This window comes from Triturus cristatus, chromosome 6 (assembly GCF_964204655.1).
Source record: "Triturus cristatus chromosome 6, aTriCri1.1, whole genome shotgun sequence".
NCBI classification, from domain to species: Eukaryota; Metazoa; Chordata; class Amphibia; order Caudata; family Salamandridae; genus Triturus; species Triturus cristatus.
Window position 1 is genome coordinate 1,159,601,658 of NC_140589.1, and position 144,179 is coordinate 1,159,745,836.

Here is a 144,179-nt window from a genome sequence, read left to right on the forward strand (position 1 = left end):
GTTCCGTTCGCGGAATTTGCGATAATTTGGCATTTCCTCGTTCCGCGGAGAGCGCGGAAATGTCAAAATTTCCGCATTCCGCAGCTTTGCGATAATTTGGTTCTTGCTCGCGCTGTAAAATAATACATTCTCGCGCGCGCGCGATCGCCTTACCTGAATCCCCGCGTTCGCCGACAAGTTTTCCCGATCCGGTCACGTTCTCCATGAGATGTTGTATTGTTTTAGCCATTTGCGCTGCCTCGCGACAGTTCGCGTCCGCAGTGACGTCATGCGTCGCGCGATCACGTCTTTTTTCTCGCGATCATGCACCGCGAGACAACTGAAAACAAGATGGCCGCGCCCGCAAGCAACCACATGGGTAAGTTGGCGACCCGCAACCATGCAGAAAATCTCGCGAACATGCCGGAAAAAAACTTCCGCATCTTCGCGATATTTCCGCTTGTTTGCGGAGATTTTTAACATTTTCGCGATAATTTGCGAAAGTCGCTTTCGCAAATTCCGCCCACCCCTAATTCAGAGTGCACCTGTGCCGTGCCATCAGTTAATGGAAATATCACTGACTTTGCCCAGTTGATAGAGATCCCAGAGATTCCTCCAAACTGGATGAATTCCCTCAAAACAGGGTCGAGGTTTACCTCCGGTCTGAGCAAATATAGAGTCACGGCATCTGCATATAGCGATATTAGTAGACTCCTGGAGCTAAGCCCTATGCCCCTCACAGTGTCGTGTTGCCGGATGCGAGCAGCCAGTGGCTCCATCGCGATTGCGAACAATAACGGTGAGAGAGGGTATCCCTGCCTTGTGCCGCGCGATATGGGGAAGGGATCAGATAGCACTCCATTTACCCTGATTCGGGCCCTGGCTGAGGTATACAATAACCGTATCCAATTAATTAGAAGGGGGCTAAAGCCCATGCGGCCAAGTATGGCACACAGATATGGCCACTCGAGGGTATCGAAGGCCTTGGTTGCATCCAGGAAAACCACTGCGGTGCGTACATCAGGGTGCAAATAGTGCAGGATTGAGAATATAGTGCGCAGATTATGAGATGTGGACCTACCCGGGATGAACCCCGATTGATCCGGAAGTGCGACCATAGGGATCAGTGGTTGTATGCGATTGGCAAGCAATTTGGCTAATATTTTGGCATCGATATTTATCAACGGCAGAGGCCGATAGGAATGCACTTCCGTGTCTGGCTTCCCAGGCTTTAATAGAGTGATTATTATGGCTTCCCTCATGGACGCAGGCAATACCCCCACCTCCAATGCTTCCTCATATACCGCCAATAACGTAGGTGCCAGTTCATCAACGTATGCCTTGTAAAAGGAGGTAGTTAGACCGTCAGGGCCAGGAGCTTTATCAAGTGGCATGCTTTGTATTACTTGGGCGACATCCTCTACAGTGAACGGGAGGTCCATATAATGCCTGTGGGCGTTTTGAAACCAGACGAGGGCAATCGAGTCGATAAAGGACTGCACCCCCTCGGGGCTCGTGTCCTGGGTAGCAGTATATAGCCCCGAATAGAACTCAAAGGACACTTTTAAAATGTCCTCCTGACCTCTGATTACTGTGTCCGGTGCAGTGTGTATTTCATGAATAAAAGTAGTGGACCTGGGTGGTCGAATCATACCCGCCAGTGTGCACCCCGGCCTATCTCCCTCTCCATAGCGCCTCGCCTCCACATATTTCCCAAGGAAGTTGAGGTCCCTTTGTGCTTCTTCAGAGAATTCAATTAGCTTGGCTTTCAGGAGGCCAGCCGTACCTGGGTCCGCATTGGAATAGAATTTCCCCTCGAGTTCTCTGATTTGGGCCTCTAAGGAGGCCAGCGTTCCCCTAATAGCTTTCAACACCCCTGCCTGTCTTGCAATACATTTACCTCTGATCACGCCTTTAAATGCCTCCCAAAGGGAGGCCACAGTTTCCACAGATCCCGTGTTTAGGTCGAAATAGTCGCTTATGTCAGACCTAATCTCCTCTCTAAACGCTCCGTCAAGCAGAGCATGTGGGGGGAGGCGCCAGGTGAAGGCACGCGGGGTTAAGCCAGGTACTTATAATTTCAGCAAACAAGGGGCATGATCCGATAAAGTGCGCGGCATGTGCAATACATCTAATGACCAAGAGGCAACATCACAGGACACCAGCCAAAAGTCCAAGCGGGACCACGCGCTGTGATGATCTGATATGCAGGTGCCCTTCCTAAGCAATGGTTTCCTTGTGCGCCAGATATCCACCAAGTCACCATCAGAGATGATAGCCTTTAGAGTGGCGCCAGCTGCAGGGTGTAGAGCTCGGAAATTTCCCTGCCTATCCAATTCGTCATTCAGCACAGCGTTGAAATCTCCACCCCACAAGATCGTGCTGCAACCTGCAGCTCGCACTCTCATCCAGACATCAGCAAAAAATTCGGCAGAGTCCACGTTAGGGCCATAGACAGCCACAATGGCCATAGAAAACCCACATAACGAGCCATGCAAAATGATATACCGCCCCTCTGGGTCAATTCGCACCAGTCCCTCCTTCCAATCCAGCCCCCGTTTGATAAGCACAGCCACAGCACGTGCATAATTGGAGTATACAGACGAATAGACACTGCCCCAACGCTTATGGCGAATTCTTGTGGAGTGCGTGTCATTCAAATGGGTCTCCTGCAACAAACAAATATTGTGTCTAGCCAGGTAGGCATGCACTAATCTTGACTTCCTACCATCGTTGAGGCCACGAATGTTCCAGGTAATGCAATTTAGTACATTAGTTAGGACACATGTTCCACACAACCCCTAGCTTAAAATGCATAGTGCTGACAAGTGCAAATCCAACAATGAAGTTCACGAGACATCCAAGGAGCGACATACAGACTGTCAAAAACCCACTAACCATCCCCCACCCTCCACCCCCCACCCACTCCAACCCCCAATCAGGTTGCAGAATACCCACCCCAGAAAAACAGAACCACAACTTGAGAATTTCAAAACAGGGAAGTCTCCCATGGGGGCGCAGTGGCACCGGCAAGCTACCTCGTTCACACAAGGTGGCCAGGAATACTGCGGGTGAAGCCGCGTGCCCTGACGCAAGACAACACACCACATGTAACACCATATTTGAGAGCGACAGATCGTGCAGTAACCACCCAACCAACATATCTCAGTGTCAATCTTATCTTCTTCTAAGGTAAGACCTCAGCCAAGCATACTATACCCATATCAATCATTGTCCCTGAGGCGGTCTGCCGGAGCCTGAGCGCCCCCCGAGCCCCTTTATTCTTCTTACCCCCTACGTGCTTGGCAAATTTTAAAGCCAATTTCGAGTCAGTAAAAAAGTGGACAGTTCCATCAAATTACACTTTCAATTTGTCCGCATATAGCAGGGAGAATGGAATCTGTGCCTGCAGCAATATATGTTTGGCCGGGAGGAATTCTCGTCGGGCCGCCTGCACTGCTGGGGTGAAGTCAGGATAGAACGAGATGTTGTTACCTTTGTGCTGTATCTTCCCCTTTTCTCGAGCCAATCTGAGGATGAGATCTCTATCTTGATAGTTAAGAAGTTTTGCTATGATGGGTCTCGGTGGAGCGCCAACCGGGGGCCTCTGTCTCAGCGAGCGGTGAGCCCATTCCACAACAAAAACAGAGGATAAGTTCTGGTCAAACAGCTCATGGAAGAGGTCAGTAATATAGGTTTCCATACTGAAAATGGCGGTCGTCTCTGGAATTCCAGCGATGCGGAGGTTATTGCGTCGTGACCTCGCCTCCAAGTTATCATTCTTGGCCCTGATGACCCCTAGTAACTTGTCCATTTGAAGCAGCTGTTCCTTTGTCTCCACTTGGAATTCATGGAAATCAGCTTGACGGTTTTCCAGTACATCAAGGCGAGACTCGTGTGTCGATACCTGGGATTTGACGGAGTCCAGATGCGACGTCAACGTGTCTAGTTTCGTGTCTATGTTACGGAGACTGGATCTCATCTCAAGCATGAGGGACCGTAGATCTTCTCCCTGATCCTCCGTCTGCGCACCCTGTTGGCCATCTCCATGCGCCTCACGGTCCGGTTCCGTAGTCCGCGTGGTGCGCTTGTTATCAAAGGTTATCTTTGGCTGCCGTGCGTCTGGCTTGCCCATGATGAGGGGGGTGCGGAGTTCGCAGCAGAGGATCTCCAAGCAGTGTCTCAGCAGTTTAGTAGTCCAAGCGACAGATGCCCCGTCTCTTCGTGTCCCAGAGGAAAGGCAGCATCACAATGCCCCTCCACACAGCCCCTGCAAGGCCCGATCGAGCCCGGTCAGAGCCGCTACGCCAATGCACGCAACTCCGCTCTGGGTGCCACTCAGAACCAAGGGGACAATAGCAGAACTTGGCACACGCTACTCGCTGCAGATCCTGCGCTCGCCTCCACAGAAAGCCCCAGACGCCCCGCCTCCGTAAATGGACAGAGTACTGCAAACAATATTCACAAGGAACTCATTTGAAAATTATTTAAATATTTCATACAACAATAATAGTTGTTCATGAGTTAATCTCACATACGTAATTCAAGAATAATTGAAAATAGAAAATATGAGTAAATTAATACTGATCATAATACACCCTCATAAAAATAATTTCTAGAAAAATGTTTTAAAGCCTCAGCCGAGGACTTTGTTTAATGTACACTTTTTAAATCACATATAAAAAACATTTCTTATATACATACTTTTCTTTCTTACATAAACAGTGCAAAATGTGCCCCAGTGAAAACACCATAACCTTTGTACTGTGACCAAACAGAAAAAACAAACAATATCAGAGGTTATTGGAAAAATTATAAGGACAGTTTATATACAATATACAGTGATTCAGTCAGGGCTGTCTCTTATTTATGTTGTCGACGGCGTTTCGACCCACTTTTAAATACCGGGTCTCATCAGGACTGTATTTCTGGGGACGGAATTAAACATACAGTCGTCCACATAGGATCCAGTATGTAAACACATATGGCGGATGAGGAATTTTATATCCAAACTTGGGATTTTTTCTTTTCCAAGAATGGGGATCACGTCGTGCAATTAATGAATTGGGGAAGTCATAGGATGATTGAATTTTCTAGAGTACTTGTAGACTCCTATTTCAACACTACTAGCCTCTTGTGGTGAAAAAACGGGCTTCTTCTTTCAACAATAACTACGCCAAAAAACGATACTCGCTACTTCCACGAAGTGGGTGGAAGTAGCGAGAATGACACCGCCATAGCTATAGCACGGATTAAATATGTACCAAAGTACCGACAACGAAAGGGTGAACGCTGAATACATCGTTTTTCGGCTTAGTTATTGTTGAAGACATATTGTTGAAGACATATTGAAGAAACATACAGAAGAAAAAACACTCCCAGAACAAATACACAATGGGTGGACGTCACCCATCACTAAAACGTAGGTGGGACTAACACCCCCTAAACTCTGAGTATAAGGGACTAACACCCAAATGTACAGAATACAGAAATGGGACTAAAACCCACAGACTAGTGCAGCAAGCATAACAGAATTGCAGCACAGTGAGGCATCACAAGACAGATACCCACACACACAACAGCTAATATTTAAATGAAGGGACTAAAACCCAACACCAACATGAATAAGGTAGGACTCACACCCCCTTAAAATTTAGTAAAAAACAAATACCCATTACTAATAACATAGGAGGGACTAGGACCCCCTGTACACAGAGTAGATGGGACTAACACCCATTACCAATGACGTAGGTGGGACTAACACCCCTTACAAACTGAGTAAATGGGACTAACACCCATTAACAATGACCTAGGTGGGACTAACACCCCCTAAACACTAAGTACATGGGACTAACACCCATAAACATTTAGGTAGGTGGGACAATAACCCCCTAAAAACTGAGTAAATAAGAGACCTGGGACAAGTACCTACTCCCATGCCAACAAAACATATACATATGAAAGGCAAATTAACAAAGATGGCATGCAGCAATAGCAAGACATTGTAAATGTATAGATTACTTTTTCCTGTAAAATAAAACATTTTAGCATTAAATACTGTAGACATGCACCAAAAATGACAATGGTGTGCCTGTCACCACGATGATAACAAAGACTAGGCATTGCCATGAACAAAATAGTACTTTGTACGAGCTCCAGAACACATGTGACAGGAACGAACATTGCTGGTAAATCGAACCCACACATAGGTCTCTAATTTAAAAAATGAATTCCAACTTGGGACACAAGATGGAAACGTAACACTAGGTTGAAAAAAAAATTCAACCAACAAGTTTTGAACATTTTATGCCACACATTAGCAAAAAAAACGAGACACTGTTCTCTTTTAAAGTCAGTGATGCTCCGATAAGCTTTCCAACTGTGTCTTGCAAATTCCAAATGAGGTAAGTTCTTTATGTCACATATTCGTAATGTCCAGGTGTGGAGCGTGAACAAAAACGAATATTCTGTCAAAAAAAAAAAAAAAAGAAATAACTGCCACTCACCACTGGCATCCAAAACAGCATTCCTTTAGCCTCTGAAAGATGATACATCCTATCACTAGACTCATGAGATGACCCTCTTGCACTGCAAACAGATTCAAAATACGATGAGAGGATCTTGAAACACAGACCCCCACTCGTGGCAAAAAATGCCACACAACTGATAAAGACGTGGTTTGCAGCACTGACAAAACATGAGGCAAATCGAAACTCAAGATGACGGCACGTTTTTTTATGCTGTGCTGGGTGGCTCACAGCATCAACGTGCACCAAAAGACAATGAGGATCACGGAGCTGAAAGGAAAGACTAGCATTAACGAAGCTGACGTAGTGCTCTGTACAGCGCGAGACCACGAACCTTCACTGAGGTAAGAGCATGTAGATAGGAGCGCGCTCGGCTTGTGACACGCACCACAGTTTTTTTAAACACAATGGTAGCAGTTTAACTGGCATTGTAGACAATGGCTCAAGTGACACTGAAAAATAATGGACAAGAATTGTCTCACCGCATACAACCTGCTCCAGGTTTCCATATGGAGTCTGACACGAAATAAGCTTTCACTACAGAGCAGGGACCAGGCACCTGACGTTGAAACAAAGTAAACGCAAACAGCAGATAAACACACGAAAAGTCCGTTTTTCGCTGCAATCAGGCAAAAATCGGGTGAACAAGCACTAGTTGTACTCTTCAAGTCCTGCCCTCACACGGAGGCAAATGAACCTTAAAATGTCGTTTCCATTTCCATTCCCTTGATCCTCTGTGGCATAAATTCCTCTGCAAGATGTAGGCAGACCCAAAAACACACTCACCGGTGATGTAGAGACAGAGGGTGCATTATCCATTTCCCAGAGCCTGTTGAGTCACAGAACACAGGGACACCTCACACCTGCAACTTAACCTGGCCTTGGTATAGACAGTACCACACGGGGATCTGGGGTTAGTGGCACTCCTCACCAGAAACACCTCTTCGGTGACAGCTCCCCAAACGCTCACCTCACGACCGACAAATGGCCCTCCACGGTCCAACACAAAAAGACAGCTAGCACTTCTCTTACGCGACTGTCACAGGGGCCAGCAGCCTTCCAAAGACACCGATCTTGGTAGCGAAGACATCCAGCAAACAGCTCAGGGACACAACACCTCGAAGAAGACACTGGACTGAGGCAAATTTCTGTGCTGCACTAGGGAACAACTTGCAGCTCCACTCCTCACTCCACCTGGCACACAGAGGTTTGGGCGACCGGTGTTGTGGTCACTGGTGGGGCTCACGGTGCCAGGTAGTTCCGCCAAATGAGGAGTTTCTTTACTTTAGCTCAAGTTTCTTCAAGTCACACTGGTTTAGTTACACACCAGTCTATACAGGTTACACGCATGGTTTCTTTAGTCCAACTCGTCGCCAATTGAAGTGACCTGGTTCCATAGGTTGATGTGACACACCAGACGTAGCCAGTATATATCTTTAGGTTATTTATTAAGATAGTAAAGTCCATAGTATAGCCCCACCAGGAGCAGCATGCTAGCTGCTCAGCCCATCCTCTCCTAACTGTCTCACACCACACCAACCTCCAACATTCCAGTCACGTCAACATTCCACATGGAAGTCTCACACTGGCTGAGCAGCTATTTACAAGATACAGGAGAACAGTAATAACCTTACATGAGGATACTACAAGGATCTTGTCCCAGCCGGCGGAGCGCGCTCAGTAAGCGGCCATTCTGCAGCGCGGCAAACCACGCCCCCAAAAGCTACTAAAACTTGACAACATGACCGATTTTAAAACAGTTATCTGTCATCAAATACACTATGTTACCAAATGCTTCTCTCACAATCCTTACCCAAATATACACAGACTCACAGTGTGATTTTAGGCAAGCAACACTATCCCTAGCAGTTTACCAAAGCTCATTCACTAGTCTAGAAGAGGTAATGGTACTGCACACAATCTACATATTTAAGTACAGCACATTAGTGTCAAAGCATGACTCATTTAATCAACGCATAAGCAAAGACTGGCTTCTAATGCTACTAAAACTTGACAACATAACAGGTTTTAAAAGAGTTATCTGCTAAAAAATACACAATGTTACCAAATGCTTCTCTCACTGTGGTTCCCAAATGCACACAGACTCACAGTGTGATTCTAGACAACAACCACTATACCTAGGAGTTTACCAAAAATCATTCACTACTGTGGAACTGATAAGGGAACTGCACACAATCTACATATTTCAGGACTGCACTTTTGTGTCAAAGCCTGACTCATTTAATCAAAGCATGAGCAAAAACTGGCTTCTAATTCTGCTAAAACTTGACAACATGACAGGTTTTAAAACAATTATCTGTCAGCAAATACACAACGTTACCAAATACTTCTCTCACAGTGGTTCACAAATGCACACAGACCCACAGTGTGATTCTAGACAAGCAACACTATCCCTAGCAGCTTACCAAAACTCATTCACTACTGTGGAAGGGGTAAGGGGACTGCACACAATCTACATATTTCAGTACTGCACTTTAGTGTCAAAGCATGAATCATTTTATCAATGCATAACCAAAGACTGGCTTCTAATGCTACTAAAACTTGACAACATTACAGGTTTTAAAAGAGTTATCTGTCGGCAAATACACGATGTTACCAAATGCTTCTCTCACAGTGGTTCCCAAATGCACACATACTCACTGTGTGATTCTAGACAAACAACACTATCCCTTGCACTATACCAAAACACATTTCTTCATCTAGAAGAAGTACTACATTTTAGTATAGTAACATAACATAACTCATTTCACAAATTCATAAACAATGACTGGTTTCTAATTCTACCAAAATATAAAAACAGCACAGTTATCTGTCTGATTAAAATCAAAATAGTCTACATACATCCCCACACAATTAAATAACTCACCTTTCAAGTTGTTTTGTAGATTAAGAAGTATATCAGTCACACACCAGATTTTCTTTTACAGAATCTCTGCACTGTGCACCTCTCAGCAAAAACAAAGTATGGAAAAGTTTCCCTTTCATTTTCCACACATATACATGTAAACATCAAATCACAATCCTTCACACATAAACTCAAAAGCAAACACACATTTCTATTGGTTAAACATTTCAACCCTTTCCAACTGAAATACATCTCAACCCTTCCCCCAATCTGCCTTCTGCCTCTTACCATAGAAACAGGTCATGAAACACTGCACTGAGCACACAGGTCACAAGTTCAGCACACAATGTTGCTAAACAAGACAGGAAGTGTGCTTGACTTTTCAACATATCAGCTTATCATATATATTGTTCCTTACAATCTGTTTTTGTTAACCAATAAGAATCATACCTTTAAAAAACAGAAATATACACCCTACCTTCCAGTGTAGAAAGTAGTTATACCACCAATCATTTCTTGTCTTTTTTTTAAAAAAAATTCCGTGGATCCCCGCACCCAACGCGAGAGAATCCGTGCACCCAACGCAATAGGATGCGCGCACCATGCGCGCATTTCGCCGTTTTTTTTTTTTAAAGGGGGGCCCCAGGGGGTCCTTCTAGGACCCCCTAAGCACCTGTAGAGGGTCAGAGTATTTCCACTCTGCCCCCTTTATATGTTTTACACACTTATTCCCCTTGATCTTCAGCCTCGCTTCTACCGAGGCAGAAAATGGCCACCAACAGTTCCTGGTTTCGAATGTAGACAGACACTCGACAGCCAATTAGCATTCAGTGCGTGATCGGGAGGGTGCGCGCTCGGTTCTGGGAGGGTGCGCGCACGGTGCGGGTAGGGTCCGCGGATCCTCCCAGCCGTAGATATTTATGTACTTTTAACTCTAATTTTCTCAGGAACTACTGAATGGATTCACACCATTTATGCAAAAGGCATGAGTCTGAACTGAGGACTACCTCTTTGCCAAATTTGGTGTCATTCCGTTCAGCGGTTCGCGGCTGTAGCTGCGACAACAGATCCTATGGGAAATTGCATGGGGAAAATGCATTTTGGGACCCCCCCTTTTTTCTCGGCCCCCGCTTGACGAATCACCACGAAACTTTCAGGGTAGGAGCGGAGCTGGCCAAAAGTTTGGAAAATTTCACGAAGATTCGTCAACCGGCGGCAAAGTTATTCCCAATAGAATGTTGCGGATTTCCTATGGAAAATAGGTCCTAACTATAACTATCTATTGGCAACCGCCAGTAGATTATATATATATATATATATATATATATATATATATAGAGAGAGAGAGAGAGAGAGAGAGAGAGATAGATAGAGAGAGAGAGGAGGGGCAAAGTAATGTGTAATATAGGCTCATATAGGCTCGCTCTCTCTCTCTCACCAGTCATAGTAGGTCTTCTGCTTGAATTGTATGTGTCACTACACTAGATTTTGTGTGAAACATGAATTCAAAATGAGCCATGCTGAAGTCAGCTGGAATTAGGGCTTTGGGTACTACAGCTTCTCATTCAGAAAGATAGGACGAGTTATTATCTCCCAAAATGATGAATTATCTTTCCGGTTGAATGCCATAAGTAGACCCTCCCATGTCTATATCTCTTCTTTCCTCTTTGTTATCATACTTTTATAACAAAGTCTTGCTCCTTTGACCTTACAAGACTGTCTGGTCCATTTTTCAGGGAGGTCTTTATCAGTTTGTGCACATGGGTGCATGCTAAGTTAAACCATCTACATGTTGGATTACCCTTTTTAAGTTTATTAATAGTCAATTTTTTTAGATGACTCTACATAGGGTATTAAAATCCGCCAAAATTGAATTTGCATGTATGTTATCATCAAGGCACTTCAGTATGATGCATAGATTTGGGGAAATTATTTGTTTCTTAACAAGGCCAGAGTTCACCCTGTCCCATTTAATTATCGCCCCCTTTTTACTAATAAATGTATCATATCACCTTTATGTTTTTTAGCTTTAGCGATCTGTGGATTTAAAGTTATTGCTAAAGAGTTATGGTTGCTTATGCAGTGAGGAACCACCTCAAAGTCTACAAAGATTTGTGGAAGTTCAGGGGACATAAGAATAAAGTTGAGGGTATTGCCCTTTCTATTGCTCGCACAAGTTGGGAATGAATTCCCCTATCATAGCAGCCATTTCATTTGCTACCACAAGGTCATATTTAAGAATGATTGTGTTCAATGCTTCCCCGTATGGCTTGTGCTTGAAGTGGGAGAGATCTAGGTTCCTCTGACTTCTAAAATTGCAAACCCTTTCCCCACTAAACTCGTACAAAGTGCTGTTAAAACCCCACACCCAGATTAAAACTGTCATACGTTTAGCCTTTGTAAAAAAGGAATCATGGAAGAAATTAAAAATGTCTATAGCTTCTGTTTCCAAATGATTAAAATTAGTATAATAAAAATTCACCAACAGGATATCATACTCCTTTACAAAAGAAAACAGCAAGACCTGGAAGTACAAGGAAGACCATATTGTTGTTGGTGAAAATGAAGGTATATGGATAGAAGTAAAAGTTTCTCATCCCCCTTGTGCCCTGCCCGCAACAAATGGAATAGCAGGTTCCTAAAAGAATTGATACCCATTTATGTTTAAAGCCTCTCGGGACCCTGTCTCTCAGTAGCATATAATATCAGCTACACTTACAAAATCAATCCAATCTGGATTTTCAATTTTCTTTCTTGTCCCTGCGGTGTTCCAAGTAACAATTTTCATGCCCTCATTTGAGGGGTCAGATTTAGAGGATTTCATGTTGAGTCCCTTCAAAGTCGTTGAACTTGGGTCATTCATGCCAAGTTTCATGCAGATCCACTAAGCAGAGGCCAAGAAAAACGGGTGGGGGAGCAGGGGGCCGTGAAAAGTGCCATTTCTCATTTGAATTCCAAAAGCTAGTTATATACTCTTTGATACAGAACAAACAGATGAATGAAATTACAACAACAGTTTTGTGAAGTTAGATCTTTAATCAAGCAAGTGCCTTTTTGTTTTGGTTGAAGTATGCTTAGTAGTTTTCAAGAAATTGGCTTTTAAATAGGGGATTGGGTTGAACATGAAAATTTCAGAGATAACTATGCCCCTGTATACTCCAAAAGGATGTGGATACTCCAAAACGGTATGTTTATTTTTTACAACATTGAAAGAAAACGTTGTGGCATCCAATGCAGGACTGAGGGGCTCAGTCCCCAAGTCCTGAAAAAATCTGAAAGGGCACATAAGGCGGCAGCATGAACACACCCTGACCCCAGATCAATGTTGAGGTTCTCCCTATTTTTTAAAATTAAAAAAATATAATACTTTTATGTTGACTACCATCTTAACTTCTTTACTGAAGAAAAACCTTCCAAACAAAATGAAATTAGGTCCCTGACAAGAAGCAGCGCTGGTTTCCTTAACAAATCTCACATCAAAGTGAACATTTATTAATTTCCCAGCTTTCCTAGCACCCTTTGGGCTCTAAATGGAAGCCTCTGGCACATGCCGTCAGGCCTTATTGCCCCAAGAATGCAAGAATGAGGTACATACTGCCTAATTTGCAAGGAAATGGACAATCAAATGACGTAGGTAATTGTAGAAAAAATGGCTTTAATAGGCAACTGGGAAGTAGAGGCCTAACAATATTCCTTGTTGTCACAGGATCATACCCTTTTCACATTATTGTCGCACCCTAAAGCAGGAACTACTTAGTTCTGTGATGGTTATGGTCTTACAAACATTTTCTTTTTCTGTTCTACAAAACCTGGCTCTCAGCACACATTATCTCTCTAGGGTGCTTGCGAACCCTTCCACCAAGTGATAGAGCATATAGAAGGGGATATGCAGTAGCGGCTCGCACTGGTAAGAGCGGTGAGGTGGGCCTGGGTGATGGATGTTGGAAGCTGACAGACAACAGGATAAGTAAAATTAAATAAATAAAACCACTTACCTTGCGCTCGTCGCATTGCCGCGTCGGCAATGCGGTGAGTGCAAAGCAAGTGGTTTCATTTATTTATTTATTTAGTATTAATAATACCATCGTCTGTCAACTTCCACCACACCCACGCCGCCCTACAGTGCCTCAGCACTCTTACCTGTGTGAGCCGCTACTGGGGTATGTTACTGTCAGTTGAACATCTAAGGTGTAAATGAATATATTAACTTGAGAAATTATAATGGCACATTTTGCACTGTTGAAAGTTTGTCGACCTCCAAGCAGTGCTGAAACAACTGTACAAGATGATCCTGCCTTTCTGTGCTGAAGATGATGTCATCTAAGAATGCAGTTGACTATTCTTCATGTGGTACCTGTATTCGGGCCATTAGCTGTGGAAATGCAATATGTGCTCCATGAAGTTCAAATGGAGCTCTTTAAACTAAAATGGCCTCCTTAGAGTGGAGAGGCGACCATTTTTGATAGTGCTTTCTTGGAGGAAAATTCTACTCATTCCCTTTGCAGTTTTGTACACCCTATAATAAATGAAAATGCTCTTCTTTCAGGTAACTACCTGCATCTCCTGTTCCTCTCTCTAATCATTTTAGATGATCTAGTGTGAGTCCTCATCCTGTTCCCTGAACCACACTTGTGTAGAAGTAAGTAGAAAAGCACTTCTGTCAGGAAACAATCAGGGCCTACTGCTCTCATCACTGTCCCTCTTCTTGTTCTGATTTAAATACTCCACCTATAGCTTATCTCCACTACTTATCTCCACTACTCAGTTTCTACTCTGATTTTGATAGGGTTTTGGCAAGAAGAGGTGTGTTCGTTATCTCCGGAGCTAGGGGATAGATTGGTGTTTGTGGGGAAGGTCTTCCCACTTTAAAAACAAGCTATACCTTTCCCTGTGTCTGATGCTTTGGCATGGCACAAGAAGAAAACAGCACCGTGCAAGAGGATGAGATACTGATGAAGAAGTTAGTGTCTACCATGAGTTGCTGCAGACTAAATAAGGACAGAAAGGAGACACCACAAGATATGAAAGTGCCGACACTGAACGACGATAAATGAAATCCAGAGCAATGGAGACATAAAGCAGTGTGTAGTAATCAAGTCCACATCCAGAATGTAGTTTAAAGTAGATTTATTGAAGTTGGATACAAGATATAGGTTCAATGGTATTCAGCGGAGAATCAGCCCCACCAGGAGCAGCCAGCAGGGCACTCAGCCCTTCTCCAACTGTGGGTTTCATAGATGAATATTCCACATTACATCATCTCCACAGTGTTCCACTGGAGAAGCAGTGGATGACATGAACAGCACTAACACTAAGATACCACATATCCTCCTTTCTTGCAGAAGGAAAACAGAAAAGAGAAATATAGAATCAGATGTAGAAGCAAGAAGAACGAAATAGAGAGGAGAGTACTAGAGAGAAACAAAGTAGAGGTAGAGAGAAAGGAAGCAACAAGTAGAGAGAAAGGAAGCAACAAAACAAATATTAAAGAAACAGATAAACATAACATGTTTCCCATCCTCCTTTCTAATAGTGGAAGAAATAAAGAAAAGGAAAATAAACCATCAATGAGTACTCTCTGTACACCAACTGGAAAGGTAAGTATCTGAGAGAGCAATCCACATCAGGAAGAAACAAGTTGGCAGAGAAGAAGATAAATACAATCACAGAGAAGAAGAGAAATACAAAGATTACTCATGTTTCCCTGTAATAGAAAAATATTAAGATAATAAAATATTAACAGCACTGGGTGAAACAGTCTCCTAAAACAAGAAGCAATACGTTGAGAAAACTCCTAACACCCAGTGTACTGAAACCCTGCGCGCCAGAAAAAGGACAAGAAAAACTCATACTATGTACCCAGTAAGGGTAATACTAAGCATGTGCAGGAATGACCTCGAGAGGAGATCTGAATATTGTGCACTGTTAAAAAAAAAAAACATGACCAACACTAGACACCTTAGGAAAGGTAAAATGTGCACTGCAATGAAGGCATAAGACATGTAATGTGATGTCCATGTACGGACACACCTCGACTGAAGGTCAACTGATATGCACTTTAAAGTGGGAAATAAACCCAAAACACACCTCGTGGAGAGGTCATTGGTGCATGACTGAGTGGGACTACAGTCCACGCAACACCTCGTGTACATGAGGAGAGACACTGTACACTGTAACAATGGGCGAAAACAACCCAAAAAACACACCTCGTGTGGGGAAAGAAACGTTGTGCACTAGTGAGGTAAGTTAAAAAAAACAAGGAGAAAAGGCACCTCGTAAGGAGGTAAACATTGTGTACCCCATGCTGTGACAGAAATCGTCATGACACCCTATGTAGAATGACAACGTAAGAGGTTGCACCTCGATTGGCGGTCAATGTGTATGCACATGAGAAAAGTGAGACCCAAAAGACACACCTCACGGAGAGGTCAAGAGACATCGTGCATTGAAGAATAGGGTGAAACATTGTAATATGTAAATGGAACAAAACTCTTTAAACTGTAAAAAAAAATGTAGACCTTCAAAATTGGCATATCAATACAGAACAATGAGGCACTGAACATGGAGCTAACAGATACAGACTTGCCAACATTGAACTCAATGTATAAAAACAGACAAGCAGTAGGAATAAATTCCATTCATTTTCCCAACATGTCACTAGATAGCATTATACCACAGTGCAGAGAAAACAGCTCCGTAGCACTAGTGTACTGTTAATGGGGCTACAAAAAGACTGAGAACTTAGCGTACGTCTCTGAACAGGTTCAACATATCACCATCAAACTTGATCTGTAATAGGGAAGTGATTCAAGACCTATACAACACAATGTGTAAAACAGGCTTAACCAGGGTGGTGAGCGATCCCTCTCCCTCACTGAGCGGAGCACACCCCAAATTGCGCACCCAGATATCAAACCTGTAAAGAAAACAGTCATGAATAGTAACATGTAGACCCTGTAAAGCCAAAAAAAAAGTGGCAGTGGCACATCAGATGGAGAAATGTCATTAGTGATGGAGAAAATGTCAAAGCTGAAGAAAAAGATGAAATTCAAAACGAAATGACACAGGTAGGATCTCGCCCGAGGAATCCCTTGAATTCCGACGAAAAGTACAGTTTGTAGATGGCCAGTAACAGCATACGTACGTTAATAGGTACATGTGATGAATGAAACGGGAAAGCACGGTGTCACGAACCTTCCCACAGCCCAGTCAAACGCGCGCCTGTGCCCGTCTGGGTGAGCCATGAGCAGGAGTATGAGGTCAAAGGGATACGCGATGCCAAGTTAGTGCGGGGTCAGCTATGGTACCTGCTCTCCTGGGAGGGTTATGGGCCGGAGGAGGACTCGTGGGAACCAGCAAAGGCGGTTCACGCTCCTCAATTGGTGTCCCGGTTTCATAAGCTGCATCCTGACAAACCATCTGCCAATCAGCATCCCTCGAGATGGGGATGTTCTGTCACGATCTGTAAGGATTTGTAAGACCGGTAAGAGCTGACTGCCACTAACGTGATATTCGCAGGAGGAACTACAAGTCCCGGCATGCCCGGAGAAGCACGCTGTACGTGCTCCAACCAGTTCACACGGAACACGTAAAAGACGAACGGAGCCCGCAAACGCTGCCGATTATTTTGTAGCAGCGTTTCCAGTCTTCGTCCTCAGTGTTCGTTTGGCTACTACTTACGGCGGTAAGAGTGGGGGGTCCACTGACTTTGTCACGGGGTCCATGGAAAGGACCATTTGATTGAGCCCAGGAGTGTTCTTGGCAACGTGCTTCCCCATTGGTCGAGACCGGGAGTGGTGTCTTTTGTGGGGAGCGTTACAACTATCTTGTGAGTAGCCCGGTGATTGCGGGCTCGCTTCTCCCGTTGGTTGAGACTTGTACTTTGCAGTCTCATGTGGGAGAAGCCTTCCGGTGCTGAACCGGCTGTTAATATACTCGCTTATTACTAGTTACGATTCACGAAGCGAGAACGATCTTCCCCGTTGGTTGAGGTTTGCGGTCCGCCTCCTCTGTGCGGGGGAGGTGTCTGCTGATTGGAAATCACTGGCTGTACATGAAGCAGCCAAATTAACTCCATTACTACTTAACCCACTAGAGAGGGTCGATTGACACTTACCCTCTCCTTCTCTTTGGTAATTACACCTAAGACGTTATTAGGTGAGAAAGTTCACAGATAACAGTTACAGAGTCTTAAAGTAAACCAACGCAACCCCAGGTCTCACAAAGGCTGGAAATTATGATTTGAATAAGGCTACAGAGAATTCCGCTGACAATTATTCTATACTGTGTTTTGTGGGCATTGTTAGAAGTAGCAATAACCACGCCTACCTGTTGTCTATATTTGCTATTGGTTGTTTATTTGCTTCCTATCCCAGGAGAGAGTCAGAAGTGAGGGTGTATCTAAGGTCGCGGCACACTTGTATGGGAGTTACCACGGAAAGGCATAGGTAGGTCAGCACGAGAAAGAGAGTGAGAACCATATGTTTCATCTACCTGTATGTTGGTCATGTCGAGTGTAATCCTCATATTGTTTCCCTTTGTTCACTAGCCCCTGTGGATCCTATGACCTCACCCTCCTCTCTCCTGGCACCCAACGCTAATCTTGTATTCATTTACAAGTAGGATATAGGGGAGGTTAGGTGCACGTACTATAACAAAGGTTTTGAGGGGGAGAGGTGCCGCAGGAATCCAACCTTGTATTTATCTTGTGTTTTATTGTTTCCCGTGTCCAGGTCTCCCTCCCTGCTGTTCCTTCCCTTTCCTTCCCTCACTTGACTACCTCAATAGTCTGAGTGTACACATTCCAGACTTGAGGCCGTCGAGAGGTGGCACCCCTTTGAGCTTCAGCGCAGTCCCGAGGATTCTGGAAGGAGGAGCCTGACACATGGTGTCGGCTACACAGCTGACAGTCTTGTGGAGTTCCATACCGCTACACCAGGCTTCTACGCAAAAATGAAGTGATGAGGACGTACTCCTTGCGTTGTCCCAAGATGACATTGAGTTTCACTAGAACTTTATTGAATAAACAAAACGTGGTTGGCAAAGCAGGCTGGATAAAGCAAATAAATGGAGTGGAACTCCAAACTCAAAATGGCGGCACGTTGCAGACGTAACCCCGGATGGCTCCCGGCACGTCTGTGGATACGAAATGCCAATGAAGCACTGCGAGCATGAGAGCACCATGACCGGAGGAGTCTGGAGGCAACAGCACATCACCACAATGCAGGTGAGACACCGCACGCCGTTGCGGGCTCGTGTCCCAACAACTTCAAATTTGAAAGCGGCGGTTGACACTGCAAACATCAGGTAAAAAAAAAATGACCAAAAACCAAAGTTTAAAAAAAATGATAAGTCTAACCTAACATTGCCCATCGTAGTACTGAAGTAGTAATGCCCTTAACAAGCGCTGCCACCCAACAACAGACAGCCAACCAAAATGAGGGGAAACTCCTACAACAGTAGCTTGTCCTGAGACTCTGTGCTAAGTCCAGAGCTCTCCGTCATCCACAGCAGAAAAACGACTTTTGTGCATGACGAGTGTAGGGTCTCTATACCTGTAGTATGAGAGGACAAAAAGGACCAAATAAATGGACGTTGGTAAGAGGGTATCCCCAATCCTAGTGTTGGCTTGAGGCTCTGTAGACATTTGTTGTAGCGTAGGATCATCTGTACAACGTAGGCAGCATTGAGACAGGCTGTAGGAACAGCATGAACAGACTTTTTGGGACGCTGTAGGAACAGCAATAATATACCTTTTGACATTCTGTGGAGACTATATCACAAGAAGCATAGATAAACATAAAATATTCATTAGAACGACATAGATGGGTGACGCACCCACTACAAAAACATGGGACTAAACCCATTAAAACAAGGTAGATGGGACTAACACCCACTATAGAATAGGACTCAAACCCATTAAAACGAGGTAGATGGGACTGACACCCACTACAGAAACATGGGACTTGTACCCGTAAGAATGATGTAGCTGGGACTGACACCCACTACAAAAACATGGGACTTGTACCCATACGAACGAGGTAGATGGGACTGACACCCACTACAAAAACATGGGACTTGTACCCATAAGAACGAGGTAGGTGGGACTAACACCCACTACAAACACATGGGACTTGTACCCATAAGAAACAACATGGGACTAAACTTGTACCCATAAGAGACAACATGGGACTTGTACTCATTAGAAACACGTGTGCAGAGGTTGAAAAAGTGGAGACACAAACAACAAAAATGGGACTAATACCCATTTGAACATAAGTGAGAGCACTGCACCATTAGGTATTCATGTCTTGCATAGACAATACCATTAACAATAATGCGGCAAAAATGTGAGTACCTCACCAATTTTTTTTTTGAAACCAACATATGTGTGTAACAAACTTCAACACCACGACCCAAGAGTCTATGTAAATGCGATGCGGTGTGCGTGTCACCATAGATTAGCAGGAGATTGCCTGTAAATATCAAAGGAATTGCATGCAGCGTAATAATACATTTGGCTGAGAGCCGTAAAAAAAAAACATAGCACAGTCAATACATTAATTACAATTTGCACGAAAACATGATCTCAACACAAGAATGTTATTTAGAAGACGTCTAACCATACACGCTAGATTTGTAGTTTGGCAATAAATACATTTTCCCCTAAACTAAAACATCTGTGGCAGCCTGAATAAAACAATTTAGAAGCATGTATCCTGCAGTGACATTCAAGCAAAGTATCCACGACATGACGAGTTTTCTCCATGGTCTTGTAACACCACACCAAACCATTCCTTTGATCAACAGAAAAGCAGTCCACTTTGACACATTGACGTACCCGGTCTCCTTCTGTGTCAGTTACAACTTTAAGCAGGTCTAGGGTCAACACGTGTCAGGCTTACAAAACGTCCGATGAATGCCACAGCGAAGATCATTCATCTGGTCTGCGGGTGAAAAGAAAATGGCAGTCTTAGCTGCAGAGCGCACCATGAAAACCACAACGTAGATTCTTACCTGCGCGCTGAAGAAAAACAAAGATGGTGGCACGCTGTCAGTACCGCGCCGGGTGGCTTGCGGTAAAAGCATGCTCTCAAACGTTGCACAGCAGCAGGCTGTGGCGCAAAGAGGAATGTCGTCACAGAAGATCCGTGGCAGGGAGAAGGACGAAGGTAGGTGTGCACATGCTAATTATGACTCGCGCCTCCGTTTTTAAAAGAGAACAAAACGGATCAACTGGCACTATCGGCGAAAAGGCTCAAAAGACACCAAACAATAAAATACACCATATGTCTCACCTCAAACATCCAATGCGCAGACATCATGTCAATATCCTTACGAGGTTGCCTCCAATGTAGCAAGACATGCCAATCAAACACCACCAAACACTCCTTGCCAGGATTAAGATCACAATGTGTAGAATGGACACAATGTGCACAATAGTTCCTTCCAACGCCCACACCAGATGGAAATGATGATTGATCCCTTTGTGTTTGTTAGAGGTAATCAAAACACACTTTGCAGTTTACAATGATGATGAAATGTCTATGAGAGTCACGATGTGTGCAGCGTCTACAAAATCAGAGTTACCATCTAGAACAGCAAAGATGAAGTGGCTTACTTTATTTGAAGGCACAGTCCTTGTTGATGAGGTCACGTGAGACAGAGTGCTGCCCGCTTGAGTAGGATGTGAAGGACAATGGTGGAGGGCTGAGGGTCACACAATCTGTCACAGAAACTGGAAAAGACAAGAAGTACAAGCAGGCTGGGGCTGTCTGGTGGAAAGGACACTGGTGGGGCTGACACGCCTTGTACTTCAGACTGGAGGTGTCTTAAGTTTCTGTAGGTTTCCTATGAAGATGTCTTGTTTCAAGAGTCCTTTTTAAAACACGCGTAGTTTCTTTTCATGAATCGTCGCCAAAAATCTGTAGTAATCAAGTCCACATTCAGAATGTAGTTTAAAGTAGATTTATTGAAGTTGGTTACAAGATATAGGTTCAGTGGTATTCAGCAGAGAATCAGCCCCACCAGGAGCAGCCAGCAAGGCGCTCAGCCCTTCTCCAACTGTGGGTTTCATAGATGAACATTCCACATTACATCATCTCCACAGTGTTCCACTGGAGAAGCAATGGATGACATGAACAGCACTAACACCAAGCTACCACACAGTGCCACTAAAAAAAGACATCGGAAATCCACAAACTATACAATCCCCATAGCTTTTAAGATCCAAACACAGCAGGAACACTCACTATTGGGAGTCAACTGGCCAACCCCTTTTGTTAAAATTTTATATATGACCCAAAAAAATCTTGTTCAATTTCTTGGTCCCCTAGTGTGAAATCGAAATGCATATGCACTGCAGTGAACTGCTTTAGTGTCTTTATTTAAATGGACAGAAACTATGAACTAGATCCAAGGAAACTGAAAAATTACCAAGGCAGGGGTCAGCATTTAATGGACTACCCTTTGACTAGGATCCTTAAACAACAAAAGTATAAAATGAGGTCCACTTTACTTATATTGTAATGTGTATGGAATAAGCCTTGTCAAGTATTTTATTGATGCATGTCGTTTATGCATCAATGTTGTGGTGTTCTATTTTAAGTATGTGACCTTTAACTACAATCAGTTGTTACAGTTTGAAACAAATGTGTGGCGACATGGATGAAGTTGTTTTGTTGCCTAAGTACATGAATTAAGCCACAATCTATGCTGAATGAGAAATCTCTCTTTCTCTTTGTTAGCATGGTGCCTGGCACACAACTCATCAGTCTCCCCATCAGCCAGGGATATCCTAAGACTCCCACTGGACTGGCCCCCCTAGCGAACATGCAACCATGCTTATACTTTACACACGAGCCAACTGGAAGTGCCCTAAGTAGTAAGTGTTCATTGTGCTATATTCTGTGGGCCTCATTTATGAGATTTTGGCATAGGGTTTGCTGTGATGCTCTACAGCAAAGTTAAAGGGCAAGAATGCACTGTATTTAGGCGATATGGTGGATTGCTGTCTTTTCTGCCTGTGCTGGCACCATTTTGGCAGTCTAGCCAAGGTGCAAGGGTGCCTCGGTTGTAGGCAGGATTGTTTTTGTGCAAGAAGGAGCACCTACCTGCACAAAAACAGTCATATGAGGTGCTTTCCTCTCGCATGGAAAGAGGAAAAACGAGGAGAAATTATTATATTTTTCCTCGTTATGCCTCACCTCAGGAGGCGTACAGATTTGATGTTTTCCCAGATTTACATCGCTTTGTAAATCTAGGCTGCGTAGAATTTCATGGGTGTTGTGTGACAAAACCCACCACAATGCCCATGGAATGCCTTCTGGGTCCATAGTAAAGCGATGCAGTGATGTGAGCAGTGCCGCTTTACTTATGATTTATGAGGCCACTCAAAGCCAGGCTGGGTGGCTTTTGCATTGCGTGGCTTCATAAATCTTTGTGAGAGCTAGTGAGAGCGTGTATCACTTTCTGTGGTGCAAACAATGGCATAAAAGAGGCCCCCGAGCCCCGCGATGCGGGGGGCCCGGACCTGCAGGGGACACTCTTATCACAGTCCTCTGGCCCGAGAGCCCCTGATTAAATCTGGAGCGGGTCCCCTCCATGTACCTTGCAGGGGGCTTCCTCAAGTTTTGTTATGCCACTGAGTGCAAAGGTGATGCAGGGCTCTCATAAATAAGACCCTGTGTGTACTAGTCTGCCTTCTACCAATTCCCTCTGCTGGAATAAGGTCTGCCATCACTTGTGTGCCCTATTATGGGGCATATTATCAAGCACGGCGTTAAAATTATCGTCGCTTTAGCAGCCGAAAACTGCCGCTAAAGCGGCGATAATGGGCTTGATAATATGCCGCAGAGAATTCCAATAGAAGCCCATGTTGACACGAGAACATGGGCTTCTATTGGAGTTCTCAAGGGCATATTATCAAGTTTTCTGCAGCTAAAGCGGCGATAATTTTAACGCCATTTCTTGATAATATGCCCCCAAGTACCCATGACCCGTAAGGCCAGTTATTACACACTGTCTCCTCTGACTTTCACCTTGTAACAGTCTCTTACTGAAAACACTTCTTGCAATATACATAGGGATCCCTGAGAGCATTAACCCAGGATAGAAAATTGATAACAAGCTCGCACAACCATGCAGAAATCAGTCGACAAGTGAAAAAAACGGAGGTGCAGGAATAAAAACATATTGTTAAAAAAAACAGCGAAATGGTGACATAGCAAAGACCTGCAATTTGTGAATCACGAATAGCTCAATCAGGATCATTTTTCATGGAATTTCCTGCACTAATGAGCGAACACTTCGGTTTAAATTAGAGCAGACTCTGCACAATGATTAAACTATAGAAATATATTACAGTGTAATATGCACAACAAGATACGGGAAGTGTCAAGGATATTTACTTACGTGTCTGGTCATAAATTATTTATAATGACGTTTCCTGCCTACTCACTGATTAGCAGTACTGGGCGCAATCAAAAACTTAATTTAACCAAGTGAGAGTAAATAATTACAGCTTGTATTTTAATTAAGGGTGATGTAACATTGTAGTGATACTTTTTGTTATATTATTTTACCGATTCATCCAAAATTACAGAATATCACATTATCGGATACTGCCACCAATATATGTCATTTTACACCATGTTTGGGCATGTCTAAAAATTCATTCTAATCTTCTTTATTCTTACATTTTTAACGATTTGTTGTTTAACCCTTTTTGCACTGCCTCTCAATGTTGCGTCCTCTTGTGCTGTATTGAGGTTTCCATGAACTGCTATGTAAAAAATTGCATTTAAACATTATTAAAATCATAAAATATATATAGATCACTGAAAAAAACAGAGGTTAAAGTAAAATTATAGTTTAGTGAACTGTTCAGTAACAACGAAATATTTTAAACTCTAAAAACCATAGAAATTCACCAGTATTAGTTATGCTTATCTCAAGTAACTATAACTTGTGCTCTAAGGGAACTATAACTTGCGCCCCCGCCATGCACAGTTTTCTCATCAATAATTTAATTTCAAATGTTGCAGTGATATCATCAATGATGACATAGAAGATGTCTTGAGTGACACAATATTTATTTATTTAATGTTTTGTATAGCGCGAACATGACCCAATCAGGTATCAGAGCGCTACACATGCGGGTTGAGGAAGACATACATAGATAGCTGCGGGGGAAAATTAAGGCAATATACATCAGGAACAACAATGACATAATGGCGGGCGACACTGGGCCATAACTGAAGCCAGGTAGTTGCTAAGTCAGCTAAAAGAAAGAAGGTGACAAGAGGAGAGAAGCTTCTAGTTCAGCGCAGTGTTCATCAGTAGAGCTTTCACTTCCCTTCCGAAGGCAAATGTTGAGGGAATCAGTCCTGTTTCTACAGGCAGGGAGTTCCATATTGTCGGGGCAATGCCAGAGAAAGTACATTTGTAGGTTTTCAGTTTTTTAAATTTCTTCGGCCCAAGGAGCAGTGTGCTGGTGCTCTTTGAGGGCCGGGAGCCACCCACTAGTTCAAGCTTATTTGTCAGGTAGAGAGGGGTATTGAAGTGTAGTGCTCTATGGGTCATACAAGCAATTTTTAACTGGATCCTTGCCTCAAATGGAAGCCAGTTGAGTGATTTTAAGTCTGGCGAGATGTGGTTGGTTTTCTTGGAACCGGTGATAAGTCTAGTCGCAGCATTCAGAGATGCTCTGAAGGTGGCTAAACTGAGTTTCGGAAGTCCACATAGACTAGCACTGCTCTATTCAAGTCTTGAGATGACTAATGCTTGCACCGCCGATTTGTGGAAGGTAGGGTTTAAGTTTTCTTAATTTGCTCAGTTGGAAGTTCGCTCCTTTGGTAGATGCTCTGATGTAATCTTGCATGTTTAGGTTCTTATCTAGCACAACTTCCAGTGATTTTGTGGAATCAATAATGTGTGGTGTGCAGTTGAGAGCGGTGAGGTTTGTTAGATATTTCACAACAGTGGGGGTTTGCCTAGTGGGTGAAATGAGGAGGAATTCAGTTTTAAGGGTGTTTAGTTTGAGATGGTTGGAGGTTAGCCAATTTAAGGTTTTGTGCAGGGTTCCGTTGAGTGACTTTATATCTTCTGGTGAAGATAATTTCATGTACATTTGGGTATCATCCGCATACATGTGATAATGGATGTTGGATGCTTTGAGGATTACAGTCAGAGATTCAATGAAAAGTTTGAAGAGCGTCTGGGAGAGTGAGGACGCTTAGGGGAACCCAGCGTGCAGGGAGTGGAGTTGGATAGAGGTTGATTGGATGTGACTCTTTGCATTCTGTTGTTGAGAAAAGAGGCAAACCGTTTTAGGACAATACGTGGGGTAATTAGCACAGCATGATGAGGGAGCAAGTTATAGTTACCTTAGGGTATGACTTCTACTTACTTGAGTTTACCAAACCTATAACTGGTGAATTTCTCTGGCTTATATAATTTAAAACATTACATTGTTACTGAGAATTTCAGCTAACCATAATTTAACTTTAACATTTATTTTTTAAGTGAATTTCTAAGTTTTTTTTTTAAACAAAACATTTTTTTATCACACCTAACTATAACATTGCTTTGACCCTTGATTTTTCCAGTGAATATTTTGTCTTTTTAACATAAAGTAATATTTAATTACCATATGTAAAGACAACCTCTGCAACCAGACCCTGCAGCAAACCCCTCACAGGCAGTCAACCCCATTCTGTGCATGCCCTTTGACCTTGCAGAGAGAGGAGAGGGTTGGCAAAAGAGGACCCCATCTCCCAGGGCTGAGTTTTTTTAATTAAAGGGGAGGGTGCCACATGGATCCCCTCCCTGAGGCTCATTAGGCTTTGTGGACCAGATTCCCTTGGGCTGTATTTTTTCTTAAAGGCCAGGGCAATGTTATTTTTTAACTGGGAGAGAGCCACACGGGCCCCCTCCCCGAGCACCATTCGGCCATGCGTCCCAATCCCCTGGGTTTTATATACATATGTGCAAAATCAGACAAGAGGATCGTGATTATATGGATGTTCGATCTATACCTTCATGAAAAAAATGACAACCCCAACAATGTGGAGGACAGAAAAAGGGGCAGGGAAGAAAGCCTTGAGATTAGATCAGCAAGCAGTAGTTCACTAGCTTTCAGTGAGAGTACTGCCTCCAATGCTCCTCAGACAGACACCCCTTTGGACAAAAACGTTCATGGTGCATCCTTCCAAATATCCATTATATATATATATATATATATATATATATATATATATATATATATAAAATTCACGAGGATTCGTCAACCGGCGCCAAAGTTATTCAAAATAGAATTTTGAGATTTCCTATGGAAACCCGGTCCTAACTATAACTATCTACTGGCGACCGCCAGTAGATAATATATACTGTTTTCATATATATATATATACATATACATATATATATACATTACCTACTGGCGGTCGCCAGTAGGTAGTTATAGTTAGGACCTTGTTTCTATTCAAAAAGCGTTTTTACTTTTCCCAATAACTTTGGCGCCGGTTGACGAATCTTTGCGAAATTCTCACAATGTTGGGCCCGCTCCGGTCAGCTCCTATCCTGAAAGTTTCGGGGTGATTCGCCAAGCGGGGGTCAACAAAAAAGGGGGGTCCCAAAACGCATTTTCTCCATGTTGTTTCCCATAGGAAACTTTAGACACAACTACAGCCCGAACTGCTGAACGGAATTACACCAAATTTGGCAAAAAGGTAGCCCTTGGTTCAGAAAGAGACCTTTTTTTTAAATGGCGTGAATCCGTTCAGTAGTTGCTGAAAAATTTAAAAAATAAGAGTCCAAAAATCAATTTCCCATAGGAAACTTTATGCAAGGATGCAGCCGAAATTACTGAACGGATGTACCCCAAATTTGGCAAAAAGGTGCTGCTAGGCTCAGAAAGCGCCCTTTTTAAAAATGGTGTAAATCTGTTACGTAGTTGCTGAGAAAATCAAAAATAAAAGTTTTGATATTTAGAGGTGCGGAGGGTCCGCGGATCTAAACGGTGGATTCGCGCACCCTCCCAACCACGAGCTTTATTCTAATTGGCTGTCAATATTCCAAACCAGGAAGTGTTGGCAGCCATTTTGTGACTCAGACGAAAACAGAGAAACAAAGGTGACAAAGAAGATAAGGGGGCAGTGTAGAAACACTCTGACCCCCTAGGCCTGCTCAGGGGGTCCCACAAGAACTACCAGGGCCCAAAAAAGCATTTAAAAAATGCGCAGATGCAGAAGAAAAATAAAATAAAATGAAGCGAGGGCTTCCTCGCTTTGTTACTTTTAACCCCCCGGGTGGGCCAGGTCCCAGGGGAATTTGTTGAATGAAATGCGGGGGCCCACAGAGGCCCTCACAGCCCCGGGGATCGCCACCTTCCCGGGCTATATTTTTTAAATAAAAAAAAAAAATGTGTGAAGGGGCTGCAGCCCTCCACATGCCCCAGGGGCCACCACCTCCTTTGGAATTGTTGGGAGGGGGGCTGGCCGCCCCCCCCTGGAGCCTGTGATGGCCCTGGGGACCGCCAGCCCCCAGGGCCGCCACCCCCAGGACTCTGTTGTTTGCTAGGGTAGGGTGGGAGCATGGTCTCCCGCCCTAAAGTAGCAAACTCTGGTTTGGATTATGGAAGAGAGAGAAGGTTCCAAGATCCAAAGCAGAATTGCTTTTCCACACGGGGAGCAGCATGTTAGCAGCTCTCCATGTGGAAAAGCAATGTCGGCTTTCGCAGGAAGCGGGGAGCCGGCGGGACCGTGGGGGCATTGGGGCCCCCCCCATGGTCCCCTACAAAGTGCATAGTCCCCGGGGGATGGGGTCCCCGGGGCGAATACAAATTACTGGTAGGGAGCAATTGTAGGAGAGTAGGATCTGCTTCACATGGGTACCCCCACTTTTTGCTGGTGTTTCACTGTGTTTCGACCGTAGTCTGGTTGTGGCTCTGCTAATCAGGACCCCAGCCTAGCTGCTTCCTCTCTAAAATGGTTTCCAATGTACATTAGGTACATTTCTAATTGGATTCTGGAGTGCCTTATATGCCCCTAGTATATCGTATACTATGTACCTAGGGCATAGGTACCTCAGAGGCCTACCAGGGACTGAAGCATGTAGTATGCCACCCCTGGGAAGCACTCCAAAATAACACCACACGTCTGCTACTGCAGCCTGGGTAAGGTGGTGCTTGCACCCCTTACTGTGGTATAGGCTACCTATATCACTACCATTGCAAACACATATAACAACTATAAGTCACTCCTATGGCAGGCCTTAACAATCCGGAAGGCAGAGTGCTTGATTTGTATGTGAGAGGGTGTCCCTGCATGAGCAGAGCCCCTCTGCAGCGTTTGGAGTACCTCCTCTGATGCTGTTTGTGGTGCCGCCTGACCATATACTATTAAGTGCATTATAACCTCGCGGTAAATGCTAACTTTGGACTGGCTGCACATGTCATGTTTGGTGTCAAAAGCTTTGGAATACTACCCCCCGCCAGTTCTGGTGGCGGGGGTAGCATTCCACCCTTCTAGAGTGAGAGACATCTTCACACTGGCCTAACCCGTTAAAGACTTTCTAAAGCCCTGACATCACAAAATGGATGCCACTGCCACAGACACTGGTCTGGCCTCCTGCTGCTGACTGAAACTCTGGCAGGGGAGACCTGGACAATAGGTTTCCTGTCCCAGGGAGGTGTAACCGCCTCCCCAGACAGGCAGATGTATATTGGGGCCGGGCGGGAGCACTCTCTGGTTATTTGAAGCCCTGCACTGGGGGCACACTTGGTGCCCCTGTGCATAGTCCAGATCAAACCGGTTGCAGGGGCTACCTGCCCCTGCTCTGGCGTGAAACTGGACAAAGGAAATGGGTGTAACCACCCCTCTCTCCAAACCCTCCCATAGGTGGGTCCCTAGAGTATGCCCAACCCCCAAACTTTGTATAAGTATGGGAACCCAGTCCTTGCGACTTTACATTACCCTGGACGAAACTCTGCAACATATATCCTGGACCTTCGACCTTCTATTTCAACTAGAAGACAGAAGAAATCTCCCTTGGTGTCAAGGAGTGACTCCCCTGCTTGGCAGGCACCAAAGAAGCAACTGTCTGGTCTGCAATACTGAAGCTCCAGCCGGACGCCGAAGTCTCTGCACCCCCAGAGGTGGAATTCCAGACTTCCCTGAGGTTACCTTGAGTCCACAGCAAAGCTAAGCTCCGTGGCTATTGTGGGTGACATGGAACTGTGACCCCTGGAAACCGTGATCTTTTGCTGATCCATCTTCTTCCTGGTCTCCCTCGATGTTGTGCTTTGGGCTCCGAGTAGCCCCAGCCTGAGCACCTCCTGCACTGAAGATTTCTGGCCTCCACTCCACGAGTGACCCGTGGACTAGTTTCCAGTGCGACCACTTGAGGCTCCTTCGCGATCGCTAGCCCGTTGGCTAGTAGGTCCCCACAAAGGCAACTCCTCTTCTGATTGGGCTTTCCTGGTTGCTCCATATGTGCCCTGACTTACCCTCACTGGATGAGTCCCCCAGACCTTACTGGTCTGCACCGACGTCCTTTTTCTATTTCCAAGTAACATGCCATTGCCAAGGCTTGTTGGGTCCAATCTGGTCGCCGACAGCGCAGCACTCAACAGACTTTCTGGGACAGCTCAAATCCAGCTCCTGGTTGTCGTCGACACCTCCTGGACCTTGTGGCTAAAGAATCAAGATACCCGTCAACTCACCTGAAGCACCCGACATCTGCGGGCATTGGACTATCGTGACCTTGGTCACTGGTAAGTGACCCAGACGCTGTCCCATCTGCTTTCAGGTTCCTTCCATCCTAGATCTGGGCTTGGATCACTTCCGGCACTTCTCCTCTTCACGGCAGCAGCACTTCCTGAGCAGCTTCCATTGAAAACAGTGACGCGACCCAACACCATTTGACACCTATGCACCTGGCTTACCTGGGTGAGGTAACTCGAGTACTCCAGTGCTCCCGCGGGTGGTGGCCCTAGACACCTCTAAGTCCAAAAGGGTTCGCTCGTAGTCATCCTCTAAGTGTCCTTAAACTCTAAATTTCCAACTGCGACTTTCCCCATAGAAGTTAACGTCGGTTCGCGTCTGTGTTCTCACACTGCACGCGTCCCCCATGGGTCCCCTGTGTCACTACCCTGGGTGGTTCCTTGTGGTCCAAGCCCTTCTACAGGCTCTAGGCCTTGTGTCTAGTTCAGTCGTGGTTCTTTTACCACTTTAATGGTATATGGTTTGGTACGCCCCTAGGGCCCAAATGTGTATTTGTGCTTTTACTGTTGAATACTGACTTGTAACTTAAGTACTTCGAACTCCAGCCTCATAAAGAGACTAGAGGGGTGTGTTTTATCGTAAATACATATAATTTAAATATATACCTGCTGTGGTTGTCTTTTCCTTTGATCATTCAAGAGATTATAGACTGGTAAAACAAGCTGCTTTACATTCCTTCAAGACTTAGCCTGAAGGCTGCTTTCCATAGCTACGACTAGAATAGCTTTCAATAAAGGTTTTCTTTAACCTATCACCATAAGGGGTTGTTTGGACTGATACAAGGTGCCCACTATAACTAGTGGACAGCATATATCAGGCCAACTTCTCACATTGGTGTGCAGCGTGTGGGATTCCAGCTTGCTATTGTTTTACCAGATAATCTCAATTGAATTGATCAACTGAAAACCACTAAAGGTACCTTAGGTACATATAATATCAAGTTTAGTATACAGTAAGTTCTACTGAACTTAGAGTTGTGTGTTAAGGGATAGTACACCCTTTCTACAACTCAAGAGAGTTTAGTAGGCCACACTAGTGTAGGTTGTGCAATACACCACACCACACTAGTTATGTCTAGTCAGCCAGGAACCAGTGGGTCCCTGCCAGAAGCCAATGGGCATCTCCCCTATAAATATGAGGATCTCTCCTTTGCACAGCTTAGGGCCTTATGTTCCATTAGGAAGCTGAAAACAGGCAAAAGCCCAACCACCCAGCATCTCTTGGAGATACTCAGGCTGGATGATCTCTCAGGGCCTAGTGGGCCTGAAGGGGTAGGCAGAGTGGGTGGGGCAGCAGCTGAGGGTGGGCCTAGGGGTGGAAACTCCCCTGACCCCACCTCTACTGCTAACCAGACTGATGACAATGATCAGGATCTGGTGAACCCTGCTCCCCTGGATGAGGATGAGGATGAGGAGGATGACAACAATGCTCCCCTCTTTGGTCCTCCAGGAAGAGTTGAAAACAGGGTTGGAAGGGATAGATCTCTCTCAAGGGAGTCTGTTCAGTCTACCTCATCTGTAGGGACCTCTGTTTCTTCTCACAGAGAGAGGGAAACCTCCCAGGAGAGGAGAGAGAGACTGCTGAAGTATGAGCAAGATAAGTTCAGCCTCAGAAAGCAGCAGATGGCCCTAGATAGGGAAGCCCTAGAGCTCTACAGAGCTAGTAAAAAGGAGGGACTAGAGTCCCTTGGTGGCAGCAATTATCCTAGAGATAGGGAGAGGTCTTATGACTATAGAAACCTAAGTAAGATTGTCCCTCCCTACCAGAGTGGGGATGACATCCACAAATGGATAACTGCCTTGGAGAGGACCTGCAAAGTACAGAAGGTTCCCCAAGGGCAGTAAGCAGCAATCTTAGAGCTCTCTTTTGCAGACAAAGGTAGGGACAAGCTCCTCACTGTAAGAGAAGAGGATGCTGATGATTACCAGGTCTTGAAACGTGCACTGATAGATGGGTTTGGCCTAACCACTGAGCAATACAGGTTAAAGTTCAGAGATGCCCAAAAAGCACCAAATCAAGACTGGGTTGACTTTGTTGACTGTGCTGCTAAGGCTCTGGAAGGTTGTTTATTGGCAGTAAAGTGTGTGACTTCATAGGGTTGTACAATCTGATAATGAGGGAGCAGATTCTTAATAACTGTCAAAATCAGCTGTTGCACCACTACCTGGTAGTCTCTGATCTGACCTCTCCCCAAGAATTGGGAAAGAAGGCAGACAAATGGGTCAGAACCAGGGTGAGGCAGAAGGTACAGAACGAAGGTGGTGACCCAAAGAAGCAAGATTCTAAGAACTCTGACAAGAGTGGGGACAAGGGTAAAGACCAGAAGTCTTCTCAATGGCCCCAAACATCTTCTTCAGGTGGGGATTCACAGGCTAACAAAGGGAAAGGCCAAAAGAAACCATGGTGCAATGTCTGTAAGCAAAAGACACACTGGACCAGTGATTGCACCAAGTCCAAAGAGAATACTCCAGCCCCCACCAATGCCCCTAAGGCACCTGCTCCCCCTAGTGCAGTTACAATTATTGGTGATGGGAATACACAGCCAAAGGGTTTAGAAGGGTTTACCCTGGGTACTGAGTTGGACTCTGGCCTAGTCAGAGAAACCACTCAGGCTATTCTTGTCTGTGATGGGGGCATGGCCAAGTTATGTGTGTCCAAGTAACTTGGGCAAGTACAGGCAACAGCCTTTAATTAATGGAGTACAGGCTTTGGCATTCAGGGACACAGGAGCAAGTGTCACTATGGTGACAAAAGATTCTGTTTATCCTGGGCAGATTATACTTGGTGACATGTACCAAGTGACCAATGCTAGCAATGTCAGAACAGACCATTCTCCCGGGGAGGGGTAACTGGCCCTAAGAAGGTTGTGGTGAGTGCAGACCTACCAGTCGAATGCTTGTTTGGCAATGATCTAGAAACTTCAGCTTGGGCAGAAGTAGAGCTCAGGACTCATGCAGAAATGCTGGGCATCCCTGCAGATGTGTTTGCTGTGACCAGGTCACATTCCAAAATGTCTGAAACTGAACAGGCCTTGGATTCTGGAATAATGGACCAAGTGCCATCCAAAAGGAGGAGCAGAAGGGTTAAGGCAGAGCCTTCCCCCTGACTCAGAAGGAGGATCAGTCTCTTGAGGGATATGATCACAGTCCTGAAGAAGGAACTGTCCCAAAGGACCTTGGACCTGATCAGGTTGAGTTCTTGGGGACAGGGGGACCTTCCAGGGCAGACCTGAGCCAGGAGCAGCAGAGTGTACTCAGAGTGTAGATACCCCAAGCCTGGTGCCACCAGGAGCTTGGTTATACCTCTGAAGTTCAGGGGCTTCCTATTGACCCTAGCCCATGATATCCCTTTAGCAGGTCACCTGGGCCAGAACAAGACTTGGGACAGACTTGTCCCTCACTTTCACTGGCCCCACATGTCTGAAGACACAAAGGAGTTTTGTCGCTCCTGTGTAACCTGCCAAGCCAGTGGCAAAGCAGGTGGCACTACAAAGGCCCCCCGATACCACTACCTGAGGTGGGGGTGCCCTTTGAAAGGGTAGGGATTGACATTGTTAGTTTCATGGATCCCCAAACAGCATCTGGGCACAGGTTTATCCTGGCGGTAGTGAATCATGCCACCAGGTAACCAGAAGCTATACCCCTTGGGACCACTACAGCACCTGTGGTGGCAAGAGCCCTGTTGGGAGTTTTCTCAAGAGTGGGTTTTCCTAAGGAGGTGGTATCAGACAGAGGTACCAACGTCATGTCTGGATACTTAAGGGCAATGTGGAAGGAGTGTGAAGTGACTTACAAATTCACCACATCCTATCACCCACATTGCAATGGTTTAGTTGAAAGGTTCAACAAAACCTTAAAGGGCATAATTAAAGGACTCCCAGAAAAGCTTAGGCGAAAATGGGACATTCTCTTGACCTGCCTTTTGTTTGCATAGAGGGAGGTGCCACAAAAGGGGGTTGGCTACAGCCCCTTTGAACTTTTGTTTGGTCACCCTGTCAGGGGTCCATTGTGTTGGTGAAGGAAGGATGGGGGTTACCTCTCAAGCCCCCAAAAGCAAGACATAGTGGACTATGTACTTGGTCTCCGCTCCAGGATGGCTGAGTACATGAAAAAGGCAACTTAAAACCTTGAGGCTAGCCAGGAACTGCAAAAAGCCTGGCATGACCAAAAGGCTGTACTGACTGTTTACCAGCCAGGACAGAAAGTGCGGGTGTTGGAGCCTGTGGCCCCAGCAGCTCTCCAAGACAAGTGGAATGGACCCCACACTATTGTTGAACAGAAGGGCGAGGTTACTTATTTAGTGGACCTAGGAACTCACAGGAGTCCCCATAGGGTTCTCCATGTCAACAGGCAAAAGCCATATGTAGACAGGGCTGACATGGGCTTGCTCATGGCTACTGATGAGGGACAGGAGGAAGAGAGTGACGCACTCCCTGGCCTCCTCTCACAGAACCCTGATGATGGGTCAGTTGATGGTGTGGCCTTAGCAGGCAGCCTCACTGATTGCAGACAGGTGCTCAATCAGTTCAGAAACATGTTTTCTCTGACTCCAAGTCAGACTGCCTGGTGCACTCATTAAGTGGACACTGGGGACAGTCTGCCTATTAAAAATAAGATTTATAGGCTACCTGACCATGTCAGGGACTGTATCAGGACAGAAGCCCAGAAAATGTTGGATTTTGGAGTTATTGAACCCTCAGATAGCCCTTGGGCTAGTCCAGTGGTCCTTGTGCCAACACCTCACAACAGTGGTGGGAAAAGAGAGATGAGGTTTTGTGTGGACTACAGGGGTATCAATGCAGACACTGGGACTGATGTCCATCCAAATCCAAGGGCAGATGAGCGTATAGATACTTTGGCCTCAGCCAAGTACCTTAGCACATTTTACTTGACAGCTGACTACTGGCAGATCAGACTAACTGATGATGCAAAGCCAAAAAACAGCATTTTCGACTCCAAATGGGCACTACCAATTTGTGGTGATGCCCTTTGGTTTGACAAATGCACCTGCCACTTTCCAAAGGTTGGTGAATACAGTTCTCACAGGTCTGGAAGCCTACAGTGCAGCTTATCTAGATGATATTGCTGTCTTTAGCTCCACCTGGGAGGATCACCTGGTCCACCTAAGGAATGTTTTGGAGGCCCTGCAAAAGACAGGCCTCACTATCAAGGACACCAAGTGCCAGTTAGGGCAGAGCCAGGTTGTGTACCTGGGCCACCTTGTAGGTGGAGGCCAGGTTCAACCACTGCAGAGCAAAATCCAGACCATCATGGACTGGGTTGCTCCAACCACCCAGACTCAGGTGAGAGCCTTCATAGGACTGACTGGGTACTATAGGAGATTAATCAAGGGGTATGGATCAATAGTGACACCCCTGAATGATGTAACTTCAATGAAAATGCACAAAAAGGTTCAGTGGACAGCTAGCTGTCAAAAGGCATTTGATGACCTGAAGCAGGCCATGTGCACTGTTCCCATTCAGCAGAGTCCTGATTACTCCAAGAAGTTAATTGTCCAAACAGATGCATCTGAATTGGGGGTAGGGGCTGTACTGTCACAATTGAATGATGAAGGTCAGGATCAAAGCAAAACCAAAGGGGATGATGGACAGAGTGTTGAACATTGCAAGCATTTGTCACCCCGAGTGGGAAGGGTATGCCCAGACGTGGGTCCCGTGATCCCCATGCCACTGGAATCAAGCTATCCTGGCTGAAGAGGGGTGAAACCCCAAAACCGGTCCTAGGATGCTTGTTTCCAGTCCAAGGAGGACCTGGCTTGGCAGTACGGGCTGGACTGTACCCATGAGGCACAGGGTCAAGACTGATTTGCACATGGCTGGGTTCAAACTGGGAGGGCATGGTGAACAAAAAACGATGGATTTAGGCCCAGATCTCTGTACTGTGGTGGATGTATGACATTGTTCTGCATTCTGTCCATCAACTGTTGTTTTTGCATTTGTCACCGCGAGTGGGAAGGGTATGCCCAGACGTGGGTCCCGTGCTCTCTATGCCACTGCAATCAAGCTATCCTGGCTGAAGAGGGGTGAAACCCCGAAACCGGTCCTAGGATGCTTATTTCCAGTCAGGGGAGGACCTGCCTTGGCAATTCGGGCTGGACTGTACCCATGAGGCACAGGGTCAAGACTGATTTGCATATGGCTGGGTTCAAACTGGAATGGCATGGTGAGCACAAAAATGATGGATTTAGGTCCAGATCTCTGTACTGGGTTGGGTGTATGACATTGTTCTGCATTCTGTCCATCAAGTGTTGTTTTCGCGAAGGTCAGCATCAACCAGTAGCTTTCATAAGCAGAAGGCTGACCCCTAGAGAGAAACGTTGGTCAGCCATTGAGAGGGAGGCCTTTGCTGTGGTTTGGGCTCTGAAGAAGTTGAGGCCATACTTGTTTGGTACTCACTTCCTTGATCAGACAGCCCCTCTTATGACTAAAACCAATGAAGGTTGAAAACCCCAAACTGCTTAGGTGGTCCATTTCTCTACAGGGGATAGACTTTACAGTGGAACATAGACCTGGGAGTAACCATACCAATGCAGATGGACTCTCTAGGTATTTCCACTTAGAACATGAGGGTTCAACTGGTCAAGGTTAGTTTAATGTCCCTGTGTTTGGGGGGTTATGTAGGAGAGTAGGATCTGCTTCACATGGGTACCCCCACTTTTTGCTGGTGTTTCACTGTTTTTCGACCTTAGTCTGACTGTGGCCCTGATAATCAGGACCCCAGCCTAGCTGTTTCCTCTCTAAAATGGTCCCAATGTACATTAGGTACATTTCTAATGGGATTCTGGAGTGCCTTATAAGCCCCTAGTATATGGTATACTACTATGTACCTAGGGCATAGGTATGTATGTATGTATGTGTACCTCAGAGGCCTACTAGGGGCTGAAGCATGTATTATGCCACCCCTGGGAAGCACTCCAAAATGGCACCACAGGTCTGCTACTGCAGCCTGGGTAAGGTGGTGCTTTCACCCCTTACTGTGGTATAGGCTACCTATATCACTACCATTGCACACACATATAAAACCTATAAGTCACTCCTATGGCAGGCCTTAACAATCCTGAAGGCAGAGTGCTTGGTTTTTATGTGAGAGGGTGACCCTGCATGAGCAGAGCCCCTCTGCAGCATTCGGAGTACCTCCTCTGATGCTGTTTGTGGTGCAGCCTGACCATATACTCTTAAGTGCATTATAACCTCGCGGTAAATGCTAACTTTGGACTGGCTGCACGGAAACATGTCATGTTTGGTGTCAAACGCTTTGGAGTACTACCTCCCGCCAGTTCTGGCAGCGGGGTAAGCATTCCACCCTTCTAGAAGGGGAGACATGTTCACACTGATTTAACCCGGTAAAGACTTTCTACAGCCCTGGCATCACAAAATGGATGCCACTGCCACAGACACGGGCCTTGCCTCCTGCTGCTGACCAAAACTCCGGCAGGGGAGGCCTGGACAATAGGTTTCCTGTCCCAGGGAGGTGTAACCACCTCCACAGACAGGTAGATGTGTATTGTGGCTGGGTGGAAGCACTCTCTGGTGCTTTGAAGTCCTGCACAGGGGGTACACTTGGTGCCCCTGTGCATAGTCCAGTTCAAACCGGTTGCAGGGGCTACCTGCCCCTGCTCTGGTGGAAAACTGGACAAAGGAAATGGGTGGAACCACCCCTCTTTCCAAACCCTCCCATAGGTGGGTCCCTAGAGTATGTCCAAACCCCAAACTTTGTATAAGTATGGGAACCCAGTCCTTGCGACTTTAGATTACCCTGGATGAAACTCTGCAACATATATCCTGGACCTTCAACATTCTATTTCAACTAAAAGACTGAAGAAATCTCCCTTGGGGTCAAGGAGTGACTCCCCTGCTTGGCAGGCACCAAAGAAGCAACTGTCTGGTCTGCAATTCTGAAGCTCCCGCGAGACGCCAAAGTCTCTGCATCCCAGAGGTGGATTTCCAGACTTTGCCGAGGCTACCCTGAGTTCACAGCAAAGCTGAGGCCCGTGGCTATCATGGGTGACATGGAACTGTGACCCCTGGACACCGTGATCTTTAGCTGATCCATCATCTTCCTGGTCTCCCTCGAAGTTGTGCTTTGGGCTCCGAGTAGCCCCAGCCTTGAGCACCGCCTGCATTGAAGATTTCTGGCCTCCACTCTACGAGTGACCTGTGGGCCAGTTTCCAGTGCGACCGCTCAAGGCCCCTTCGCGATCACTAGCCCATTGGCTAGTAGGTCCCCATGAAGGCAACTCCTCTTCTGATTGGGCTTTCCTGGTTTTCTCCAGACATGCCCCGACTTACCTTCACTGGGTGCGTCCCCCAAACCTTGCTGGTCTGCACCAACATCCTTTTTCTATTTCCAAGTAACTTGCCGTAGCCAAGGCTTGTTGGGTCCAATCTGGTTGCCGACACCGCAGCACTCAGCAGACTTTGTGGGACAGCTCGAATCCAGCTCCTGGTCATCGTCGACGCCTCCTGGACCTCGTGACTAAAGAATCAAGACACCCGTCAACTTACCTAAAGCACCCGACATCTATGGGCATTGGACTATCGTGCCCTTCGTCACTGGTAAGTGACCCAGACTCTGTCCCCTCTGCTTTCAAGTTCCTTCTATCGTAGATCCGGGCTTGGATCTCTTCGGACACTTCTCCTCTTCACGGCAGCAGCACTTCCTGAGCAGCTTCCATTGAAAACAGCGACGCGACCCGGCACCATTTGAAACCTATGCACCCGGCTTCCCTGGGTGAGGTAACGCGAGAACTCCAGTGCTCCTGTGGATGTTGGCCCTAGACACCTCTAAGTCCAAAAGGGTTCACTCATAGTCATCCTCTAAGTGTCCTTAAACTCTAAATTTCCAACCGCGACTTTCCCCATAGAAGTTAACGGCGATTCACGGCTGTTTTCTCACACTGCACGTGTCCCCCATGGGCCCCCTGTGTCACTACCTTGGGTGGTTCCTTGTGGTCCAAGCACTTCTACAGGCTCTAGGCCTTGTGTCTAGTTCAGTCGTGGTTCTTATACCACTTTATTGGTATATGGTTTGGTACACCCCTAGGGCACAAACGTGTATTTGTGCTTTTACTGTTGAATACTGACTTGTAACTTAAGTACTTCGAACTCCAGCCTCATAAAGAGACTAGAGCAAAAACAACAATTGATGGACAGAATGCAGAACAATGTCATACATTCACCCCAGTACAGAGATCTGGGCCTAAATCCATCGTTTTTTTGCTCACCATGCCATTCCAGTTTGAACCCAGCCATATGCAAATCAGTCTTGACCCTGTGCCCCATGGGAACAGTCCAGCCCGAACTGCCAAGCCAGGTCCTCCCTGGACTGGAAACAAGCATCCTAGGACCGGTTTCGGGCTTTCAGCCCTCGTCAGCCAGGATAGCCTGATTCCAGTGGCATGGAGAGCAAGGGACTCACGTCTGAGCATACCCTTCCCACTCGGGGTGACAAAAGCAAAAACAACAATTGATGGACAGAATGCAGAACAATGTCATACATTCACCCCAGTACAGAGATCTGGGCCTAAATCCATCGTTTTTTTGCTCACCATGCCATTCCAGTTTGAACCCAGCCATATGCAAATCAGTCTTGACCCTGTGCCCCATGGGAACAGTCCAGCCCGAACTGCCAAGCCAGGTCCTCCCTGGACTGGAAACAAGCATCCTAGGACCGGTTTCGGGCTTTCAGCCCTCGTCAGCCAGGATAGCCTGATTCCAGTGGCATGGAGAGCAAGGGACTCACGTCTGAGCATACCCTTCCCACTCGGGGTGACAAAAGCAAAAACAACAATTGATGGACAGAATGCAGAACAATGTCATACATTCACCCCAGTACAGAGATCTGGGCCTAAATCCATCGTTTTTTTGCTCACCATGCCATTCCAGTTTGAACCCAGCCATATGCAAATCAGTCTTGACCCTGTGCCCCATGGGAACAGTCCAGCCCGAACTGCCAAGCCAGGTCCTCCCTGGACTGGAAACAAGCATCCTAGGACCGGTTTCGGGCTTTCAGCCCTCGTCAGCCAGGATAGCCTGATTCCAGTGGCATGGAGAGCAAGGGACTCACGTCTGAGCATACCCTTCCCACTCGGGGTGACAAAAGCAAAAACAACAATTGATGGACAGAATGCAGAACAATGTCATACATTCACCCCAGTACAGAGATCTGGGCCTAAATCCATCGTTTTTTTGCTCACCATGCCATTCCAGTTTGAACCCAGCCATATGCAAATCAGTCTTGACCCTGTGCCCCATGGGAACAGTCCAGCCCGAACTGCCAAGCCAGGTCCTCCCTGGACTGGAAACAAGCATCCTAGGACCGGTTTCGGGCTTTCAGCCCTCGTCAGCCAGGATAGCCTGATTCCAGTGGCATGGAGAGCAAGGGACTCACGTCTGAGCATACCCTTCCCACTCGGGGTGACAAAAGCAAAAACAACAATTGATGGACAGAATGCAGAACAATGTCATACATTCACCCCAGTACAGAGATCTGGGCCTAAATCCATCGTTTTTTTGCTCACCATGCCATTCCAGTTTGAACCCAGCCATATGCAAATCAGTCTTGACCCTGTGCCCCATGGGAACAGTCCAGCCCGAACTGCCAAGCCAGGTCCTCCCTGGACTGGAAACAAGCATCCTAGGACCGGTTTCGGGCTTTCAGCCCTCGTCAGCCAGGATAGCCTGATTCCAGTGGCATGGAGAGCAAGGGACTCACGTCTGAGCATACCCTTCCCACTCGGGGTGACAAAAGCAAAAACAACAATTGATGGACAGAATGCAGAACAATGTCATACATTCACCCCAGTACAGAGATCTGGGCCTAAATCCATCGTTTTTTTGCTCACCATGCCATTCCAGTTTGAACCCAGCCATATGCAAATCAGTCTTGACCCTGTGCCCCATGGGAACAGTCCAGCCCGAACTGCCAAGCCAGGTCCTCCCTGGACTGGAAACAAGCATCCTAGGACCGGTTTCGGGCTTTCAGCCCTCGTCAGCCAGGATAGCCTGATTCCAGTGGCATGGAGAGCAAGGGACTCACGTCTGAGCATACCCTTCCCACTCGGGGTGACAAAAGCAAAAACAACAATTGATGGACAGAATGCAGAACAATGTCATACATTCACCCCAGTACAGAGATCTGGGCCTAAATCCATCGTTTTTTTGCTCACCATGCCATTCCAGTTTGAACCCAGCCATATGCAAATCAGTCTTGACCCTGTGCCCCATGGGAACAGTCCAGCCCGAACTGCCAAGCCAGGTCCTCCCTGGACTGGAAACAAGCATCCTAGGACCGGTTTCGGGCTTTCAGCCCTCGTCAGCCAGGATAGCCTGATTCCAGTGGCATGGAGAGCAAGGGACTCACGTCTGAGCATACCCTTCCCACTCGGGGTGACAAAAGCAAAAACAACAATTGATGGACAGAATGCAGAACAATGTCATACATTCACCCCAGTACAGAGATCTGGGCCTAAATCCATCGTTTTTTTGCTCACCATGCCATTCCAGTTTGAACCCAGCCATATGCAAATCAGTCTTGACCCTGTGCCCCATGGGAACAGTCCAGCCCGAACTGCCAAGCCAGGTCCTCCCTGGACTGGAAACAAGCATCCTAGGACCGGTTTCGGGCTTTCAGCCCTCGTCAGCCAGGATAGCCTGATTCCAGTGGCTTGGCAGTTCGGGCTGGACTGTTCCCATGAGGCACAGGGTCAAGACTGGTTTGCATATGGCCATGTCTGAACTGGGGTGGTGTAGTGGGCAAAAGAACGATGGATTTAACCCAGATCTCTTGACTGGGGGAGAATGTATGCATTGTCAGCATTCCGTCCATCATTTGTTTGTTGTAACGCTTTTCGCCCTAAGTGGGATGGGTATTCCCAGACGTGGGACCCGTGCTCACTACGCCACTGGAGTCAAGCTATCCTGGCTGATGACGGCTGATAGCCAGAAACCGGTCCTAGGATGCTTGATTCCGGTCCAGGGAAGACATGGCTTGGCAGTTCGGGCTGGACTGTTCCCATGAGGCACAGGGTCAAGACTGATTTGCATATGGCCATGTCTGAACTGGGGTGGTGTAGTGGGCAAAAGAACGATGGATTTAACCCAGATCTCTTGACTGGGGGAGAATGTATGCATTGTCAGCATTCCGTCCATCATTTGTTTGTTGTAACGCTTTTCGCCCTAAGTGGGATGGGTATTCCCAGACGTGGGACCCGTGCTCACTACGCCACTGGAGTCAAGCTATCCTGGCTGATGACGGCTGATAGCCAGAAACCGGTCCTAGGATGCTTGATTCCGGTCCAGGGAAGACATGGCTTGGCAGTTCGGGCTGGACTGTTCCCATGAGGCACAGGGTCAAGACTGATTTGCATATGGCCATGTCTGAACTGGGGTGGTGTAGTGGGCAAAAGAACGATGGATTTAACCCAGATCTCTTGACTGGGGGAGAATGTATGCATTGTCAGCATTCCGTCCATCATTTGTTTGTTGTAACGCTTTTCGCCCTAAGTGGGATGGGTATTCCCAGACGTGGGACCCGTGCTCACTACGCCACTGGAGTCAAGCTATCCTGGCTGATGACGGCTGATAGCCAGAAACCGGTCCTAGGATGCTTGATTCCGGTCCAGGGAAGACATGGCTTGGCAGATCGGGCTGGACTGTTCCCATGAGGCACAGGGTCAAGACTGATTTGCATATGGCCATGTCTGAACTGGGGTGGTGTAGTGGGCAAAAGAACGATGGATTTAACCCAGATCTCTTGACTGGGGGAGAATGTATGCATTGTCAGCATTCCGTCCATCATTTGTTTGTTGTAACGCTTTTCGCCCTAAGTGGGATGGGTATTCCCAGACGTGGGACCCGTGCTCACTACGCCACTGGAGTCAAGCTATCCTGGCTGATGACGGCTGATAGCCAGAAACCGGTCCTAGGATGCTTGATTCCGGTCCAGGGAAGACATGGCTTGGCAGTTCGGGCTGGACTGTTCCCATGAGGCACAGGGTCAAGACTGATTTGCATATGGCCATGTCTGAACTGGGGTGGTGTAGTGGGCAAAAGAACGATGGATTTAACCCAGATCTCTTGACTGGGGGAGAATGTATGCATTGTCAGCATTCCGTCCATCATTTGTTTGTTGTAACGCTTTTCGCCCTAAGTGGGATGGGTATTCCCAGACGTGGGACCCGTGCTCACTACGCCACTGGAGTCAAGCTATCCTGGCTGATGACGGCTGATAGCCAGAAACCGGTCCTAGGATGCTTGATTCCGGTCCAGGGAAGACATGGCTTGGCAGTTCGGGCTGGACTGTTCCCATGAGGCACAGGGTCAAGACTGATTTGCATATGGCCATGTCTGAACTGGGGTGGTGTAGTGGGCAAAAGAACGATGGATTTAACCCAGATCTCTTGACTGGGGGAGAATGTATGCATTGTCAGCATTCCGTCCATCATTTGTTTGTTGTAACTCATAAAGAGACTAGAGCGGTGTGTTTTATCGTAAACACATATATTTTAAATATATACCTGGTGTGGTTGTCTTTTCATTTGATCATTCAAAAGATTATAGACTGGTAAAATAAGCTGCTTTACATTCCTTCAAGACTTAGCTTGAAGGCTGCTCTCAATAGCTACCACTAGGATAGCTTTCAATAAATGTTGTCTTTAACCTATCACCATAAGGTGTTGTTTGGACTGATACAAGGTGCCCACTAGAACTAGTGGACAGCATATATCAGGCCAACTTCTCACAGCCAATTTTTTTTAATTGAAAAATTTGGAGTTGTGACCCTAGCGGGCCCTCAGCGCGGCCCCTTAGTGTGCACCCGAGGGGTGCGTGACTCCCAGCGCGGTCCCTTGGTGTGAATGTGAGGGGTGCGTGACTCCTAGCGCGGCCCCATGTTGTGAACGCGAGGGGTGCACGACTCCCAGCGCGGCCCCCTAGTGTGAACGCGAGGGGTGCATGACTCCCAGCACGGCCCCCTGGTGTAAAGGCGAGGGGTACGTGACTCCCAGCGTGGACCCCTGGTGTGAACGCGAGGGGTGCGCGATTCCCAGCGTGGACCCCTGGATTGAACGCTAGGGGTGCGCTACTCCTAATCGCGCTGGGTGTGTGACTCCTAATACAAAAAATTAAGAATATTTTCATTAAAAAGCTATATTATATGTTAGCATCTTGGGTGGCTCTAAAAAGAGCCCTTGTGTTTATTGGGAGATTTTTGTAGCTACATGTAAGTGCCGATGCAGAGTCTGAAGTTGTTGAGAAAGACTCTGTACACCATCTCTCCTGTATATGCCATCCATATTAAAACGCAGATTGTTGTTGTATATGGACCCCACACTATGGTCTCTGAGATAAGCAGAAACAGCTTTATTGATATTTTTTCTAGCCTTCTCAATCTGAGGACAAAATTGATTGGACCACTTCCATTTCTGTCTTTGGCATATGAGTAGACAAAGGCAGTTTGGGGGGAAAAGCAACATCAATTCTGCAAAGGTGTCCTTCATTTGCATTTCCAGACCTACCCCAGTCAATGTGCCTAGGTCATTGCCACCACAGTGCACAATCATGAGGTCAGGGGGTTGTAAGTGCATAAAGGATTTAACCAATGGCATCAATTGGTGCCACTTCAATCCTCTCTGTCCAATCCATTTAATATCTACATTTTGTAAAGCTAGGTCTTTGTCAATACCTCTGCTTTCAGCATACCTTTTGCACCAGAAAACATAGCTGTGCCCAACAATCCACACTGAAAGCATCTTGAAGGGATCTCTGTAGGTAATCAGAAGATGTATGTAACTGAGGTAGGCAGGTGGTAGAATGAAATCTATCTAAAATGGTGGACAAGATGCTGTTTTTAAGAAAGTAGAGATTTGATTGGCTGTTTAAGAACACTCTACATTCAAATATAGGGTGCATTTTACTTTGTTTAGAAAGCATGTTTCTTATTGGTTATTTTGAAATGTTTGAAAGGTACAGCAGAAAGGATAAGGGCATGCTTTGCAAAGCCAACCACACCTGCTGTTGTCATTTGCAACATTGTGTATTGAACCTGTGACCTGGCAGCTAAGTTGATTGTTGCATGACCTGTTGCTATGGAAACTGATATTAAGGACAAGGGGTCAAGATGTCAGTTGAAAAGTATTATTCTCTGTGACCAATGAAAAATCGTTTTTCAATTTAAAAAACACTGGGAAGCAATGTCATTTGTGGGTTATGTGTATATGTATGGAAAATTAGAGGGAAAGTTTGCCATTACTGGTTTTACATTGGAGGGTGTGCTGATCTACATTCTCTTTGACTACAAGAAAATCCTGACTGAGTGTGTGAGATTTTTCATTCAACAGATTTATTTAAAAGGTGAGTTATATTTTAAAGAGATTTATGTAATATAAATGTGACATTTTTATGAAATGTTACTGGTTAAATTAATGTATTAAATGTACAGATATATATTGGGATACATTTATTGTACTTGAAGCTTGTTTAAAAAATAGTATGTGCACTAATATATATATTATTAAGTGTCTTGAAAGGTATACTTGAATGATGCTTCTTATTTATTAATAATTGGTTTAATATGAATAAAGAATGTGTATTTTCAAAAATGTTTATATAAGGTGCAGTTTATTAGGTATGCATATTACTTCTCAGTAAAAAAGGTACAGTTTAATAAAATGGCAAAAGTATTGATAGTTTGGTAAAATGAGGTAGAACTGTGCTGTTTGCAAGATGATCATATAAGGTATTAATGATTACAATTCTGTTATTAGTTTGTACATTTTGAGTGGTTTTAGAAATCCTCATAAAAAAGGGTGTTGTTGATTACTAGAATTAATTGGCAATATGTATTTCAAAAGAAAACTACTAAATGTTACTCTTTCTGGTATGTAGCAGTTGTCTCCTTAAGGAGAATAGTATGTCATGAGTCATGTATTTGTTTAGATTACATTGACATAGTTCTAGCTATATTTACTGAATTAATGAGAGGTACCTGATAGATTACAGGAGTGGAAAGGTAGTGAATCTGTTATTTTGTAAGTGCATGAGAAGTGTTGTTGTGGTTTTATAATGTCTAATTTCGTAGTTAGCATGTAGGTAAATGTGCACAATCTATACGGTTCCAAGTGTGAGTATCTGTCCACTCCTGCTATCATCCTGACAAAAGCATATCCTTATATAATCTCTGTGTCAAAACACAAGCACTTATAAACTCCCCCTGCTGTCCACTACCAGCACTCTATCTACTCAGTCACTGTCTATGCACTTGTAGAATGACTCTGGCATTAAGAGATACAGTGCTACAGTCAAATGTGCACAATCTATGCAGTCCCCTAACCCCCTGCTGACTACTGATTCCGTCCTGCAATACTCCAGATAGTACTCATGCAGTGCCCCAATCACACTGTCACTCTCTGTCTACTCTTGAAATCAACCTGACAGAACCATGTCCTTATCTAATCTCTCTGCCAAAACACAAGCACTCATAAACTCACCCTGCTTTCAACTAGCAGCACTCTATCTACCCAGTCATTGTGCATGCACTTGTAGAATGACTCTGACATTAAGAGATACAGTGCTACAGTCAAATGTGCACAATCTATGCAGGACCATAACCCTCTGCAGACTACTGATTCAGTCCTGCAATACTCCAGCTAGTACTCATGCAGTGCCTCAATCACACTGTCACTCTCTGTACACTCTTGCAATCATCCTGACAGAACCATGTCCTTTTCTAATCTCTGTGCCAAAACACAAGCACTTATAAACTCACCCTGCTTTCAACTACCAGCACTCTATCTACCCAGTCACTGTGTATGCACTGGTAGAATGACTCTGGCATTAAGAGATAGAGTGCTACAGACAAATGTGCACAATGTATGTGTGTCCATAACCCCCTGTAGACTACTCATTCAGTCCTGCTATAATCCTGATAGTACTAATGCAGTGACCCAATCACACTGTCACCCTCTGTCCACTCTTGTAACTATCCTGACAAAAGATATACATATAGAGTGGCCTAGCCACTGACACAAGTACACCTACAGCATTCACTGCACTATGCATGCACACCTCTAACCACATACATACTATTGGAACACTCCTGTAAATACTAAGGTACTACCCATGCAGTCTAGCAATCCTCCTGTTACTGCTATGCACTTCCTCAATCATCAATCCAGCACTATGTACTTATCGTATTAGTCTGCCAATCCGTAAGCTCTTATGGAGCAGATTTACAATCCCCCTGCGCCACTAGTACATCACTCTTTGTGACAAAGTGGTGGTGGTGGGGGCAGCTCCATATTTACAAGGAGAGGAAAAGCCACCCTGCATGGCTTTTTCTCTCCTTGTAAATACAGCCCATTCATACGCAACACTTTCTGTTGAAGGGGCGTTCCATGGCTGTTGCTGTGTATGTTCCCACACAACACCCATGGAACAAGATATATCTCTAGATTTACAAGAAATCATATATCTAGACATGTTTGTGAATGCTGCACCACTCTAGAGGTGGTGTAGCAAGACACAACGAGGAGAAATATTTTCATTTCTCCTAATTTTTTCCTCTTTCAATGCATGCTGCATTCTACACCACACATTGAAGGAGGAAAATGCCTCTAGTGATTGTTTTTTTACACAAACGTATCCCTTCCTGCACAAAAACAATCTCCCCATAATGCAGGCATCCTTGCACCATGGTGCAAGGGTGCCTGTGCCAGCAAATGGCTAAAGTTTGTGCACCAGTGCAAAGGGAAGCATAGAGTTGCAACATATTCATGTAAATATGTTGCATCTCTGTGCTTCAGAAGTGCTGCAGTGCAGTACAGCAAAAAGGCTTGCAGTGCCACACTACAGCACTTCCTCATATATCTGCCCCTATACATTCACCTTACACTACGAATGCATTATTTCAGTCACTCATGCTCTACACATATATTCAACCAAACTTTCACACATTATCATGCAATTATAGTTCTTTTTTTAACCAGATAAGGCAGTTCTGACAAGAACTTTTTTTTTGGTTTTTTTTGTATTTTTTGAACAATTTTGTATTTTTTGGGTGTTTTTTCAAAAACTGAACAAAAAAGGAACAAAGTAAACAGGTAACGTTTGGAATTAGATTTCATTCCAAAAACAACAACAAGAAAAAATATTAACAGCGGTGGTTGCGTTGGGCAGCACAAACTGCATTCACTGACTGCCCGCCGTAGGAGATAATTCTTTTGCACTTCACACGGTGCTGTTCTAAAAATGCAAATTCTGCCCTCATGTCCATAGGAGGTGTTGGTTGAGAGGCTCCTGAGGTGCTAGCAACTGCTGTTGCAGGATTTTCCGCAGCTCGCCTCATTTCCTCCCGAGCAAGATTCCGTGGGTGAATGGTACGCAAATGTTTGTACATACTTGCTGTACCACAGGAGTATTTTTTATCACTGCCTCATGACAGGACCCTCCCACACAGCAAGCATGTCACCTTTCTGGCATTTACTTTCTTCTCTCCTTCTGGAAAACTGAAGAATTTCCAGACAACAGACTCTGGTCTCTTCTTGGGTGGGTCTTCCTCCAACACATCTTCAGGAAGTAGTACTACCTGCTGCTCTCCAGATGCCATTTTTTAACAGACTTCTGAAAGAAACACCAAAAAAAACAAAATGGTTCTAGTTGGAGATGAGATGCTTCTCTGAAGATGGTCCAAGAAGAATGATTACAATGGGTGGGATCCTTCAATAGTTACAGTGGGAAATGTTATAAACCAATTAAATACTTTTTTTTAAGGTCACATGGAAGTCGCGCACCCTGCATTTAGGAAGAACGCACCCGACGCGACTCCGCGAAAATTGATTTAAAAATAATATTAGTTTATTACAAGTACAAATATATTATTTTATGAACACCTTAGATAATCTCTTGCCCTAATATGTACATTAAAGACACTTACATATCATTTTAATATATAAAAAATTTTGAGGGAACCGTGCACCCACCGCACCCCACATATGACGTCACGCGGGGCCCACCACCGCGCAAGCGTCGCGTACCGTAATGCGCATGTGTTGGCAATTAGTGGGAGCAGGAGTCCCGCATCGGTCACATGCCTATCACACACAACACATAATATTATACGTATATCACCTAACTGGAAAACACGCACCCGTCGCACATCATACGCGGATCCTTCACAACTTTTCCAATATGGCGGCTATAATACATACACCCGTCGCATTAGGTACGCTTAGCGTGCGCGACTCCAAATGTTTAAAAAAAAATAATAACAAATAATATAAATGTATTAAAATTAAAAAATAAAACAAAATAATGACAGTATATTTCAGTTTTAATTAAAAAAAACATTTTAAAACAATTTTCAAAAAAGTATATAATATTGTTTAATAAATAATATATTTACAAATTAACAGTTTAAAACAATCTTCAAATTCAGTACAAAAAGCATAGGTATACCTACTTTTATACTTAAAAATTAGCATTTAAAAAAACATTGAAATTCACTGAAAAAACCGTAGGTTTCAGGAACGTTATAGTTAGAAATTAGCATTGAAAAATCTTTGAAATTTACTGAAAAGACCATAGGTTTCAGGTACGTTATAGTTAGAAATTAGCATTTAAAAAACCTTAGAAATTCAGTGAAAAAACCATAGGTTTTAGGGAAAGTTATAGTTAGTTGGACATTTCACTCGTATAAAACCATAGAAATTCCCCTGTTATAGATAGTTCAGCTAACTATAATGCGCGCCCCTGCAAAGCACTGCTGATGACGTCACATATTACATCACTCATGACATGGTCAGCGACATCACTGAAGACATCACTGATGGCATCTCAAATGACATCACTGATGACATCATCCATGTGATAATTTGATGCATCTTCTCACACCCTAATATAACCTTTGATACACCCACTGTAAATTACAGACTGCCATTTTCAAAACCATAGACATACCAACAGCAATAACTACATACACACTCACTGATTGTTATTTTTACACACACATCCACTCACTCTGTACAGTCACTCATACTTATGGTCACTCAGTACAGGACTATCATATGCACTCATACACCTATATAGAAACTCACACACCGCCACTCATCCATAGAGGTACTCACACAACTAGTCAGTCATGCAAATAATTAATCACACTGCCATGTACTCACCTATACAGTTATACACACACCAGCTCACTTACTCATATAAATACTAGCACATACTTACACTCTTATAAAATCACTGATGCAAGCACAGACTCATCCATACAGTCACTCTCACAATCACTCACTCTCACTTATAGCCATTTATATACTCCAACACACATATATACTGCCTTTCATATATGTAGTTACCCACACATATATAACTGAGATATACATTCACTCACTAACACACCAATTCACACACTCACCCATCCATACAGTCCATCACAGATGCACTCTTGAAAGCATGTACCCAGTGAATCACCCACTCACACATCTATGTACAGAGTCACACACACCCCACCCACAAAAACACTCAGGCCCCCATACAGATACTCAGACAACCAATCAATAACCCATATAGAGACTCATGTAGCTATTCACAAACCCATGCAGCTGCTTACACACCGACAGACAGATACAGACATTCACACAGTTTACTCACTAACCCATGCCTTCAGTAAGATAAGTTTAATTACTCACTTATAGACTCACTCACGCACCTACTAAATCATCCATTCAGATACTTATACACCCACACATTCTTCAATATGCCTTGCCCTATATATATTAAACATATTTAAACTTTACAGAAACACACAGTCACTGGATGATATCATCAGTGATGTCATCAGTGATGTCACTGACCATGTCATGAGTGATGTAATATGTGACGTCATCAGCAGTGCATTGTGGGGGCGTGAGTTATAGTTAGCTGAACTAACTATAACAGGGGAATTTCTATGGTTTTGTACGAGTGAAATGTCCAACTAACTATAACGCCCCTGAAACCTATGGTTTTTTCAGTGAATATATATGTATATATATATATATATTTATATGCATGAGAAATCAAATCCCAAGCCTCCATCATTTAAATTTGCTCCGTTTTACTTCTCAGCTTCAAAAATAAGAGACGGCACATATCCGGTCTGGTTTTATTTATTTCACCACTGTGCAAATGCACCCTGTGGCGCATTTTAAGTTGGGGGATTAAGTCCCCTTGAATCCTGAGGGTCCCTGGGGCCCAACTAGCCCACCAGGAACCTCCAGTAAGTGCCACAGGGTTGCGTTGCAGAGGTGGTCCGATAAAATGCCCCATTTTACACCTCTCTGCAACACAACTCTGTGGCACATACTGGAGGTACCTGGTGGGCTAGTTGGCACCCAGAGACCCTCAGGATTCAAGGGGACTTAATCCCCCAACTTAAAACGGACCACAGGGCACATTTGCACAGTGGTGAAGGGAGGGGGTGGGGCCTGATGTAACAAGAGTGCAAACGCGGCCCATGGCGCATTTTAAATTGGGGGATTAAGTTCCCTTGAATCCTGAGGGTCCCTGGGGCCCAACTAGCCCACCGGGTACCTCCAGTAAGCACCACAGAGCTGCGTTGCAGAGAGGTGGTCCAAGGCCATGTCCCTTTTTCACCTCTGTGCAACGCAACTCTGTTGAGCTTACTGAAGGTACCTGGTGGGCTAGTTGGCCTCAGTGACCCTCGGGATACAAGGGAACTTAATCCCCAAACTTAAAACACGCCACAGAGCGTGTTTGCACATTTGTCACATCAGGCCCCGCCCCCTGCCTTCACAACTGTGCAAACGTGCCACGTGGTTTGTTTCAAGTTGGGGGATTAAGTCCCCTTAAATCCTGAAGGTCCCTGGGGTCCAACTAGCCCACCAGGTATCTCCAGTAAGCACCACAGAGCTGCGTTGCAGAGAGATGTAAAAAGGGGCATGGCCTCGAACCACCTTTCTGCAACGCAGCCCTGTGGTGCTTACTGGAGCTACCTGGTGGGCTAGTTGGCCCCCAGGGAACCTCTGGATTGAAGGGGAATATTTTCCCCAACTTAAATCGTGCCACAGGGCATGTTTGCACATATGTCAAATCAGGCCCCGCCCCTTCCCTTCACCACTGTGCAAAGGCACCACGTGACTCGTTTTAAGTTGGGGGATTATGTCTCCTTAAATCCTGAGGGTCCCGGGGTCCAACTAGCCCACCAGGTATCTCCAGTAAGTGCCACACAGCTGTGTTGCAGAGAGGTGTAAAAAGGGGCGTGGCCTCGGACCACCACTCTGCAACGCAGCCCTGTGGCATTTACCGGAGATACCTGGTGGGCTATTTGGCTCCCAGAGACCCTCAGGATAGAAGGGGAATTAATCCCCCAAATTAAAATGTGCCACGGTGCACGTTTGCACAGTGGTGCAGGGAGGGGGCGGGGCCTCCAGAGCCTGCAGAGCTATGCTGTTTTTTTTTTGTTTGTTTGTTTTTCAGAAGGCCCCCCTTCTTTTCCCACTTTGAGGCTGTATATTTATTTAAATAAACGGGAAGGAGGCCGCGTGGCCTCCCTCCCGATGCCAATTTCGGCCTTGGGGACCACATCCCCCAGGGCATGGCCCCCCTCCTGAGGCCTCCATTAGTCCCGGGGACCTCATGCCCCGGGGCTGTGCCTCTTTTTTTAATTTTTTTGGTATAGAGGGAGGGGGCCATGTGGCCCCCCTCCTGGGCCACTTCTGGCCCCAGGGCCTCATCCCCCGGGGCCGGTCCTTACCGTTGGGGACCGTGGGGGGAGCCCCAATGCCCCCCAGTCCTGCCGGCTCCCCGCCTCCTGTGGTAGCCGGCATTGCTTTTCCACTTGTGGAAAAGCAATCTGGTTTGGATTTTGTAAGCGAGAGCAGGAAACCTGCTCTCGGTTACAAAATCCAAACCACTGTTTGCTATGACAGGGCGGTAGCCGCACGACTCCCGCCCTGACATACCAAACAGCAGTGTCCCGGGGGTGGGCACCCCAGGACATTGCAGCAGCCAGCCCTGGGGTGGGGGCAGTCCCCAGGGCCATAAAGGGCTCCACAAGGGGGGTCATGCAGCCCCCCTCCCTACAAGTGCAAAGCCTCGGGGAGGTGGTAGTCCCTAGGGCTTGGGGGTCCATAACAGACCCCCAAATTTAAATATACAGTGCCCCGGGGAGGTGTTGGTCCCAGGGGCATGTGGGGGGCTTGTGCCCTCCCCACACATTTGTTTTTAATTATTAAACTGAGCCCCGGGGGGCTGCAGGGGGCTGGTTGCCCCTCCACAACTCATAAATCTTGCCCCGGGGAGGTGGCAGTCCCCGGGGCAGCATGGGGGATTGGGCCCCCCACGCATTTTTTTAAATATTAAACTGAGCGCTGGGGAGGTGGAGGTCCCTGGGGCTGTGGGGGGCTGCATGCCCTCCCGCAACTCATAGATCTTGTCCCTGGGAGGTGGTGGTCCCCGGGGCAGCATGGGGGAGTTGGGGCTCCCCACACATTTTTTTTATCCATTATTAAACTGTGCTCCAGGGAGGTGGCACTCCCCAGGGCTGCGGGGGGCTGCGTGCCCCCCCGCAACTCATCAATTTTGCCCCGGGGAGGTGGCGGTCCGCAGGGCAGTGTGGGGGATTGTGGCACCCCCATGCATTTTTTTCAGTGCCCCTGGGACCTGGCCCACCTGGGGTTTAAATACAATGAAGCACAGGAGCCCACGCTTTTTTTTTTTTTCTTACCGGATTCGCAACCCCAGCGCATATTCGGGAGATCTTTAAAAAAAAATCCTTTTTTGGCTCTGGGGGTCCTTGTGGGACCCCCTGAGCAGGTCTAGGGGGTCAGGGTGTTTCTACCCAGCCCCCTTTTCTTGTTTTTAAACATTTTTTTCTCATTTTTCTTGTGACTAGGTTCTACTGAGTAACAAGATGGCTGCCAACACTTCCTGGTTTGGAGTGTTGACAGCCAATTAGAACAAAGCTCGTGGTCGGGAGGGTTTGTGAACCCTCCTTGGCCATAGATATCGAAACTTAATTTTTTGAATTTCTCAGCAACTACTGAACGGATTTACACCATTTTAAAAAAAGGTCGCTTTCTGAACCAAGCACTACCTTTTTGCCAAATTTTGGGTAATTCTGTTCAGCAGTTTGGGCTGTAGCCTGTCTCAAAATTTCCTATGGAAATTAACACACAAAAAACACATTTTGGGACACCCCTTGTTTCTTTGCCCCCACTTGACAAATCACCCCCAAACTTGCAGGATAGGAGCTGACTTGGATAGACGTTTTTTGGGGAGAATTTTGCGAAGATTCATCAAATGACTCCAAAGATATTAGCAAATCAAAAAACTGCTTTTCCAATGGAAACTAGATTCTAACTCTAACTACCTACTGGCCACTGGCAGTAGGTAATATATATATATATATATATGACGTCACATATTACATCACTCATGACATGGTCAGTGACAGCACTCATGACATTGCTGATTACATCTCAAATGACATCACTGATGACATCATCCAGTGAATGTGTGTTTTTCTGAAAATTAAATATGTTTTATATATGTATATCTCAAGGTCGATGGAAGAATAAATGGGTATATAAGTGTCTAAATGGATGAATTTTTATTTTGAAAAATTGATTGTATAACTGACTGATTAAGTGTATCTTAGTGAAAGCATGGGTTAGTGAGTAATGTTTAAATATATAAATATCTGTATCAGTCTCTCACTTTGTGTATAAGTGGCTGCATGGGTTGGTGAGTAGCTAAATAATTGTCTATATAGGTTATTAGTTGTTTTTTTTGAGTATCAGTATAAGTGTCAGAGTGTCTGTATGGTTTGGTGGGAGATATTACGAAGTGCATAGATTCATGAATGAGTGACTCACTGTTTGTATGTGTTGAAGACAGCATATGTGCAAGAATGTATGGGTGGATGAGTGTGTGTATGGGTGTGTTAGTGAGTGAATGACTGTCTCAATAGTGTCTTTATGAATAACTACATATGTTTTAAACTCATATATGTGAGTATTGGTGTATATAAGTGAGTATATGTGAGAGTGAGAGATTGGAAGTGTTCCTGTATAAATTAGTATGTGTTTCTATAAGTGATTGCTTAAGAGAGTAAGTATGTGTAAGTTTCTGTAGAAGTAAGTGTGGTGGTGTGTGTATAACTGTATATGCAAGTAAATGGATGTTTGATACTTTGTTTGCATGTGTGACTATGTGTGTGAGTAACTCTATGGATGAGTGTCGGTGTGTAACAGAATGTATAGGTGAATGAGTACATATGATGAGTGAGTACATGTATGAGTGACTGTATAGGACTGTTGGTGAATGAGAGGATGTGTGTGTAGATCTTGGAATTACTGGATAGGTGTGTTGTAAGTGGTATTGTTATGTCCATTGTTTTGAAAATGTTAGTTTCTATTTTTGAGTGTGTGTATCAAAGGTTATATTAGGGTGAGAGGAGGTTTGCCACTCTATCACAAGGATGATGTCATCAGTGATGTCATTTGAGATGTCATCAGTGTGGTCATGAGTGATGTCACTGACCATGTCATGAGTGATGTAATATGTGACATCATCAGCAGTGCATTGCGGGCGCGCGAGTAATAGTTAGCTAAACTAACTATAACGGGGTAATTTCACTGGTTTTGTACGAGTAAAATGCCCAACTAACTATAACGCCCCTGAAACCTTTGGTTTTTTCAGTGAATTTCTAAGGTTTTTTAAATGCTAATTTCTAACTATAACGCATCTGAAACCTATGGGTTTTTTTTGTGGATTTCAAAGGTTTTTAAATGCTAATTCCTAACTATAATGCCCCTGAAACCTATGGTTTTTTCAGTGAAGTTTAAAGATTTTTTAAATGCTAGTCTCTAACTATGCCCACAGAGGTAGGACATGTGATGAAAGAAGAAACAATGCACAGAAAGAAAAAAAGAAATGCAGAAAGAAGCAACAGAAGTCCTCAAAGACGAAGAAAAGTGCAGGAAGAAGCAAGACATGTGCAGAAAGAACCAACGGAGGAGCAGAAAGAGGCCTTGTTACAAAATCATCCTGTGTCCACAACTTTTTCAGACGGGTACTGGTGTTAACTGACTCTGACTAACCAGGCCTAGAGCCAGTGGTATGCTAAAAGATACTTAGAATACAGTGAAAACACCTACATACACTAGGGAACACTATGCGTTGGGGTATCCCAGTGATTAGCATGACCTCCTCTGTAAGCCCCTAGTACATAATAGGGCAGGGGGATTAAAACAACGTTTTAAAACATGCCACGGGGTGCGTTTGCACACTGGTAAAGGGAGGGGGGAGCCTGAGGTGGCATGTGTGCAAATACACCCTGTGGGCGTTTTGAGTTGGGGGATAAAGTCACCTTGAATCCTGTGGGTCCCTGGGGGCCAACTAACCCACCAGGTATGTCCAGTAAGTGCCACAGAGTTGCATTGCAGAGAGGTGTAAAATGGGGCATGGCCTCAGACCACCTCTCTGCAACGCAGCTCAGTGGAGCTTACTGGAGGTACATGGTGGGCTAGTTGGACCCAGGGACTCTCAGGATTAAAGGGGACTTAATTCCCCAACTTAAATCGTGCCACAGGGCGTGTTTGCACACGTCACCTCAGGCCCCATCCCCTCCCTTCACCACTGTGTCAACACGCTCTGTGACCGTTTAAAGTTGGGAGATTAAGTCCCCTTGAACCCTGAGGGTCCCTATGGTCCAACTAGCCCATTAGGTACCTCCAGTAAGCACCACAGAGCTGCGCTGCAGAGAGGTGTAAAAAGGAGCACGACCTGGATCACCTCTCTGCAACGCAGCGCAGTCGCGCTTACTGGAAGCACCTGATGGGCTAGTTGGCCCCCAGGGGCCCTCAGGATAGAAGGGGAATTATCTCCCCAACTTAAAACGCGCCACAGGGTGTGTTTGCACCCGTCACCTCAGGCCCCGTCCCCTCCCGTCACCACTGTGTAAACACGCCCTGTGGCCGTTTTAAGTTGGGAGATTAAGTCCCCTTGAATCCTGATGGTCCCTAGAGTCCAACTAGCCCACTAGGTACCTCCAGTAAGCACCATAGAGCTGCGTTGCAGAGAGGTGTAAAAAGGGGCACGGCCTGGACCACCTCTCTGCAACGCAGCGCAGTGGCGCTTACTGGAAGCACCTGGTGGGCTAGTTGGCCCCCAGGGGCCCTCAGGATTGAAGGGGAAATATTTCCCAACTAAAAACGCACCATAGGATGTGTTTGCACACGTCACCTCAGGCCACGTCCCCTCCCTTCACCACTGTGTAAACATGCCCTGTGGCCGTTTTAAGTTGGGAGATTAAGACCCCTTAAATCTTGAGGGTCCCTAGGGTCCAACTAGCCCACTAGGTACCTCCAGTAAGCACCACAGAGCTATGTTACAGGGTGTTGTAAAAAAGGGCATGGCCTGGGCCACCTCTCTGCAACGCAGCGCAGTGGCGCTTACTGGAGGTAAGTGGTGGGCTAGTTGGCCCCCAGGGACCCTCAGGATTAAAGAGGAATTAATTCCCCAACTTAAAACATAACACAGGGCGTGTTTGCACACATGTCACCTCAGGCCCCGCTCCCTCCCTTCACCACTGAGCAAAAACGCACCCTGTGGCGCATTTTGAGTTTGGGGATAAACTCAATTAAATCCTGACGGTCTCTGGGATCCAACTAGCTCACCAGGTACCTCCAGTAAGTGCCACAGAGCTGTGTTGCAGAGAGGTGTAAAAAGGAGCGTGGCCTCTGAACACCTCTCTGGAACGCAGCTCCCTGGCGCATACTGGAGGTACCTGGAAGGCTAGTTGGCCCCCAGGGACCCTCAGTATTCAAGGGGAATTATTTCCCCCAACGTACAACTCGCCAGGGGGCGAGTTTGCACAATAGTGAAGGAAGGGGCCGGGCCTGAGGTGACATGTCTGCAAACACGCCCTGTGGTGCATTTTAAGTTGGGAGATTAAGTCCCCTTGAATCCTGAGGGTCCCTGGGGTGCAACTAGCCCACCAGGTACCTCCATTAAGTGCCACAGAGCTGCATTGCAGAGTGTAAAAAGGGGCATGGCCTCTGAACACCTCTCTGCAACGCAGCTCCCTGGCGCATACTGGAGGTTCCTGGTGGGCTAGTTGGCCCCCAGGGGCCTCCAGAATTCAAGGGGAATTAGTTCCCCATCTGCAAACACGCCAGGGGGCATGTTTGCAGAGTGCTGCACGGAGGGTGCAGGGCCTCCGGCGCGATGCCGGTCTTTTTTTTATATTTATTTTTTTAAGAAAGGGGGCTGTGTGGCCCCCTTCTTTTCCTATTTTACTGGCCCTGGGGACCCCATCCCCCAGGGCCTGACCCCAATTTTATTTGGAAGGGAGCTTTGTGGCCCCCCTCCCGAGGCCATATTCGGCCCCGGGGACCCCATCCCCAAGGGCATGGCCATTTTTTTTCTTAATTTATCTGGAGGGGGGCTGCATTGCCCCCCTCCTTGGGCCTGGCCTTTGTTTTTCATTTTACGTTTTTTTTTTTGAGGAGGGGGCCGCATGGCCCACTTCCCGGGCCACTTCTGGCCCCGGGGACCCCATCCCCTGGGGCCTATCCGTTGGGGACCGTGGGGCGGTCCCCAATCCTCCCACGGTCCCGCCGCGTCCCCGCATCCTGCGGGAGCCGGCATTGCTTTTTCACATGGGGAGCTGATAAAATGCAGCTTCCCGTGTGGAAAAGCAATCGGCTTTGGTTTTTAGAAGAGAGAGCAGGTTTCCTGCACTCTCTTCCAAAAACCAAAGCAATGTTTGCTATGGCAGGGCAGGAGCCGGGAGGCTTCTGCCTGCCATAGCAAACTGCAGTGTCCCGGGGGTGGGCACCCCGGGACAGTGCAGGAGCCGTCCCTGGGGGGGTGGTGGTCCCCAGGGCCATCGACGGCTCCAGGAGGGGAGGGGGGCCACTCGGCCCCCCTCCCACCATTTACAAAGCCCCAGAGAGGTGGTGGTCCTCGGGGCTGGGAGGTCCATAACGGACCCCCCAATTTGCATACTTAGTGCCCCGGGAAGGTGGCGGTTCCCAGGGCGTGTCGGGGGCTCGAGCCCCCCCACACAGGTTTGTTTAATTTAAAAAAAACAAGCCCTGGCGGGTGGCGTTCCGTGGGGCTGCGTGGGGGCCACATGCCCCCGCAAATATTTTAGAAAAGCCCCGCGGGGTGGCAGTCCCCGGGGCTTGGAGGGGCCTTTGAACACCCAACCATTTAATACACAAGCCCCGGGGGTGGCAGTCCCCGGGGCTGCGGAGAGGCCGTGAGCCCCCCACAAATATTTTAGAAAAGCCCCGGGGGTGGCGGTCCCCAGGGCTTAGGGGTCCTTTGAGCCCCCCACCCATTTAATTCACAAGCCCCGGGGGGTGGTGGTCCCTGGGGGTGCGGGGGGCCATGAGCCCCCCTGCCAATATTTTTTAAAAGCCCCGCGGGTGGCGGTCCCTGGGGGGCCCCTTTGGGCCCCCATTCCAATATAAAGATTGCCCCCGGGACTTGGCTAAATAATAACGATACGCGGGAGGCCGTGCTTCGGTTTTTTTTTCACGGCCAGATCCGCGGATCCTCCGCGCATCCCGCAATTTTTTGGGGGTGGCAGGGAGTCCTTGTGAGACCCCCTGAGCAGTCCTAGGGGGTTAGGGTGTTTCTACCCTGCCCCCTTTTCGTGTTTTGCGTGTTTGTTTTTCTTTTTTCTTGTGCCTCGGTTCTACCGAGGCACAAGAGGGCTGCCAACACTTCCTGGTTTGGAGTGTCGACAGCCAATTAGCATGAAGCTCGTGATCGGGAGGGTGCGTGGATCCTCCGCGGCCATAAATAACACTATCTTTATTTCTTAATTTCTCACAAACTACGGATTTACACCATTTTTGAAAAGATCGCTTTCTGAGCCAAGAAGTACCTTTTTGCCAAATTTGGTGTAATTCCGTTCAGCAGTTCGGGCTCTAGCCGTGTCTAAAATTTCCTATGGGAAATAACATGGGGAAAACGCATTTTGGGACCCCCCTTTTTTTCTCGGCCCCCACTTGACGAATCACCCTGAAACATTCAGGATAGGAGCTGACCGGAGTGCCCCACCAGTTTTGAAAATTTTGCGAAGATTCGTTATCCAGCGCCAAAGTTATTGAGAAATGAATGTTACGATTTTCCTATGGTAACTAGGTCCTAACTATAACTACCTACTGGCGACTGACAGTAGGTAATATATATATATATATTTATATATATATATATGGTGGAGGAGGGGAAATTGACTTTCACTGCGCTGAAAAGTGCAGAAGTTTTCTTGTGGCGCTGGTTGCTCGCAGGACATGCGCAGAACACACTTGGGCTCATACCCGTGCCAAGACCCGGCCAGGAGCCGCCCATCTTTGCCCATCAATTCCACGAAGAGGCTGGGCTGGGCCACAACTCATAAATTTGGGTCGGCGAATGAACCCCTACAGACACAACCGTAAGTGGATGTATCATAATTGTGCAGCTGATGTGGTGAAAACTAGCACTGGAGTAGTTTGAGTGTTCCTTTCAACTGAGTAATTGGAGGGATGGAGCATGGGCAAATGTAAGGGTGCAGAACTCACTAAGAGCAACTTAAAGAGGTTTAAAACTCCATCCAATGAGTTGCCCCCTGGAAGTGCTGTATCTGTTGCTGATAGCAACTCAACACTGGATGACATTGGCCATTCAATTAAAGAAATAGAAACTATGCTAGACACAACAATGTCTCGAACCAGCTGACACTGCACCATGGGTGCCTGCTATGTTTAAAAGGGGAACTCGGAGAATTACACACAGTATTGGTAACTGTCCACCAAAGGGTAAGCTACCGGCTGAGATTGTGAACCATTCATCTAAGGGCATAACATCTAATGAGATAGTGTCCTCTGATGTACTTCAGATGCTAGAAAGTATCCAGCCATTGTCCACCAAAGTAGTTATACTCCCTAATGTTCCCTATTCCAATAGATATTCAGTTCTAACCGATGAAATACCAACTACTGGTCCCCCTTTTGTCGCTAAACAATCATTGAAACCACTACACCCAGCCAGTGAATAGAATGGTGGGTCTACCGATTCCATTAGACAGGGAGTCACTTTTAAGTTGGGATTTCTCAATTTATATAAAAAACCTGATGAACTGAATGAAATGGTAACAGGTGTCACCAGCATATCACGAAGGTGGCACCTTCAAGGGAAGGAATGCTGTTGTAAATTCCATTCTAAGAAGGGCAAAGCACTACAGGCACTTCTTGAAGTGGACCGGGACAGTAATAAAGATCACTCAGCATCTTCAACACTCAGTTCCTTTGTTGTTCACAATCAGAGCCAGCCACATGCTTGTGGCTCTGAACCAAGCAGAAGGGACATTGTATCTATGTGGAGCATTTGTCCAGTGACCCTTGATGATCTATCTAGGCAGTCCATGATAAACTCAACATACGTCACCAAAAATTTAGGAGACTGCAAGCAATCCCTAAGATGATTGCTACGACAAACATATGCTGACAGACACTTGAAATTTGTCTTTTTCCGCACGGAGGGTTCTAACGTGACCATCCGACAGACCCAACACCATTAGTCTCATGCTTCATATAGCCAAAGAAGAAGTACATTTTTTACTTCTGTTTCAAAACTTGATCGAAAGACCCATGAAGACACTGAATCATTAAGTAATAATGTTATATTTTGGCTTAGACATAAGAAGGGTCACCTTTCCATTATCGGGTCAGATATTGAGCATGCAGAGAGACTTAGCTTTGATTCAACGTATACTATTAAGGTGAATTTGGTTGATGAGAAATTGGTGGAAGAGCTCATCAAATTTGGACTCCTTACTTGCCAAACCTCAGCTGCCAACCTGCTGGGAGTTAAAATCAAGTCAGCACCTCCTGCCAATTTGATTGTTAAAACAAATCCAAAAATGCAACATGATCACACCAACCCCACGACAGAGCACTCAAATCCTCAATCCAACCACACTAGTGAATGGGCCTGCAATCTTAATGCCATAGATTGACTGTGCTATGAACAACTGAGCAGGGATGAGCAGGAGCTTGTGTTAGCAGTTGACAGCTCTGGGATGGTTTCTTTAACAACCCATGCACCTACTGAACTTACAGAGATGACTTATTCTGAAATAGCAACAATAAGGTATTGTGTATGTACCTATAGAGAAGGATTAACTGAGTCTCCTGTTCAACTGACACCAGTGCTTAGAACTGATTTATCTTTGATCTCATGGAATGTGGCAGGGGTAAAAGCTAAATTGGATGATCAAGATTGGTTAGACTTTGTGGAGAAGCATGATGTATGCTTGTTTCAGGAAACCTGGGCTGACAATGAGGTATTCATGGATGAGTTCACTACCTCTAGTGTTGAATGAAATCCCTCCAGTAAAGTCAGTGTGAGCAATGGGTAGTCTGCTGACTTCAGTAAAAAATGATATGACTTGTACCCAAGAGCTCTTAAGTATAGATTCCCTAGATATAATGGGCATAAAAACTCATTTTTCAAATGGGCTGCATTTGATATTCCTGAAGGCTTTTGCATGATCAATGCCCATTAACTGTGATTCACCAGACCTAACCATGCTAGATGGATTGATTGAATTATACCCGCAGGTAGCTAAAATTATTGCAACAGGTGATTTTAATACCTCGGTTGAGCTCTCGTCATCCATTAGTTTGGAAACTTAAGAAGAGAATGAATATTGGGGAATCCCTAACCTGACAGGTAGTTTACAGCGAAACTTTACTAACACTGCTATACAAGTTGCTTCAATAGTAATGGGCCAGAGTCTAAGGGCATGTAATAGGCAAACTCTTTCTGATACAAATAGGGCAGTTACATTTAGGAGAAGTGGACAGAGCAAAATATTTGATTATGTCCTACTAGACGTCAAGTCATTGCCATCTTTAATGGACATGAAGGTTGAAAACCGTGACTATTATGACCACTATTCCCTCACTACTATTTTAAGGGGTAGAGTTCAATAGATCATCTACATTTAATCTTGTGACTGCTCTTGAACCCATTATAGACAACAATTGCAGAAAAGTCTCCTGGCCTAGTGTCATATCAGACCAAAAAACTCATGCTGAGATTTACCATGTTTGTACATTTTCTCTCTGGTATTGACATTGATAGTGCGGATCCTCATACCATTTTAAATACCAAAGACGTTTTTTTGATAGACTAAAGGCCATCTTTTATAGGGAACAAAAGAACAAGCCCAAGCACCTTAGGAAAGACCTCAAGTGGGTCTCTCAGGAATGCAAGCAGGCCTAGTGGCAATTGATCAAAGCAGTCAGGGAATGTAATTGTGAGGAAATTGTGACAAAGATAAGAGAGAATGGGAGAATAACAACTGGCAAGACTTGTTGCAGAACCTTAAAGTTAGAGATAACCATACATTCTGGTCAATCATTACACATAGGAATAGAGGACATCAAAGCCCAAGACGATATCATATTTCACCTGATAAATGGGAGGAACACTTCTCTGTACTCTACTCCAAAGTTAGGCATGAGGAATATGTTATAACCAACGACAAGGGGGATTCTAGCTATGGATGGGTTCAACATGATCTCAAGCTTTGTACTAAGATCTGTTTTAGTCTGGCAGATACCCCCTTGGCTATCAACAGCTTAAAATCCCAAAAGCCACCTGGGCCTAATTGCATACCGGCCCAGGGTTTATAAGTCCAAACCCCAGCTTTGGGCTTAGTGTGTTAATTCACTGTCAAATGCGATTAATAGCTGGAGGGGAGATCCGAGAAATAATCTCTGTGTTTAAAAAGGGGTATTAGCTTGATAGACAATCTACAAAAAGTCTTTGCTAATAAGGTTCTAATGAAGCTACAATAATGGATTAAAGATGAGCAGATTTTGTCACCTAAGGAGGCAAGATTTTGGGTTAAAACGAGCACCTTAAATAAGGTGTTTAAGCTTGCCCTCCTTTTTTGGAAATATGCTTTGTTGATCAAACAGAAACTCTATGTAGCTTTTGTTGATCTTCGAGCAGCGTTTGATTTGATCCCTTGTGCTATGTTGTGGAATGTTTTAATTAATATGGGTGCACCAAGGGACCTTATCAATATTTTCACCAAGCTACATAAAGGGAAATATGCTCAGGTTTGATAGGATATATACGTGGAGTACGACAGTGGGGCATCTTCGCTCCCATGGTGTTCACCTTATACATAAATGATGCAGTTGAGGAGTTACCATACTTTGTTAATGATTTCCCCTCTTTGAAAGGAGTTAAATTTCCGATTCTCCTTTTGGCTGATAATTCGCTGCTTTTATCTAAAACCTCTATGAACCTTCAAATCTTGCTGGGAAAAATGTATGGCTTTTTGTGAGACAAGGGGTTTAGAGCTGAAATGCTTTAAAATGTAATTTAAGGTCTTTGGTGTAGGAACATCTAGATGTAGCAATATCAAAGCTGGCCCTGAAAAACTTGGCAGGACGTTTAGCTTTGACTAACTGGGGGTCACATTATCTGATAAGCTTAAGTGGAAAGACCAGATAAATAAGCTCTACTTGTTGTTTTGAATGGATCAAAAGAACTCTTAAGATTATATAAAGCCACTTACACACAATCAATTTCTCCAGCTTTAGAGGCCTATTGTTCTAAGGCCTTGAGTGCTGCACTTTACAGTGCAGAACTTTGGGTATATACCGATGCACAGAAACGGGCAGTAACAGAATATTGTACCAACTAGCACATCTCTTATCCCCATTCGCTATGAATTAGGCATGAACGGTGTTTCCGATTCAGCACAGCTGAAACCACTATTATTTTGGGTATGCATTTGGCTGATGCTGGAACTGCACAATTATAGAGACTCCTTAAATGATCGAATAAGGTAGTATTACACTTTGAAGGTCCCTTGGTTAAGATTCCTATATAGTGGGTGCAAGAAGTTGAAGCTACTAAAACTCTGGGCTACCCCTGATCAAATTCGAAAGGTGGACGGCAAGGCTTTCTAGGCCGCTCATTGGCTGCATGTGCATGATTCACAAATTAAGAATGACAAATTGGGCCATCTGACTGAGAGGTTCCTGGTGTTTAAACTAACCCCTTCTTTTGAGCATCTTTTGGATTTTGTAACCCCCTTGCTTGCCAAAAGCCTTTATTTAAGGTTTAGAAATGGCTGTTTGTCCTTGAGAGAGTTCTGTAGCAGGTGGAGTAACAACCAAGCTTCTAGAAATGCTCAGTTTGTGAACTAAATCCAGAGTCACTAGATGACATTTTAATTGCATGCTCTGGTTATAGGAACCTCGTTGCAAGTGACTCTGACCAATTTGCTAGAACCTGGGATTATACATCACTGGCAGACTCAGCGCTTGATGAGAATAGACAATTTGGAAACTTTTGTACTCACGTTAGCCCATTCCTTCACAATGTTTGTTTTAAACAAGAGAAGTATTTGAGATAAAATCATTAAATGTGCGTTACCTAGGTAACTGCTGCTTTTAGCAAGAGCTATTAGTCATGAATAAGGGACTGATGGGGCTAAAGTCACTTTATTTTTTAGGTTGATTTTAATATTTTACTTGGATTTTAAATTAATTGTGTGCACTTTGTCATGTGTAAGAGCTGCTAATTGCGCTTCTCTTTTAAAACTCCTTTTTATTACAGTTCTAACTTTTAAATGTGTATGTTGTATTTTTGTATACTTTGATAGTATGTTTCTACCGATTTCAGTATTTTATGGAATCGAAAGCCTCCAATCTTTTCCCAGTTGATCCTACTATTGATGATATCTCCTGCACTGTCACTGTTTGCAGATCTATTTTGGATGCCTTTTGTCTTAGTTCCCCTGCCATGATATCCAAGGTTCTACACATGATTTGTATGATTGCTAAAATTGGCTGTGACAGTAGAGTGGCTGGTGTCTCATTATGCAGTGACTGAGAGCTCGGGCCCAAGTGTTTGTTATGATGATCACTTACTTGCAGTTCATGGACACAATGTATATTGGATCCCCACTACATTACATGAGGCACATATCCATTATGACTAGGTCTTCATCTGGCAAATTGAAAGAATCATCCACAGTTATTGGATTTGGTGGAATTTCTGGAAGGTTGCTGCTTTGGATCCCATAGATGCAAGATTTAACCTCTTCATCTTTTGAGGCGTGAAAAGTATCTAACAATGAGGTTAATTATAGATCTGCCTCGGCCAGGGTTAAACAAATCTATTCTTTTTTCTTTTTGCATTCATATTTTAGGATCACTAGGGCTGTTGATACAGTTCACATTGTCCTTAACACCGTGTGGCGACTGGGGTATGGGTTGAGCTTCAGCTATGTTTGCACTGTCATTATCTCTAATAGTTCCTGGTGTTTTTGGTAAGGCTGAGGGTTCTGGTATTTTTGCAGGTCGAAGCAGGTTAAAGCCTCTGTATCCTCCCATGTCTGTATAGTATCAATTGCCATGTTGCTCTCTGTTAGAAATAGGATTGTTGGTTGACTGGGGTGTGAGCCCTTGTCAAGCAACAGCCAAGATCCTGTGCAGGGTGAACCACAAAAAGTCACAAAATTAACCTTAACCCTGAGTAACTTGGTACAAAAAGCATTAAGGCTTAACTTAGAGGCAATGTGTAAAATATTTATCTAGCAAACAAACAAGAATGAAGTGAAAACACAACACAAGAAAAATTACGAACCAATTTAGAAAAATCGACTACATTATCTCACACCAAAACAACAAAAATCTAATCCGTAGAACTGAAGTTATGAATTTGTAAAGTTTTTGGGAAAATGTAGCACCTAAAAGATAAAAGCACCAACCACAGACATCTAGTCGCATGAGACCAGGTCAAAGCCAAGAATATGGCTGACTGCAATGGAGCACGGTTCGGATACAAGAAGTGGATTGGGCCTTGTCAGCACTTACCTTCGGATTTATAAAAATTCTTGAGAATTTTTTTTCCAAGAAGGTAAAGTTCAGCGGGGCAAGGCTGCTTGAGGTGTCCAACAAGGGAACGTCGGCAACCGATAACCTTGAGACGAAGCATTGGTAAAGATTTTTACATTTGATCTTAGTCTCTTAAATGGAAGTCAGAAATCTCCAGTGGGACGAGGCAGAGGGCTGTAGCTGAAGACAGTTCCACAAAGTAAGAACCACTTTGTCAGAACCCCTTTGGCAAAAGACCACTTAAATAGATTTGCTGCTGCAGGTAAAAATGCAGCGGTGGAAGTTGTGAAGTCAATCCAACTGGCAATGCACCTCTAGCGGACAGACAAGCAGGTTGGTCCTGGTCTCTGCATGGTTTTCTGGGCAGTTTTAAGCCAAAAACATTTTAAGTCCCCAGTTTTGGATTTTGGTTATATGGGCACCTGTAGCACCACTTCCAGGGGTCCAGGGCTGGGGTGGCACCACTTGGAGGGCCAGGACTCACTCAGACTGGGTCCAGGTGAGTGTTCAAGATGGAGGAAGCCTTTTAAAACCCTGTGGCTCTGAACAGGAGGCCATCAAACTAGTCCTTGTGCATCACCTAGAGGTCCTGGGACATTTGAAAATTCAGTCCTTGTCCCCAGGCAGAAGGCAGCAGAGAATCAGGACAACAGGACAGCAATCCAGCACAGCAGCAGTTCTTGAAATCAGCAGTTCAGCAGAGTGGCAGTCCTACCAGCAGCATAGCAGTCCTTCTTCCAGGCAGAGTATCCGCAGGTACAGATATGTACTGATGAGTTGGTATCTAAGGTTCCCTTTTTATGCCCTGGTGCCTGGTTCTGGTAGGTGGGAGAAGCTTCTAGACAGTGGCTTTGAGGTGAATGAGATTTCTTGACTCCTCTTACCTGGAACAAGCTGGCTGCAGTGACAATGCGGAGTTGTCAGGCCCTTTGAGTGAAGGCAGAGCACAGGCTATTTAGTTGCAAGTGGGGCTGTTCTCAGCTCTGCCCCCATCTTTTCAGCAGTTGACCCATTAAGGCATACCTAATGCCTCCATTGTGTGAGTGGGAGGGATTCAGAAAGCCCAACTGTCAGTTACACCAAGTAATGTGACGCAGGACAAGCTACAGACACAAAAGTGCTAAGGAAAGAAGAATGCCAACTTTCTAAAAGTGGCTTTTTTATGATCCAAAACCTGACTTTACCATTAAATAGGGCACTTCGCCACAATTCCAAAGAGACCAAATATGATGTAGCTACCAGCCCCCATTGAGAAATTGCAGCTTATTAAATGTATAAGGATACCCCAATGTTATCCTATGGGAGGGGTAGGCCTCACAGTAGTGAAAAATGAATTTAGGAGTTTTTCACGCCAGGACTTATAAAACTTAATCAACATGTTTAACCTTTTCATTACACATCACCCTGCCCTATGGGCTACCCAGGGCCAATGTCTTGGGTGGCTATATGTAACAAAAGGGGAGTTTAAGGTTTTGCAAGTGGGTTTTAATGCCAAGTCGACATGGCAGTTTAGAACTGCATTCACCCTACGATAGCAGGCCTGGGACATGTTTTGAAATGCTGTTGAAGTGGGTGGCACAATAAGTGCTACAGGCCCACTAGTAGCATTTAATTTACAGGCCCTGGGTATGTGGTATAACACTCTTCAACATACTCACAAGTAAATTAAATATACCAATTGGGTGTAAGTCATTGCAACCATGTTTGAGGAGACCGTGCACAAGTACTTTAGCACAGGTTAGAAGCTGTAAAGTTCAAAGAGTCCTAAAACCAACAAAAAGAAATCCAGCAAAAATGGAGCAGATGAGGCAAAATGTTTGGGGGAAGAACACCCTAAGGCTGACAGGTCTAACACTCTCAGTAAGGCTTTATATTGTGAAAAAGTCATATTGTTTTTGTATGCGTATTTTGCCCCCCCCCCCCCGGGACAGATTAGCCTGGGTTTTTTTTGCCTTTCTGCCCGGGGGCCTGAAAACCCTACTAGACACCAGGGACTTCTTTTAAATTAAAATGGAAGCAACCCCTTGGCCAAGGGTCACTTCCAGGGGGCAGATTGTTTTATATGTGTATTCTGCCTGTCGCGGGTACTTGGGCCTACCACACAAGTAAGGCACCATTTTTACCAGGAGACCTGGGGGAACGCTGGGTGGTGGTAAATTTGTGTGAGCCCGATGATGTCACAACTTTCCCACACAAAAATGTGTGAAAAAAGTGACTTTTTCAGCTAAAATTGAGGTTTGCAGGGGATACTGGGTAAGGAAACTTTGGGGGATCCACGCAAGCCATACCTCCCTGGAAGCCCCTGTGTGTCTAGTTTTTAGAAATGTATGGGTTTGGTAGGTTTCCCTAGATGGCCTCCGAGCACTGGGCCAAAAACCCAGGTGAAACCCCATTGCAAAACCAGGTGGTTTTGAGATAGGCAATTTTGATGTCGTTTCACTACATTTTGGGCCCTTGCCTGTCGCGGGTACTTGGGCCTCCCACACAAGTAAGGCACCATTTTTACCAGGAGACCTGGGGGAACGCTGGGTGGTGGGAAATTTGTGTGAGCCCGGTGATGCCACAACTTTCCCACACAAAAATATGTGAAAAAAGTGATTTTTTCAGCTAAAATTGAGGTTTGCAGGGGATTCTGGGTAAGGAAACGTTGGGGGATACCCGCAAGCCATACCTCCCAGGAAGCCCCAGGGTGTCTAGTTTTCAGAAATGTATAGGTTTGGTAGGTTTCCCTAGGTGCCGGCAGAGCTAGGGTTCACAAACTACAGCTAGGCACTTTGCCAAAAAAGGGTCATTTTTCACTGCGAAATTGAGGTGTGACCATGTTGTGTTTTGCGCCGTTTCCTGTTGCGGACACTAGGCCGACCCACACAAGTGAGGTACCATTTTTCTTGTAAGACTTTGGGGAACGCGGGGTGGGTGGAAACTCCGGAACTTTCCACCACAGAAATGTGGGGAAAATGTGTTTTTTTGACAATTGTTTAGGTTTGCCAGGGATTCTGGGTAACAGACCCTCATGGGAGGCAGTCAAGTCACCCCATTTCTGGATTCTCCTGGGAGTCTAGTTTCCAAAAATGTCAGTAAAATGTATTATTTTTGACAATTTTTTAGGTTTGCAAGGGATTCTGGGTAACAGACCCTGGTGGGAGGCAGTCAAGTCACTCCCTCCTAAATTCCCCTGGGTGTCTAGTTTTCAAAAAGGTATAGGTTTGCTAGGTTTCCCAAGGTGCCTGCAGAGCTAGGGTTCAAAAACTACAGCTAGGCACTTTGCCAAAAAAGGGTTATTTTTCACTGTGAAATTGAGGTGTGACCACGTTGCGTTTTGTGCCATTTTCTGTTGCGGGCACTAGGCTGACCCACACAAGTGAGGTACCATTTTTCTCCTACGACTTTGAGGAACACGGGGTGGGTGGAAATTTGCGGATCCACGCAGATTCCGGAACTTTTCACCACAGAAATGTGGGGAAAATGTGTTTTTTTGACAATTGTTTAGGTTTGCCAGGGATTCTGGGTAACAGACCCTCATGGGAGGCAGTCAAGTCACCCCATTCTGGATTCTCCTGGGAGTCTAGTTTCCAAAAATTTATAGGTTTTCTAGGTTTCCCACGGTGACCGCAGAGCTAGGGTTAAAAAAATACAGCTAGGCACTTTGCCAAAAAAGGGTCATTTTTCACTGCGAAATTGATGTGTCGCTGGCACTAGCCTGACCTGCATAAGTGAGGTACCATTTATCTCGTAAGACTTTGGGGAACGCGGGGTGGGTGGAAATGTGTCGATCCACGCAGATTCCAGAACTTTCCACCACAGAAATGTGGGGAAAATGTGTTTTTTTGTCAATTTTTTAGGTTTGCAAGGGATTCTGGGTAACAGACCCTGGTGGGAGGCAGTCAAGTCACCCCATCCTGAATTCCCCTGGGTGTCTAGATTTAAAAAATGGATAGGTTTGCTAGGCTCCCCAAGGTGCCCGCAGAACTAGGGTTCAAAAACTACAGCTAGGCACTTTGCCAAAAAAGGGTCATTTTTCACTGCGAAATTGAGTTGTGACCATGTTGCGTTTTGCGCCGTTTCCTGTCACGGGCACTAGGCCGACCCGCACAAGTGAGGTACCATTTTTCTCGTAAGACTTTGGGGAACACGGGGTGGGTGGAAATTTGTCGATCCACACAGATTCCAGAACTTTCCACCACAGAAATGTGGGGAATTTGTATTTTTTTTGACAATTTTTTAGGTTTGCAAGGGATTCTGGGTAACAAAACCTGGTGGGAGGCAGTCAAGTCTCCCCATCCTGGATTCTCCTGGGTGGCTAGTTTAAAAAAATATATAGGTTTGCTAGGTTTCCCTAGGTCCCGGCAGACCTATGGTCAAAAACGACAGCTAGGCACTTTGCCAAAAAAGGGTCATTTTTCACTGCAAAATTGAGGTGTGACCACGTTGCGTTTTGCCCCGTTTCCTGTCGCGGGCACTAGGCCGACCCGCACAAGTGAGGTACCATTTTTCTCATTAGACTTTGGGGAGCGCGGGGTAGGTGGAAATTTGTGGATCCACGCAGATTCCAGAACTTTCCACCACAGAAATGTCAGTAAAAGGTATTTTTTTGACAATTTTTTAGGTTTGCAAGGGATTCTGGGTAACAGACCCTGGTGGGAGGCAGTCAAGTCACTCCCTCCTAAATTCCCCTGGGTGTCTAGTTTTCAAAAATGTATAGGTTTGCTAGGTTTCCCAAGGTGCCCGCAGAGCTAGGGTTCAAAAACTACAGCTAGGTACTTTGCCAAAAAAGGGTTATTTTTCACTGTGAAATTGAGGTGTGACCATGTTACGTTTTGTGCCGTTTTCTGTTGCGGGCACTAGGCTGACCCACACAAGTGAGGTACCATTTTTCTCCTACGACTTTAAGGAACACGGGGTGGGTTGAAATGTGTGGATCCACGCAGATTCCAGAACTTTCCACCACAGAAACGTGGGGAAAATGTGGTGTTTTTGACAATTTTTTAGGTTTACAAGGGATTCTGGGTAACAGAACCTGGTGGGAGGCAGTCAAGTCACCCCCATCCTGGATTCCCCTAGGTGTCTAGTTTTAAAAAATGTATAGGTTTGCTACGTTTCCCTAGGTGCCTGCAGAGCTAGTGCTCAAAAACTACAGCTAGACACTTCGCAAAAAAAGAGTACATTTTCATTGTGAAAATGTGGTGTGTTCACGCTGGGTTTTGAGCCATTTCCTGTTGTGGGCACTATGCCTACCCACACAAGTGAGGTACCATTTTTATCGGGAGACTTAGGGTAATTCAGATTTGTAAAGCAACTGTTATTACCTATTGATTTTTGATGCATTTCTGCCTTCCAAATGACAATGTGTAAAAAAGAAGTCATTTTGAAAAATGACCGATAATTCTCATGCTAGTATGAGTATTCCCAATTTCGAGAATGTGCAAATATGTACTGTTTCTAAACTCTATAATTTGTTCCCATTTCAGAAATACATAGGTGTCTTTCATACCGATTTTTCCATGTATACATTTTCATACAATAATTGCTATATACCCGGAACATAATAAAAAACTATTGCAAATTGCTGCTCAATTTTTGACTCTGGGATCGTCGGGTCCTTGGTGAACTTACAAGTCCTATATATTCCCACAACCAGGAAGGTCCAGTGGATGTAACGGTGTATTGCTTTCAAAGAGCTGTCATAATTAGAAGAAGTTACAGGTAAAAATGTTGGCACAAAAGGCTGTTTTTTTCTTTTTTTTTTTTTTTTTAAATCTTTTTATTATCATTTTTACATTTATGTACAAGGCACAGTGCACTATTTCAAAAGAGGAGCGTAACAGCAGTAAAATATTCCATCTACAATAAATGCGAAAAGGGCAAGAAAATTTTATCGTAAGAGCAAACATACATAGCACAGATAGAAAGGGCAACCAGACAAGACCATAAAAAGAAAAAATTCATTCATTAATTACCATAAACAAAATCCCCCACTCTTACGAAGCACTATCTGCGCAACTTCTAGTCAGCAGAAAAGATATATGAGCACGTATTACCAGGCCCAATCAGTTCGTTAAACTAAATTAGAGATTCCCTTCCTTCCATCGAGTGATGGGATCCCAAATTACCCTACCCAATTTCCTCCCGTTTTTACCTTTCCTAGCGTATATCTCTTTCTCCAGATGATACATCGAGAGCAGTTTAGCAAGCCATTGATGAAATATAGGTGGGAGAGGATCTAGCCATGCAGAGGCTAGGCACAATCTAAGGACTGCTACCGCTACAAACAAGAATTCCCCCCCTGACTGCATCCCTCCTTCCTCCTCATTTATGCCTAATAGAATGATTGCGGGAGTTAATGAGAAATAATTTATTCCTAGTACAATCTTTATGAAATTCCCAATATCCTTCTTCAACAAGTATAAATGGGGGCATGTGGCAAATACATGTTCTAAGTCTGCCTCATCACTTCCACATCTATAACAATTTGTTCCTACAGTTCCTCCCCACTGAGCTAATTTAGCTGGGGTGTAGTACAGATGATACAGCGTTTTATAATGCTGTGCCTGCAATGATGCAGAACACAGAAGTCTATGCCCCTTTTCCAGGGATAACTCAAAACAATCCTGACTAACACTCAGACTATCCTTCCACTTATCACTCCATTTCACTAAATCATCCTGCTTCCCTTTCAATAATTCAGAATAAAATCGTTTAATCGTACACTCTTTCCCTATTCGTAATAATTCCATTACCGAGTCTCTACCAAACCCCAGAGATCCACCCACTTTACTCATCAAGAAACTCCTAATTTGTAAGAACTTAAAGAAGTGACTGTTGGGCAAATTGTACCTATTCTGAATTTCTAAAAATTGGCAGACACTTGAGTCCCCCAGAACGTCCCCAATGCTCTTGACTCCCTTACCTACCCATTCTGTTAAAAGGCTGTTTTCAACTAATTTTAAATTTTTCCTAAATTTAACTGTTAGTTTCTATAAAGAAATCTCGATGGATATACAAAAATGACCCCTTTCTGAATTCAGAATTTCATCTACTTTTCTAAAATGTATAGCTTCAAAGAATCCATTATTGCTTTCACACCCATTTCTACCATTAACTGGAAGGCAGCAACGCCAGTGGCACTTGGGACCTACTACTGACTTCTACCTCTGGTTGTATCCTACTGAAACAAACTGGCACTACATGAGACAAGCAGTTGGTGGCAAGCATGGGACCAAGTTAGGCCAGGCTCTGGACCAGGCTCAACCATGGCATGAGCACTTCAGCCACTTCTACAGTGCCAGGGGAAAAAGACACAGGGGATGAGAGTCTAAACCACAGTGAACACAAAGATATCCTTGGTGGTGGCAGGACAGCTGTGAGACAAAGTGGATGGCATCTTTCCCCTCCTCCTCACTTTGGGCTTGGATTTGGACTCCTGGTTCTAGAGGTCATCCTCGAGCTGCCTGGAGGTGTGGCCTAGCCACACACCAGCATGAAATAGGGCATCTCTCAGATACCGGTCTCTCATCTTCCAAAGGATTTCTCTAACATCTAATTGTCTCTGCTGTGCTATTGCCGCTTACTCACTCTCACCAAAGTAGAACTGCGAAAGCAGGGGGGCCTTGTTAAAATAAGCAAGACCAGGGGGTCTCCAACCTTTTCTGTAATAAGAGCTACTTATGTTCATAGAAAATCATCCAGAGCTACTAATATTATTAATGTTGTAATGGCAACCACATCAAACAAGATTGCATTAGTGCCCACCCTATTCAAGATTATCAGCAGGGATCACTTCAGTGCATCAGGCAGGGTTTCCAGCGGGAAGTTGAAAATGGCTTTGTCAGTTTGGAATGCCTTTATGTGGCTAATACGTAATAGCCATTGCGCAATGCCCATCGCTGGCACCAACGTACTAATATTAGTAATAACCCTCCCCAATGCTGCATGGCATATCATTGAAATAGCAACTTTACATATATTTTAGATTTTGAACAATTGTTTTCCATACATCAGCTTATGAGTTCTGAATATGCACAGAATTCTGTCTTGAATGCATGTTTGTCAATATTACTATACTTACGTTGTCAAGTAGTTCCTACAAATATATAGGATCTGTGTGTTTAGACAACATAAACTAAGGGATTGGTGTCCAGACTTATTCCAGACACTCCCTAAAGGATATGTTAGCCTTTAGAACAGCTAGCTCACAGTGCCACCATGAGCCCCCTAACCTTACCAAGGAGCTCAGTCAATTGTACTCACTTAGTCTCAGAGAGATATACAGAATAAACAATGGGGTCATTTTCAATAAGCATTTATTCAACCAGCGTTGTTCTAGTATAAAACATGTTTGCTGCAACAACCATTAGACAGAAACAGATGTATGAGATTATAAGCATCAACAGAGTTAATAAAAGGTAGAATTCTACCATGGTGCTAAAACAGTGAATATATGAAGGCATATAGATGCATGATGGTAATGAAGCATACTCCTAGGATGCAACCCTACCTAAGTGTACCTAAGTGTACCTAGCCTGTATGTGGGTTTAAAACCAAGAATCCCATAGGAAAGAGCCAACCCCATTACCTGATGGGAGAGAATGAAGGACCACGCTATGGTCTTGAGTTGGACACCCCGCAAGGGATGTCAGACCACTGCGTGCTGAAGCTTCTGTGTGCAGGGACCTCAGCATCCAGTGTCAACGTGGAAGCTTCTTCTGTGCCTATCTAGTGTTGGTATTGTTCTTTTATACCATAAAGATAGCCTTGGGGTTCCTTACACAATCGATATGTTGTGAGTACGATTATGTAAATGAACCTAAATCTATACCTGCAATTATGCAAAGTAGTTATTTCGCCCTAGGATGAAGATGACCATGACTTTTATACAGAGTATGTTAATCTTGTAATGTACATCATGTGCAGGGACTTTTATAAGAATCCTCATGCATAATAAATGAGGCCAATTTCAAGGAAACCAATCAACATTTATTTAGCACATAACTGGGTAAAATGTCAGTGCTAGAACTGTTATGCAGAGCAAGGTAGGACAAATGTAGGTAAAAGGTTGTGTATCTACCTAGGCCTAGATTGGGGTACATTGGGGTACATACCACATTAATTCAGCTAAACAAAAGGTCCTTATTTAGTTGTCTGGGCTATGCACAGAAGAGCTACTTAGAGGCACCTGCAGAGGAACCAGTAGCTCATGAGCTACTCATTGGAGAAGCTTGAACAAGACTAATAACCCCAGGACAGCAACTGTTACAAAGACTTCAAAACAATAGCAAAACATTTGTTAAAGTATTCAAGAAAATACTCTGGAATCAAAAAGCATGCAGCCATCCTCTAGAAATTCAGGGACCAAAACAATTTATGTATAGCTGCTTAAACCTAGATGCTGTGAGAAATAGGTTTCAAAGACAAGCTGGTGCTCATGCTTCCAGGAGCTGATGTCTCGACTAGTCACACTGTAATAGAGGGTGTCCAGCTCCAAAGTAGGTGTAAACTCCAAAGCAAGTGGCATACTAAACCCCCACCCAGCTACTATCAGACGGAGATGTACTGAGCCTGATGGGCTGATAAACTGAGTCCCACTAAATCTTCAAATAGTTATTTATGAGCTTTGTGAAAAATTGGGTTATTGGTTGAGAGGGTGGTAATAACCCCACATAGGCAACAAGCACAATCTTTGTTGGGATAAACAACAAAAAGTCACTAAACTAACCTATGCTAAGCCCTCTGGTAGCTGGGCACAAAGCATTCAGGTTTAACTAAGAGGCAAAATTTGAAGACTGTATGCAGCACACAAGCAGTAATTAAGTGAAAACACAACACAAGAAAAAAAAAGATTTAGAAAAATGTAGTACATTTAAAAAATTAAGATGATATCAGAATGAAAAAATGTCAAAAATCAAATCAGCAGAACAGGAGATCTTCACTTTAAAAGTTTTAGTAAAATATAGTGCCTGTAAGCAGAAAGTGCAACTCCTGGTCATCTGGTCATTCTAGACTGGGGGGAAGTCATAAGTTCAGGCGGACTGCAATAAAGCACGGGCCAGATAGAAAGATCAGGTTAATCCTGATAAAAAAGTTACCTTCTCAAAGAGTTCCTTTCGCGATGAAGAAGTCCACAAGGTTGCTGCTGTAGCGTGAAGAGCACATTTCACATTTCTGGCGGTCATGGTAGCACAAAGAGTTGGGTTCCAAGGAGCTTCATATTGATGGTTGCTGTGGGTGGCAAAGTCTTGGCTCAAACAGGCCGTTTTGTACTTGCAAAGAGCCAAAAACTTCAGAATTTCACCTTTCTTCTTAGGAGGAGCTCAACTAATGCCAGCCAAGGGGCCAGGACCTTGGAAAGCACCTCTTCAGAGTTCAGAAACTCACTCCAGATGAGGCCAACAGGGCACAAGCAGCACCAATTGCAGAGCCATCCTTGTCCAGTGCAGCAGGTCAGCTGGGCAGTAGCAGGGAGTTCTCAGGAGCTTGTTGTGTCCATGTAGCTTAGACAGGAGTTCAGCCAACTGACTCCTGGAGTCACTCAGGTAGCGTGGGATGAATGGAACAGGTCTAGTCTAGTCTTCCTTATCAGAGAGCAGGGAAGTCCTCAAGCAGCATGGCTGCCCTCTGGGGGTCAAGCCAACCTCAAGCAGCAGGGCAGTGCTCTGGGAGCAGCGGGGCAGTCTTCTGGGGAACAAGACAGGCCTCACACAGCTAGGTAGTTCTCTGGGGAACAAGGCAGTAATGTCCACAGGTCCAGTACTGTACTGAAGAGTGACTCTGGAGATCCAATGTTTATAGCTGGTTCCAGTCTTTAAAGTGGGGGGATTCCTTACAGTACCCGCACATATCATTTTAGAAAGTTTTTCCTTCTCTAGTCAAGGCTTCAAAAAGACTATGGTGACAAAAGACTAGTGTCAGGTTCCTTTGTGTGTACTGGATGCAAACCATTTGAAATCACCTTTATTGACACTGTCTGAGAGGAATTCACAGATCCCCACAGCAAAGTCATTGACAGATATTTGACCAGGCACACTGGCAGAGGGCACACATGGTTAGGACAAGAAAATTCCCACTTTCTAAAAGTGGCATTATTTTAATTGTGACTTAAAATTTAACTTTACCATTAAAGAGGATTTTAAGTTACAATTTATTTGAGGGCAGGTCGGCTTTATGTTTTTTAGGCCAATCTGCACCCAAGGGGGGCAGAAGCCACTAGACACTAGGGTATTTTTCAATGTTTTTGGGGAGCGGCCCCTTGGGTAAAGATTGCTTGCCTTTATAGGGTGATTATTTTGGCCACTTCTGCCCCCCTTGGGGCCTGATTGGCCTTATGTTTAAGCCTATCTCAGAAGCCACTAGACACCAGGGTTTTTATTCAGTGTTGTTTTTGGGGATGGGACCTTTGGGCAAGGGTTTCTCACCTTTTAGGGGGTGAATCATTTGGCTGTTTCGGCCTTATTCATTTAGGCTCACCTGCCCCCTAACTTGGCTGTTGGATAGTGTGTGGACTGGTGCATTATTTGCATATGTGATTGTAATGTTTTATTTCTCCTTTTTATTCTAGTGCAAAGCTTTTGATTCCTGTTTGCGGTTTCAGCAGTGGCTGATCTGCAGTTTGCGTATTTGCATGTATTTGGTACGAAAACCAGTTTTGTTGTGTTTATTCCAAATGAGTATTATTGTCATGCATGAATGATTTTTTTGTAACTGGTGTCATAAAAGCAGCATATTTAGTTTATGTTTTGAGTGTGTAATTCTTTTTGGATTTGTGCACAATGTGTATTGCGTTGTCTCTTGTGTAATTTTCTTTTCTTTTTCTTGTTTAGTGGGATATTGTTGGCTCTTGCTGTGTTGGTTCTTGCCATATCTCTATCTGCTCCCAATCAAAAGTTATCACTTATTAAATGTAATAAGGTAACTTCATGATAGTGTAATACGGTTCCTACAGACATAGCAGGACTGTGTATTAGACCAACACAAACTTCACAATATAGGGTCTCAGTCCACATATACCATCAGTAAGTGTTGGTAATTTTCGTCTAGCTCACAGTACCACATAAAAAACCCTAAACCAACCAGGGTAACAGATATTGTTGGCAACCTCAAACATGACACTCAATTCCCAAGGAATCCCTGGACACAGATATAACCCTTTCGTTTGGTCATTCTTGAATGCTCAAGATAAGCACAAGAAAAAAAGGACAATTTATTTTCAAACATTTATTGAAATGATCGTATTCTTATAAAGAAAGCATGGTCTGCGATTATTAGAAATGAGACATGATACTGTACTCAAGATTATTAGAATGATAAACAATATGAACAATTCAACTAATGTAAATGCTGGTAATGGTTGCTTACTCCTGTCTGTATCTAATACTACACTAAAGAGAGCATAGTGTTAGTACCCTCTCCCAGATCAATTGAGACGCCTAACCCCCATACCTTGGTCTTAGGTGTCAGTAAGCCGGTCGCAGAGCACAGGTCATTTTCCTTAGCAGGATGGAGGTCGGAGTCAGCAGGGCTGCTCAGTCACAGTTTGCAGTAATTTCATGATAACCCCAGCAAGGAATTGCTCCTCTCAAAGAGCTTTAGCACAGGGGTTGTTTGTAGAATAAAGTACTGCTCTTATCAACTGTGACAGAGGTGCAGAGCAGCTCACTTGCTTTCATCTAGCTAAAATGAAGTGCCTCTGAATGAGTACAGAAAGAAAGGAAAACAATGACATTTTGGTCTGGAAGTATGAAGCCGAACCTCACTGTACAGACTACAGGGCGTCAGCGCCTATCAGAGATGAAAATACAGCACGTTTACGCTATAGAAGGAAAGTGTGGCAAGAGGCACCACAAGAAAGATGTCAACCCAAGAAGTTGAATCTAAAATGAAGACTACGTGTGAGCCACGCTAGAATAGTCATTGAAAGAGATAGGCCTTACAATAGTGAAAACCCACTTTAGAAGCTTTTCACCACAAGGGCATGAAAAACTTAAACCCATGTGTCTGAATTTTTAAATGCAATGCACCTTACCCTATTAGCATTTAGGGCCTACCTTGGGAGTGACATATGTATTAAAAGGGGGATGTTTAAGCCTGGCAAAAGGTTTTTTTCTGCCAGGTTGAAATTGCACTGTAAAATTGCCCTATAGCCTGCAGTCGTAGGCCTGAGACATGTTGTAACTCCTTGTGTGTGTCTGTCTACTAGAAGCCATCTGACTCCACAGTGGGCGTGGACGTCGGACAGCTCCTGGCTGTCCTAGCACCCACCCACAGGGAAAGAGGTGGTGCTTTCCCCGTGGGCCACCCTTCTGGATTTCCCCACCAGCGATGTCAGCGAAAGCTCTTCAGCTGCCCCCGCCTCCATGTCATTAGATGAAGTTGGACATGCTGGAAGCCATTGCCTTCCAGTGCGTCTAGGAGAAAGAGGTAAGTTTCCCCTCAGGGAGGGGAGGGGATGTTGAAATAAAGAGGCTGCAGGGGAAAGGAAAGGGTTTTACTTTCCTCAGACGTCTCTTTGGAGCATTCCTGCTGCACAATCTCACACCAGGGATTTTTTTTTAAATCAGTTTCATCATAGTGGGGAGCAGCCCCTTGGGGAAGGGTCGCTCCCCTTTGGACAGCAATAATGTTGGCTGCTTCCGCCACCCTTGGGGGCAGACAAGTGTTTTTTTCTTTTATTCCCACTAGACCACCAGGGATTGCCACATTTTATTTATGTTGGGGAGCGGCCTCTTGGGCAAGGGTCGCTCCATTTTATGGGGGTGATCATTTTGGCTCTTTCTGCCCCCCCCTTGGTGGCAGATCGGTCTTACATTTTTAGGCCCATCTGCCCCAAAGGGGACAGAAGCCACTAGACACCATAGATTTTCAACTGCAGCAATGTGGGGAGCGGCCTCTTGGGGAATGGTCACCCCCCTTTGGGGAGCAATTATGTTGTCCGTTTCTACCCTCCTTGGAGGCAGATCAACCATATGTTTTTAGGCTCATCTTCCCCCAAGGGGGGCAGAAGCCACTAGACACCAGGGATTTATCAACTATAGCAATGTTGGGAGCTGCCCCTTGCCCATTGGGACGTGTCGCTCCCCTTTGGGGAGCAATCATGTTGGCCATTTCTGTCCTCCATGGGGGCAGAACAACCTTATGTTTTTAGGCCCATCTGCCTACAAGGGGGACAGAAGCCACTAGACACCAGGGATTTATAAGCTGTAGCAATGAGGGGAGCGGTCCCTTCGGAAAAAATCGCTCCCCTTTGGGGAACAATTATGTTGCCCATGTCTGCCCCCTTGAGGGTAGATCAGCCTTATGTTTTTTAGGTCCATATGCACCCAGGGGGAGCAGAAGTCACTAGACACTAGGGTATTTTTCAATGTTGTTGGGGAGTGGCCCCTTGGGCAAGGATCACTCCCCTTTATGGGGTGATTATTTTGGCCACTTCTGCCCCCTTGGGGGCTCATTGGCCTTATGTTTAAGCCTATCTCAAAAGCCACTTGTCAACAGGGTTTTTATTCAGTGTTGTTGTTGGGGAGCAGCCCCGTGGCCAAGGGATGTTCGCCTTTTAGGGGGTGATTAATTTGGCTGGTTTTGCCCCTCTTGGGGGCAGTTCGGCCTTCTGCTTTTAGGCCTACCTGCTCCCTAGCTTGGCTGGTGGATTGTGTGTGGACTGGTTCATTATTTGCATATGGGATTGTAATGTCTTATTTCTCCTTTTTATTCTAGTGCAAAGCTTTTGATTCCTGTTTGCGGTTTTGGCAGTGGCTGATCTGCAGTTTGCGTAGTTGCATGTGTTTGGTACGAAAAACATTTTTGTTGTGTTTACTCCAAACGAGTATTATTGTCATACATGAATTATTCTTATGTAAGTGGTGTCATGATAGCAGCATATTTAGTTTATGTTTTGAGTGTGAAATTCTTTTTGGATTTGTGCATGATGTGTATCTCTATGTCTCATGTGTAATTTTCTTTTCTTTTTCTTTTTTAGTGGGATATTGTTGGTTCATGCTGTGTCTGTGCAGAGTAGGTGGTGGTGAGTCTAGCTGTTTCTGGGAAGTGAGTGGTATTGTTTTGGAGTATATAGGTGTTAGACCTGGAATCCTGGGTGTGGTTTTCTCTTATCTTTTTGCCTCTGCCTCCTGTATTTTTTCTGTGTGCTGAATTTCGTTTTTGCTGGTCTAGATGCTTTGGGAACTTTGCCACTGCTGATCAGTGTAAAAGTGCATGTGCTTCCTCTGTAAATTGTGAATATGGATTGGTGTTTCCATGATTGACTTACTACTAAGTCCCTAGTACAGTGCACTGTGCATGCCCAGGGCCTGTAAGTCAAATGCTGCTAGTGAGCCTACAACACTGATTGTGCTACCCACACAAGCAGCCTTTCAAAGGGTTCTCAGATCTGCCGCTGCAGTGTCTGTGTGCAGTCTCTACTGCCATGTCGTCCTGGTAAGTGCACCCACTTGTCAGGCCTTAACCTTCCATTTTACTACATGCGAGTCACCCCTAAGGTAGGCCCAATGTACCCCTGTGGGCAGGATGCAGTGTATATGAAAGGTAGGACATGTACTGGTGTGTGTGACACGTCCTGATAGTGAACTGCAGTATATTTCATTTTTCACTGTTGAAAGGCTATATGTCCCATATGATAGAATGGGAGTTAACTTATAACATCTTTTAAGTATAAGTTCCCACTGGGACAAGATAGAAAGATAGAGCTTAGTTTGCCTGAACTCAGAATATAAAAATACATCTTTTAGTAAAGATGATTTTTATATTGTGTGTTTGAAAATACCCCTTTTAGAAAGAGAGTATGTTCTTGTTTGGCCATCCTGTGTGCTCTCTGCTGGTTTTTGGAGTGACTACCTGTCTTTGGAGTGACAGGGGCTGGGGATGTGCATTCACTATAGACAACCACTGGGGGAGGGTTGAGGTATGACCTGCCTTTCCAGGATGAGTCAGGGCTGAACTGAATGGACCTGGGCTGCATTTAAAGTAGGGGAAGGATATTTCCCTGCATGTGAATGCTCCTGGTCTGCCTTTCATAATGCTGTCTCCACCTCATGCCAGGAAACTGGGCCATAGAGGACAGAACTGGTTTTGACTGAGCACAGAGCCTCTCTGCCACAAGAGAGCAAAGAGAAATGCTGTCTAAATATTGGGGCCCCGACCGCAGAATTTTAAAATACTTCTAGACTCAAGAGAAACCTCTGCCAAGAGCTAGGAAAACTGAAGAAGAAGTACTCCCCCTTTGCTGGTTGCTGTCTGTTGTTGACTTGTAATGGCGGCTGTTTCAACCAAGGAGAGGATAAAGTCTTTGCTGTGTGGTGTGTATCCTGCTTAAAGAAGATCTCCAAGGGCTTGAAGTAGAGCTTGCCTCCTGTTCTGAAGCCTCATGGACACAAAGACTTCACTACCAGCTCCCCTGAACTTCTTTGCTGGGAGTTCTGACATGCCAGGAGGTGCCTGTTGCTGTGTTGGGCCTCTGGAGGTTTTTCCTGCTGTTGGGAGCTGGAAAAGAGACGCAACTAAGAGAAGCACGATGCATCCGCACCCTTTTCTGATGCATCACCGCTGTGCCGCTGAAGAAACCGATGCAGCGCCTGCTCTCGGCTGGAGAAATCACCGCACGCTGAATCCTGTGCACCGATCTCCGAAGTGCGAGATCACTGCACCAATTCGGATGCAGTTCCTGCTGTGCGGCTGCAAGAACCAACGCATTGTGGGACCGTGACTGGAGAGACCCACGCAGCGGTGTAGCCTCCGCCACATCAAGAACTGATGCATCACCTCCCCGCTTAGTAAGAAACCTACGCTCACCTCCCCTTCAGTAATGAACCGACATATAACCTCCCCTGCGTGGCAGTAAGGAACCAACGCATCACATCCCCTGGAGTATGGAACCAATACATCACCTTGCCTGGGCGTAAGGAACCAATGCATCACCTTCTCTGTGTCTTTTTTATCTATGATTGTGACACATCCAATACTTTGTATTGAAAGTGTTGCATCTATAGTTTTCTATAGACAGAACTGTTTTTGCCTTCTAAGAATTACATTTTAATTACTGTATTGTGTATTTTTGTCATTTTGGTCTTATTTGGTTTGGATAAAGATTACTAATTTTTCTAATCTGGTGTGGTGGCCATTCAGTGTTTTCATTGTATTACTGTATGTGTGCACACATGCTTTACACACTGCCTCTGAGATAAGCCTGTCTGCTCTTGCCAAGCTACCAAGGGGGTGAGCAGGGGTTATTTTAGAAGTGTATCCCCTTTACCATGACTAGGAAGAAGGGTCCCTACTTGGACAAAGGTGCAAAACATTGCCAAGTAGAGGCCCCCATTTCTAACATTGGTGGCAGCGGTGTGATTAGGACTTGCATTTGTGCCTAACATACAGTGTTTGGTGTACACTACTAGTACAGTGCAGACCATTACACAACCACATACTATTTGGTGATTTTTCTTTTTGGACTTTTTCACAATTGTGACCTGCCAATTTTCGCCATTGCAAAACCAGCATCAATTGCATCTGTGGATATTGAGTTCGAAGAGGATAGGGTGGAAACCTACAGTGTGCCACAACTGAAAGCCATCTGCAAAAAAAACAAATCTCAGTAAGAGGCCTCACCAGAAATGAGGAATGCCAAAAGTTGCTGAGGGCCTGGTGGGGATCAAGGAATGCCAGTGAGCATACCGAGGAGCCTATGATGGAGGCAGAGAATTTAGATGGGCAGCAGGTTGGGCCATTGGTTCTGCCTGGAGGGAGGGTGCTTTCCAGGGGTAGCATCAGTGTGTTTTTAAGATGTCTGTCTCCAGAGGAGCTGGAGGACAGAGAGAGAAGTTGAGTGCATGAGTTGAAGCTTGCTCAGCTCAGTTTGGGGAAGGAGAGTGACATAGAGGATAAGAAAGTGAAGTTAGAGAGGGAGAAACTTGCCTTGGATGAAAAGAGGATGCTTCTAGAGCATGAGAGAAGTTTGAAGGAGCTGGACATAAAAGTTAAGAGTGTGGAGCTCAGTTCAAACTGTGGCAGCTTGTCATCAGTGCCTGGGAAAAAGAGGGTGTACATTCCTAATGAAGTGATCAAGGATTATGTGAAAAGTGATGATATTAGTGAGTGGTTCAAGGGGTATGTGGTGACCATGAGGTCCCACAGAGAGACTGGTGAGCGGGGTTGTGGAGCTGCTTCATGGCAGAAGGGAGGGATACCTTGCTAGTCTTACCAGAGATGGATAAGATGGTTTATGCTACTATGAAGGAAGCCTTAATCAGGAGATATGGCTTGACCCCAGAACTATATAGGCAGAAGTTTAAGGCCTGTAAGAAACTTGAATCACACACTTGGGTTGAGTATGTTGCCTACTTTTGCAGAGCGCTGGATGGTTGGGTGAAGGGTAGCCAGGTAAATGATTTTCAGGGGCTCTATGATTTGATGGCATGGGAGCACTTGTCTGCTAATAGTTTTCCAGAGCTACACCAGCAGTTGATTGACAGTAAGTTGAGTGACCCCAGGAAGCTAGCTGTGGAAGCAGACTACTGGGTCAGCACCAGGGTCCACAAGGGGCATGTGGAAGACTCAGTCAAGGGTGGGCAGGGTCCCGAGCGGAAGAGTGGGGGGACAAAGGTAAACAAAAGGAGTTTCAAAAAGGACCCAAAAGTAATTCCCAAGGGAAAGGTTCCCAGCCCCCGGTGGTAAGAAACCATGGGTCTCTTCCTGCAGAGAAGAGACCCCACAAATGTTTTGCTTGTGATCAGGTGAGTCACTTCATTGGGGATCCTAAGTATCCTCAGTCTACCCCTGAAGCCACTGGTGCACTGCCCCATGGGTTGACAAGTGTAGGATTGGGGGAGGAGTTGGGTCCCCAAGAAGGGTGGGAGCCAGCAGAATTGACCCTTGTCTCACTAGGGGACAGGAAGATGGTCCAAATGATCCACCTGCCTGCTAACACTAAGAAATGTGGGCAGTGGGAGACCATTAATGGATGTTGGGTGCAGGCTCTGAGAGACACTGGAGCCAGGTTGACAGCTGTCAGTTGTCAGCTAGTGTCTGAAGAGCAGGTGGTCCCCAACATACTTTACCCAGTAGTTGCAGCTGACAACTCAGAGTGCCTCTGCAAAGTGGTACAAGTTCCCTTTGAGTGGGGGGGGTCTCATGTACCTTGAAAGTAGTAGTGAGACCAGCCATACCTGTTGACAGTCTGCTTGGTAACGACCTGGGGCCATATGTAACAAAATACAGTTTTGCGAATCTCAAATTGCGATTTTCTGCGAATCGCAATTTGAGACTCGCAAAATGCAATGTATGTGGGATTTGCAAATAACTTTGCGATTCTCACATATTCCTTATTTGCGACTCGCAAATCGAGATTCGCAAATAAGGAATACCTTCCCATTCATTCCTATGGACTAGTAGGCCCATAGGAATGAATCGGAAGACATTCTCAATTTGTGATTCTCAATTAGAGAATCGCAAATTGAGAATGCAATTTCAAGGGTGCCAGGGTGTCAAAAGGACACCCTTTTGCACCCCTGAAATGTGCATGTGTGCACATGTGGCACTCATACATGCCCTAAGGGCATGTATGTGCACCACATGGCACTTTAAAAAATGCAAAAATTTGCATTTTTAAGTGAAATCGCAATTTACCACCAACTTGAAGTTGGTGGTAAATTGTGATTCCTTAAGGCCAAATCTTTTGTGCTTTTTACATTGCATTTAAGGAATCGCGATTTGCGATTCCTTAAATGCAATCACATAATAGGGAATCGCTAAATTTGCAATTCCTTATTTTGCGAGGGGGGTTTTGTGTGCTACATTGCACACTGCTAATTTGCGATCACAAACGCTGAAATTCTGTGAATTTCGGCTTTTGCGATCGCAAATTGGCTTTATACATATGGCCCCTGGAGAGCTCCCCCTGGGAGAAGGTGGAACACAGGTCTCATCTGGAGATATTGGGTCTGCCTGAGTGGGCGTGCATGACCACTTGGTCAATGGCAGCTGGTAAGGGAAATCAAGAGGACCTGGAGCGTGAAAGAGTTGCCCAGTTGCCTGCCAGAAAGAGAAGAGGCAGGGAACGTCTCAAACCATCCCCAAAGTTCCCAAGGTCCAGGAGGAGCCAAACCTTGAGGGGGATGCCCTGGAGCCTACAGAGAAGCAAATTGACGAACTGGGGGACCTGCTTGAACTGACCCATTGGCAGCAGGAAGGGGGCCCCTCCAGGGAGGAACTCTGCAAGGAGCAGCAGGAATGCCCTTCTCTTGTTGGTTTGCAGCAGCAGACTGCAAACCAGGCAACAGGTGATGAGGCTTAATCACATTAAATTTACTAGGAGAATGATCTCCTGTATAGTGAGCCTAAGGTTGCTGAACCTAGGTCAGCCCATGTGCTGGTATACCCCAGTGCATCAGAACCTTCCTACTGGGTCTGGCTCATGATCACATTTGGCAGAGCATTTGGGCCAGGACAAGACCTTTGAAATGCTTGTCACTCATTTTTACTGGCCCCAAATGAGCAAGGACTCTGACACACATTGTTGGACTTGCCAGACTTGCCAGGCCAGTGGTAAGAGTAGGAGGAAGTGCAAGGCCCCTCTCTAACCTGTAGTCAGCACCCACTTTAAGAGGTAGGTATTGACATTGTGGGGCCACTGGACGCCAAGACAGCCGTGGGCAACAGGTTCATCCTGGTCTTGGTGGACCAACGCACCTGGTACCCCGAGGCTATCCCGCTCAGGACTACAACAGCCCAGTGGTGGACTAGGCATTGATGGGGATATTTTCCCATGTGGGGTTCCCCAGGGAGGTGGTATCCGACCTGGATACCAATTTCAGAACCAAGGTTATGAAGTCCTTGTGACAGGAGTGCGGTGTTACCTATAAGTTTACCAATCCTTACCATCCCCAAGGTAATGGACTGGTTGAGAGGTTCAACCGGACCCTAAAAGGCATGATTATAGGTGTTACAGAACCAATGAGGTGCAAGTGGGATGTCCTCTTACCATGCCTGCTGCTTGCTTACAGGGAAGTACTGCAGCAGTCCTTAGGGTTCAGCCCCTTAGAAAACCTGTGTGGGCATCCGGTAAGAGGACTGCTGAGTCTGGCCAAAGAAGGCTTGGAGAAACCTCCCAGGAAACCTCCCCATGATGTATATAGCTATATGCTGGCCTTCAGGCACCAGACTAAGCGCTTCAGACAACTGGCTCAGGCAAATCTGGAACCCAGCCAGGAATAGATGAATCGGTGGTAAGATCAGAATGCCACTCTGATCGAGTTTCAGCATGGCCAAAAAGTGTGGTTTATGGCCCGAGTGGAGCCTTGTGCGTTCCAGGACAAGTGGACTGGACCCTTTGATGTGAAGGAGCTCAAGATTAAAGTTGCCTATCTGGAGGACTTGCAGTCTCCCAGGAACCTTTTGAGGGTATACGAGTGAACCGCCTCAAGACTCACTTGGAGAGGTCCAAAGTGGGCATGCTCCTACGAACAGAGGATGGAATGGAGGTGGACACTGAGCCTCTCCCTGACCTCCTGTCCACTAAGGAGCATGAAGGGTCAGTGGAAGGTATAAAACTCACTCCGCACTGACCACTGAACAGCAAAGGGTCTGCCGCCAACTGTTGAGGCAGTTTGCTACTCTGTTCTCCCTGACCCCTGGAGTCACTCAGTGGAGTGTCTATGATGTGAATACTGGGGACAGTCCTCCTGTAAAACACAACACCTACAGGTTGAATAGCAGGGTCAAAGCTAGCATGAAGGAGGAAGCTTCCAAGATGTTGGCTCTAGGGGTGATTCTGCCCTCAAACAGCACTTGGGCCAGCCCAGTGGTCTTGGTTCGGAAGGTGCCCCCCCTTGCAAAACTAGGTTGTTTTGTGATAGGTAATTTTGATGTCTACACAATACATTTTGGGCAGTTTCCTGTTGTGAACACTAGGCCTACCCACACAAGTGAGGTACCATTTTTATCGGGAGACTTCAGGGGAATGCTTGGTGGGTAGAAGTTTGTGGCTCCCTGCAAATTCCAGAACTTTCCATCACAGAAATGTCAGGTAAATGTGTTTTTTTAACAAAGTTTGAGTTTTGCAAGGGATTTTGGATAACCCAAGTCACCCCATATTAGATGCCCTTGGATGTCTAGTTTAAAGAAATGTACAGGTTTGCTAGGTTTCCCCAGGTGCCGGCTGATCTAGGGTCCAAAATCCACAGCTAGACACATTGCGAGAATGGGTCAGTTTTCAATGGAAAAATGTGATCTGCCCATGTTGCTTTTTGGGCTGTTCCTGCCCCCCTGCACTAGGCATACCCTCACAAGTGAGTTACCATTTTTATTTGGAGACAAGGGGGGATGCTAGGTGGGTGGACGTCTGTGACTCCCTGCAGACTCCAGAACTTTCCATCAAAGACATTTTTTTTTTTTTTACAAAGTTTGAAGTTTGCAAGGGATTGTGAGTAATAGACCCTGTTGAGAGCCAAATAAGTCACCCCATCCTGTATTTCCCTGGATGACTAGTTTTTCAAAAATGTACAGGTTTGCTAGGTTTCCCCAGGTGCTGGCTTAGTTAGGGTCCAAAATCCACAGCTAGACACATTACGAAAAAAGGGTCAGTTTTCACTGGAAAAATATCGTGGGCACTAGGCCTACCCACACAAGTGAGGTACCTTTTTTATTGGGAGACTTGGGTAAATACTGGGTGGGTGGAAGTTTGTGGCTCCTCTCAGATGCCAGAACTTTCCATCACAAAAATATGAGGAAAATGTGCTTTTTACAAAGTTTGAGGTTTGTATGGGATTCTGGGTAACAGAACCTGGTGAGAACCACTCACGCCACACCATCCTGGATTCCCCTGGGTGTCTAGTTTTTAAAAATGTACAGTTTTGCTATGTTTACCCAATTTCCGGAGGAGCTAGGGTAAAACATCTACAGCTAGACACATTGCTAAACAAATCAGTTTTCACTGGAAAAATGTGATATGTCCATGTTCCTTTAGGGCAGTTTCCTGTCGCAGGCACTAGGCCTAGCGGCACAAGTGAGGTACCATTTTTTTGGGGAGACTTAGGGGAACACAGAATTGTAGATCAAGTATTATTACATATTGACTTTTTTTGCATTTCAGCCTTCCAAATGTTTAAAAAGAAGTCACTTAAAAAAATGCCCTCTAATTCACATGCTAGTATGGGTACCCACAATTTCGGAGATGTGCAAATAACTACTGCGTCTAAACTCTATATTTTGTTCCCATTACAGAAATGCATTGGTGTCCTTGATACCTATTTTTCACTCTTTATATTTTAAAAAATGAATTGCTATATACCAAGTACACAATGAAAACCCATTACAATGCACAGCTCAGTTACTTAGTCTAGGTACCTTGAGTTCTTGGTGAACCTACAAGTCCTATATATAACCACAGCCAGAAGGGTCAAGCAGATGTAACGGTATATTGCTTTCAAGAATCTGCCCTAGGTAAAAGAAGTTACAGTTGAAAAAGTTAGCCCAATGGCTGTTTTTTTCAACTCAATTTCAATATTTTTTATTTCAACTGTTAGTTTCTATAGGAAAGCCTTGAAGGAGCTACACAAATGACCCATTGCTAAATTCAGAATGAATGTCTACTTTTCGTAAATGTATAGCTTTTTAGCATCCATTATTGCTTTTACACCCATTTCTACAGCTAACTGGAAGGAGGTTGAAAGCACAAACAATAGAAAAATAGGCTATGTCCCAGTAAAATGACAAAAATGTGTAGAAAATGTTGATTTTATGACAAAAGTCTGCCTGCCTCTAAAATCTGGCAAGATGATGATTTCAGCACCACAAACCCTTTGTTCATACCATTTGCAGGAAAATAAAACAGACACTTTCTTCTGCAGCACTTTTTCTCTAATTTCCCCCCAAAATAACAACATTTGTTGCATTTTAGTTACTTTCTGGGTCCCCTCCAGGGGAATCCACAAACTCTGGGTACTTTTAAAATCCCCAGGATGTTGGAAGAACAGGACCTAAATTTGTGATGGACACCTTAGGTGGTCAGAAAGTTACAGGGGCCTAAGCGAGAACTCCCCCAAATGGCCAAAAAAGGCTTAGCACGGGGAGGGAGGCCTAGCAGTGCATGGGTTATAGGGTTCTATTGGATGAATTATGGGTGAAAGATTAAAAGTTAAATAGATGGGATCGAGGGTGGATGGGTGGATAAAGAGATGTGCAAATTGATGGATGGGTTAAGGGGTCAATTGATGGGATATTTGGACTGGCGAAAGGTTGCTGATGGATAGAATGGAGCGATGGAAAAATGACAAGGTAGATGAAAGGTTGAGGGGATGGATACATAGATGGACGTATGGAACGGTGTAAGGAACTTTTCCAGGGGATGAATCCTTATATGAATGTATGGAAGGGTGAAGGGAACCTTTCTTGGAGGCTGTGGAGCACTTGATTCGCTTGCTCAGTCCTATTAGAGGTTTGGAGTGGAGAGTATAATAATTTTCAGGTGACTTTATTGCTTTTTTAAAATATCAAAATGTCAATTTCCATCATCCAAAAGATGAACTACTATTTGTATTTACTTATGGACTCTTTGAATCCAAAAGGAACAAAACAATTGTAAATCAACCAATGTGGCCTACATGATTACAAATCCATTTCAGAAGGTATGTATAGCGGAATGATGATAAGAGAAATAAAATACATACCTGAGGGATTCATAGGGCAAAACACTGACCAATAAGTCAATCCCCACATTCTAAAAACTAGAAAACAATCCTTATGAAATCACAAAAGCTGTCAATGAACATACTACGCCATACAATGGAGGAGGCAACCTAGGGACGTTGTTTATCTTAAACTCCCTCATACTGAGGTAGGAGTCACTCAGATAGTACTACCTTAAAAGGGTAGAACGAGAAAGAAGCACACCACAAAAGTGTGAGTGAGGAATTCTCGTCCATTATCAATAATGATGCTCCCATGAGCTTGTATCTTTAGTATAGACGGTTGAACTGTTACACTATCATATTTTTGTATGGTTTATTTGTTTATAGAGGTGCAAAAGTGAAAAACCTTTCTCCTCTCTCATTGTGGTACATCAACAAGAGTTGACTGGAGTATGTGGATGCAATCCTGAAGATTTCAATACTGATCTCAAGGGGGTACTGTTGAAAGAAACCAAATATGAAATTTGGGATTTCTAAAAATCATCCATGAAAACTGGAAGTAACCTGTGGAACCTATATTAAAAAGATGACACCTCGACAGGCTTAATCTTGCTCCCTTTCCATTCGCCTACTGGCACCTTACAGGAAATCCAATTTATCCTTTGAAGCTGTCACCACAAACCTATATGTTGCTTGCTCCACTGATGTAGAAATACTAAAAAAACATTTACTCTAGAGAAGCATTGGAGATGATGGTGAAAAAATATCTGATGGTCTCATATTGTAACGTGGCCACGGACCCCATATTCTCCAACCCAAAGCTTTTTCAATCCAAGTTTCAGGATTCTGCATATTGGCAGGATGAACCAAATTGAGACCTTGTTGAATTGATTCTTTAGGTTTTCCACTGCAGCAAATATATTTCTTCAAAAACCCTTTGAAATCAGAAGGTAAAAGTGGGCGTGACTATCGCCCGATCAAGTTGTCCACCATAACCCACTTCTCTGCCCCAGTACACCTTGAAATAAGGATTTTTCTACACACCTTTGGATTGCAGCAACCGTTTCTGGTGCCTGCTTTGAGTATGTGAGTCTCTTCAGCATGGAACTGAGGATATCCACTGCTGGAAGGCATCTGCAAAGCAGCGGTCACCCAAAATGCCTACCTGCCTCAGCATGTGTTCAGTCGTACAATGTAGCCACCTTCTACCAAGGTCGCTGAATCCGACCCTCTGCCGTTCAATAGAGATACAATCTAGTATAAGTCCAAATATATTAGTTGAAAATTAATTCATGGTTTTGGTTGTCATGATAAAAACACAACTTTAAAATACATTATTACAAACACACATACACACCTTGTTAAAATAGAACACACTATTCAATCCATATTAAACCAGTAATTAAAAATAAATTCAGAATTCATGTTTTCAAGATAAATGAGATACTTCCTTTCAGGCAACGCTTTTCAGACAAAAGATGTTACTGCAAGGCAAGCAAGTGCATCCTCCAATTTACATAGATATAAAAAGTGTCTCTCTGTAATCACTAATATTCTTCTGTAAAAAAAAGCAGTTAAAGAAATGTATTCGTTAAATTCGTATAGAATTTGCATAAATGTGCAAAATGCCTGCATTTTCCATCACATGAACAATATGGTCTATCCTTACTCCATTTGTCCAACCCAGGGAATGCCACCATAAAATTCACAATGCCTAGCTAAAAATGTGCCAACATGTATAGGCAATGTGTATCATGCGACAGATCATCACACAAGTTTTATTAAGATTGACCTTTAGGTCTTTATCCTCCATAAAAACAGTGAAATGGTCAATGTGATGTTGTAATCTCTCTGCAGTGCAAGACAGCTGGATCAGATAATCTGCATATAGTAGGATCTGGAGCATCCCATCACCTACCCTTGGAGGATCTACATGCAGTGCCTGGAGCTTTATATCCATATTATTAAAAAAGGGAAAAGAGGAATGGTGCAAGGACAGATTCTTGGCTTACCCCTCTTGTTATTTTAAAAGTAGGGGTACATTCTTTGTTCAGTCCGTAATGTACCCTGGCAGTCATATCTTCATTCAATCGGGACAGAAATAAGGCTATATCTTCGGGTGCCCCAATGATATTAAACTTTTCCATAGCTTATGTTGGTTGACACAGTCAAAAGCACTAGAAAAATCCATTAAATAAAGGTGCAGATATCCACCCTTTGCACTATTGTACCTTCCTATTAGGAGATTTAAATTCAGGAGTTGCTCCATTGTCCACAGTCCCCTCCTAAACTGGAACTGTAAGTCAGTCAGTATGGAATTTTCTTCTGCCAAGGCATGCAATCAGGAATTATAGCCCTATTGCAATGGAGATAAGAATATGGAGCATATCACAACCCTTAAAAATCAGAGCCCTTAACCATTACTCTGCATCCTTGCTGAATCTAAACTGTTGAGCCAGGAAGATAAAATTTCTCATTACAACACACAAATCGCCATATTCAAAATAAGGGTTCTTCCTACCTCAATGATTTTCAACATGCTCACTGTTAATATTGTATTCAGCCCCAGCAGTTACAGCCCAAGGAGTCTCAGCGCGCCACTGAGAACATAAAGCAGAATACTTCAGGAGGTCATTTCTGAACCAAACTCCAAAACATACTCACCACATCCATGCAATACATGTAACACAGAACAATAATCAATATGTCATAACTTTGCTTATATCAAAGTGTCCTCAGCCAATCCCCTCACTCATATTGAGCAACCTGGAGCCTTACTAACATTTGCACTAGGCACATTGCATGCTGTCTCCTGGTCATCTTTTACTATCTCAGCAGCTCACTTCTCTCCATATGCTGAACCACACAGAGAGCTGTGGGGACAAGAATCATCATGGCACGAGATACCATGAATGTATGACATAAATAGCATAACAGTCATATAAGCCTGGCACCATTATTCACTTCCAGCTGGTGCTAATAATACACTCTACAATGGCTGATTCAAGGGAGAAGGAGGGAAATGAAAAGAGGGATCCTAAATAGATCACACTGGCCAGAGACAATCAAAGCCAGAACCACCAGCACTGGTGTTGTCGATCAAGTCCATGGTGGACTCCTCCATAAATATGGGCATTATTCTACAATGGCTCGGTGCACTGCACAACTTAATTCAGGTGACCAAAAACAAACCCCGGCATTATGCAGAATGACATTCAGCTGCTATGAAACAACTTTAAAGACCTAGCTGGAAGGATTACTGAAGCTGGAAATAGAGTATGTGTACCAGAGTACGCAAGAACATCATCAAGGAAACAAACTTGCAACTTTACAATTAAGATGGCGCACTGATGAAAGATGTTACTGAACTAGGAGACCACAATGTAAGTGGGAATTTGAGACGTTTTAATCTACACGAAGATGCTGCATGTGATGCTAATTCCGCATAGAATTCCTGGAAACTTGGATGCAAAAACGCTTGGATTCACAGTTGAAAAGGAATTTGAAAGTGAGAGGGCACATGGAATAACAACAGGAAGGCAACCCAACAATGCACCTGGCCCAACACGTTTTCCAAACCTATGATCTTCAGACTCTTCGGATACTACCATGCCAAAGCAATACTATCACATTTAATAAAAGAACAACATGTTCTGGGTTAAGGTACTCAGATCAACATTGGACTAGACTACTCAAAAGAAAGGTCCCCCGAAGGAAGGTTTGTTTTGTCTCCAAGACAATCACTAAGCAACCTGTCCATACCTTTCTGATTTATTTGCCTGGAAAAATATAGAAAATCTTTAAAGAGAGACCTCTGATTTTCACTGAGTCACCAGGCCTGCACTTATTCATTTCCTTATCAACTCAATCAGAGATGGACATGTAAGGTGAAATGACTATATGATGGTAGTGTGGTCTCCTTAGCTATGGTCAAGGGACTTTGGGTTTATGGTTGATCCCTGGGTATACTTAGCTCTCAAAATAATGCAAACAGCTATTAGATACTTGTTAAGAGATGATGTTGGAGTTGAATAAATTACATACATCAGTTGGGAAAATGCTATACGGTACCTTATAGCTTGCTGCCAGCATGTCTTTTTCTACACTATCATTCGCCCACTTGCCATCATGTGAGTGGTCATGCCAGCTACACATGTCTGTAAAATCAGACCATATCCTGTAATCACATATCATTTATCCTTCATGCATATGATTTACTCACATATCTTTCAGTCCTAGGATTCCAAACACATTTCTCAGGCTTACTAACACTTCTTACAACATGGGAACAGTGTAGCAAAGGATGAAATATGGAATGTTAATTGGTACAGCAATGGAGAGGGTGGAGGGGGAGAGAGATGGGAACGGATCGGGGAGATAGTGGGGGAGGGTAGGTGTAGCAATGTAGGGAAACATATCTCAACAGAAACAGTATATTTAGCCAGTCAACCTGGCACTGGACGCTGGACCCCAAGCAATGGGTGCTAGGTAGTTGACAGCAAGCAGGCCCCCTCTCAGCAGCAGGGGTAGAACCTGTGGGCCATGGTTTCTCAAGATGAGGAGGGAGGGGATGAGAGTCTGAGTAAGCCTCCACACGGGGAGGAAGCAAAAGGGATGGGTGGAATCCTTCGTCCAGCCTGTGGGGTGAGGGAAATTGTAAGTTTCGGTCAGTAACAATGACTATGTAAAGAAGAAGCGGTGTGCACTGTTGGTACAGGAAGGGTCCTGTGGGTTTGTCTGTGGGAGTACCATGAGCCTCCAGGGTGGGAGGATGGGTGGGCCCAGGGGGGTTTGTGTGGGTGGTTGTGAGTGTGTGAGGAAAAGATGTGTTAGGGTAGAGCTGTTAGCAGGGGCAGATGAGACAGTGTCCATGTGCTTCGTGGTGAGCCCTTCCAGGAAATGATGAAGGCACTCTGGGTTGAAGAATTCTTTCAAGATACCATCCTTGGTTATCTGGAGATGTCCAGGTCCAAAAAGACTGTATTTAATGTCCAGCTGACAGAGGAGGGGCTGAGGAGAGAGAAAGGCCTTGCAGCATTCCTTGGTCTCCTCGAAGACGTCCGCTGCCATCCGAATCTTTTGCCCCTCCAATGTGTCCACGCTGTGGATGCAGACCAGTGATATTAGTTGTAGGGCCTGGGCATGAGGACGTGCCCCGTCACAGCAGGCCTATGCAATGGGCTCTTTGGATTTCCAAAGGGGAGTTCAAAGTCCAGACTAGTGAGCTTTGGGAGTGTGTCTCTAAGGAATGATTTGATGTCAGGTCCCTCCACGTTCTCTGGGAAGCTGAAAAAGTGGACATTGTCCCATCGCTCCGGTCTTTCAGGTCTATGACCTTACTGCATAGAGCTCTTGATTCCGTTCTGGCAGGGTGTTAAGGTGACAATTCCAGCATGTAGACCAGCTGGGTCAGGCCGTTCACTCTGGTCCAGAAACCTGCATTGTCCATGCAGATAGACTTGGTCTCAGTTGCCAGCGCAGATATAGTCGCCTCCATGCCCTCCAATCGATGTCCCACGGCCAAGATTTCCTGCAGTATGCCATCCATGGTGACACCCGTAGCTCTGGCTGTGGCAGGTTGAGGCTGGCCAGGCTCAGGAGGGGTTGTGCCCTGGGGGTTGGCCGTGGCACGGGCCTGGTTGAGGGCTTCAGCGAAGAGAAGCTGTTGTGCAGGTTTACCTGTGGTCTTGCCAGAAGACATAGCCAGAAGACATCGCCAGTCCATGCACAGGTCCCACATGAGAGGAGGGAGTGCCCGGCTGTTCGCAACAGTAAGTGGCCACTCCATAGTAGGCCACAGACAGCAGTGTGAGAGGCTTCAAGAGGGCCTTTTTTGGGAGGACGTGTGTGGACCCCGATCTTGCAGTGAGGTTTGGCAGTGGCCGCAACCATGCAAGGCCTGTGTGGGAGGCCAGTGGTAACTCCAATGTTGATGATGCTGCAGCCAGAGAGAGATTGGCAAGGGAACCCAGCCAGGGTACTGGAACACAGGGCATGGGCGTCCGTTCGCCCCCATGAGCCAGATGTCATGCAGTCAGTTCTGTAGTTGGGCAGCGCTCCTTGCCATGTAGTGTGGGGACCACCGTATACAGGCAGTGGCATGTGCAATGTGCATGGTAGCCCTTGGAGCAGTGCACAGATACGGGGAGGTCTGTCATATCTTCACTCTGTGCACTGTGGTCAGGCCGCCATAGTCAGAGAGTCACAGAGCAGGAACGGCAGAGTCACAGGCTTATGCTCCACCTCTAAGCCCCAGTCGTGGCATCAGCATCTGATGGGGGAGGGAGACCCCAGTGTGCAGTTGCAGAGAGAGCCCGTAGGCCTCTTGCAAGCCCCAGGCCCTAGAGTCATTCATCACTGTCCGGGCTGCAGAAGCAGATTGGGCCACAAGGCAGTCAGGTGCAGGTAGTTTCGGGGGCCCGAAGGTTGGCCCACTGTGTGGGCAGGCATGCCACAGTCAAAATCCACCCAAGGGCAGGTCTGGAAGGAGGGCCCCAGCACGTGGCCAGCAGGGGCATGGTGTGCCACCCGTGAGCGGCCCGAAATGTCTCTATGGGGCGCCGGACCGGTGTGCGCCCGATGGCACCAATGCCATCACAGCCAAGGTAGGGCTGATAGCAGGTCTTGAGTCTGGGACCCATGTAGTAGCTGCTGGACGTGGCAGGGGAACAGGTCACAGGGCACCCTCTGTCCTGTGGTTGTAGCAGTAAAAGAATGGGAGTTCACCAGGGCGGGGCATTCTGCCACAAGGCGGCCTGCTGGGCACCTCGCCTCACTGTGGGCTGCAGCTTCCCCTCTTGGCATAGGCCCAGCCTGTCTCCATTAATCCGAGACCAGGGAAGAGAGCCCGACAGCACTGTGGTTCCTTCCACTGCCTTCTGGGTGCCACACCTAGCTGGTGAAACAGGAAGTCATGGTGGAGTGACCCGCTATGCTGAGAGCACCACACCCACTATCCTGGGCCTGTCACAGCACAGACCTGTGGCATTAAGCAGCCATCTTCGATTGTGGCCAGATCACACCTTATTAACACTTCTAAAGATATCTCTCACACACACAAAGATCTGACGACTGTTACCTCAGATCTGTCACCTGCAAGACTAATTGAATTGTATGTCCATCTTCACAATGATTAAACCATGGCTTCACTTGTGCTGGAATTGAAATAAACACAATTTGTGCTCTGTTATATATCTGTTTGTTCAGTGGTTTAAATGGGATTTATATGATAATTCTTGGCATAAGACCTGTGGCCCATCACATTCTTGTTTAATTTTAAGGTCTTAAAGTTTACTGTTTAAGTTAACATAAAACTATGTAAAATATTAATTTACACCAAAAAAATACACACACCATACATTTTTGGTTCAAAGGAATCAAAATGATTGAAAGCAGGCACAGCAAATATTAAAATAAGGGCTATCGCAATATTGATGCAGCAGCCCAGTACAACTCAGTCGGGCTGTCTATTTTCCTCCCAAAGCTCGGGGCCTGTTTAAAAATGTTTACAGTATTGCCACCAGCTTTTGCTCTCTAATATTGTCCTTATGTCTTCTGTGTTGAACCTGGGCCCCACATATTTTTGGGAGCATCTAGTAGGGCTGGATACAAGCATGTTATGTGTCCGATGGACTCCTGGGCTGACTTATACATCATGCACAAACTGTCAATTCTACCCTTTGATTTCTAGACACCGTTAAACTCCTTAAATGGGGGAGAAAACAGCCTAAAATGCAAAAAGGCAATCTTCTCCCGAGGCCACATACAAGAATAGAGATACGATTGCTTTAAACAAGAAACAAAGTATCTCTGGTGTACCTATTATGCTTTCATCTGGCTGTTGCTTCGATATCCTGATCGGACTTATGGTTTTGGCTCCCTTTTTCAGAACTAACTCCCGAGCTGTTCTAGACATAGTTGCTAGTGTCACCATCAAGGGGATGTTATAATCCACCAGCAACTTTACCAATAACCTTTCTTAAAAAAATTGCTTCCACCTGGATTTAATTAATACTTCATCAATAAGTTCCTTTAAGATGTTGATTCCTGACTCCTTAGCATCGAAAAGATAAATGATCCGGTTAATTTCAACCAAGGCAGACAACAGAGTCAGGCCTAGTTCTAGTCTGAGGTGCCATGAAGGGGTACACTGCCTTAGATGTAAAAGTTTTCGAATGCAATTCCGAAACATAAAGTCTAGCTTAATGCACTTTATGCTTTTTTTGTAACCTTGTGCCCACAAACAATTTTTACACCAATTCTGCATGCCACTTGAATTAGGCAACGTAAGGAAGCTTTTGTTTTTGTACAGCATCTGTTCAATTTCAGCACCTGTGTAGCAATAGTCAACTATATTTGCTGTGCACTAGCAGTTAGGTATGGGTCTTTGTAAGGATTTAAAACTTCTCTATGGGGGAGGGGCTTGGAGCCCGCAGAAGATGGCAGCGCCCGATAACTCTCCTCGGGCAGCGCGGAATGGTGGCAGCTAAATACTGTTTCTCTACATGTATTGATGGTTAGCCATAGACGCAAGTGTTTCAGAAGCGCCAGAAGTGATTTGTATGTATTTTGCGCCTGCAGGCTTGCCCTACAGCCTCTACTTTACCTGAGGCACGAATATCCACACAACAATGGTGTCTGCCATTTTGTAGAACGAGCGGCTCTCCACAGAGGTGCAACGCAGTTGATGTGTTCATGACCGTTTTAAAGTAAACAGGCATAGGGCTGCTCTTTTCTGGTCATCTATCTGAAATGGCGTTTTCCTTATAGGCTAGTTTTGTCATTTTAAACAGTTTTTCCTCTTTTTCTACCAATTTATCGCCTCAGCTAGGTGATATATTTGTTTGGTGCCTCTTCCTGTTGCGGTCATCACATGGACATGCATTCAAATTGAATTTTATAATTGAATGTGTTGGCCCAGTTTTGATACCTAATTTTTTAAGGTATTGATATACAAAGGCTCTTTTTCTTCTATGGAAAGGTTGAAAAAGGCTAGTCCCTCCTTGGCTTGTTCAACGCAGTCTTTTATCAAAAATGCTACCTTTTTTTAAAAAAAATCCAAAATGGAGGATTCCTTGGTTTCTTTATCTAAAAGCTCTTCTTCTTCGGTACCTGTACCTTTTACTTCAGGGAAGACCTACACGAAGGTCTTGAAAAAAGACTCACCATCTGCGCAAAATCATCTTCTCCTGTCTCCTTGGATATGTTGCTGGAGGAGATACGTTCACTATGGCCATCTATGGAGGAAACCAATGCTAAACTGCAATTTCTCACTGAGAATTGGTCAAAGATGAATGAAAGACTAACCGTGGTAGAACAAAATGTTTCATCACTTGGACTCACTAAAGTTAAAGTCAACGCTCTTCAGTCTAAGGTCTCCTCACTACAGAAACAGGTGGAGGGCCTTGAAAACAGAAATAGACGGTATAATCTATACATTTATGGACTACCTGTAGGCACAGAGGGCATTGAGCCTCTTACTTTCTTCAAATCCTTCATTCCAAAAGTTTTGAACAAGCCGGAAGATACTTCACTCAATATTTGATGCGCTCATAGACTGGGGCGTCAACATGGTAATTCTACTACTCTACGATGACCTAGAGCTGTTATTTTATATTTATAGAGTACACCGACTTACTTAAAATCCTTACAGCATGAATTAAATGCATTGTGTGGTCTGGCAACAATTTATATTTTTCTCAGGACTATGCTAAAAATACAACTGACAGACGCAAATAATTTCTCAATTTGAGGTTAGATCTAAGATCTCTTGGTGCTTGCTATGGTCTTTTTCACCCCTGCCTTTTCCAAGTCACTTCCAAGAATGAAACTACAACTTATGAAGATCCAATCCAACTGAAAAGCTTCATCAACTCTTGCATGATAGAGGCCATGGATAGAGCCACAAGAACTTTATAGTTGCTTTTCTGAATGGGCAGATGTGTTTTAACTCTTGGTGTGACGTTGGTTATCATAGCATTGTTCCTTCAGGTTATTAGTTAAACATAGCTTTGTTGTTTTTCATGACTAAACACTTCTTTCTCCCCTTACAGGAACACCTATGTCTGTGCCTGTTTGTCCTCCTCCTTGACCTGTGAGCTGAGGTAGGCAGAGGTGTACGTCAGGGTTGTCCTCTCTCCTCCTTCCTTTATAATTTAGCCCTAGAATCATTTTTATTTAAAATACGTCAGAATGTAACCATACATGCTTTTAATTTTAATAATCAACAAATTAAATTAGCGGCCTTTGTGGATGATGTGTTATTATTTCTTTCGCAACCTCAGACCTTTCTTCCCATTTTCCCACAGGAAGTAACCTCTTTTGCTTCAGTTTCGGTATATAAACTGAATAACGATAAATATGAAATCTTACCTTTAACCAAATGTACTTTTAGAGCAGATTTTACGATCTCCAACTTTACATGAAGTCTGCACCATATAAAATATTTAGGTCTCTATTTCACCTCCTCAATTTAAATATCGCTCTCAACGTGCATGAACAAATGTGTACAAAATATTTCTACTTTTACAAATAAATGGCATCGTTTATATTTAACCTGGTGGGGCTGCTTAGATACCATTAAAATGATGTTAGTCCCTATTGTACTCTGTACTATTTCTAACATCCAATACCTCAGCGATTTTTTAAAAAGATTAATTTCATTTTAACCTTGTGGAGTAATAAAAAGCCTTGCATGTCTCTGTCAAGGTTAAATCATCCAAAAGTGGAGGCCGGAGTACATTTTCTAGACTTTCTTACCTTTCATAAGGCATTTTTGCTTCGCCAATCCTCTTTGTGGCTCTCTGACTCACTTGCGAAGTGCCCATTATGGTTTGAGTTAGAACTTTCTTTTCTTTTAAAGAGTACTTATCTTTCTCACGCAAGTCACAAATAGTATCCACCCCCATTCTTAAGGACTCATATAAAATTTAAAATCTCGGTCTCCATCTGTGCTCGCAGACCTTGATACTTTTCTCAAATCCTCGATATGGCACAATAAATTAATTGTGGTACGCGGCAAACCCTTATAATGGAAATCTTGGAGACGTAAATGTTTAATTTGGATGCATCAGTTATTTGAATTGAATGAAGCCATACCTTTCTAACAAGCGAGCCAACTTTTTAACCTTCCTCCCTCTTTCCAACCTAAGTACAGACCCCTGCAAGATTCTCTTCTCACTGCACGTACACAATTCCTCCGTCCTAAGTCTTGTACAGCTCTTTCTATTACTCACTTACATACTCTCCTTCTCACACATTCCAAGGCATCTACTTTGTACTCTCATTTAATATTGTCTCATTTATAAAGAGAGAAAACTAAGGTGGAAATATCCTGAGAACATGACCTAGTACTTGAGTGGTCTATCTTACTTTGGAATAGGATTTGGTCTAAGATTAGGAAATCCTCTAGAGCGGCAAATAATGCACAAACATTATTTTTCATTTACAATAGACTTCTTGTCTCTCCCATGGCCTTACACAAGATGAATGTTGGTATTCCCGATATATGTTGGACTTGCTCATATGAACACGCAGATATAAAACATCTACTTTTTAATTGTCTCTATGTACATAATTTTTGGAAAGATGTTTGGGGTCAGATCAACTCAATTTTTTGCTCTACAGTTTCCTTTTATTTTGTTAACATATTTTTGGGAAGTTTATCTGAGGACTGGACTACTTGTTTCTCCAATGTTAAAATCTTAGATTTATTGTTAGCAGCTGCTTTTCAGCAGATCACCAAGAATTGGAAAGATTTGACCCAACTATCTTTTCAAGCCTGATGGTATGCGGTTTGTCATAATCATAGATTAGATACAGCACGCGTTTACCCTGTTTCTCATGCTATGAATCAATTAACCTTATGGCTACCTGTTACTAAGTTCTTTGATGCTAAAGCTAAGCATTCTTTTGTTCGCTCTCCTATGCAACAAGAAGTTTATAACCCTCTATGACCTTCCTTTTATTGATATTATACTTGTTTAATTGTTTTTATCATTGCTATTTGTCTTTGTACATTCTATTATCCTTTTGACCTTGCGCAACCCACATATATACATAGAGTTTTTTCTTGAAGTTCCTTATTTATATGTATGTGACTGCTTCTGATTTTTGGCATTTTGTATTCATATCTTCATTTGCCTTAATAAATTTACTCTTGAACTTAAAATAAAAAAAATCTCTATGATTTGAGTTTTACATATTTATACTGTGGCTAAGGATTGAGAATTTTTGTATGTGATTTTATTTTTCTCATGTTTTTCTTATGTATATATAACATGAATTGCTTTTCTTGTTCTACACTTTTTTGGCTTTTAGCTGAATAAAGTATTTTGATGATGATGAATATCACCAGAATGCAAAAGCTCCTGGGTTTTTGCCTTCATCTCTTCTAAAAAAATCCCATGTATTTAACAATCTCAGTAACTCTCTTTCTGTGATTGTAAAGTTGAAAGAATCTCCTTTAATTATACAGTTAGATTGGCCATTGTGGTGGACTGACCAACCAAAGTGTTTGTCATTTTAGTTCAGGTGTTACTAATGGCACTCATGTTGGCTAAAACAGGATGGATCGGGATGACTAAGTCATCCCCTTCAGATTCCATCGGGGTTAAGAAATGCCCAGAGGGCACCTTGAGTAGCATCTAGTAAGTTGGCAATATGTCAGCAACGGTTTTCTCGTTTTGTAGCTGCTGTTGCGATATTGATAGAGGAATTACTAGCACCTCTTTATTTGGACTAATCAAAATGTTCATTAAGTTCAAATTATCTGTGAGTTACCCATTGTTATCCTTGGCATTAGAATCTGAATTAGGAGAAGAGGTTTTTTCTCTGGAGTTTAAATAGCGCAAACTTGACCCGAAGGTATCAGGTGTCCGAGCGCTTTACATGAGCAACAGTTGTGTTACACAAGGACACATTCATTTTTGTTAGGCACAGGGAGATTGAGTGGTTTGCCCAGAATCACAGGATTTTGAGCGTCATTGTCGAGACTTGAACCCGGTTCCCCAGATTTGAGATGGACCGCCCTAGCCATTAGGCCACATACTCTCCCCAGTTACCTCCTGACAGTTCTTCTCTACCACATACAGAATCCTCATATGAGTAATTGAAGAGATCAGATTGCAACTGTAGCTGAGGTGGGGGCATTTACTTGGGCTGTAACAGTGATTTGATTTTCCATTGGAGGAGGACTAGTTCCTTTAATTATAGATGCATGGTCACATGAAGTCCGCGTAGAGCTTGTTTGAGTTTGCAACCCGAAACAGGACATGATGGAACATTGTAAATTCTTATTTTTTCCTGACCTCTTGCCAGCCATTGGTTGATTAGCCACCGCAGAATGACCAATGCTGTTCTCTTCCCAGGCCCCTGGGTGTTTTTGAGGCATTGGGGCTACGCTCCTACTTTTTTCTTGACCCATCATCTTCATCTTGAGCTTTGGCCTTCTTTTACTTGACTTCTTGGTTCAAGTCAAGTTAAATTTATCCTTATTGGGGTAATACTTCTAGTTGGCAATGGATTCCCCTTGGCTGCGCCATTTAGTCACAGAATCTCATCCCTTAATTTGTGTTACGGCTGTCGCCTCCACCTGCAGACTTGATGATGTTTGGACATCATGAATATGACACGAAGGATCCTAATTGAAAACAGCACAGATGAAACTTGTGTGGTTGCGATTGTTGAGACTCAGTAACAGAAGGAGACAATGGTGAGGATCCCCCTCCAGAAAAGGACTGAATGGTCCCCTGAGGACCCGTAATCCATTAAGGAATGTTTTTTGTCAAGAACATATAAGGGACTAAACGTAATTTTAAACCAATGTATTTTAGGGTAAAACCCGCATTTTACAAATGGTCCGAGACCGGTGTTCAAATGATATTTTTTTATTTTGATATATGATTTGATGTATGTATTATAATGGTGTGAGATACGTATTTATACGATAATTTTGATATGAACCTCTCGTTATTAAATACAATGCATTAGTTCTTCAATTAGACAGATTAACGATTTGCAATTTCATTATGTCATTAGTTACTTAATATTTAAAAGCAGAGGTTCCCACCTGTCAAAAGTGTTTTACTACAGGTTTTTAGGCCACAGTCAGTTTACACGGGTAGCCCGGAAATCATATTTTACAGGACCAAACTGTGGATATCACAATATGTGCTGCAGTCCACAGGTGGCATTTAACTTCCAGACTCTAGATGTAATTTCTAAACCATATTCTAGGGTCTTATAGGCAAGTTAATTCTTACAATCAGGGACATCATGCATTTTTAAAGAGGTAACACAGGCACTTTAATCCTGTTTAGCAGGGGAAAGCAAACAGAGTTCTAAAACCAGCAATACAGATAGGGCTAAAATCAGGGGAAATTCACAAAAAAGGTGATAATTTTTTACACACATTATCTCAGAGAACCTGTTTGTTACTAAGAAGTTCTGGCGCTTTCCCACCGATCATATTGCTTCTTTGCAGAGAATTATTGGTGCTCTGCTATTATATGTCCAATTAAAGCACTGCCACCCCCGTTGCACACACCTGTTATTCCACCCCAATCCTTCAGTATTCATTTGTCTTTAAAGCAGCCCCACTTTCTTCCTGCCTTCATTCTGCTTCTACCCACTCACTCTCCTCTTAATCTTATACACTACCCCTCAGTTTGTCCCTAACATTCACTTTGCTACAACTATTTCTCAGTGTCTCTGCGCTTATTCCATCACTTTCCCTCAACTTCCTCATTCAACTCTCTCATTCTACCTCTAAATGTTCACTCTGAAAATACATTCCCACTCTTAGACTGCCTGTAAGAATTATTCAACACTTAACCCTTGGACTGCATTCTACCTCGCAAATCTTCCCCTAATCACCATCTCCCATGCAATGTGCACACTCTGTCCTTGCACATACACTGCACATACCCTTTCACCCTCGTTCTCGCTGCTGCTACTCCCTGCTTATACTAATACTGTCTGAGACAGAAACACAGGCAACCTTATTGACACACTAAGGACTTTGTAGCACCATATCCCAGGTCTAATCCAGGCTTTTTAGGGGGGAACACAGACGAGTTCTCTGCACCCTCAAACCGGATCATCAGGGGCTGTCTAACTATCTTAAGCTGACATTTGCTGAACTTGGACTCAACTCTCACACTCGGAAAGGAATCATACCAATAAACTCTGTAATCACTCAGACTATCCACAGCTGTATCCATCAAGGCCTTATTGCGTGTCTATGTCAAGAGTATCATGTGAGTGCAGGAGGGCACTTTGTGGTGGCAAGTGTAAGAAATTGGGTTTTCGGCTGTGAAGGGTTTGAGGCCTGAGCAAGTAATAGGTCCACAAGTTTCCCTTTCTAGGTACCAAGCACCCCATCGCAGCACATGACTCAATCAGAGTAGCAAAGCAGAGCAGTCCAAAGCCTATTCAGGGGAGGTGGTGTGGGCTAGTGATCAACATTTGCTGGCCCACAAAAATAACACTCAATAAACGATTGTCCAGTCAGTTGTTTTTCTTTGGAAAAGGAAAAGTACATTTATTACACACAAACGGCTAAATGCAACACATTACTTTACAAATATAGACATCAGGCAGATTAAAAATACTTTGATGACACTCTGAAATCGCATGTGATCCCTAAAGGTTCCTGACACCCAAAATCACAGTATACCAGATAACACATCACAATCTAGGGTGGTATCACGTTTAATAAAATAGGCCTATTGGCTTTGTCAAGGGGTCACCCGAGCAACGTATAAGACAAACCTCTTGGCTTTGTCAGAGGCGCCCACAACAACATATAAGGCAATCCTATAGGCTTAATTGAAGGTTCTGCCCATTAAAGGACAAATAATTTACATGTTGTAAACCACCATCATTTCATTGTAATCAATAATCCCAACAAGCTTCCCAGGTCCTGGAGAGACCCACTGGCCCAGGGTCAGATGTAGGCAGAATCGTTAGTCCATTAGAGCACCAGGGTCTTGTCCTTCCAGTTTTCCATAGATGCTGCCATCGCACACTTCCAGGGTCCGACTCCCACAACAACTCTCCCTTGTGCAAGAGTTTTTAAATGGGGTGAAAAGGTCTACAAGCCAGGTACATCTGGCTAATCCTAGGGTGCCACATCACTCCTCCACCCATGACCCAACCCTTCTGCACAGCATGCTGGGACAATTCAATTTTGCACCGTCAAGAAGTCACTGTTCACATATCCTCTGGTGGGCCTCAGCTCTGCCCCCTGCTGACATCACTGCTAGGAACCTTCCCACCAAAACCTCAAAGGGGAGCCCCCTCCTGTGTTGCCTTCAGTGGGCCTGGGCTGTCCCAATACTGGTACAGTGTGACAGCTAATTAACAGATGCAGATTTTCTTCCCCCCTTTCCTCCTCAGGATCTGAGTGAAGCACTGTTAATTACACCTGTGGGGAGACCTTTGTTCCCTCAAATGGAGAGCAGCATAATTGACTTGGCCCTACAGATCTGGACTCTGATACTGAGTTGAGCCAGAGAAATATAAAATTCTGGATGACCCATACAATGTACATGTATGATCTTGGGACCTGCATATTCAAACTGAAAGCACATGTTTCACCTGAGTTTCATACCAAACAAGACTGTGTACACTAATCCATGGAAATAAAGCTATACTGTAAGGCAGATTTTACCCTATCTGTATAATACAGTGTCACTGCAGACAAAACAGTAAGCCATAATGACTTTAACCACGAGTCTGCCCTTATGTTATAATGACTATCACAGGTCAACATCTAACCCTGCAAAATCCCATCTCCGCCAGGCTACCTTTACACAGTTACCAGACTGCACACAATGTCAGCCTTACACATGTGTGCAAACATGTTCATGTGTACTAAACCAAACCCCTTACCCTAGTTGCATACCGGCCTTATCTTAAAAGGCAGACACTGGTGATAAAAATCTACAGTTCATTTACTATATGATTATCGTGGGTGAGACACAAGTAGTAAGACTCACCCACAATAAAAAGCCCAAAACCTAGTGGCCAAAACAATCTAGGCGTACTAAATGGACAGAACCCAATTGCAACAGCAAGGCTCGCTTTTTTCTTTGTGCTTGTGAAAGTATGAAGTGAAAAGCAGCTAATAACCAGTGTAAGCAATGAAAGCAGGACAGCTTGCACTGTCGTATAGCTTGTATCACTCTGGTAAAAGTGTGCGTTTGTTAGATGACATAAACATCAGGATTGTGCCAGACTGATTCTGTGTGCACCCTCAGGATATGTTTGCCAATAGTCTGCTAGTCCACAGTGCAGCATCTGCACCCCTAACCGTACAGGGTAACAAATGTATGTGCATCCTTAGAACCTGACAACCCCGATCCCCCAAGGAAATCATGGTAACAGATCTAGAACCCTTTTGTTTGAACTCCCATGCACACCCAAAAAATACACAAGAAATACTTAGGAAGTCGTTTCAATAATTATTGAGGCTTTGCGATTCTTGTGTAAAATATGTGCACTGAGATAATCAGTAGAATGAAGCAAAGTTGCAAAATTAAAATTATGAGAATAGTGAAAAAGAACAATCCCAACCATTGTGCTAAGACAGTGAATATATGCTGGTATTTAATTACAGTTTATAGTGTACTCCTCCTTATCACTCCTTAAGCTAGTCTTCCCCAGGGTAGGTGATCTGTCATATCCCTGGTGGGTGGTTTAACTCCCCAATACCTGTGGGTAAGTGTCATAAGGCTGTCTGTCTTGGTATAAAGCTAGACATCCCTCGTGTAGGTAAGCAGGAATCAGCTGAGCTGAAATTCCGGCATGCAGTGCCCTCGCAGAGTCTGCTGAGTGTTCCTCTGCCTTAAACAAGGAGGTGGTTCAGTATATATAATAAACAGCACCCATGTGGCCATGTCGAAACCCCAGACATGCCTCAATATTTTATTCTAGTCTGATTGCTTCATCGCCTGCTGGTCAATAACGACGGTTGTGCAGAGATCTTTATCCCTTCTACTGAATGTTCAAGGTGCCGTGATAGTGTGCCTACAAAGTGAAAATTTAAGCAATGCCAATTCAGATAATGTTATCCTGCATTATCACACATGCAAATGTATGTCAAAAGCCATTGTGTGTAAAAGAGAAGGCAATTATAGAACATGAGCATGTAATTAGAGGTGTTCCTGACCATGTGACAGCACAATAGTGCAGACAACCCATGTGCTCTGCTGCACATTTCGCGCCTACCTTTCTTCTCACAACTGTGCTGCTCAAAACTGCCTCCAGGTGCATTGCCAGTCAGCTCAGCCAATGCCCAGCAGCCCTCGAGATAGTAATATAGCAAAAGAAAATGTTTATGAGCATGGAGTGTTCCAGCTCGTGGAAGTACATGCAATTATAGAGGGGCAGTAAAAGAATGCCATTGTGCAACAGTCCTTTAGAAATGCCCATTGCCAACTATGGGGCAGATTTACAATAACTGGCGCATCCCTGCATATCAGCAGGGATGCGCCAGTTATTGTGCGTCAGGGTTCCGCCACCATGGATGCGCCGCATCTACAAGGAAAAAAGTGTACTACCAGAACTGAGAGAGCAATGTACGTGTCATCTGAAACAAGATTGCTGCATGACATTCGTCCATGTCTCTACCCTGGCTGCAAAGAACATTCCCATAATAATGCAGGTGAAACTACTGAGGCAATGCAATAAAATGGTATCCGAGAACAAGCTAGCTCAGGTTCAAAACAAGATGGCGATTTTAATTCCAGTAGTGCGTGCTTGTACAACAACTGTGAAGGCAGATTGATCAGCAGTTGCTAGTCCTCGACCGAAAGATCAGTACCAAGTTCAACAATGACATTAGCATGGAAAAGAGCCAATAACGTAACTTTCTAAATGCCTATCTGAGCGGTTGTGGAAAATTCCATGGGGGCACATCAACAAGGGGTGGCAATAATATTATCGCCGCTTTAGAGCCCGTTTTCAGGCGAAAAGCGGCGATAATATCGCATTATCAATAAGGACACGCTAGCGCTGTTTCCTTGCAATAGCGCCCCTTGTCAGCACGCCTCCCATCGCATTGCTAATGAGATGCAAAGGAAGCGTGCCTGACAAGACTCCCCTGGGAAAATATCGCTAACCCAGCTTCGTCATATTGACAACGAGGGTTAGCGATATTTAAAATCACGTTAAGTATGCCTTAACGCAGGAATTCAATGTCTGTTAAATTCCTGACTAAGGCATACCTAACAAGGGGGTGGGTTGTGTGGCTAAGACCACAGGCCCTATCATCTAGTATATCGCCATTTTCCACCATGGAAAATGGCGATATTCCCACTATCTCTGGAATTTTTATCGCCTCGGCGATGCGTGTTGTTGATAACGCGCTAACCAGGTGATAAATTCCAGAGCTGGCCGGCGATAAATATGCAAGTGCGCTTTGCAATATTTTTTGCCGGCTCTTGATAATATGTCCCCTTAAGTGTAAAGCAGTCGTTCCTATTGCCACTAACCAATTTTTACAAACTTCTACCCATTTTTACTCATTTCAACCTGTCGTTAATGAGACCCGCCCAGTCACCTGGCTAGATCATTATATGTACCTAGTCTCCTTCCTTGTCAATCTGCGAGCAATCCGCCTTCTCCTCTACAGAGATTATGCCGCTGTTGGTCGAAACTAGATCCCACTAAATTGGAACTTTCACTTCTAAATTCCAAACCTGAGCTGGTGGATTATATCTCAGAGGTAATTCCAATATTAAATGATTGGATAAAGTAATCTTTAGACATGAATATTCCATTTAGGATTCACAACACTGGGTCAGACGAGCCCCCTGGTTAAATATCTTTTTCGAGGAACTGAAGAAGGAGTGGAAAAGGATGAAAAGGTACTGGAGGAAAACCTACAAACCAAGTAGTAAATCAGAATATAAGAAGGTAGTAAAAAAAATGCCATTATACAATCGAGGCGTGCGCTCTCCCTATTATGTTTCCCAAATAGACAATGCTTCTAATTCAGTCAAAAAGTATTTAAAATAGTTAAAGACTTCACAAACCCAAAGTGCGCGAGTTCTGTGCTGATGTCATCCATGGCTTGCTGCAATGAAATGGCCAACTTTTAGTTAAATAAAAGTCACCAATATATATACATAGTTTGTAGACAAAACCGAACAAACAGCCTTTGCCTAATCCTGTCACGCTATTTTGCCAAGCAAAACCCTTTCTGCTTTTCCCCTTTACAGGAAAGAGGACTTAGTGGGTCTAATGAATGCTGTTAAATTGGTTTCTAAATTTGATCCTGCCTCACTTTCCCTTCTTACTTAGGGGGCAGCAACAATTATCCCTTACTTATAGACATGTTCAACCTTTTCCCACAGGTTAGTATATGTGCATCTTCCTGGAAATATGCCATTATTAGGTCTTTAATTAAAAACAATTTCACTAGATCCCACACTAACTGAGAGTAATGGGCTAATATCCTTGCTGCCTAGGGTAGGCAAGGTTCTGGAAAAGCATGTTCACCAACATTTATCACCACTTCTGGAAATGGAAAATCATGACATCAATCCTACTCAAATAGGTTTCCAGCCGGGTGATGGCGCAGAGACAGCGGGCATATTATCAAGGGCCTATCGCCGCTTTAGCGGCACTTTTTTGCAGCTAAAGCAGCGATAATTTTATCTCCTATTAGCAAGCTGCAGCTAACGGGCCTTAGCGCTAGTTTTTTGGCACAAGCTGCCCGTTTTTTTTTATCTCAAAGCATGTTAGCGATATTTATCGCTAATGACATGCAAAGTAGGCGTTCCCATGCAAAAAGGCATGCAAACACCACTACTCCATATTATCAAGGGGCTCCTTGAAATTCTGAAGAGCCAAAAAACTGGCTCTAACTGCAGTTAGAGCCAGTTACTTAAGACCAGAAAATAGCTGGTCTTAAAAATGGTGATAAAACTTGGGCCCGTATCTCTGCAGGTTTTGGCGCTGGCAATGTTGCAGCTCTGCCCTGCAACAAAACTACAGTGCAGGAATGCACACAATCAATAAGATAATGCGCATTACTGTGCCAGTCATGAAAAGTGTTGCTGCGCTGCGACAAGACAGCGTTGCAACACTTCTCACTGCACCCTTCTTGCGATAACATGGATTAGCTGTACTCACAGGACAGCGCTACATGACGCAAGTGATGAAAGATACGTCAGGAATCCTGACGTATCTGCCTGCGCTAAAGTCACGCATTGCTGCAGTCGTGTCACAACCATGACGCAACTCCAGCAATGCATGGGGCCAGCCTATCTCTGTGGCACTGCCTCACCCTCATGCCTGCCATCAGGCAGGCGGAAGGTACTGACGCAGTGCTGTTCATGAGGGGTGCCCTAATGTCGGCGCTGTTGGAGATCCATCGGTGGTGGATGTGCGCTGCGGTGTCATCGTTTGGAAGCATTGGTGGAGTGTTGGTGCGTAGGGGGGGTTGACGAGATGTTCTTCGCTGGCCTTGATCCAGATGCGAGGGGGTGCGATGATGGCGTTGGCATCTGGTGGGCAAGGTGAAAACATAATGTTACCAATGATGGTCGGTCCAGGAGAGTCGGGTGTTTTCGCTGTAGTTGAAGTACCCGCTGGCGGAGGTGACGTGCTCGACTGAGTGTCCTGCTATGTGGCCTGTTGATGTGACTTGCTGCTTGTGTCTGATGTTGGTGACCCTCCCCAGGAAGGGGTGGTGCTCTGGTCACTGGGGTTGTCCAGGTGGATGTCATAAGTGGATGGGAGACCCTGGGGTGCAATGAGGTCTACAATGGTATTTGAGAATGGGGGGCCATGGCCCGGGGGCCTCCACATGAGGGTGCCGCAGAGGATCTTCTTGGGCTTTGTTGGACTTGGCCCTTTTAGGCAGGTTCACCCCTAAACTTTTTGCCTTTTCCTCTGACATGGTGTTGATGGTTGTAGGCCTCTGGGCACTTTAGCGCTGTGGTCCATTGTAAAGTGCGTGCGCTCTCTGTGCACATTTAGTAAGGTTGGCCTGCCTTCCCATAGGAATGCATTGGGGATTTCCTGATTAGTGTGTGTCAGTGGTAATTCATGGTGTGGGAGGAGCAGAGTGGTCGAGTTTGGTAAGTATAGAAATGTAATAATAAATGCTGCGCAATGGTGTGCGCAGATTTATTGTGGTTATTTTAGAAATGCCACTTTTAGAAGTTGGCATTACTGTGTGCTGTGTGTCTGCCTGACTGATGTGAATAGCATGTCTGGCTTGTGAGTGACAGGGGCTGGGAGGTGTGTGTGGCTCCAGAAGGGGCAGGGTGAGTCAGCACTAGGCTGAATGGGACATCTGTGCTGGGAGTAGTGGGAGAAGTAATCCCCTGACACTGAATATGACTGCGCCCAGCCTGGACAATGCTGGCTCCGCTCCATGTGGTGTGTCTGATCACCAAGCCCCCACCTGACAAAGGGGAAGAGGAAAAACAAAGTGCTCCAAATCCTCCCTGAACCAGTTGCATCTGGTTCCCCCATGCCCTGCACTACAGACAAAGGAATGTTTGGTATAAATGTAGGGGCTGTGTCCCAATACAATTGTTCAGTTCTTGTCATGTGTGCTGTTCCTGACTGAGGGGGCGTGCTGCTGCTGGGGCCCAGGATGAACCGCCATGGGGGCTTACCTCCCTGCTGGAGGGCCCTGTGTGCTGGCCTCCCTGGGCCCAGCTATGCCCCATGGACCCTTTTTACTTTTCTTTTGGATAGCCCAGGACCTTCATGACTTGGTGGTGCTTCTTGCACCCTAGGAGTGCTTTCTGTTGATTGTCCCCAGAAGAAGGAGAGCCTGGGCTGCATAGTGCTGAGCTGCAGCCCTTTGAGAGGGAATCCCCACCGTAGGGATTCCCCCGTGATGCCTGGGGAGCAGGTGCCCACCCCGCGTATTTGCGCCCGAGCGGGAACCCACCCCGCGTGGTTATGCTCGCAGCGGATGCCCACCCCGCATGGAGGAGTTGATTGTAGTTCACGGGTGCCCACCCCGCTTATTTGCCTTTTGCGGGTGCCCACCCACATTTATGATTTAATGGGTGAGCGGGTGCCACCCTGCATTTGAGGATCATTGCGGGTGCCCACCCTGCCAGACCAGGAAGCCAGACAGCCTTGCTGACTCCAGGCAGGGCCACTGAAGGAAGCGGCCGCGGCTGCCAATCGCAGCATGACCAGACCCAGAAGCAGTGTGGGAGGTGGGGCTCCCGCAGCCGCGAGGAGAGCCCCATGTGTGGACGAGAGATGCCACCAAGCTTTCTCTGTCCGGAGGAGAAGTTGGTCGCCCGCCACAGAGAACGGAGAAGTCCCTGGCGCCTGTCTGGAGAAAAGAAGAGGAGAGGAGCCCAATCCAAGCCCCGGTGAGTGGGGCTGAGGCCGTTCTCTTTACTATGGGGGCTCACAGGCACCAGGGCAGTGTCTGTATTTCCTGAGTGGACCCGCCGTTGCGGGCCGCTCCAATGTGGGGCATATTTGTTTTTAGGGCCCCCGTAGGGGGCTAGAGGGCCCAGGGGTGCGCGTGCCTCCCTGCATGGCTATTTCTGTGCAGCTGCCACACTTGCCTGAGGGCAGCTGCATGAAGGGGGCACTTTCATTTTTTTAAGTCCCGGAGTGGGGCTCAGACGGCACGTGTAGTGCCAGTGCCATGTTGGCACCAATGGGGGGCACAGATGTGCCAGGACCCCATTATTTTGTTTTATTCCCAGCTGCGCCGCACCAGCGCGGGCAGCTGCAACATGTTGGGCATGTGGATGTTTCAGATTCCCATTGGTTCAGAGGGCACAGTGAGTGCCAGGCCTTCCTTGCATCACAGCTGCACGGCAATTAGCATCAGCTGCAACGTTTAGGCCAACTGTTCTTTGGGGGCATTTTTGTATGAGATATGAGTGAGATACACTCCCCTGCCCCAGCGCAATTGCTCACTTTGGATTCTGCTGCATTGGAAGCTGCCCTGACATTTGGACATAGGGCATTTGAGCTCTCTGAGAAGGCCAGTTGGCCAGGGTGACTGTTAGGTTCATAGGGCGCCAGGCCCTAATGTGATGTATGTGGTGTGCAGGAAATGTGATTAATGTACAGTGATTGATGCACCCTGATTTACGCCTCTAATGTGGTTTATGTTTATGAGGTGATTTGCATACTATGGTTTATGCTTGTGAGGTTATTCTCTACTGTGGTTTATGACTAATATGATTTAGGATTAGGTTGTTATTGTTTAATACGTTTAGACTTATGAGGTAGGCGCAGAATATATTTCACGCCTAATGTGGTACTGTGCATAATTTGGTTTATCTTGCAGGATGATGCTGAGTACAGTGTTTGCCAGTAATTAATGGTTGTGTTCTATGCTTATTATATGTTCTACATTTACTAAGTTCACTTTGTGATGGCTCTGACAGTGGTCCAAGTGGCCCTGTCATGTGTATATAATCCCCTGTAATTATTGCTTAGTGCCAGGTGGCACAGTGTATATTGTGTGATTACTATTCTAATGTGGTCTATGATAATTCAAAGGCTATTTTTATATATAACCTTGTGTGGAGTTCCTTTTGTGGTGTTCCTAAAATGTTGTTGCTGTGTGTGTGTTGCGGAAATGCTTTACACATTGCCTTCGGGATAAGCCTGACTGCTCGTGGCAAGCTACCAAGGGGGTGAGCAGAGGTTATCTTTGGCGTGTAACTCCCTTGCCCTGACTAGAGTGGTGGTTTCTGCCTGGCTTTGGCGCAAGCTTGTTTTAAGTATTATTTCTTTTTGAAATGTGTTTTCTTTTTGCACTATGAGTTGGGGGTCCTGCCAAGGACAGAAACCAGAGAATCTGGAGGAGTTTTGTACTGCCCATGTGCAGACTGCTATTTATGGGGTTGGCCTGCAGCGTAAGCTAAAGGAGTTGTACTGCCCCTGTGCTGTATGCTATTTCTAGGGTTGGCCTATAGTGGTAACTTAATTGGCATGGAGTGACTAGCTCAGGAGGGTAGATTATCTCCTAAGTGCAGTTTTAGTTTTCTGGAATCCCCAGTAAGGGTGGGTTCCAGTGGTGGCAGCAATATGGAGTCCAGTGCAGGAAGTCCCATTCCCAGAGTATGGTACCTGGTTCCCGGTTAAGAGGGGGACAGGTTGAGATTCAGGGGCAGTAAGAGACTGCCTCACCAGTCTTGTGGGGGGAGTGTGGATGAATGTTGTGATGCACTGGACGTTTGGGTTATTGGTTAGAATGGTAAATGGTGTTTAAGGGCTCTTCAATCTGTTTTGTCAGAGAGAACTTGCCCCATAATTGTTTTCCGGAGCCACGCCAATACCTGTTGGAGTGTGTGAGTTCTTTGATTCTAGGGCACTTGCATTGGGGAGTGATACTAGAAGAATGGTGCAGGTGTCTTCCAACCCAGAGTGGTGGAAGTGGTTCAGAGTAGCCCAGCTAGGTACCCTTATAGTGAGGAGGTTGTAGGGTCTCACATCCTGTCTTGCAGGAGAAGGAGTGAGATTGGGCTGTGTCCCAAAGTGCCCGCACCTCAGTCTCCAGTACTGGATGGTTCTTAGAGGGATCACCAGGTAGGGAGCCTAGTCTGTCCTGTTAGACCGTTATCGAGGGGGATCTCCCCGTGTTAGGTGAGCTGGGAGTGTCTGTAATCAGGCCTCCATCAGTTCTGGTGTCTGGCAGTGCCACTCCTAAGTGCAGGGTGCAGAAGTCCAGGTTGAGGGGTGAGAGGGGGAAAGAACCAGTGGGTCAGGGGCAGCCAGAAGGGCTGAGTCACCAATGATTGGACATGGTGACGCCACTTCTGTCCTGGGGCATCTTCGCACACAGTCAAAGGGACAGGAGGTCATGAGCTCTGCGCCAGGCAGACTGTCACATGACACATTGTTACGTGTCACCCTCGGGGAGGGTATGTGTACTCCCCAGGAAGACCTGGTTCGCCGGGTAATTGTCCAACCAAAGGGTACCGTCCCAGGGTTGGGGAGCCAGGTTCAGGTGTTTCCTGTCCTGGACAGAAGGGCAACTGTAATCAGTGTCCTGACCGGTTTGCCTTTTAGGGGTACCACTCCAGTTGGGAGGGTATAGGGCTCTGGAAGGGGGTGCAAAAGGAGGGAGTCCTCGCCTCTGATCCCGGTGCAGCCGGAGAGTTTAGATCCCAGGTGGTAGACCAGTTGATGGAGCGAGGTCCTGAACTGGTGTGAGAGTTGTGTTCTGGGGGTGCTTCTCCTGGGAGAGTGTGGAACCCCAAAAGAGAGGTAGGGTGAGGAGACGCTTCGCCCGTAACCTCTGGTCAGCCTGAGGGTGCAGACCCTAGGTTGGAGGATCAGTGGCAGTTTGGAACTACACTGAGAGGAAGAGTGGAGAATGGCTATTATGTGCCAGCGGTTACCGCCCCTCACTCTGTGGATTGGCCAGGACCAGTGACATCTGGGTGGCCTAGGGCTTGGTCCTGGCCATGGACAACTAGGGAGTACCAGTGGGGTAGCCTAGTTGGGACCGAGAGTTTTTTTCCAGAGGGGGCACATGGGTTCAGAGTGGCGTAGAACCGGAGGGTGTCCCTGCAGTGCGGGCCCGCATCCGTGCTCTATCGGCAAAGCAGGGAAGCCCATTAAGGTAGTGATTGGTGTACCCTGCATTTTGGCTGGAAGGGGGTTGTGTTGGACTTGGCCATTTTTGGCAGGTACACCCCTAAACTTGTTGCCTTTTCCTCTGACATGGTGTTAATGGTTTTAGGCCTCTGGGCACTTTAGAACTGTAGTCCAGTGTAAAGTGCATGCGCTCTCTGTGGACATTTAGTAAGGTTGGCCTGCCCTCCCATAGGAATGCATTGGGGATTTCCTAGTCAGTGTGTGTCAGTGGTGATTCATGGCGTGGGAGGAGCAGAGTGGTCAAGTTTAGTATGTATAGAATTGTAATAATAAATGCTGCGCAATGGTGTGCGCAGATTTATTGTGGTTATTTTAGAAATGCCACTTTTAGAAGTTGGCATTTCTGTGTGCTATGTGTCTGCCTGCCTGATGTGAATTGCATGTCTGGCTTGTGAGTGACAGGGGCTGGGAGGTGTGTGTGGCTCTAGGAGGGCCAGGGTGAGTCAGTATTAGGCTGAATGGGACATCTGTGCTGGGAGTAGTGGGAGGAGTAATCCCTTGACATTGAATAGGACTGTGCCCAGCCTGGACAATGCTGGCTCCGCCCCCTGTGGTGCGTCTGATCACCTAGTCCCCACCTGACAAAGGAGAAGAGGAGCTTGAAAAACAAAGTGCTCCAAATCCTCCCTGAACCAGTTGCATCTGGTTCCCCCATGCCCTGCACTACAGACAAAGGAATGCTTGGTATAAATGTAGGGGCTGTGTCCCCATAAAATTGTTCAGTTCTTGTTGTGTGTGCTGTTCCTGGCTGAGGGGGCGTGCTTCTGCTGGGGCCAAAGAGGAACCACCATGGGGGCTTAACTCCCTGCTGGAGGGCCCTGTGTGCTGGCCTCCCTGGGTGCAGCTATGCCCCATGGACCCTTTTTACTTTTCTTTTAGATAGCCCAGGACCTTCAGGACTTTTTGGTGCATTCTGCGCCCTAGGAGCGCTTTCTGTTGATTGTCCCTAGAAGAAGGAGAGGGTGAGCTGCGCAGCGCTGAGCTACAGCCCTTTGAGATGGAATCCCCACTGTAAGGATTCCCCTGTGATGCCTGGTGAGTGGGTGCCCACCCCGCATATTTGTGCTCGAGCGGAAGCCCACCCCACGTGGTTGTGCTCAGAGCAGGTGCCCACCCCGCATGGAAGAGTTGATTGTAGTTCGCGGGTGCCCACCCCGCTTATTTGCCTCTTGCGGGTGCCCACCCACCTTTATAATTTAACGGGTGAGCAGGTGCCCACCCTGCATTTGAGGATCGTTGCGAGTGCCCACCCCGCCTTGCCGTGAGGAAGAGAAGCAGCCCCAGGACCCACCAGAAAGCCAGGCAGCCTTGCTGACTCCAGGCAGGGCCACTGAAGGAAGCGGATGCCAATCGCAGCGCGACCAGACCCGGAAGCAGTGTGGGAGGCAGGGCTCCCGCAGCCGTGAGGAGAGCCCCATGTGTGGCTGAGAGATGCCACCAAGCTTTCCCCGTCCGGAGGAGAAGTTGGTCTCCCGCCACAGAGACTGGAGAAGTCCCCGGCACCTGTCTGGAGTAAAGAAGAGAAGAGGAGCCCAATCCAAGCCCCGGTGAGTGGGGCTGAGGCCGTTCTTTTTGCCATGGGGGCTCACAGGCACCAGGGCAGTGTCTGTATTTCCTGAGCGGACCCACCATTGTGGACCACTCCAACGTGGGGCTAATTTTTTTCTAGGGCCCCCATAGGGGTCTAGAGTGCCCAGGGGTGCCCGTGTCTCCCTGCATGACTATTTCTGTGCAGCTGCCCCGCTTGCTAGAGGGCAGCTGCATGAAGGGGGCACTTTCGTTTTTAAAAGTCCCGGAGTGGGGTTCAGACGGCACGTGTAGTGCCATTGCCATGTCGGCACCGATGGGGGGCAAATTGAGTTAAGAGAGTCCCAGTGGGGCAGGAGAGGCACAGATGTGCCAGGGCCCCTTTATTTTGTTTTATTCCCAGCTGTGCCACACCAGTACGGGCAGCTGCAATGTGTTGGGCATGTGGGAGTCCCATTGGTTCAGAGGGCACAGTGAGTGCCATGCCTTTTTTGCATCACAGCTGCACGGCAATTAGCGTCAGCTGCAACATTTAGGCCAACAGTTCTTTGGGGGCATTTTTGTATGAGATAGGAGTGAGGTACATTCCCCTGCCCCAGCGCAATTGCGCACTTTGGATTCTGCTGCATTGGCAGCAGCCCTGACATTTGGACATAGGGCATTTGAGCCCTCTGAGAAGGCCAGTTGGCCAGGGGGACAGTTAGGTTGATAGGGCGCCAGGCCCTAATGTGATGTATGTGGTGCGCAGGAAATGTGAATCATGTACTGTGATTGATGCACACTGATTTACGCCTCTAATGTGGTTTATGTTTATGAGGTGATTTGCATACTATGGTTTATGCTTGTGAGGTTATTCTCTACTGTGGTTTATGCCTAATGTGATTTATGATTAGGTTGTTATTGTCTAATACGTTTAGACTTATGAGGTAGGCGCAGAATATATTTCACGCCTAATGTGATACTGTGCATAATATGGTTTATGTTGCAGCATGATGCTGAGTACAGTGTTTGCCAGTAATTACTGGTTGTGTTCTACGCTTATTATATGTTCTACATTTACTAAGTTCACTTTGTGATGGTTCTGACAGTGGTCCAAGTGGCCCTGTCATGTGCATATAATCCCCTGTAATTATTGCCTAGTGCTAGGTGGCACAGTGTATATTGTGTGATTACTTTTCTAATGTGTTTTATGACAATACAAAGGCTATGTTTATATATATATAACCTTGTGTGGAGTTCCTTTTGTGCTGTGCTTAGTATGTTGTTGCTGTGTGCGTGTTGCGCAAACGCTTTACACATTGCCTCCGGGATAAGCCTGACTGCTCGTGCCAAGCTACCAAGGGGGTGAGCAGGGGTTATCTTTGGCGTGTAACTCCCTTGCCATGACTAGAGTGGTGGTTTCTGCCTGGCTTTGGTGCAAGCCTTAGCCAATCAGAAATCCCATTTCTAACAGGCTTGGTCCGGATCTGGGAGTTGACGTGGTCCATGGTCACCCTTGGCACATTATAGTGAGTTGTCAGTTGGAGTGTGCCGCTGTAAGTGACGGCAATACCTCCTCCTTGACGGTCGTGGTGCTCCTTGCGGGTTATACTGCAGCCATCAGTGATGGGGCAGGCGATGTCCGGCATGGAACAGAGGTTGGTCCTGGCAGGCGAGGCGGTGTCCAGGGTTGATGGCAAGGAGGGCGCTGGCATTGTAGCGGTGGAGTGTCCAAGAGTAATGCTCCTTGGTGCTGAGCGAGATTCAGGGGCAGAAGGATGCAAACGGTGTAGCCTATGGGTTGCCTTTGGCACTGGAGACGACCATTACAACGCAACTCCGACAACGCAGGTGCCTTAACATCGCATTTGATCACAACGCATTGTGAGGTCAGTAATGGGGTAATTTAAAGTTTCTCAGGTGTGTAAGGGTTTTGGGGTAAAATTTGAAAATGTAAGTTTGTCTTGGGGTAAAAAATGAAAAATCATGTGTTTTCTGAGGTAAAATATGAAAAATCTGGTGTTTTTTGGGGTAATGTTTTTGGGGGTAAAATATTAAAAATGGGGTGTTTGTTGGGGTAAAATATGAAAAATGGGATGTGCATTTGTCTCAAATGTGATTTTTGTGTGTGTATTGGGGGCTCAAAAAAGGAACTCCAGGGTTCACGGTTGGGTTTGTGGTGCAAAGGTTCGTTTTGGGTTGCACTCACTGACGTGGTAACAGTGATCTTTATGTCTCCGCTATGCAACACCCACTCTACTGTTGCAATGTGCCAAGTATTAGTATGCATTGGAATGGAACGCAAGGTGATGGCATGCATCGCAACTACCTATGTGCCTTTAGCACAAAAGTGGTACGCCCGCTGTGCATGGGCGCACAGCGGCCACCATTGAGAAGTGTAGGGTGTGCTGGACAGCTGTGAGCTGGTAAACACCAAAAATAACACTGGTTGGTGCATAGACACGGGGATATGTGTGTGAGCGTGTGTTGTTAAAAATTTAATGAGGGAAGTCTTACCTCAAAGCTGTGTTCCATGCCTTTGTAGCTCCTGCTCTCCTGCGTCTGCTTCCAGGAAAAGCAAGTAGGCAGCCAGGCTCCCTCCCCTGAGTCAATCACAACACTGCGATGCAGCGGTGGGATTGGTGATCGGCAACGGGACAAGTTATGCAGCTGGGGCCAGAGAGGTGGCCATGTTCTCCATGCAGGCGGTAATGCAGCCTGTATTGCGAAAAGGGAAGTGCGCATGAATGCTTTGGAAGACCTGAGTGGGCCGACCAAACAGTCATTGTGCACTTGAGTGGGCATGCCAATCTGCCCATGCCCTGTTCTGTGTTTGGAGCCGTCCTACACTCCCTTCCACCCCCTTAGGATACATAGCATGATTACATCAGTTAGTTATTCCTTGTTTTTAACTTGTGATCTGTTCTTTTGGCTTCTCGGAGCCCACACTTCCCGTTTCCTGCCGCTGCTTCCCCAGTGGCCCCGCAGCCCTGTCCTCGCCGATTGCTGCCTCCCATCTGATCGTTCCTCCCCCCTCCTAAATGGCGGACGCTGTTTGGTTGCGCAGCGGACATGTGCCGCTGGTGCGCAGAAGGTGCGCCCAAGCCAAGCCTGTCTGTGTCCGTCTGTGACCTGACCTCGAACAGTGTCAGGAACCCTGGATCTCGAGCCAGCCACTGCTACACCTCAGCCACCATCCACGCACTCAACCATGGAAAACTCAGAGACTGACAACAGGCCTCGCCAAACACAACCCACGGGCAGTACTCCTGCCTACACTGCTGCCAAACCTTAACCACCACCCAGCCTCTAACACATCCGACGTCAGCGTTGCAGCCAAAGAACTCCACACATGGATCTCCAACTGCGCATACAAGCTCGCCCCGCTATGCAAGTCCAACAAACAGCGCCCTAGGAAAGCCGCCTGTTTCACCACCGATCTCCAAGAAGCAAGATGCACCTTCAGATGCCTGGAGAAGAACTGGAGAAACACCAAGACACCTGAAATCTACACCACATACACGGACGCCGTGACGAACTACCACAACCAAATCCTCAACAACTCCACCAACTACAAGCAACTCTTCAAGGTCATTCATGAATTCACCAACCCACACAGCAAAGCCACAGACATCACCCCGTCCCAAGACTTCAGCGATAAGTGCGGAACCTACTTCCACCTCAAGATCCAAAATTCTACAACAGCTTCGCCGACCATCCACCAGATGCCACAGCCGGCCCCACGCCACCCTGACACACCATCCAGCCCACCATCCCCACCTGGACGCGGGTCACAACCTTCTACACCGCCTGGACCATGAAAGGCATCCACTCGGGGGCCCCCACCGACCCCTACCCTCCTCTCATGTGCCACGGCACCGAGATTGCTCTACTCGCCACCACAGATGACATCCGCACCCTCCCGGACCAAGGCCACTCTGCAGTCCTCATCCTACTCAACCTTTCAGCAGCCTTCGACACCGTCTCCCACCGCACACTAGTCGCCAGACTACACAACGCCAGCATACAAGGAACAGCCCTAGACTGGATCCGATCATTCCTCACCGGAAGACGTCAAAGGATCAGACTGCCACCCTTCCTCTCCGATCCCACGTAAATCACTTGCGGAGTCCCAATGGGGTCATCTCTGAGCCAGACCCTCTTCAACATCTACATGGCCCCCCTCGCCGCCATCGTCCGACAACACGGTCTCAACATCATATCCTATGCTGATGACACCCAGCTCATCCTCTCCCTCACCAAAGACCCCACCACCGCCAGACTCAACTTTCAGAAAGGACTGCATGATGTCGAAGTCTTGATGACCAACAGCTGCCTGTAGCTCAACACCGAGAAGACAGTTGTCCTGGTCCTTGGAACCACCCCCTCAGCATGGGACAACAGCTGGTGTCCGCCGCCCTCTGAAGCCCACCTACCCCCTCGGACCACGCCAAAAACCTTGGTATTGTACTCGACTCATTCCTCACCATGAACCGACAGGTCCACACCATCACCTCCAGCTGCTTCAAAACCCTCCGCATCCTCCGCAAGACCGTCAAATGGAGCCCCCCAGAGTCAAGGAAGACAGTCACCCAGGCACTCATCACCAGCAGACTGGACTAATGAAACGCATTACTATGCCGGCATTTACAAGTCCCTACTCCGCAAACTCCAGACATTATAGAACACCGAAACCAGACTCATCCTCGGCATTCCCCGGCATGAACACATCAGCCAATGCCTGCGTAGAGTCCACTGGCTCCCCGTGGAGAAAAGAGTCACCTTCAAAATCCTCACTCACCCCAACAAAGGCCTACACAACAATGGGCCCAAATACCTCAACGACAGAATCAACTTCCACATACCCAAAAGAGACATCCGATCTTCCAAACTCGCACTGGCCGAAACCCCGCGCATCCACAGATCCAGAGCAGCTGGCAGATCCTTCTCCCACATTGCATCCAAGACCTGGAACGAGCTCCCGGCAGACATCAGACACCCCCCTCCCTGAACACCTTCAGGAAGACCCTCAAGACCTGGCTCTTCGGCTAACTGTTCTGCACCCCCCATCAGCACCTTGATACCCTCACGGGTGAGTAGCGTGCTTACAATTCCCCTGACTGATTCATTGATTGAGTTATCATCATGTGATGAGTGTTCCTCTTCTGCACTGCTTGAGGTGGTGGGGCAATGCTCTTCCGCCATAGCGGAAGAGCCACCACTGGGGGTGTGTCATCTACGTGTGTTAGGCATGAGTGGCTCACCCCCCGGCCCTCTTGCGCTATGTGCCCCACCTTCTCCTTATCTGGACATTGACACCATGGCACAGTCCACTGCACTCTCTCCAAACCTGTGACTCAGCCAGCAGGAGCCTCAGCCAGGTGTGATTTCACTCGGCTGGGTACAGCAGTCGCCGCCTAGTACGCTGGTGGACCTCCCGATGCAGTTGATGCAGCAGGGTCCCCCTAGCCATGAAGGCACAGCGCTCACGCCACACAAGTTCACTGTAGCACAGGGGCCTCAGCCTCCACAGCGCATGGCCAGCCCAACATCATCCGGCCTGTGATGCAAGGAGACGGCACACACCGTTGGCAATCCCCTCCGTGCACCCCAGTGTAGTGGTGGATTGTAGTATGCGATGCGGACCTCACTACGTTGGTGCACAGGAGCGCTTCTACCATTAACTGCTTCAAGGGTCGCAAGGCGGTCTTCTCACACAGGTCAGCTACGGGGCTCCATGCCACCTGCCAGACTTCACCACCAGGTACTGGCGATCGTCATGTATCAATGTCTCCCTCCACAGCTCATCGACTCCACAGCTCCTTCACATCCCACTCCAGGCTCCAGACGCAGGTCCAGGGAGGCATCCAGGCTCAAGACACAGGTCCAGCGGGGCATCCAGGCTCCAGACACAGGTCCAGGGAGGCATCCAGGCTCAAGACGCAAGGTCCAGCGGGGCATCCAGGCTCCAGACGCAGGTCCAGCGGGGCATCCAGGCTCCAGACGCAGGTCCAAGGAGGCATCCAGGCTCAAGACGCAGGTCCAGCGGGGCATCCAGGCTCCAGACACAGGTCCAGGGAGGCATCCAGTCTCGAGATACCGGTCCAGCGGGGCATCCAGGCTCCAGGCACAGGTCCAGGGAGGCATCCAGGCTCCAGACACAGGTCCAGGGAGGCATCCAGGCTCAAGATGCAGGCCCAGCAGGGCATCCAGGCTCTCATCGTGGTCATACGGGATGTTGGGTGGCTTGAGGGGGTTGTTGATGTGTGCTGCACTTGGCCCTGGCTGCTCCAATCTGCATTAAACTTTTTTTGGGGGCATCTTTTCTATGGGAGGTGGACTGTTAGGCTATTGTTTAAGTTAGAGGGAAAAATCACTCATGTTGGGCTGCCTAACATGCGTTTTCTTATGGCTAATGGGCTTATCACCACTTTTTAACGTTAGCGCAAGGATTTTTATCACTGTCCCACTAGTTTTATCGCCGGATATTTTAGCCGGTAAGAGAAACTATGGCCTGTTAGCGTCGTGTTGATAATACGCCACTAACACGGCAATAATTTCCCGTGGTAGACGGCGATAAAAAAAGTCACACTAAAGGCGTTTAGCGATAATTATCGCCACTTCCTGATAATATCCAACAGCGTTTTTAGCTGTTGTGAAAGATCTGAAGAAAAACCTTGATTAAGGTGGCTCTGCTGCAGTGATATTGTTTTATCTGAGTGTGGCTTTTGACAACGTACTCAGTTTTGCTGTTGAGACTGGTGCATGTAGGTGATGTCGATCAAGCTCTGAAATTCCTTTCATCAGTTTTTAGAGGGCAGGAGCTTCCAGGTTTATGAGAAATCATTTTACTCTGAGTCATGACCTCTGAAGTGTGGAGTACCCCAGGTTTTTTATCTGAGACCCACAATATTCAACCTGTGCATATGTCCTCTGGCTGAGATTGTGCAATCTTATGTCGTCTCCATAGTATCATACACTGATGATACCCAGATAGTTATCTCTCTTACTCTTGAAACTTGTTCAAACTCCAACCAGGTTAATCCCTGTATAAAAGAAGTAAGAAAATGGATGGCAGTTAGTTGCCTGAATCTTAGCGGGTCCAAAGTCAAGTGGTGGTGGTTTGTATTGGTTTTAATCGCTGATCTAATGTGTACTAGCCTGATAACTTAGGCAGCTGCCCCATACCTAAAAAGATAATAGAAATTCTGGGTGTCTGGCTGGACAACAAACTCACCTTGGATGTACAGGTGCACAAAATATTGCCTCGTTTTTGACATCCTGAGAATGCTTAGAATGATCATACCTTTCTCCTCGTGTAGGTTTGCTGTTCAGTCCCTAGTTCTCTCGCATTTGGACTATGGCAATTCGTTTTATATCAGAAGACCCCAATATGTTGTAAGAAGATTGTGAGTGGTTCAAAATGCAGCAACACACCTTCTGTTAAAGATCCCAAAGCACTGCTCTGTTGCAAGTTGGCTGGCCTCTCTGCACTCAGTTTAAAGTCCTCTGTATGGCCCATCGAGCTTAACACAAAAAGGGCCCTGGTTATTGTAACACCGGGTATGGCCTTATGTTCCAAACAGGACTCTGAGATTTGCTGCCTCATGTTAACTGGTGACCCCTAAGGTTCAGAAAGCTAGACGTTGCAGTCGGTCCTTTGCTTATATGGTCCCTAGTCTCTGGAATTCCAGACGTGAGAGGAACATAAGCTTCAGAAAGCAATTGAAAACCTTGCTATTTGCCTACTTCTGGGTGAAATATGGTCTGTACTTCTGCTCAGCACTGGGAGGCCCATTATGGTAGCCATCCACCTCAGAAATGCCAAGAATAGAATAGCCATGTGGTGCTGCAGCAACATCCAAGGCACAGGATGTTAATGTTAACACTATAAACCGTCACCAATATTCATGGTATGGCACAGTGCACATATACTGAGGTAACAAGCTTATCAGAGGCATCCTGAACGTGGAATAACTTCATTTGGAAGCAGCATCAACAAAAATCACATTCCAAAATGTAGCAAAAAAGTGAAAAAAGGTCGTCCATTTCAACAACCAATGTATTTTCCAAAGATGTTGTTAGTATGATGGGCAGCTTATCAGTCTCACCATAACAGATCCAGACTGCAAGATACATGCTGGTATTTGAGAAGTAATTTGCTTTGAACCTCTAACTCAACTGTATGTTAAATGTTGTGTCTTGCAGCAGGCACATTTAGTCTCTTTCTTTGTGATGAATCACAACTTCGATTAGACAAAACTCAGGCCACTCCAGCATGTATATTAATCACCACAGTTAATTTGAAATTTGTATTATCGCCTGATAAAAATCAGTTTATACAAAGAAGTTTGCAGCATATGCCTGCAACCCAGTATGATATTTAAAAGTGAAGTGCTCCTGAACTTGGGTCCCAGTGTAGTGGTATAACCCCCCAGCTGGCACAATTAATATTTAATTTACTGGACAGTTGTGGACCACCTGAGTGGGAGTTTAGGACCCCTGGCATCTGCAGAACACATTTTTAAAATTACTGGTCTATGAGATTGCCAGTCCCATTCATTTGAAGGAACAATCAACCTTCCATATTTGATTTTCAAAAGCTACTAAAACCAGCAACAAATTCGGGGCTGAGTCACAAAAGTAACCTTAGATCTAAAGTCAAAGTTTAGACCTGAAGAATAAGTTTAAAGCTAAAGTCTAAGGGCCCAATTCACAAAGGTAAAGATAGACTTAAGGTCTAAGTTTATCTTTGTGAATTGGGCCCTTAGACTTCAGATCTAAACTTAGACTTCTGGTCTTAATTTACCTTTGTGAATTGAGCCTCAGGGTTTCAATCCTAGATATGTGTAGATAGATGGGACCCTCAATTTGAGATATGGGAGAATCATTCTTGAAAACCTCTAGAAGAATTCCATGCTAATTATTTCAGAATGTGATCCCTTTCTTCATTTGTATTAATGAGAAAATGCTTGAAGTTGCACTTCATGTTGGAGGGTAGGAGGGAGGTTCTTAATTGAAATCTAAATGTTGAATTTGCCATAAAAGTAAGCGCTCTACCTATCCTTTGTTGTCCACTATACATTATGACCATCCTTCAGATCAGTGGTCATCAGCAAAAACCCTCATAAATGTTATAATCCTCAGCATATTTGAATGATGCATCCCTTCCCGCAGTCTCCTTCACAGTCTTTTTAGCTTGTTGACAAAATCTTCTTCTTTGCTACATGCAACTTTTTCAGCATTCCCACTGTCACGTCCATGTTCATCATAAAGCTGGAAATATATTAGTTTAGCAGGGATCACTGTAAATATCCCCTCCTATGCACTACACCCCAAAACATGCACAATCCGTTCACACCACAATCTCCTCTGCATCCATTGCTGCCTAATCACCTCCAATGTATTTCCTGGCTTCTTGGGATCAGATCTGTCACTGCCTTGGGCATCTTTAGTGAAGCACTTGAAAATGTTTCTCATTGGCTCGAAAGGAGCCTTACTGACACAGTCACCCTTCATGCCGCCTTGCCCACCGAATGACATTTGGATGGCATGTCACCTTGCTCTGTCTTCTCCCCGTTCAGCTCCTCTTCTTATTTAAAAAAAAAAGTTATATTTCTATATGTTGGCATAAAGATGGACATGGTATGCAAATGATAACTGCAATGCAATATTCCATCCATATGCAGAGTTAACTTGAGGGAAATGGCAAGCCCTTATTTGACTCAGTTTTATGTAGATGTAGGCCTTTCTAGTTAGCAATTCAGTTATACTGGAATTAAATCTATTAAAAACATTTATTACTGTAGAGCTACTAAAATAGCTACTTAAATGCTCCTTCCCAAAACATGTTCTTTCCATTCGCCTTTATTACACAAATTAGTGGAACGATTTAGGAGATGCTGTCTACCTTTCCAGCTTCATCAGAAGCCTGTCACATAAAAGTTGTTTTCCTTAAATTAATGGGGAGTGTAGAAAGGAAGGCAGTCACACAGTTACAGTTTCCGTCAAGTAGTAGTACTAACCTACCGCTTACTTTTTATAAATAATTTCTGTGCACTGCTAAGATGTCTGTAGAACCAAATTAATTCCTGCTGTATTAGTTTTTGCACGGTGTCTGAAGAATTAGTAACACTATTTAATGAATGCATGTTAGATAAAATGAAATCAAGAAGCCTAATTTCTATCAGAACAATTCTCCATTCATCTGTGAAGCTGTACCACACCAGCGCAACATCAATCACCGCAGATGCCAGTTCTAAAGACAGAGTGAATCCATCTACTGGCTGAAGAGTTTTTCTATCCTAAGAGGGAATGTGATATTTCTGAGCAAACTTAAGCCCAGATGTAGTTATCTTTCAGGCAAGGCAGAGTGGCAATCACATTTAATGTGCTGCATTGCTAAAGTGGTAATACTCAGAGCAGAGCCCTATCTACTAAGATTAGCCGGCTGCTCGTCATTCACTGCACAAGTGCTCTAAAAGGTTGTCTTCTAGGTTGTACAGCCTTGCTCCATGGCTCAGAGGTGAGTGTGTGCTGTCTACAATCGGAGTTGTACTGGAATCAATCCCTTTGAGTATACACTACTATGTCTAGTCAAAATTAAAAGTATCACTCTTTGGACACCGTAACAGCACCTTGCACATTGCACTTTTCCTAACCAGGAGGAGAGGAGCGGGAGACTTCATTCACCATTAGGCATTGCGGCCCGAGTGCCGTCGCACACCATTGACGCCATCCACGCGCCAGGAGGTGCATTTCAGGCCGCAGGTTCTCCCGCAGACCATAATAGCCCCTTGCACATTGCACTTTTCCAGACCAGAAGGAGAGGACCAGGGACTTCATTCCCCATTAGGCACCCCGGCCTGAGTGCTGTCGCATGTCAGTGATGCCATACACGTGCCAGGAGGCGCATTTCAGGGCGCTGGTTCTCCTGCAGCGTGGGAGACCGTACCAGCACATTGGGAGCTTGGGGGGCAGCCGAGCACAGCGAGGTCTGCCCCCTGGGCATATTGGGAGGGGGGAGGGGGGGAGTGGCCGGAGCGGCCATCTTGTATGATTTGGGCTACTTTGGGAATAGCCCAAATGTAGTCCAATTTCAGAAATTTAGCCCAAAAGCTTATTATTACGGATTTTCGCGCTAACCCAGCCACCATTTTAGGTTTGGTGACCTGGTGGCTGGGAGCGCTTTGGCAGGGCAGGTTTTTTGGCAGGTTTTAGCAGGCCTAGTGGTTAGGTAGCGGCAGTTTGTAGGTAATTTCGGAGGTAATAGAACATGTCTGGCGGCGATTATCGTGTCCTGGAGGCCCTGAGGTTGCTCAGTGAGGCTGGCAGGATGGACTTGGTGATCCCGGACGCGTCGAGGGCCGCGTGCCCGGTGAAGCGCGCGTCGGCCGGGGTGGCAGCTGCCGTCGTGGCTTGCTCACCCCCGCGGAGGGCGTCGGTGTCACAGGTGAGTGCTCGGGGCCGCGAGTATGTCAGGAGCGCGGTCCCGGAGAATGAGGAGTCAGCGGGCGTAATGGGGGTCGGGGGCAGGGCGGGCAGGGCGGCAAGGCGCGGGACTCTTTCCGGGCAGGGGAGCGCGTCGGGCGTCTCCCCGCCGAGTCACCGATCCGTTGGGGGCCGCTCGTATGCCAGGGGAGCGGCCCCGGAGGTAGGGGGAAGCATTGCTGGGATCGGTGGGGGCCGCAGTGATGTAAGCGGAGCGGCCCCCTTTTATACTGTAGCGGGAATGGAGACGGGCAGCACGTTACCAGGGAGCGCTGCCCGGAAGCCTGCGGGGAGGCGGGAGGGGACTGGGAAGGTTCTGGGGCCTAAGAAGGAGTTGGGAGGTCGGCCTCGGAGGGGTAGCGCATCGCGTGGCTCACCCCCGAGGTCGCAGGCGGAGAGGGGCCGCTTCTACATGAGGAGAGCGGCCCCTAGGGGCTTACATGATGGGACAGGGAAGCGGGGGGCGCAGGCTGGACTGGAGGTTGTGGGGGATGAGGGGAGGAAGGTAACTGAGGCCTTTTTGGTTGTGGACCAGCAGCTAGGGGGCGGGAAGGGGCACAGGCACACAGAGAGGGGGCAGGGGGTGGTACAGGCCATGGGGGTATGGGGCTTGCGTCGGGGCAGGATGGGTGTGGAGTGGTGGGGGGGATTCGCCATTATTGATTGAGTCAGAGGGGAGTGAGCGGGATTGGGCGGGCCTGGACATATTTGAGTCCTGGTCAGAGGGGGTGTCTGGGGTGCCTGGGGTAGGGGAAAGGTTTGGGAAGGTTGAGGGCTACGGGACCGCTGGGGGACAGGGGGAGGGTTCGCGGCAGGCTCCGGGAATGCGGCGTCGAGCTTTCGGGAGGGGGCTGGGGCAGGGGGTTTGGAGTGGAGTGAGGGGGACGAGGGGGAAGATGAGGAGGAGGAGGTTGCGGATCTGAGTGCAGTGGGTCGGGCTTCGGTAGCCAGTACGTTAGCGGCAGGTAAGCGGGAATGGGATGGTAGTCAGAAGAGAGGTGGGCCCAGCACACCAGACCATTCCTTTTTGTTTCAGGCAGTGGACCGACAACCTAACCGTCACGGGGTGCCAGACTTGGTAGGGCTGGGAGTGGCCCGGAGGCACCAAGGAGAAGGGAGGGTGGAGCCTTGGGCGGCGTGCCCAGTACCGGCGGGGGATCCTGGCGTGGCTGGCACAAGTAGGCCCGGGACGGGCTCGCCGGCCCCAACACCCACGGGGTCGAAGCGCCCCGGGGAACAACGATGACGGAGTGTCACTGAAGAGGATGTTTGTGTTTTTCGTCGGGTTCAGACGGCTCCACCAGCAGGGAGCTCTGGGGGTGCAAGGCAGGAAGAGCTTGATTATGAGGAGGATAGTATGGAGGAGGGTGAGGTGCGAGATGTGGAGGAGGACAGGGCGGGGGGCCGAGTAATGCTGTATCTAGTGTTTTACAGATGTCACGACGCCAGGCGAGGACCACGGATCGGACATCGAGGTGGGAGACCGGCTCAGCCCCTCGGCCAGGACACAAGGTGGAGCGACACACGGAGTCCTTGGCGCCAGGTAAACGGTCTTTGCTTGGGCACCCAGTGATGGTATCCATGGGGGTTGGGGGATCTGACAGAGAGGGGGGGTTCTGGGGAGGTTGTGCAAGGGTGCGTATGTGGTGGATGTGGCGGTTGGCACGGAAGACGCAGGTAAGGGAGGGGAGCCCGGGAAAAGCAGGGACGTGGTGTGTTTGACAGACACGAAGGGGACGGTGGAGACGCAGACGGGAGAAGGGGAGAAAAAATGAGAAAGTAAAGAAGTTAAGATAAAACATCTGCCATATTTGGGGGTAACTAAGCCCTTAGGCGCACATTTGATGCTGGCTACCAAAGAGCGGATTTGGAAAGGGGAATATGTTGAAATGCTAAAGCTCCTTCACAGGGAAGTGTGGGCGAAGGAGGGCTCCAAGGAGGAGGAATTTGAATTGGCTAGGCGGCCTAAGGTGGCGTTGACAATCGAAAACTGGACAGCGGCTTTCCTTATATACGCTAGCGTGTATTGCGAAAAATTCCGAGAGGTCCGTGGCTATGTTTAAATACATGGACGTCATATGGAAGGTGCAGATCACAGGGGGGGGATATGCCTGGGCCCAGTATGATGAGGAGTTCCGGGCGCGCATGGCGTGGGACCCGGAGGCGAAGTGGGGCGAGCTGGATACAGATTTGTGGCAGCATACGATGGGACTAGCGGGGTCTGGGAAAACTATTTTCACGGCCAGCGGGCTCCTGCTCGTGTATCGGCCCTTTCGAGGAGGCCCCACCCGAGGGGGGGTGGGGGAGCAGGCAGGGGACAGGCAGGGGAAAAATGGGCTTGCTGGGATTATAATAAAGGACTGTGCACTCTGGAGTACTGCCGTTTCCGGCACAAATGCTCCGGATGCGGAAGACGTCATGCACTGGTCAACTGTTGGGGGGGCCAGGGTCAGTCGCAGGGGGTCAGCAGTGGCAGTCAGGAGCCTTTAAGGCAGGAGGTCAGCAGCAGCCTTGCAGGGGTATCCAGAGAGGGAGGCTGCGGAGCGCTTACGTTTGGGGTTTCTTGAGGGGTTCAGACTGGGGTACGAGGGTCCACGGGTGAGACGCTGGGCAGACAATCTGAAATCGGCACGAGAGCACTCACAGGTAGTGCAAGACAAACTTGACAAGGAGGTACGGGAGGGCCGCATGGCGGGCCCCTTTCAGGAATGGCCGTTGCCAAATTTGATTGTGTCACCCATTGGAGTGGTGCCTAAAAAAGAGCAGGGGCAGTTCGCCTTATTCAACATTTGTCCTGGCCGGAAGGAAGGTCGGTCAATGATTTTATTGATGAACGAGAGGCCACTGTATCTTACTCTTCTGTTGACTTTGCCATGTCACTGGTGGTGACCGCGGGCGCAACAGCGCAGATGGCAAAGTGCGACATAAAGTCAGCTTTCCGGCTGCTTCCAGTTCACCCGGATGACTGGGATCTGTTGGGCATACAATTCGGCGGTCACTGGTACGTGGACAAAGCGTTGCCGATGGGCTGCTCCATGTCCTGCACACTTTTTGAATGTTTCAGCACGTTCCTACAATGGTTGTTTACGGAACGGACGGGTCAACAAGGGGTTACGCACTACCTGGATGACTTCTTTTTTGTGGGCACCTCAGACTCCACGGACTGCCAGAAGGCTCTGGACAGCTTCAATGAGATCATGAGGGAACTGGGTGTGCCGCTGGCCCCAGAGAAAACGATGGGACCCAGCACAGACCTTGCCTTTTTGGGAATTGAGTTGGATTCATGGTTGATGGAGGCACGCCTTCCTGCCGGACAAAAGCAGCAAATGTTGGGGCTGCTGGCAATCATTTTGGCAAAACCAAAAGTTACGGTTAAAGACATACAGGTTCTGCTGGGACATCTCAATTTCGCCTGTAGGGTGGTCAGAGTAGGGAGGACGTTTTGTAGGCGACTGGGGCGGGCCCTAGCGGGACAGAGGACCCCACATCATCATGTACGTCTGTCAGCTGGGGTGAGGGAAGACTTGAGGATGTGGCAGTTTTTCTTGCACCAGTTCAACGGGATACCTCTGGTGAGGGAGGCAGACATGGTGTGGTATGTACAGATTTTCTCAGACGCAGCAGAGAGCACTGGATTTAGTCTTTATTGGCAGGGGAGGTGGTGTGCCGAACCCTGGCCAGCGGAATGGTTGGATGGGGGTAGGAGTATTGCCTTTCTGGAATTTTTTCCCCTGGTGGTGGCCGTCATGCTGTGGGGGGCTCTGTTTGCTCACAAGAAGGTCAGCTTCAGGATTGACAACATGACAGTGGTGCATGTGGTCAATCGACAGTCAGCGAGAGACGAACAGGTCCTGAAGTTGTTGAGGGTTTTCGTTTTGGGGTGCTTGAAGCATGATATTGCTTTTCACGCGGTGCATGTGCCAGGTGTGGACAATGACATTGCGGATGCTTTGTGTCGTTCACAGTGGGGGAGATTCCGTGCGCTCGCCAAGGACGTGGACGTGACCCCGACCAGAATGCCGCACCATCTGTGGTACGTAGGCAACACAGGATGTTGCAACTGGTTTTAGGCTCATTAGCACAGTCCACGAGGTCAGCATATCGAGTGGCATGGGAAGAGTTCTTACATTCCGGGGCATGGCGGCGGGCCTCTTTGGTGGCTAGACAGGAGGACGTGGTACAGTTTATCTTGGACTTGGTGGAGAAGGGACTTACGAAGGTTACGATTGTGGGCAAGCTGGCAGGAATTGCTTTCGTCTGGAAATTGTTGTGGGGCTACGCCCCCTCCACGGGTGAACTTGGGGCACGGATGTTGGAGGGGTGGGCGCTGGAGTGTGGGCGCGCCTCTCGAGTGCGGAGACCGTTGTCGTGGGAACTGTTGGAAGGGGTGCTTGGGGTGTTGCCTGGGGTGTGTTTTGATGCAGGGGAAGCACTACTTTTTTCTACGCTCATGTCCTGGATGTTTTTCGGGGCCTTTAGAGTTTCAGAGTTGTTGGGATCCAAAGGGGAGAAGGGTTTGTCTTGGGGGGAGGTTTCCTTCAGTACAGAGGAGGTCAATATCTGGCTCCGGAAGGCGAAAACGGATCAGAAAAGCAAAGGGAAATGGGTATCTTTGAAAATGGGGCGCACATCGACAGATTGTCCTTTTTGGTGGGGTTTGCGATGGACATCACTGTCTAGGGGCTTGGGAGGCTGGTCTTTGCTCATGGGGATGGGCGGTGCATCAAGGCTTCACAGCTGCTAGCGGTACTGAGGAAAGTGCTGGGGCGGCTGGGGATCGACGGAAAGGGGTTTGGCACGCATTCCTTTCAGATTGGGGCAGCGTCGGAGGCCCATTCTAGGGGTTGGGAGAGAGGGGACATTGTTAGGCTGGGCAAGTGGTCATCGGATTGCTATCAGCGTTATGTGCGCAGTGACGTTGGGGGAGGTGTTGCGTAAAAAATAAAAATAAATGTTTGTCTGGTGTTTTTCTTGTTTCTCATTCTCGTTTCTCTTTTCAGGTTCGGTTATGGGTCCCCTTGTCCATCTGGATTGTGGGGCATTCTTTTGTGAAACGGGCGGAGGTCCAAGCCTGCTCGAGCTACTTTGGAGACAGTTTGAGGTTTAGCAAAGATTTATTCTCTGTTGCTTGGCGAGGTAGGGGTGGCATGCGTTGGAAGGAGTTGTTATCGGTGCTGAACGGGATTTTGTTGGCTGGTAGGTGCCTGGATGTGTTGGTGGTGCATCTGGGGGAAAACGACATGGTCAGGGAGACGGGCTTGGCGCTGATGCGGGCTATGAAGAGGGATTTGTCGTTGATCAAGGCTCAGTGGGCAGGTTGCTCCATTGTGTGGATGGAGTTTGTCCCCCGGAGAGTTTGGAGGGGGGCGGTCAATCCTGGGGCAGTTGACAAAGCTAGGCGGAAGTTGAACTCTGAGATGGTGAGGTTTTGTCGGCACTTGGAGATTGGTAGGATTGTGCATAGGGAAATTCGTTACGATTCGCCTGATTTTTTCAGAGATGATGGGGTACACTTGTCTCGGCTAGGCATGGACCTGTATCTTTTGGAATTGCGGGAGGTGTTGGCCCGGTTGTTAGGGGTTTACCGTCGTTAGGCGGGAGAGGTTACTGTTGGGGGGGGAGAAACAGGGGGAGGCGGCGTATCCGCCTACGCTCCCAGCTTGTTTCTGGGTGGCGGGGTGATTGACAGTTGGCCGGGATTGGCTGGAGTTTGTTGTTATATGTTTGGTAGTTTGAGAGCAGGAGCAGGGAAAGGGTGACCAGGTAGGATAAGTTTAGATTAGAGGCTGGTTAGTTACAGTAGCACAAAGGCAGGTAGGGATTACGGTCAGGGGGGTTTTGGATTTGGAAAGGATAGATTGTGTAGGATTGGGTTATATTATGGTTATGGAATGTTATGTTGTATTTTGTGGGATGGGGGACCTGATGTGGGGATTGTAGGGGTGGGGGGAGGAACAAGGGGTCAGGAAATTCTTGTATAGTGAGGTGTTTAGTTTTGTAAGGCAGTGGCCAAGGGATGAAATCGTGATATGCACCTGTTTCAATAAAGCGGCCTTTTTCACACACAATAAACTGGTCTTGTGTCGGCTCCCCCCCCCCCCCCGCCCCCCCTTATCTCCCAATGGACTTTTACGGACCAGGAGGAGAGGAGCGGGGGACTTCATTCCCTATAAGGTATCGTGGCCCGAGTGCCGCTGCATGCCAGTGATGCCATCCACATGGCAGGAGGTGCATTTTAGGCCACTGGTTCTCCCACAGATTCGCCTGTCAGAGACTGGATGAGGCTGGGCTGGGCCACCCCTCTTGGTTCTCAGTTGGGACAGTAGGGCTGTTTGCGATAATAGCCACGTATCAACTGTTTCCTGGTGAGCTGCTAGGGAAGGACTCTGGTGAAGTAGCCTGTCCATCGCACCCATCACACAGCAGACCACAGGTGGCCGCCTTGCGAGCAGTATTGCCCCTGTTATTTGGAATTATATGTGTCTGACTGATACTTGACTGGATTAAGCTGTCTTGATTACATGTCTATATTACTGATAGCTAATTACAGAGACTGTCAGGACTGTATAGTCAATCCTCCGTGATATTGTGACTTCCAGACTGAGGCAGGCACAAAGTATAAATCGGTGAGGAAAGGTACCATCCTATGTCCTGGTAAATGGAAACCTGCCTGCTGTTGACCCATTAGAAGTTCTAAAATTTGGTGCTAACAAGCTGCAGTGCTGGTTGTTCGACTTAGGAACAAAAATGGGTGTGGCTCCCGTCAGCAACGCTGAGCCAATAGAAAATGCCAATACTGACAAATATTTATACTGTTCGACTTAGTCATTTTCTTTCTTATGTTTATAATAATAATATTAGACCTTTTTAGCCAAATCGTAGTTTTACTGGGTTTTCTTATCTAATCTGATCAGATACATGTTTTATACCAACTTTTTAGTGTTTCATATTCTCCCTCACATACTGCACATATACTATATTCGGTAACTTACCTTGTGGGTCACTCAGAGTAAACATGGTAAAAAGGAAGTTATTACCCGATCATGGAAGACCTAATTCCCAAGAACAGCCCCAAACGCATACACAAACCTCACTGTTAAAGTTTATCTCAGGTGCAATGGGGGCAATTGAGAAGCAGATTACGAATGTTGAGGAGTCATTATTAGTCTATGGAGAGCAAAATACGACACCCCGGATCGCTCCACAAAGTCCAGTTAATAACGATGAGAGTCCAAAAACCTGTGATAGAGGTACAGCTCCAATAATAGACAAAGATAAGAATGGGTGTATACAGAACATATCTGGTAATAATAATTCCTCCAAATCAGATTCTCCACTGCCTTCCAAACTAATATAAAACATGTATATGTACCACAACTAGCTCTCTAAATAAGGAGGTACCCTGTAGTAGAAGGACTAAACCCCAAAATATGATCATTAATAACCCAACAATAATGTCCACTGAACAGCCTAAGCAGTGCAGTGATTTAATTAATGAAAAATTAAACATACTATGTTCAACCGTCAGATCCCTACAGCAGTTCATGAAAAATAGCTTAGAAAGCATTAATACATGCTTGAAAGAACTAGAAACAAAATGCAACATATGCGTGGCCAACTGAGTACCCAACTGTTAAGTGATCCAACCAGGACTGAAATACCTGCTAGTAACCTAGCAGTAGCTAATACAGTCTGGGAACTAAACAACGTACATTCTCATAGCCCTCAAGGTTCGACATCCCATGACAAAGCAGGCCCCTGCAAAAATAAAGGGACTAATCCCTATTAGACCATTGCTTTCGCCTACTAATAATCCACCTGTAGACGCCCCGTTAATACAGCCACCAGAGTTCATGGAGCTTCCACCTGATCCAACTCCATATGTAATTGTGTTATCAATTTAAAGAGCAAGACTTGTATACTGGACCTCCTTTAAGAATAAGGCATTTAAATGGTTAGCGGTAAGATCTGGCATGACCTTGCACTTGTTTGCAGATTTAAAGATGGTTAGACAAATTAAATGGGTGGGCAGGAGCCAGACCTCTCTGCCAGGAGACTATGTAGTTCTGTCTTTTAAATCAACAAGACTGGTGGAGAATGTCTTAAACAGAACTCGGCCCACCCATATCACCCCAAATATGATCTCCGCACTCACTCCCTTTAGGATATTTCTGCCAACCTTGGCTTTACAATATTCCAACCTTTAACAGATACTAGTGACTAGAAAACATTGAAGACATAGATTGACCACCAGTGGAGAACTGGGAGGGAACGGAGCATCCACATGAGGGGACAAAGCATTACGTCATCCTGGTAGCGTAGGAAAGACCTTAGTATCTCCCTAACCAACTATTCAATCTGATGCCGACCCCTTACAGCGTCCTGCCAGGCCCAACAATGAAGTTATGTCAATCACTGCTGTGGGGGGTTCTTTTCACGCTCCAAATGATTGTATTGGCTTTTGTTTTGGAATGTGGCAGCGCTTTGTAGCAAAATTAATAATCCAGAGTGGATAGATTTTGTAGAGGGTCACAATTTTATCTGTCTCCAGGAGCCCTGGCAGGTAGAACCTCTTCATATGACTGGTTTTAGAACATTTAATGTCTCTACTGTTCCATGGACCCATGGTAGATCTAAAGGGGGTTTATGTATTTTTGCCTCTAATAGTTTACCACCTATAAAACCAGTAAAAGAACTAACTAATCCCTACTATCAAGTGATTGTATGTAAAGGGTAAGGTTCGACAAACTTGGTAGTGGCCAATTTGTATAACAATGCTGGTAGTGGAGACATAATAATGCACTTGGGTAACTTATACGAGTATTTGGAAAAGTTTGATAATAACAATAAGAAAAAGTTATCAATTGTGTTCGTAGGTGACATCAATATCCAACTGGTTAGTTCACATAGGGCCTCATGTAGGTAAATAAATTTTACCGGTTCTTAAATACCGAGCCGTACCGAATCGGTAAATTAGAATCGGTAAGTTATATGTAGGTAAGAATTCGGTAACAGTTACCGATTCGGTAACATTCGGTAAATACGAATCGGAATTCACCGATTCGGTAAATACCGAGGTGATAATTACCGATTCGGAAAATACCGAGGTGGTATCTACCGAATCGGAAAATACCGAGGTGGTATCTACCGAATCGGAAAATACCGAATCGGTATGTACGGATTCGGTAAATAACATCACATGACTTGACGAAACAGCTAATCCTGTGCAACGACAGCCCACCCAACCAGGAACTGCCCACACCCAGGCAGGTGTACACAATTAGCCGAAGTGGCCACACCCAGGCAGGTGTACATAATTAGCCGACCCTGGAGAGGCTTGGAGTGCAGAGGAGAGGCAGGGAGCAGTTGCATGTGCGAGCGGGAAACGAACAGCATGTCCAGCCAGAGAACACAGAAAGACGGAGGGGAAAGGAGGAGGAAGCTGAAATTCAGCCCCAAGGAACTCCAGGTGCTGGTGGAGGAGGTGGTGAAGCAGCACCAGAAGCTGTTTGGGAGGCAATCCCTGCAAGTGCCTGAGGCCGAAAAGCGCAACATATGGCTGGCCATCCAGGCGCAGGTCAATGCTGTGGGAGTGACCCACAGGGACATTGAGGTCCTCAAAAAGCGCTGGTATGACCTGAGGATTGTGACCAAGAGGAAGATGGGCGACATCCAGAAGGAGGCCAGCCAGACCGGAGGTGGAACCAACAGGGCACCTGCCCTCACCGAACTGGAGGAGCTGGTGGCGGCCACAATCGAGCAAGAGAGCGTCGTGGGTCTTGGGGACGCCGACAGCTCTGCCAGAGCCGCAACACACCAAGGTAAGACGAAAGCACAGCAATGTAGCCCCCCCTACCCCTATCCCACATCCCCCATTGTGAAACGAGAATCACTCTGCAGTCCACACGTGTCAGTGCAGACAGGCAATGCATTCCGGGAGATGTAGTCAGGGAAACACTAACCATGACGTAAATGTCACAGGGCAACAAGGCATGTCACGCACTCGAGGCACAAGGAGACAGAGGACAGATTGGAATGTGAAATGATTTATTGTGACGCTTGCAATGCAGCCCTTCGGGGACACTGAGCCAATGTTGTTTTTCTGTCCACAGATGTGACATCATGCAGGACAGGGCATGCTGCAGGGGAGACGGCACACCGGCCACAAAAATCACCTCTAGCCAGCACGAGTTCAGACCAGGGAGCAGGCCCACTTGCAGCCGCACCACCAACACAGCCAGCCTCGCCGCACACAGAGCCAGCATCACCTCACCGAGAGCCAGCATCACCACAACCACAGCCAGCATCGCCACTCATGTTCGAATCACCGGCCACATCTCCGCTTGCAGGTGTGAGAATGAGGAGGCGTCCAGCAGCCAGGCTACGAGCCTTCGACACCTCGTCAGACGACAGCATGGGCCCAGAAGACCGCACCGGGCCCCAGGAAGGGAGCCATCCCACTGTGCCCCACACCTCACAGGCAGCACAGACGGGAGCAAGAGGGCGCCGCAGGTCGCGTGTCCAGAGTCCACCAGCACCCACTGACGGCCATGGTGTCTTCTTGGGGCTCGAGGGCCAGATGTTGAAGCAACAGCGCCTGCAATCAAAGGCAGTTATGTCAGTCCAGAGGCACATGCGGGTGATGAAGACAAGCTTAGTCAACATGGACACAAACATTGGCGGCATGGCTGCGGGCATTCGGGACATGTCCCAGTCAATCCAGCAGTTGTGCAGCAAATTAGATGCTGACATCGAAGCACGGCGCCGGGAACGCCAGAGAAGGGACACTACCAGCAGGGCACTCAACCGTCTGGCAACTGCGACTTCCCTACTTTGCCGGCGCTCTGTGACGATGCAGGAGGGCCTAACACAGTGCTGCAGCGACCTGTCTCGGGGGATGGTGCAGGTGACAAGTGCACTAGGGGTGCTATTGACTAGTCAGGCGTCGACAACTGCTGCAGGGGATGCTGCGGAGAGCATCGAGACCAGCAGCATCATCACACCCCCCGTCCCAGAAGCACGCAGGAGCAGCAGGCGGCTCGGGGTTGGCTCTAGTGAGGATGCACAGGCCGTGCAATCCACCACTGCAGCACGTATGCGCAAACATTGATGTGGCCCTGCTTAGCCACTTCCCATTGGGTGACGTAACCCTGGACATACTCCTTGTATAGATGGTATATTGCCAGATTGGCCTGTTCATGTGTTCATGGCGTGGTGCCACATTAAACTACGTCATGACTTCTCACAACTCGCTGTGTCCCCTCACTTACTCAGAAATAGTTGCATGTGATCTCTGCCCGTCTCTCTCTCCCATCGATTGCAGTTGGCACTCTAGCTGCGCTGCCCTCTGGCTGGCCTGACTCATCCTCGTTGTCCTCAAAATATGTTAGTTCCACATCTGTACCTTTTTTCGTGGCAAGGTTGTGCAGCATTGCACAAGTGGCAATAATCTTGCAGCAGGTGATGGGTTTGTACTGGCGTGCGCCTCCGCTCTTGTGGAGGCTGCGGAACCTGCTCTTCAGTAGTCCAAACGTGCGCTCCACCACATTGCGTGTTGTTTTGTGGGCCACGTTGTATCGTCTCTCACTCTGGGTTGCTGGGTGTAGGTAGGGAGTGAGGATGAATGACCGGCATGCATATGCACTGTCGCCTGGATGAGTAAAAGGGAACCATCAGTTACATGCCTCTATACACTCTGATTTGCAGGTTTCAAGGGGCGTCACTGTTACTTACCCAGCAGGTATCCCTCTCCGAATTCTCCGGCTCTCAGTCGTGTGTAGATCCCACTATTCTGGAAGATGTAAGAGTCGTGGGTGCTCCCAGGAAACTTTGCAACAATATCTGTGATGATGTTCCCTGCATCACAGATCACCTGCACATTGATGGAGTGGGTGGACTTCCTGTTCCTGTAGATGTGCTCTGTGTCAGCTGGTGGGCAGATTGGGATGTGTGTACCATCAATACAGCCGATGACATGGGGGAACTGTGCCATGTGATAAAAGTCAGTTTTAGTTTTCTGCAGTGCAGCCTGTGTGTTTGGGAAGCTTATGTAGTGGTGCATTCTCTGCATCATGGCATCCAGGAACTTCCTGAAGAAACGTGACAGGCAACTCTGGGATACCCCACCCACCGCAGCTATCACCACCTGATAACTGCCGGATGCCAACAGATGTAGGCTGCAGAGCACCTGCACATGTGGGGGTATGGCGTGCGCCCTTCTTATTGGCTGGTCCAGGAGTGGGTGTAGGTCCCTGATTAAGTCCATGATGGTTTCGGGGTGTAGCCTGTACCTCTCATGTATCTCTGCATCAGTCAGCTGGAATAGTGTGATGCGCTGTCTGTAGATTTGTTCCTCCCGTCGCCACACCCTCAGTCCTGCTGCCTGTAGACGTAGGCGCCTTGCAATGACGTACATGGCGGCCATGTTGTCCACGCTGTTGCATTTTGGGATTGCTTATGTGCATTGTTGATGGTTACCACCTACTTTCAATCCGTGTTAATTACCGACTCTTATTTACCGATTTTCCTGGATTTCTTAATTACCGACTGCTCCTACATGTCATTTTAAATTTTTACCACTTCATATTTACCACTTCATATTTACCGATTCGTTAATTATGTATTCGGTAAATATGAATCGGTATTTTAGAATTCGGTAACTATGAATCGGTATTTACCGCCTCATATTTACCGAAAAGTGGTTTTTGGACTCCTACATCTCACTTGTCTGAATACCGGTCGGTAACGGCATGTTTACCGAAAATCGGCCGTTACCGACCGGTATTTCGCTACCTACATGAGGCCCTTAGTGAGAAAGTATGTGGCATGAATAATCTAGTTGGAA